The sequence below is a fragment of the Pinus tabuliformis genome, chromosome J, assembly GCF_031772625.1.
Source record: "Pinus tabuliformis cultivar Carrire ecotype Pingquan chromosome J, CPIR1, whole genome shotgun sequence".
Taxonomy (NCBI): Eukaryota; Viridiplantae; Streptophyta; class Pinopsida; order Pinales; family Pinaceae; genus Pinus; species Pinus tabuliformis.
Genome location: NC_142295.1, coordinates 150,993,100 through 151,137,278, shown reverse-complemented (window position 1 = coordinate 151,137,278; position 144,179 = coordinate 150,993,100). Strand labels below are relative to the sequence as shown.

Genomic DNA, 144,179 nt, shown 5'->3' with positions numbered 1-144,179 from the left:
GACATGTGACTGGAATATCTTCTTGGCTGTTGATGCCCATTGCCAAGAATCGATCCATCCAAGATGAATCTCTATTCTTGCAGGGGGTTTGTTTCTGAAGCATATGTTTGAAGAATGATTGGTTTTATGATAGTGCTTACATAGATGAGGATCAAAACAATGATCTTTCATATGGCCAACTCGGTCACAGTGTTGGCATTTCACAATCTGTTGTTGTTGTTGTTGCTATGAAGGAGGGGCAGAATCTAGAACAGCTGAAGGTGAACTGTCATGAAGTAATCTAGCACTCTGAAATTGGATGGGTTTTGAGTAATCTAGAATATGAAAGGACACGTCCTTGTCATATCCAATACTAGTTTTGTGCTTGTTGTGGACCAGCTCTTCCCAAGGTCTGATTATGGGCTTGGGAAGTGCAAACTGAACTTCTGCATTTGCATGTAACCTTGTTGCTTTATTGAGCACTGGATCTAGATCAATTTCAACAATATTGACTTGATGTTTATGGGAGTCTGTTTCATTGTTCTGAACAGAAACAGGTTCAGAATGATGACTCCATTGTTGTAATTCTTCCTATTGTAGTTGAGATTCAAGCTGCAAAAAAGCAATGTTTTCTTGTGCATGTTGTAAAGATGTTTGAATATCTTTGAGAGTGTCTCTGTTGACTTTAATTCTGCTTCCACTAGTAGATAAGATTAGAGTTCTTAATAACTCTAATAGTCCATGAATTTTCTCCATTATTCAAACAATCTAATCAATAAATGACCAAAAATGCACTTGCAGAAACAGTAATGGTTTTAGAAAATTAATTTTCCAACTTTTCAACATGAATTAATTTGCACTGATGTCTGTTCATGTTCTCACTTCACAATGTCTTGCTCCTCAATTTCTACACAACAAGCCCGATATTGCTGCCTTAACGGAATGTCCAACTTGATAGGTTTGCAGCCCACAAGTTCTTCTGATCTAGATGAAGTCTTCAAGGGTCCTTACAAGAGTTGGTGCATGACACATTCACTGTTGAAAACTTCTACCTTCCTTGAGTCAAAAATGCTTTCTTCCTACAAAGATGCATAAGTTTGATTCTCCTTCAAGACTTAGATTCTTTTCCACGGGTCGGTTTACTGTCTCACTATTTTTGGATCGGACTGTATATTTATATACTTAGAATTTACCACCGTATTACTTGCTCGAAGATGATATCGTGAAGGAGGGTGATAGATTAATTGAGAACTCAATCTTGCTCAGAATTTCGGCTATTTTTTTAAGGTGACAGTGGCCACACTTTAGGGCTTCCAATTTATATTTTATGCTTAGAATTTTGAGGGAGATTAACTCCTTTCCATAGTGAAAATGTATTTGTAAAATCTTCAAACTACTTGCTCCTTTCAAGACTGATATAATCATAAATTTGGATTATTGTTGTAGCACATAAATGATCTTTAAATGATGATTTCAGATCTTATATAGAAAACTTGCACTTTCGATCTCTTCTCTAGGTAGCTCAACCTTCATTGGTATAATATCCCTTCTTTGAAAAAATTAATTTCTCATACTAAATTTATGAGTTTGTGCTATGGTTTTAGTGTAGCATTTTGTTGAACAGCTCGACTGTGTACTAATGTAGGTGTTTTCTCATAATTCGAACTTAGAAATACACGCAATAAATGACATGTACCCAGAATGAAGCTACCAAAATTTCAAACTGATATATTTCAAGCACAGAGATTTACAGAGGACTGATATATGTAATTTCTGTCATAGAAAGAGAGAAAATAGGCAACTTCCTCTTAGTATTTACTATGCAAATAGAATGGAGACAATTAGAGTAGAGGAACTCGGGTACAATAGACGATTCGATGTAGTTTTTCTATTCTTGAATACACATATAAGTTCAGAATTTTCTCCTCTCCATACATCACCTCAAAATGTCCCAACAGAAATCAATATAAAGGTACCAGCGGTTGTCATAGACACCATAAGGTGGTCGTATCACCTTCCATCTCACCAATAAAGGCTTGGACTCCACAAAGTTAGCAATATGAGCCTCTCCAAGATGATATACAACCTCATGCAGTGGGGGATAGTGGCAGCGTTTGAATAACAGTTAACTCATTCCACCTTAACTGTGACTTAGCCCAAAAATTATGCAGCTCTCATCTAGCATTAACAGTGAGGGATTTCGACCCTATTTCTCCTTGGAATCATGCCCAACAATTAAAACTTCTTCCTGTATCTACATTCAACCTCCCACAGTCATGAATTTGTCAAGATATGGCCCTCTATAGATTCAGTCATGCAAGCCTCTGCCATTCTAATTCTTTAAAGAGATCTGAACTGGCCCCACCATAAAATATGCAGCTTGCTCAATAATTCGTGGGTCCTATGAAGCTGGAGTATTTACTGATATTAATTTGCCTTGGACTCTTCATTCTCCATGAAGCCTTCAGTTTGTCATAGGAAATAGGAAAATGCAGTATAAGAATATAAAACAATTGATAAGCTTGAATACCTCAATACTTCGCAGAAAATTCGTTCTCCATTGAAGCTCTACGGTGAATGTTTTGCAGACAGTTTTGAGGCACTGTGACTTCAGTATTGTCCGTTGTCTTGTAATTGCAAGTCCAGGTTTTACAAAGGATCAATTCTATAGTCATTTGTTGCTTGAGGCCGAAAGACGAGAATTAAGATCCATTACCAGTTCCATCAGGAGTAGCGTTATACTATCTCTACAAACTGCGTTATACCAGGAGCAGCGTTCATAACTTCACGAGCTTTCAAGCTTCAAAACGGGGTCTCGGCTTCCACATATATTCCAACAACGTACACACCAGACTATTAAAGGCAGAAATCATAGAATGCTCTGTCCATTGCAGGGATTCATGGCAGGAATGGGAGTTACAAATCTGAGCGCAGAAAAGGCTGAGCGTTTTGTATGCAGGTATCGAGCAGCGACAGGAGCAGAGAAGGCAACACTACAAAAACGTTCAAGTCAATGAATACACTGTCAGACCAGTGGAAGCGTCAGCGTCAGAGCTGCCAGGCTTAGCCAGAATGGCACAAAACCGATAAGGAGAAGTGCTCAGATCTACAAAGGCCACAAAACAATGGCTCAAATTTGAGCAGGGCAGGAGAACGCCCGCTCTGATACCATGTCAAACACACACATGGCAGCAACAAGATATTAAAGATAAGCAAGAGAGTACTTCTATTATTAACAAATGATATACATTTACAGTACATTCATTTGACCTTTGGTTTCGTATTCCAAGGTCTCTTGGACTTCCTTAGTCTATTCGACTTTCTCACCAATCCTTAGAAGATTAGATTTTTTTTTTTTTTTTTTTCCGAAGGTGGCAAAACCTATCAAACTCAGGTGTCAAACCAACAGTGAGGACAGCCATCTCTGGCTGCTATCCGCGAATGTCGGTTTGACTCATCACTGTTATCAAGGAAAACCACGCCACCTGTAATAACCCACTGGTGGTCCGTAAGGGAGCAGGCTTTCACTCCTACCAGATGCCTCTGGGTCTTGGGCCGTTAACCTGTTTCCTTACGTCCGAGGAAGACGAGCTCTTAGCCAAGCAGAAGTAGTTTTACGGCATACTCCAGGCCGGTCCTTAGAAGATTAGATGTCCAACAATTTTAAACTTTTTTTAAAAACAGTTATAAATTTATATTTAAATTAAATTGTATTTTTTCATTTAATCATTTTTAAATTAAAATTATTTTTTAATAAATATTTTTATAATTTACAGATTATGATGAGAAGACCATTTATGTTTTTAATAAAAACAAAAAAAATTATGAATAAGAAATTTGATTTTTTAATTCAACAAAGTTATGGGATTATTGGAAACGAGATTAAATAAACAACATTTCGCCAGAGATTTTTTTAATAACAAATACCTACCTCTATATTGTTAAACGAACCACAACGAATCAACGATGACCACAAAATTTTCTGGGCGTATGAGCGCCGTTTATTCCACGCTTTCCTGTGGTCTGTCCAATCCCGCGGACTTCGGCCCCGCGGCCATTTGATTGTGACCATTTTTCGCCTAAAAGTTACGGGGCACTACATGCGGCAAGCATCACATTCCCAGGGTTTTGGCATTTAATGTCATTGATGGAGCCTTCGGTGTGTCTTTCTCCAATGTAGACGAACTAGAGATGCAACAGGAACCGCCATGCACGTGGCCAATTGGCAATAACGTAACAGGCTGTAGCCACGTCATCATACGTGGACCACGCTTAGCCTTTCGAAGTTTCACTTTTATTGTGGGCGGTACAGAGTTGTCAATTTTATACGGCCGAATGGCCCGATAAATGACATACTTTGTCAAACATGGTGCTTTAAAAAAAAGGTTACAGAGTAATTCAATTGTTTTTTAATATTCAATTTAGGTTTATTTTAAACTTCAATTTATGTAATTTGTACTATTTAAATTCTCAGTATTATCCATCAAAAAAATTATTATAAGAAGTTTTATCTCTCTTATTATCTTTATTGAAGTTTTATAATTTTATATTAATTTAATTAAGTTTATATTTGGTTATATTTATTGCCTTTAATGTAATATAAGGAAGATGTGTAATTTTTTTCCATGCTTAATTTTGAGTTGAAATATGTTTTTATTAAAATAAAAATAAATATTTTTGAAATTGAAAAATAATGTTGATTATAATAAAAATAAATAATGAATATATATTTGGTTTAATTATAAATATTATAAAATTAGTCTTACTTTCACTGTGCTTACTAGATTTATTGTTTTTATGCTCACTAAATTCATTGTTGAGCTGAAAGGCGTTCTCTTGCCTAGTATGATAGTAAATATTTTGAAATGAAGTCTCACCGAACCAGAAGTCTTAGGTTAACTTTAAATTAAAATAATAAAAATAAAAATTCTAAGTTAAATTATTATTATTACTTTTATTAATTTGAGGTAAATTTGACTTGGTCAAGTTACTGATGTGTTTTGAGCCAAGTTTATGAGAAACCATGACCCATGGTATTCATATGGAATATAACCTATAGTCTAAATGCACGATCCACCAAGCACCAAGAGGGATCAAATCTCTTTACACTCTAAAAGAGGTTTGCATTTCATCCCTTTGGGTGCTTGGTAGATCCTAATTAAGATGGTGTCACATACCCCGGTAACCTCGCATGTAAAAGTAGGGAGTTAGAATTTTTATACAAATTACCACAAGTAATTAACCAATTCACAGCTCCACAATTCATCATTAACCATTAGAGATAATATTCCTTAGTACATTAAGTAAATTGCCATCAAGACAGCAAGTTGCATAACCTACTGTGGTAGTGTAATGACACAAACTGTCTCATGAATCCTTGCATCCATTTCTTGATATCCTTAGCCTTATTAAATAATCATGTACTAGGACATTATGGTTGTCACATTAAATAAAGAACCATCAACATCAAGGATTCATCATTATCAAACTGACACAAAAGGCAATCACACCATTTGAACACCAATTTACCCTGGAAACCCCGTAGGGTGAAAACCAGCAAACGTTTAATCTTATTATTAAACGGTCGTGAGGGATTTCACCCCTCACTCAATGGCTTATAAGGGATTCCATCCCTTAACCATTGTTATAAAATCATTACAATAAGTTATCATTAAGTTATCACATAACTAGCTACAAGCTAACACAGTTTTTCATGTAAACTTTTATTTACATACCGCCACATACAACATCCCTTGTGGCATGATTGTTCTAGCAAAGTATGATCCTGCTACTCAAACTCATCTGCATGGTCCATTAATCATTTTCCCGCCACAAGGTCAAACATTACTTTCCTTTGGCACCATCCGCCATCGTTTCCTGTCAATGAAGTTGTCAACAAACTTGGCAACAAGATTAGATATCATATTAATCAATCAATAAACAACCTCTAAAAGAGTTCTTTGAACATCTACTCATCTACATGGACCAATAATCATTTTCCTGCCATAATGTTAAACATCACTCCCCCTTTGGCACCAACCGCCATCGTTCCCGCACACGACCCAGCCAGCATCGGCAGAGATGATCGATAATGTGAGCTTGGAAGGCATGCCTTGCGTTTAGTATATCCACTTGTGCAAATCTGAAGGAAGCCAGCCACCATTGAATATGTAAATGACTGCTTCTAGTTGAAACATTGAGCGGATTATGGCCTCTTACGCTGCGAATTCTGACAGCAACACCATTTCTGATTTTTCCATGATGTATGCATTAGGAATACGAAGGCTCGGAGAACAGGGTAGGAATGATTTATTCCTGACCGTATCTTTATTATAAGGTTTAGTGAATGAAACCACGCCTTTGCGCACTATGTTTCCATGTACTTGTAAAAACAAAATAAAGACGTGAACCCTCGTACGCGTTGTAGCTGGAGAAATAAGCATGATTATGAGTTTGTATCCTGCAAATAGAAGCATCTGCTGATCTGCTGGAATATATTGCACGTGCTCCAGCTCTGGTTTTAGATCACGCCACAGTATATTTGGAGTACACCAAGAGCATCAAAGTTTTCTTTAAGAGCAATTTGAACACCAAATGAAAGCATGTCTTTCTTCAAACACAGCACAGGCATTATCAGAGTCGTTTGATTTAACACTGCCTTGTACAGGAATTCCATCAAACACTTTGCATGCAGACCTTTCATCAAACACTTGGAACGCACACTCTGCTGCCATGGTATCGCTGGAGATATTGGCTTCGGAACCAGCCTCACAAGCAGGGCACAGATCCGTCCCATGATTTATTTGAGAGCGAAGCTCTTTAACAACCGCGTAAGACGTTTCCTTGATCGCAACCTCCAGTTTGGGCGTCGATTTCCAAGTCTTTAACCTCCTTAATTCTTCTGCCACATCCTTCATGACCACGTCACCGACCTCAGCATCCAAATTTGATTCCAAACCTATTTGGAAGGCACAGGGGACTCAAGCAGCTCAATTTCAAGATTTCGGAACAACCAGTGCCTTGAGCTGGAATATGGGTTTGAGAAAGCCACTGGGTTAGTCATTGGGTTCGAACTTGGGTTGCTTGAAAACAGCATATGCAGGGATGCTGTGAAAATGGAGAGATTTCGACAATGCGTTCCTTTTTGGCGTCACCCATAGCTGCTGTAAACAGAGCCATGAATCCGAGGATTCGATCCTTCGTCCCTCATCATCCGTGGTGATTACCATAAGAACACACTTATCTTCCGTTGAAAATGAAGGTGTAATTGTTAACCGTCATCATGGCTAGCAATCGTGAGATGAAGAACCTCCAACCATTCGATCTCATCTCGTTTCCAATATCAAGAATCAGTTATTACCGGTATAGAGGACAAATGGGTTCCATGCGCAATTCGCTAAAATATTCCTCTCAATTAGTTTTATCAACAACAAGAATTAGTTTTTTAAACTAATTCGTAATCTTTTAAAAGAATTACTATTTACTCAACTGTGTAGTTTTACACCGAGTTTATTTAGGGATATTACAGATGGATAACATTAAAGAGATATGGTAAAAATATTTAACTCTCATACTCAACTATAAACAAAATATTTCAATATCCAGGTAAAATCACATAATTTCATATCAACTTAAAAAAATTGAAGCTAAAATAAAAATAAGATAAAAAAAAATAACAAAGAAAACAAAAACAACCTTATATTTTCATATTTCACAATAAAACATATATGTGTGTGTGTCAAAAGAGAGGGAATAATTGAAACTAAAGAAATTCAATTGCTTCCTCTTAAAATTAATAAGAAAATGTGTATGGAAATTAAAAAATATCAATAATAAAAATTTAATATGAGTTATAAATAAATATTTCGATTAGGTAATATTGATATGAATTTAAAAAATTATTAATAATAAGAAAAAATGTGAAAAATGTAATCCAATACTTCAATGCATATTTTAAATAAAATATGCCAATGTCAACTATAAAATATTATTTATAGCTAAAATAATTGCGTTGAAAAAATAAATTCTTATGGTTAAAACATTTCAAGTATTCTTATTATTTTTTTATTTTTGATCCTTTTGCCCGGACCAAATATTTTGCATGTTTAAGTTATGTAGTCCACTCAGCCCAAATACCTGAAGGGATTTTTAAGGTGTCTGATTGATTTATGTTTTCAAAAATACAATTTAAACAATGAAAATTACACACGATGTATATAACCATAAACTTATCAAACACTCAAAAAATCAAATCTCTTAAAATACAAAAAAAAATCATTTTAAAAATATTTACAACTAAAAATTTCATTTTCCACTTTTATTATATATATATATATATATATAATGTTAAATCTAATACAACATCTCTTTTACTGTCAGAGTTGTGTAAAGCACCCGGCTATATTCTATTCCCATCAAAATTATTCAAAACCCCCTCCATTAGTGAATATAAATAAAATAAATTCAAATGGAAAACATTATATTCCAATCAAAATTATTCAAAACCCCCTCCATTCGTGAATACAAATAAAATAAATTCAAAAGGTAAACAACTACTTAAAACATTTCTAAAATCACTAAACTTTCATGTTCGGTACCTAAAAGGATTTGCAATTAAGTTAATGGAAAACGATTATTTCTATATTTACAGAAAACTAGTAAAACCATTTCTAAAATCACTAAAACCATTTCTAAAATCACTAAGCTTTCATGTTTGGCACTCGTGCCTAAAATGATTTGTATTAAATTAAAAATATATATATAAATTTTATATAGAAAGGGATAGAATCCGATGCTTAAAATCCTCATAAATAAGGATCCGTGAACAAAGTTTTTATCAAGTACGGGGAATTATCACGTTTCACCAGAGTTTCGGTAATTATTCTTTTATTTCCACCCCATGGAATAACAACTTTCTGATAGATATGATATGTATAATCTTTTATCCCCGGTTGCTGGATTTTTCAATAACTTTCTTCTTTTATTTTAATTTCAGGTATTAGTATATATATGAATAAATTTGACATTATTTGTATCTCATTTATTTTAAACAAAAAAATATTATGTATCTAAAATTTCATTAGTCTAATTAAAATTTTAGTTTAATTATTAATTATTATTATTATAATATGGACCATAAGATTTAATTAGTATAAAAGTGTATAGAATATTTTTAAGAACTAAAAATTATTTTTAAAATATATATATATATATATATTAAATTCATTAATTAAAGAATGTATTATATAAAATAAATTATTGATATTGATAAACCATAGTATTGACCTATGGTATTGCAACAAAATTTATTCACAAATTAATAATCTCATAATAAAATTGGGATGAATCTCTATAACTATGCATTGTGTTTTATATATATATATATATATATTATTTTTATCATTAATAATAATAATAATTTAAAATAAAATTATAATTTAATTAAATTTTATGATTTTTTTTACCATCTAAATATTTTGATGTTTATGAACAATTGATGTCTAATATTTACCAACCATTGAATTTATATAATTGTCTTATTATATATATATATAAAATTATTTTTCCTATTATATAAAATTGATTATATTTAAATTTTATATAAAATTAATAAAATATGATTAACATTGGTATGAGCCTCACAACTCATAACATTAAATAGTTCAGCGACCTGGACATGAAATAAAACAGAACAGTCGGAATTGGAATATTTGCTCAAAGGCAAAGCAAACCAAAACCCAACAAACAAATAAATCCGATGGATTTCCTATTTCAGTAAAGTAAAATGATATACTTGGGATGAAAAAATATCTACTTGCACAAATTAATTTGGAATAAATTACAAAATCAAAAGAAGCAATGAACCCTGTACTTCGAAATGACTGGCTTCCACTGTAACCTTAATAACAAAAAACAAAACTGAGCATTTTAACTCAACAACTATTCGATTTAGTAGAAATATCGGCGATTAACGTTAAGAGATTAAACATAATTGGACGAGGAAATTTTGGTTTTCTTTTTTTTTTTTAACAACAAAGTCTAGCGATATCATTGAACTTTGTACCAATAAATGGTCTTCATCTTTATTGTTGAGTCTCTGTTATTTTTAAATATTTAATCCTATGATTTTAGGTTGAAAATTATAAACACTGCACATTAGAATTTACAGTGGATAAACTTTATAACTTTATGTTTATAAATTCATATATATGAGAAAGATTTGTTTATTGTTGAAAAAAATGCCACATGACATGCTGCTACTATTTTGTACGACAGCAACTCATACTCCGAGATTTCATCTTTTTGAGTACCCAGCGAGTGTGTTAGTTGGAAAAGTTGAATGTATAGATACCAGAAATTAAATAAACAAAACTAGCCCATTCTTTCGTACAATATTTAGTCCACTGCCGAAGAAGTTGATACCAATGCTTATCCAAAGATTAAAAAAAAAACATGGGCAGATACCATATTAATTATCATGTGGATCACATTCTTCCAATGACATAAGCTCCGCTACAGAATTAGTTGTATGCAGGTCATAAGTATGAGCCACAGAACTCATAGCAATGGTCCAATCGCTGCACTTTATATTTATATAACAGTTCAGCGAGCTGGGCATGGAATAAAATAAAGGCAGAAGAGTTAAAATTGGAATATATTCTGTCACCTGACAAGCTGAAGTGGATGATGCTAGAAGGCAAATCATAGCAAAACTCAACAAACAAACAAACAAATAAATCCGATGGATTTCCTATTTCAGAAAACTAAAGGTATGAAAAAATATTTAGCTGAACAAATTTATTTGGATCGGAGTAAATTCAGAATTAAAGGGGCTAACAAATACTATCCTCGCTATTCTTCTAAATGGCTAAAAACAAAATTGTGATTTTGGTTTTCTTCTTTGGTCTTTCTCTCTTTTCTTCACTCTATCCCACTCTTTTTTCTTTCTCTCTCCTCTCTTGATCACCTTCTCTTTCTTTCCTATCGCCTCTTTTCATGTCTCTTTCTCTATCTCTCTTTCTCATCCCCTACTCTCTATATCCATTTACATCTCTCTCTCTCTGTATGAATTTTCTTCCCCATCTCTCCTCCCCTGTTTGCCCCTCACATTACTTCTCTCACTCTCTTTTCTTCCGTCTTCATTTCTCTCCCTCCCTCTCCCTCTCTCTCTCTCCCTCCCTCTCCCTCTCTCTCTCTCCGTTACTCCCTCACTATCTCTATCCCTCTCCCACCAATCACTTTATCACTCTCTTCGCCTATGTTTCTATCTCTCTCTTCCCCACTCTTCCTCACCCCTCTATCTCTATCTCTTTGTCCCTCCCTATCACCTTATATGTCTCTTTGTCTCCTCACTCCTCTCTCTCCCCCTCCCTTCTCTCCCTCTCTTTCTCTTCTCCCTCTCCTTTCTTAGTATTCCTCTCTCTTCGCCCTCGAGTTTCTCTGTTCCTCATTATCTCCTTCTCTCTCACTCTCTCTCACCACCTCTCTCTCTCTTCTTCCCTCTCTGTGTCCACCTCTTTCTTTTTCCACCTTTTGTCCCTCTCTCTCCTCTCTTGATCTCCCTACCATCCTCTCTCTCCTCCCTCTATGTCACCTTCCCTCTCTCTCTTTCTCTCCCCAACTCTCTATCTCTATATTTTCATTTTTATATTTGTCTTGATCTCTCTATCTCCTCTCCTATCCTCTCTCTCCTACTTCTGTGTCTCCTTCTCTCTTTCTCTTTCTCTCCCCCAACTCTCTATCTTTATATTTCCCTTTACATATTTTTCTTTATCACTCTACCTCTAACTCCCTTTATGTCTCTATCTCCCTCCCTCTCTCCCTCATTATCTCTGTCCCTCTCTACCCCATCTTCCTCTCTCTCTCTCTCTATTTGTGTCTCTCTTATTTCCTCCTCCCCCCTCATTTTCCTTTACACCTATTGTCTCCCTCGCTCCCTTTTTCCCCTCCATCTCTATCTCTATCTTCCTATCTCTCTTTATCCCACTCACTCATCCCCCTTCTCACACTCTCTTTTTCCCTGCTATCCTTCTCTCTCTTCTCCCTCCCTCCCCCTTGTCTCCCTAGTTCTCTCTCTCTCTCTCTCTCTCTCTCTCTCTCCACCCTCCAACTCTGTTTATATCTCCCCCATCTCTCCTTCTCTCTCTCCCCCTCCTCTCTCTCTCCCTTTCCACATCTATCTATCTATATCGCGTTAACTCTCTATCATTTCCCCCCTATCTGTATCTATCTCCCTCCTTCTCTATCTCTATCTACCTCTCTCTCTCTCTTTCTCTCTCTCTCTCTCCCCCAACATTCTCTCTTTTCCTCTTCCTCTCTCTCTTTATCTCTCTCTCTCCCTCTCGCTCTATATCTCACTCTTCCTTCCTCTCTCCCCCCTCCACTCTCTATATCCCTCACCCTCTCCTCTCTCACTCTTTATCTCCATCTCTCTCTCTCTCTTCTAACATTTGTTATCACTCTCTTCTTCCACCCTCTCTCTCTCTCTTGTTGAATTTTGTAGTTATGTTCAGTATTCATAATTCATATTTATCCCTCAAAATTATATGAGAAATAATAAACATAAATATGTTTTTTCATGTTGGCTTCAAAGGAGGGAAATTCGAGTTTTTAAAATTAAATTTTGGTTCCAAAATATTAATTCGTCCCTCCTAATGATCAAGTCACCCCGATCCTTTAGTGACACCAATTCGGGCTCCTAAATTGACTATATAAAGTCATATCATCCTCCTCTTACAAAAAACAATTTCTAGATCACTTGTATTCTTTGTTCACATGGTGGAATTCATCTTCGGTAGTAGACCGTATTGGAGAGAAGGTCGAATATTGGTATACCATCTCTAAGGGACGATAAGTTGAGTTTATGGGTAGAAAACTTTTGGCAGACCGAATTTGGGAAAAATGGATATCTAGGCAAAACGAATCCCTAATGGGACTAATCTCTTCTGGGAAAAAATCGAATTTGTGAGACTAAACTTTGTTTGACAAGGGCTCACCTACATTTTTGTATGGTGAGATTGATCATGGTTATGACTAAAAATATTAGATGTATCTCTTGTTGAACTAAATAATTTCCCCCCATGTGGGTTTCCTAAGGTAAAATATTTGTATCTCTTGTTTGGTTGTCTCTTCATGATCTTAATGATGTTTCTATTGTTGATGTCTTATGTGTAATTAATTAATGTTGAATAAGAATATGAAAAATAATTAAATCATTAGAAGTAATTATCAGTTTATAAGAACTATGAAAAATCAACATTGTATTAGGGTTGTGGTAAAAAGAGCAGCCATAAAGAAGTATGTCAAAGAAGGAGTTCAATGAGGCTAAGAACTCTAGTATTAAATTTGTTCTAGAAGAAAGGAGGTTGAAGCCCTAGGTAGAGGCATAAGATCTCATATTAATATGCTATTTAGTCCAAGGTGGTAAGAAACCTCAAAGGATTGAGGGAAGGATGAAATTTACTTTAGAATCCTATGCCCAAATGATGACTGAAATTCTAACCTTAACCCTAGTTGTCAAACAAAATTTTGAGGGATAAGAAATGAAGGGCATTAGCTGAAGGTTAGACCGCCCAAGAAAGCCTTAGGGCTAGTTGTAGAAGGTTGATAGATCTTTGATGAAAAATACAAAGGTTGAAAATATTAGAAGGTTGGTCGAGGCATTAAGGTTTGGCCACCGAGGGTGAGAGGGTTCTTGAGCTAGTAATTTTGTCAAGGAGGGTTGATACAAACTACTACATCTGCAATATAAACTCTGCAATTATCTTTTGTTGTTAATACATAGTTGTATATTTCCTTTGTTGGATAAATTTGTCATTGATGTTAATAAGATGAAATCCTTGGTGTTGATTGCAAACCCTAGGTGTCAAAGAGAAAACCTAGCATCATTGAAGATGACACCCTTGTCTTAAACCTTAGTTGCTTAAGGAATTAAAGTTGGCTAGCAAACTTGCTACTCTTCAAATCTATTAATAACTATCTTGACCTCCAACTCACTTACAAACCTCTTAAACATTTCTGAATCATTAAATATAATATCCCTGCTTCTAATAACTTTATGTTTGACTAGATCCCATAAATGATAACCAAATTCTTCATTCACATATCCCAGAAAAATGCATTTCATAGATTTATCATCTAGCTTAGTTCTATTTTCTTTTGGAATGTGTACAAATGTTTCACATCCAAAGATTTCCAAATGAGAATAATTCAACTTCTTACCAATCCAAACTTCTTTAGGGATTCCACCATCCAAGGTTGTAGTAGGAGATTGATTTATAAGATAGCAAACTCTCCTGATTGCTTCTGCCCAAAAATGCTTCTCGAATCTATAATTTGACAAGATACTTCTCACTTTCTCCATAATGGTGTGCTTCGTCCTTTCTGCAACACCATTATGTTGAGGAGTACAGGAACAATCTTCTCCATGTGATTTATGCCAAACTTGTTACAATATTCCTTGAATTCTTTTGAGAAATATTCTCCACCAGTATCTGTTCTCAAGCACTTGAACAATTTTTTAGTTTCTCTTTCAACAACATGGAATTTATGAAATATTTGAAACACTTCACTTTTACTTTTCATAGGGTAGGCCAAAATCTTCCTGGATGCATCATCTATAAATGTTACAAAATGTGATGCTTCTCCTAATGACTTAATTTTAACAGGCCCAAACATATCTAAGTGTATCAATTCTAAAAAAAAAATATTTTTGACATGACCACCTCTAAAGAATGAAACCCTTCTTTGTCTACCATATATATGCAATTCTCAGAAAGATCAAGATTATAGGATCTGAAACCTGGTTGTAAATTTTTACCAACAAGGATTTTTAGCCCGTCTCACTCATGTGACCCAAGCACTTATGCCACAAATTTGTTGAATTTCATTCTTTTATGACAACAGTAAAATCTAATTTTCCTATCATTGCCTTCAATGTATATAATGTTCATGTCTTGGGTCCTTTGGCCACGAACAATGCTCCTTTGCTAATTTTCCAACCTCCTTGTCCATAGTTTATGTTATATCCTTCATCATATAGTTGTCCCATAGAGATAAAACTCATGCGCATTTATGGTACATTCCTGGCCTATTTCAACAATATATCTTGTCCATCCTTCACCTTGATCTGGATATCTCCCACTCCAACAATACTACAAACATGATTATCCCCCAATTGCACTCTACCAAATCACCAGGATTATATGCAACAAAAATATCTTTGCGTGGGGTTACATGGAGAGATGCCCCATAGCCAAGGATCCTATCAAAGATACTACTAGATGTATATAAACATGCATCCTCTACTAAAACAGTAAATAACACATCACCATCTGTGACTACAACAATAGTCTCACCTTCATTTGTGTTGGATGACTTGTGATTTTCACTGGTTGTTTTCTGATGCTTTTGTCCTTTCTTCCAAACTTGACATTGTTTCTTCATGTGCTCGGGTTTGCCACAATGAAATAATATGAGTTTGTCCCTTATTTATTTTGATCATCTTCTTGATCTTGAACGCCCTTATCAGCCTCAATCAATTCTCCTACCATGATCATCTAAAGCTAGAGCTTCTCCTGCGTGGTATTTCGTAATTGACTTGCATCGCAACTCCTCATTCATTAAATCACTGTTGACATCATCAAACTTCAAGGTTCCTACAAGTGCTGAAGTGTTTATAGCTATAATTAAATTTTCCCAACTGTCTCGCATAGAACACATTAACAAGATAGCTATAATTTCATCATCTAGAATGATTTTAACAGAGGAAAGCTAACTAGCAATAATATTGAATTCATTCAAGTGCTCAACAATTGAAGCACCCTCCTTCATCTTAATATTATAAAGCTTCTTCATCAAGAACACTTTGTTTTATGCCATGTTATTCTTATATAGATCATGGGGCTTCTTCCATAATCCTTCTGATGTCTTTTCTCTAGACACATTGAAATACACATTATTTTCTAGATATTCGCAAATTGTATCAATCACCTTCCTATCTAGCTTATTCCATTATTTATCCATCATCTATGACGGTTTCTTTGCTTTACCCTCAATCGGTAAATACTGATGCTTTAAAATCAGTATATCCTCCATTTGTGAGTTCCGTAGTGAAAAATTAGCCCCGCTCAACTTCTCCATGTCAGTTATTGTTGTTGGCTCCATTCTCAATAAAATTGACACTCCAAAAATAAAACTCCACTTGCAATATAAAGCTTTAATTATTACACCAATTTAAAATCAAAAGCCAAAATTGATCTCGTTTTAAAAGTCCAAACTTATTATTTTTCACAACATATCCACTTAGTTAAAAAACTGATGACTTGCTTTATTTCCTTATTAAACTTCCAAACTTATATGCATACCACATATCGACTTCCATAATAAAACATGTACCACATTTCCACTTCCTTAATAAAATGTTAAAGAACTTATGACAAAACATAAAATGAAAATATGTGTCATCAAGTTCAAATCGAAACCATTGTGCTATCAATTATTTTGCAAGTGCTAGTTTATACTTTTCAAAACTACAATGCTGACTCTTGCAAATGTTGCATAACATATATTAACAACACCTTTTATTTGACCAACATTTCTCCATCATTGTAGGGGAATGCTCTTCCTATTGTCCTCCATATGCTATCGACCATCCAAACATATCACTTCCAATGGAGCGCTTCCAGCTTGCAATGACCCAACTTTTGTTCTCAAGGATATCTATTTGGCAATGGTTCTGAGTAAAATCCAGGTTGATTGTGCTTTGCGTTCTTCTCGAATTTTGTCATTAGATGCTTTGTCAGGCATCCAACACTATTAGAAAATTATCACATACAGTACGATGTGATGGTTACAACACTTCTCAACTTGGCTTTGATAGTAGTTGATAGGTTCATAGTAAAAAAAAATACAGATCAAAACCCTAGACAAGTTACAATAGAGTCGAGCAAATCATAGCAGAACATAAGACATAGATCAACATACACAATGGAGAAGAAATCTTAGATTTTCATTACATTGCAAGCCTTGGCCTCGTTTTCCTGCTCAGGTTGAGGGAAATTGAAATTTTATAGATGAGGAGAGAAGCTCTAGAGTTCTCGAATTCTCTCATGTGAAATACATGACTGCATAGTGAAGTTAGAAGTCAAGGGCGGTGATTTCCATCGGCGGTAACTTTCAGCTAGTTAGTGGAGTAGCTGGAGAGAAGATGACTGACTGCATCAGTGTGGGCTACATTCTTTGGCTTCACATTTAACAGAACAACAACCAATTACACATCCTTGGCCCTTATAATATTCTCTGAATCCTCAATTATTTTGAAATTCCTTTACTTTGAGCAATATTTAAGTATTGAAACTGTCACATACCTATAACAATTTTTTTTCTTAATAGACATTTAATATATTGAAACATTATTAACTTACTCTTTTTACATATCACCATTATCAAATTTACCCATTTAACCTAGCACAAGCGGATTTCATAACATAGATTTCATATTATTAACATCATTGAAAATCTCGTAGCTGGGTACAAAAGTAATAACTGTAAAGTTCCACGGTAATAATAAATGGCTGTCAAATTATGTCAGTCACACTATGTCACTTGTCTGATTTCCTAAGGTGACTCTTATTACATATTTTGTGCTCTAAGCTGAGTTAAGGTCGGCACCCTTGTTGGTACATTTCATTTAATGTTTAACATAATTCTGGGTGGTCGACTGCTTAGGAATGCGAATCCGTCTTTTCTGGAGTCTTCTCTGTGGTTGGCAGTTGGCTTTGTATCGCTTGGGCGATTGTGCTGCATCAACGACTCTCCCTTACCCTTCAGATCGGACAGTGGAGGCGACCTCCCGTGGTTCTAAGCGATAGCTGGATGGGTAGACCGGGTCACTTGTTGCATTTGCTTGCCACTAGCTCAAGCTCTGGTCTTCTATGGAGTCCTTCACCTGGTGAGTAACCTTGTATGCATTTCCTCCCTCCAGTAGTGTGCGTGGTTAGAATGGTAAATTTGTTCTATTCACTCAAGAACATACTCTGTTCTACAACTTCCTGTTATGGCTACTCAGACCATCGTTAGTAGTTTGGAGATGTTTGTTGCCAAACTAGGTAAGAATCTATTGCCTTATCACTTCTACGATGTTATGCGGGTTTTCCTTTCTATTCCAGTATAATTTGAACCCATTCGTTTGTATTGATTGGGTGTTACAGGCTCAAGCGCTGGAGAACCAGGAGGCTCGACTCCTTCTGCTAGATTCTCCAACCCTCAAGTTGTTTTCCACAGGGTATGCAAAAGGATTTTGGCTTGACCAGAATGGGGTTTTGTTTCCCTTTCGGTTGTAATTATTTTTTGGCTTTAGAACAATGTGTTGAAAAATGTGCAACAAGAAATGTTAAATTTAGAATGTGCTAAAAAAGGACTCCTAAAAATAACATGTCTAAAAATAGCAATTTGGCCAGTGAGGTCATTGGCCACCTTGGGTGAGAGGTGAAACTGCTAAAAATAGAAAGTTCTAAAAATAGCATTTCTAGGTCCCTTCCTATTTATAGTAGTCCCTGGTCTATCTATAGGAAGTAAAATCGAATTTGGTCTTAACAGCAATTTAAAATATTAATTAATTAATTCTCCATGAGTTAATTAGTTAAGGAAAAGCAAAATGAAGTCTTTGTGTGAACATGTAGTAGTTTCTCCACTGATTGAGGAATTAAGGATGAGTTATATATTGAGAGGATCAGTTGACTTAGTTTAAACTAGTCAAGTTCAGTTAGATTAATTTAACAGGTTGTTAAATTAATGAGATATAGTTTGTTAATGCTTGCATGCATGTGACAACTATTATTTTAGATAATTGAGGATTCCTGTTGCATGTCAGTTTTGTCAGAGACCCAGTTGAGATCAGATGAGGGACAATGTACTATCAGATGCTTGGAACTTCCCATGGAATATTCCTTGCATGCAGGAGGAACTAGTGTCCTCAAGGATTGCATAGTTGGACCTATGGTTGACATTAGGTATGATCTGGGGCCAATTCACATATGTTTTGTAATTGGACCCCAATCAAAATTGCACAAGGAAATAGGGGATTGGAGGACTTGTGGCCTATATATTGAGGCCTAGGTAGTCTATGATCATACATCATCAGAGTATAGAGAGAGAAGGATAGCCATTGAGCTGATTCTTTTTGTATGTTGTTGAGGATTTCCACTTGATTAATAATACAGTGTTGGGGTTTTATGCTGGTGCTTTCCCCAGTGATATATTCAGTGTTATGTGATTGATTCCTTCTTATCAGTTATATGTGTTCATTCTTGATGTTGCTCATGTTCAATTGAGCTTCCGCTAAGTTTATGGTAGATGTAGATCTAGTATTATGCTTTAGTACATTGCATATATCAGTTGGATCTGCAGGTGAAATTTCTACATGATATCAGTGAACTAGCTGATTTGTAGAGAAAATTCTACATGGTATCGAAGCACAGGTGATCAAGGAAGAACAATATAGAAGAAGGAATTCAAAGTTTATTATTCAGGATATAGATCTTAGTTCTTATCACATCCAGTTCATTGATGGCTTTCTATGGTTTGAGGCTTGAGTATGCCCTTGATGGTAGCTCAAACTATATAGCTTGGAAGGATCGCATGGAGGTAGTATTGGAAGATAATGGCCTTAAGGACTTCATTGATCAAGATGTCCCTAAGCCTACTGATGCTACTCAGGTTGTAGACTGGAAGAAGTGTGTGGCTAGAGCTAGGAGAATTCTCTTGGAGGGAGTTCGAGATCACATTGTTTCGAGTCTCCATGGGAAGGAGACTCCACATGCAATGTGGAAGACATTGAAAGATTTATATCAGAATAGTAGTGATCAGAGGAAGCTGGCACTGAAGGACAAACTTCGAAGGATCAAGTGTGAAAAGGATGAGACAATCTCTATGTATCTGAACAAGCTCACCTCATGCAGGGATGAGCTTGGAAGTGTAGGGATTGTGACCTCAGATGATGATATGGTGAGTCTAGCACTCCTTGGCCTTCCTAAGAGCTGGCATAGCTACTAGGACTCAGTTAATGGAAGGGAGAAACTGCTAGATTGGGAACGACTATGGTCGGATTTGATGCAGGAGGAGATCAGACAAAGCACCAGAGCTAGTTCTTCATCCATGGAGGATGAGGAGAACTATGCCTTAGCGAGTAAGGCGAAGAAGGGGAAGGAGAAGGTTTCTCTTTCCGAATCCAGTTCTTCCAATGGTGGGAAGAAGGTTGACAAATCAAAAGTGTGATGCTTTCATTGTCATGAGGTGGGCCATTATGCTGCAAATTGTCCACGAAGGAAATCCAAGAAGGGATCCGAGGAAGGATCTGAAGGTAAGGCACTTGCATCACAGTTCGATTTGGATTTCACACTCTTCACATGCATGGTTTCATCCATGGTGGAAAGTGGTTGGTTTCTTGACAGTGGAACTTCTTTCCACATGACCGGTGACAAGAGTTTGCTCAGTGCTTTGGAGGAGAGAGATCTCCAGATACTCATAGTGATGGGTAATGATGAGAAGTATAGTGTCTCAGGTGTAGGCATGGTTATTTTTTAGAGGGAGCCTGGAGCTCGCCTTACCTTGACCGATGTCAAGTATCTACCAGGACTGGAAAGAAACCTGGTGTCAATCGTAGTGTTGGAAGACAGAGGCTATGATGTAGTCTTCAGTAAGGGAAAGGTTTTCCTTAGGCACATCATCACTAAACAGGTGAAGCAGATTGGTTCACGGGTCAAGAACCTGTATGCTCTTGAGGTTCAAGATGCATGCAAAGCCTTGAGCAGCAAGGAAATTGATGAAGACTTGGTGGTTGAGAGGGAGGGTATGTTACCTCTCAACATGCAGCGCCAGAAGAAGTCTCAGATAATTGTGGAGGAGCCACGATTGGTGCAGCAACTTCAGGAGGTTGTGGAGCAGCCACAATAGGGGAAGTTGAGAGGAGATTGAGTAAAGACATCTACTCATGCAGAGACCTCCAGTAGGGGGAAACTTCAAGCCAAGTGGGCTGAGGGATCACATTGAGCCATACCTCCAGGTAGGAGGTGGGGCGATATAGAGTGATCGTACCAAGGAGGAGGGGCAGGATCCTTGAGTTACCCAACCTCTTGGATGAGACCTTGCTACGGGAGCCCCGATGTGGAGTAGCAGGAACTGACTGATTGGGTAGAGACGATGCGGATGGAGCGACAAAGAGAGTGACAGTGTAGGGAATCCTAGGATAGTGCATAGCTAGCAAGCTACAACAATGCGAGAGGCACAAGTGTTTTGCACAGTGTTAGGTGGCACAGAGAGATGTGCAATGGTGCAAGATGCATGGAGATGTTGCAGTAGCATAGATGTCAGAGAGGGAGCACTTGTCAGTAGTAGGTAGAGCTTCAGCATCAAAGTATGTTCTAGCCCAATAGAGTGGTCAGTTGGGAGTGTTTTTGTTCCAAGTGTTGTTGGAGCAAGTGGATCGGGTAGATGTGTTGCATGCAGAACATTCCAAAGTTATAGGATCAGGTTTGAGAGGAAGCCTTTCTTGTTGAGAGGGAGTGTTGAAAAATGTGCAACAAGAAATGTTAAATTTAGAATGTGCTAAAAATAGGACTCCTAAAAATAGCAGTTTGGCCAATGAGGTCATTGGCCACCTTGAGTGAGAGGTGAAACTGCTAAAAATATAAAGTTCTAAAAATAGCATTTCTGGGTCCCTTCCTATTTATAGTAGTCCCTGGTCTATCTATAGGAAGTAAAATAGAATTTGGTCTTAACAACAGTTTAAAAAATTAATTAATTTATTCTCCATGAGTTAATTAGTTAAGGAAAAGCAAATTGAAGTCTTTGTGTGAACATGCAATAATTTCTCCACTGATTGAGGAATTAAGGATGAGTTATATATTGAGAGGATCAGTTGACTTAGTTTAAACTAGTCAAGTTCAGTTAGATTAATTTAACAGGTTGTTAAATTAATGAGATATAGTTTGTTAATGCTTGCATGAATGTGACAACTATTATTTTAGATAACTGAGGATTCACTCATGGATAACTGTTGCATGTCAGTTTTGTCAAAGACCTAGTTGAGATCAGATGAGGGACAGTGTACTATTAGATGCTTGGATCTTCCCATGGAATATTCCTTGCATGTAGGAGGAACTAACGTCCTCAAGGATTGCGTAGTTGGACCTATGGTTGACAACAGGTCTGATCTGGGGCTAATTCACATATGTTTTGTAATTGGACCCCAATCAAAATAGCGCAAGGAAATAGGGGATTGAAGGACTTGTGGCCTATATATTGAGGCTGTTATGAAACTAGCTCACAAAAACATAGAAAAGAGAGATCCACGCCTTAGAATTCAGCCTCTTCGAGGGGGCAACCTCTTTTACATTACATAAATGAGCAATTCTTGGATCATTCAAATGACAAAACCTCCTTTCTATATATAGGAGTCTAAGGAGTCACAATATAACCCAGCCAACCTAACAATAATAATATAAAGCCACAAAAATAACAATAGAGGGATTCTATGGGGCACAGTAAAAACAATATGGGGATAATAGGGGCACAACAATATTAATAAGGGATGCAACTACAATAGTAATGGGGTAATTACTAGTACTATAGAGACCCAACATGCCCCTCTCCTTCAAAAAAAGTGTTGTCCTCAACACTTGAGTAGTTCTGGATGCTTCTGTATAAAATTTTCATCCTCCTATGTGGAATCTTCAGTGGATAAGTTCTTCCACTTGATAAGATACTATGAAATTGATCGATTTCGTAGCTGTCGAGTTCTTGTTTCTGTGACTGCTTCCGGTTCCAATATAATTTTTCCTTCCTCGTCAAGTTCTGGAAATATTGTTTGAACTGGGAGCTTGTCGCCTATAACCTTCTTTAAACATGACACATGGAAAATTGGGTGCAATCGAGAAGCTGCAGAAAGCTCCAATTTGTATGCCATAGTACCAATCTTTTGCAACACCTTGTATGGACCATAATACTTTGGTGATAATTTATTATCCTTCTTAGCTTGAGGGACATTTGCTTATATGGTTGTAGCCGTAGGAATACCCAATCACCTACATCAAAACTTCTTTCGCTGCGATGTTGATCTGCCTGTTGTTTCATTCTATTCTGTGCCAACAAGAGGTTATCCTTTAAGAGTTGGAGGACATGTTGTTGATGTTCGATGTGATGTTCCACTGCTTGAACCTTAGAATTTTCTCTTAAATATGATGTGATGGATGGTGGCTGATATCCATAAAGTGCCATAAATGGGGTCATTTTTGTTGCTGTATGGAAGGAAGTGTTATACCACCATTCAGCCAGAGGCAACCATTTGACCCATTGTGTCTGTTTATCAGATACAAAGCAACGAAGATGCCCTTCCAAACATTTGTTTACTATCTCAGTTTTCCCATCAGATTGAGGATGATAAGCTGAGCTATGAGCTAACCGAGTACCAAGACAAGAAAATAATTCTGTCCAAAAATTTCCAGTGAAAATGGGATCTCTGTCACTTACAATAATCTTTGGGTTTCCATGTAGCTTTTGAATTGTTTCCATAAATGCAATAGAAACCGTACTAGCTTTAAATGGATGTGAAAATGCACAAAAGTGTGCATACTTGCTAAGTCTGTCAACTACCACCATGATGACACTCTTTCCCTCAGACTTGGGTAAACCTGTAATAAAATCCATTGAAACCTCCTCCCAACGTTGGCTTGGAATGGATAAAGGTTGTAATAGACCTGGTGTCTTAATTGTTTCAACTTTATTTTGTTGGCAAACCAAACATTCCGCCACAAATTTTTGAATATCTGATTGAAGGCCATCCCAAAAAAATTCCTTCTTAACCCTGTGGTAAGTTTTTAAAAGTCCTGAGTGACCTCCTAAGGGAGAAGTGTGCAATTCCATAAGAATCTTTTGTTTTAGTTGGGAATTCTTACAGAGGTATAAGCGATCTTTGTACCATAAATAATCATTTTGCCAGCTAAATGTATCAGACGTACTGGAATCTTGTTGTAACTTTCGAATAAGTGCCCATGCTTCTTCATCATTCTTTCGTTCCTCCCTTTCTTCGTTTATCCAATCTGGTTGGATAATAAAAATGGTGCACAACAATGCTTCCACATCTTCATCCTTTCTTGAGAGTGCATCTGCCACCACATTTTGCTTCCCTTTTTTGTAGATGATTTCAAAGTCATAACCCAACATCTTTGTGACCCATTTTTGTTGTTCTTCAGAGGATAATCTTTGTTCTAAAAAGTATTTAAGGCTATCATGATCCGTTTTTACCTTGAAGTGTCTTCCCATTAGGTAGGGTCACCATTTCTTAAGTGCATGGAGTATTTCCAACATTTCCTTCTCATAAATAGCTTTGTGTAAAAACTTTCCCTTGATTGGATGACTTTCAAAAGCAATGGGTCTTTCATCTTGCATTAAAACAACACCAATTCCATTTCTTGAAGCATCGCATTCCACAATAAAGGTTTTTGTGAAGTCCGGTGTAGCTAAGACCGGTGCTTGGCACATTGCCTCTTTAAGATGTTCGAAGGCCTTTGTTGCTTCTAGAGTCCATGAAAATGCTTCTTTCTTCAATAATGTTGTTAGAGGTGCTGCTATTCTCCCATAATTCTTAACAAACTTGCAATAATACCCTGTCAACCTGAGAAATCCTCGCAGATGCTTTATGGATGTGGGGATTTTTCATTCCTTAATGGCTTTAATTTTGCTAGGGTCTACCTTAACTCCTTCATGAGATACAATATGACCCAGATATTCCACCTCTTGTACTCCAAAGAAACATTTGGATCTTTTTGCATATAATTGTTTCTCCTCTAATAGTTGTACCACCCTGTCAACATGTTCAACATGATCCTTCCAAGACTTGCTGTAGATTAGTATATCATCAAAAAATACTAACACAAATTTTCTAAGGAATGGTTTGAAAATGGAATTCATCAAACCTTGAAATGTTGAAGGTGCATTGGTAAGGCTAAAAGGCATGACCAAAAATTCATAATGACCCTCATGAGTTCTAAATGTTGTTTTCATAATGTCTTCAGTCTTCATTATGATTTGATGATATCCTGAATGAAGATCCAACTTGGTGAAGTAAATTGATCCATGCAATTCATCCAGTAATTCATCAATGAGGGGAATGGGAAACTTATCTTTAATAGTGAGCTTATTGAGCTCCCTATAATCCGGACACATGCACCATGATCCATCCTTCTTGTGCACTAATATTACTAGAGTAGAGAAAGAACTTTGATTCGGTTGAATTATACCAGCCTCTAGCATTTCTGCAACCATACGTTCAATTTCACTCTTTTGGGCATAGGGATATCTGTACTTCCTGATGTTTGGAGGAACACTTCCTGGAATCAAATGAATAGCATGATCATGATCACGAATAGGTGGGAGACCTTTGGGAGTCTCAAATACCTTGGAATGATTGTCCAAGACTTTTTGGAGATCTGGTGAAATAGATGATTGCAATGTGGAAACATCTAGCGAACATAATTGTGCAATTACACCCCTTTGTTCCTTTTTTAGAAGCTTTGTCATACCATTAGAGCTAATTATCTTTCCTGGTTTCCCTGCAATACCCATTAATTCAACTTCCTTTCCTTCCATGGAAAATTTCATGAAAAGTTCTTGAAAATTGAAACCTATTGTACCCAAGGACTGTAGCCATTGTACTCCTAGTACAACATCAGCACCTCCCATTGGAATAGAAAGCATTGGGCTAGTCAATACATATTCTCCCATCGATAGCTTGATATTATGGCACTTTCCAGAGCAATTTATTGTTCCTCCATTTGCAACCATCACTTGACACTCTGGTGCTAGGTATAAGAAGCAATTCAATTCTTTTGCTACCTTACAATGAATAAAATTGTGGGTACTTCTTGAATCAATCAACACTAGTACCTTTTTCTTCTTGATTTGTCCTTCTATCTTGATGGTTTAAGGAGTGGTAATTCCTGCCAATGCATTACAAGATATGGTCGGATTCATTTCTTCTTTATCTAGGCTTTGTTCCTAGAGTATATCCTCTTCTTTTGACCTTTCTTGCTCCTTTTCTTCTTCCTCTTCACAATCTATGTAGAATAATTTCTTCTCAGCACACTTATGACCTTTAGTGTATTTTTTATCACAACTGTAACAAAGCCCTTTTGCTCTTTTTTCTTCCAATTTTTGTGGTGTCAATCTTATGGGTTATGGAAGACTAGGAGCAGCTACACTTCCATCTTTACAATTGTGAGTGGTATGCTTCCTGGTTGCCATAATTTTGCTTTCCATTTTTCTTGCTAACCTGAATGCCTTCTCTGATGAATCAGGTTCCCAAAGGTGAACATCATGTTGGATATTATCCTTTAAAGTCCCTATGAACACATAAATCCTATGCTCCTCTGGAATATCTTTTACCCTTATGTTCAATTTTTGGAACTCCTCAATGTGCTCCATTATTGAACCCTTTTGTTTGAGACTTATCAACTGGCTAAAAAAGTGTTGCTTTTTGTATCCTCATAATGTGCTATCAATTCTTCCGTAAAAATTGCCCAAGTGATAATTTGTTTACGAGAGCAAAGCCATTGATACCATACAAACTGATTTGATTCCAAATATAAAGTTGCAATACGTACCTTTTGTGTGTTTTGCACATTATTGAGATCGAAAAATTGCTCGATTTGTAATATCCATGTTGAGGGATCCTTGCCATCAAACTTCCTCATATCGATTTTTGGAATATGGTGGGTTTTCGATCCCACATTAGAGTCTAAGAAATCATGATTAACATTTCTTTTGTTCGCATCATGAGTTTCCTTTACTACCTTTTCACCATTGGTAAGTATTTCTTGTAGAAAATTTGTCAAATCTGTCTTCAAATCTGCCATGCCTGTCTTCAAATTTGTATCCAAATCTATCTTCAAGTTGTCCATCTTAGCTTCCATGCCATTCATCTTAGCTTCCACACCATTTATCTTAGCTTCTGTTAGCTTTTGTGACAGTGACATTTTTTGCACTTGTTCTTGTAATTTTGATATATCATGTAGCATTTCTTCCTCTTCTTCATGAGTCATGCTAGAGATTTAGGGTTCCTTACTAGGTTTTTGCATTTTCTTTCCTCGGGGCATCAGTTACCGATAATAATGCTCTACTATTCCCTTTGAATTCCTTCAAAATAAATTTTCAAACCAAGCTTAAGCAAAAATTTAAGAAAATCTACACACCTTTTTTCACTTTGTAGGAGCTCGATATTGCCTTTGATGTATCTCTATACTTTCCAATCATCTAGTTCTGAATTTGTGACCTGCAGTAGCCCTTTATGTCCTCTTTCTAATGCCACAAGTCTGACCCAAATTGGATTCTCCAAGGAAGAGATATGTGAAATCTCCCACAGTGACTTGATTATAGACTAGTTCAGTAGAGCGAACTTGTACGACGTGCCACGAGTCACTGTTTTGACCTTTGGATCTGAAAAATGCATAAAAGAAACTAAATTCTGTCCTCTTTCTATACCTTCTTAGGAAATTTCAATTTGATCCCCAGAGAAAACGTTATGACGATTTTCCCCAGGTCACTTGTTTGGAATGTAATTCAGGAGTCTGCAAAAAGACCAACTTCCTCAGATCATATCTCCGCAAATATAGAACGAAAAGATCTAAAATTCAGACCCGAGGTTCAGTGAAATTTCTTCTCAAATGGTTTTTTCTTGTAACTTCTGAAACGTCACAGAAAAAAGTTATAGCGAAATTTCCACGATGACCTGTTTGGAGCAGCGAAACCCTAGAATCCAAAGCTCTGATACCAAATGTTATGAAACCAGCTCACAAAAAGATAGAAAAGAGAGATCCACGCCTTAGAATTCAGCCTCTTCGAGGGGGAAACCTCTTTTACATTACATAAATGAGCAATTCTTGGATCATTCAAATGACAAAACCTCCTTTCTATATATAGGAGTCTAAGGAGTCATAATATAACCCAGCCGACCTAACAATAATAATATAAAGCCACAAAAATAATAATAGAGGGATTCTATGGGGCACAGTAATAACAATATGGGGATAATAGGGGCACAACAATATTAATAAGGGATGCAAATACAATACTAATGGGGTAATTACTAGTATTATAGGGACCCAACAGAGGCCTAGGTAGTCTATGGATACATCATCAGAGTACAGAGAGAGCAGGATAGCTATTGAGCTGATTCTTTTTGTATGTTGTTGAGGATTTCCACTTGATTGATAATACAGTGTTGGGGTTTTATGCTGGTGCTTTCCCCAGTGATATATTCTGTGTTATGTGATTGATTCCTTCTTATCAGTTATATGTGTTCATGCTTGATGTTGCTCATGTTCAATTAAGCTTCCGCTAAGTTTATGGTAGATGTAGATCTAGTATTATGCTTTATTATATTACATATATCAGTTGGATCTGCAGGTGAAATTTCTACATGATATTAGTATGCTAGCTGATTTGTAGAGAAAATTCTACACACTGTGTATTTATTTAAGTTCTGACCTATGTATATATATAGTTGAAGGGTTTCCTGGCTCGTAAGCCTCTGTTTGGTTATTACTTCTTTATTTGTAAACTTAACTCTTAACATTGTAGAGGTTACCAGTTCTTTGTCTTTTTTGAAACTAAAGGGTATAAGAAACCCTGAAAGAAGCCTTGCGGCATTCGACTGTATTTTTTGGGATTATGACCCGATGATTATGTTATTTCTTTCATATTAATGGTGTTACTGATATCTGTGTTCCATATGGTATTATCTTGACATGAAGGTCGTGGTTTTAAGAGTGGTTGTAGGTTATGAATTTTGGAAATTTCACTGTCTTAGCTTGATGTCGTTTACTGTGTATTCGCATGTCTGTCAATTCTTGTTTTTCCATTTTTTCCTAAGCAGGTATTTCATACAGCTAGGGTTTGAACATCCAAATTCGGTTTTGATTTATATATATGACAGAAGCTCATTCTTAGGTGTCTGGCTGGAGCATTTATCATTTTCTTTTAAATATAATTTCGCCTCTGCTAGCTTCCGGGCTATGAGTTTATTGAAACTTCTCGGCTATTTTTCCCTATCCGGGGATGCTAAGACTACGACTGTTCTATCATTTCATTTGAACTTGTTAATTGTCTGTCTTTTTTTGAGTTTAAAACAAAAGTTCTCGTTTTCATTTCTTTCCTCATACTGAAGCTTCTAGTTTGACTGTTGGAATATAGAATGTTATTGTCTGTCATTTTTATCTTATTTGTTTGATTTAATAGTTCTTTTCCAACTATTGGAATTCTGGATATTATCCATAGAGTTTAATGGAAATTCTCTCAGTTATTCCTTCTTTCCTTTAAGATTTATGCTTAATAGTAGATAATGCTTACCTACCCTAGCTACAGTAATCACACACAGAATACACTAAATCTATAGATAATAACTATCTAAGTCTTTGATTTAAGGTAAACACATTCATCCTATCTTCAGTAATAGAATTTCTATAATAAGGTGTTCAGGGTTTCCATATTTATACTTATCTGGCTAGTTGAACTGAATTAAATCTTTATTCTTGTCTTGCCTCCCAACCATGAGACCCGCGCTGCTGCGCCCTTGGTCCCCCCCGAGCTACCCCTCCCTGGGTTTCTCCTCAAGAACTTTTGTCTTGAACAGTAGTAGTTATCTGGTCTTGACTAGACTTAACTACCTCATCACTGTTTGTCCTTCCAGCACAATTAAAATTTTTCTTTTAAGTATCTCTCAATTCTTTTTCCTCTCAGATCTCAGATGCCCCCATCCTCTTGATCCCTTGGAATAAATCTCTCATAGAAGTAGTTAGGGTTGGGTAACCGCCCAGCCTAACTGTTTTGAGAAATAAAACTATCACCCTTTTGACAATACATTCTCATTCAAGTTTAATCAAATAATTACTGCCATAATTTTGATATTCCATTTTTCATGCAATTAAATCAAAATTACTAATTATATAAACTTAATCAGTATTCAGTTTGTTTAAAAGTGTGGTAAATAAATATTTACATATATGGGGGACATCACAGAAACAAAGTACATGTAACATCTATAATCAATAATTTTTTTTTATTAATCCCTTAGTCTGAATGTATCACTTACCTACTCATCATAATCAAGATCCCACATATGGTCAATCCCATCATAACTAAAGTGTTAATCCCATGGATATGGATTGCACATGGCATGAGTACTTACCAATATGGTTTAAAATCATAACCCCATGTAACAAATATCTAGAACTAACTACACATATGAGGTGCCCTTCCCAACTTGGGTCTAATCCCAAGTGAGCCACGAATGGCCACACATTAAACGAAGAGACAGAGGGTCTTAATGACTAGGTACAACAAGTGGCTCTACGCTGACCGTTGATCTGCAGAGATCGAATGATGCTAGATCGTTAGGGTTTTACCTAACCAACTTACCCCTCTCTGGCTGATACTCTGTCATTCTTTGCCGATTGAGTTTGGTTTCTTGCTCCGCAACAGTTAGCCTCTGCAACAGTTGAGAAGGTTCGAACCCTCACCACATGGTTGCTGACCTGTTCTCATGATGAAGCAGGTAAGGTAGATTTCCTTGCGGTTTAATCTATTCACTGTATTCTTAATGTATACATTACCTTTGAAGGAATGAGGCATGGCAATGACTGTGCACGTTGGTTCGTAGCGTTGGCCTTGGATTTTTTATCCCAAGAGGTTGGGATGTTCGGCTCTCTGAAGGCGGGACAAAAACGCATCGCTAAGGGCCAGGTACTCCCTTCGTAGACTACTGAGAGACTGCTCCCTATGAATATGCTCATGGTGTCGATTAAAGATCTGAGTTGGTTAAATTGGTTTTCACTGTCAGGATGTCAACGAGGTTTCGAGCTTACAACTCATTCGCAGGTATACCTTATCAGTTTTCTCATTTATCTCTCTTTTGTTCAGTTAAGATTTCGGATTTCAATTTTTTAACTCAAAACGTAATGGCTTGGTACAAGTATGTTGCTGCCCTTGTTTTGTTTGTAGGTCAACACTCAAAGGTCAAATCCTCACCCGAATCTTCATCCTATGTATAGGTTGGGTCTCTTCTAGTCATGTTACTACTCCTAAGTTATTCTAAGGTTGAGGATAGAATTCATTCGCCGTGCAAGATTATGGTTATGGTTATGGTTTACTGTTAGGGTTAAGGGTTTTTAGGGTTTACGCCTTATTCATTAATCCACTCTTTAGTAGTCAGTTAAAGCTGTTAATTTGAACATAGAAGTTCTGAAGTACTGTTAATGATGGATGTTTTCAATTGCCCTACACGGTTGAATGTTGGGTTATACTCAGCTTACTTGCTCGCAAACCAATGCAGCATAAATTTTAATACTGTTCATGAAATGTCTTTCGCATTACTTCTATGGTTTTGATTAAGATATACATTTTATTAAAAAAAACAATTGTTCATGAGTTTCCTTTCACATTACTTCTTTGTTTCCGACTAAATATATATTTGATGGAAATCAATTGTTCATGAGTTTTCTTTCGTATTACTTCTCTGTTTCTGATTAAAAGTATGTTTTAAGAAAAATCAAACATCTGAAGCTTGGTATTCATAGTATATAGATTGTAGGGAATATTCTCAGAATTCACTACCTAATAGGAAATATCTTTTGTTTCCAGCATCCTGTAGGAATACAATAAAAGTAGCATGGTTTGCAAAGGCTAACACCTTCTGCCTGATATTGTAATTTTCTGTTATAGGTATGAACATAAAAGGTACTCAGTTATGCTGGTTATAAATCATAGTCTTGGCTTATCTATGCTCATTCTTGGATCAACTTGTTTTAATTTTCTAAATGATTCCTTATTTTTAATAGCCGATGACTATTACTATAATACCGATTCTGAATTTGCACAGAATTCTCTTCTATCCGATTAAGTTATTTGATTGGTTTTTACTAAACAAAGATCTACAACTTCCTGTGATAATTCGTTTATGAATGTATATATGTGTATGCGCAATCATTTATCTTGTTTTTACATTCCTAAATCCGTCATTAATAAATTCAGACCTGCATCAGTTAATAGTTAACAAATTGGGTACTATACTTTCTGTCAAAGAGTTGAACAATTATTAGTGAGAATTTAATAGTTACTTATCTGTTTGGCAGACAATTATTCTTCAACAGATCATTGTTTTACCTATCTGTCTGATAGTCTCTTCCTCCCAACCACAATTCTAGCAATTACGTCCAGACTCTCCCCTGAGCACTATCTGTGTTCCACACTGGATTAACCAGCTACAGTCAGTACCTTGGGCATCAGGGTTTTTGCCCAGCCTCAAGTCTTGTACTTTCTATTGACTGTCTTGTTCTGCAAAATCCCACTGGTTTCCTCCCTCCCAACTCTAGGATTTTTTTCCCTTTCTTCCGTTTTTCAAGTAGAGAGTAACTGTCTTTTCTTGGCAATCGTTTCTTTTAACCATAATTAATAGTTGCTATTTATTAAAACATCATTACCAAAAGTTTTTGATAAACACAACATACATGGAACTCTAGCCTCAGTTAGTTAATATTAAATCATTAATAAGTAAGAAAGTCTAATTTAACATTTAACGAAATTAACTTAGTAACCTTAGTCCTTTTAAGTGACTTGGGGATGTTACATCTCCGACCCCATATGAGGAACACCGTCCCTGGTGTTCTCTTTGTTTTCTGAAAACAAGGCTGGATAAGTCTTCCACATAAACTCCTCCTCTTCCCAAGTGGCCTCATCCAGACCAAAGTGCTTCCATTGCACTTTAACCTGGGTGATGGCTCACTTCTGCAAGTTGGTTTCTCTCTGGTCAAGAATACGAAGAGGTTCTTCCAGGAATTCTCCTTCCGGTTCGACTTGAAACAACAATTTTTTTTTAACTTTCAGTTGTCAAAAGAATAATATATCCAGTCATATAGTTATCTAACTGTTTTACCTGAATATTTTCCCAGTCAATAATGTGTTGAGGATTATACACATATTTTTTTAGTAGGGACACATGAAACACATTGTGAACCCAAATGTGGCTTGGCAGTGCCAGCTTATAAGCCACTGGTCCAACTCGTTCTAAGACTTGGAAGGGTCCACAGTATCAAGGTGCTAGTTTAGCACAACCTCGCCATTGTAAGGAACTTTTCCGGGCTTAACCCTTAGATAAACGTGATCCCCAGGTTGAAATTCCCTAAAAGTTATTTTTTTATCCGCATACCCTTTCTGTCTATCTTGAGCCACCCAAAGATTTTGTCTCACCTTCTTCACGGTTTCCTCCATCTCTGCTAGCATGTCAGGACCCAATGCTAGCTTATTAACTGGGTTATTCCAGTCTATGGGTACCCTGCATTTCCTCCCATATAACACCTCAAAGGGGCTCATACCTAGAGATTCGTGATGCCCATTGTTATAAGCAAATTCTACTAAATGGAGGTAGTCCTCCCACTTGTGAGGTTGTTGCATTACAAACATGTGTAGCATGTCCTCCAATACTTGATTCACCCGTTCAGTCTGCCCATCCGTTTGGGGATGGTACGCAGTACTGAATTGGATCTGGGTACCCAATCCTGAAAAGAGAGTCTTCCAAAATGTGGATGTGAATTTCACATCTCTGTCAGAGATCACCACCTTGGGTATTCCATGTAAACGAAAAATCTCCTTCATAAAAATATCTGCGATTTCCACAGTTTTATACGTTGATTTCACAGGTATGAAATGAGTTGTTTTACTCAATTTATCAACTACCACCATTATAGAGTCATGATGTTTCCTTGTGTGGGGTAACCCAGTGATGAAATCCAGCGATATAGTTTCCCATTTCCATTCAGGAATGGGCAATGGTTGTAACAATCCAGCGGGATGTTGGTGCTCAGCCTTTACTAACTGACACTCCAAGCATTTGGACAAATATTCTGTGACATCCTTCCTCAATCTCGGCCAATAGTACCCTTTTTTGATGGCTGAAATTTTTTTCTGGTAACTCAGGTGGCCAACACACCATTTTCTATGAAACTCGTCCAATATTAGTTGTTTAATCGAGCTTTGGTTAGGAATGTAAATTCTATTTCAAAATGTCAGAAGGTTGTCAGAGTTTATTTCAAACTCTGATTTTTCCTTATTTAGCAAGTTTTCTTTTGCCTGTTGCTAAAGGAAGGTGTATTCCAGATCTCTATTAGCTGCCTCTTTAACAATGTCAGGAATATTTGAATTCACTTGACTCATTTGGACCTCATAGACACAATGTACCTTTCTGCTTAGGGCATCGACAACACGGTTTTCTTTCCCTTTTAAATGTTTCATTTCGAAATCAAATTCACTCAGAAATGCTATCCATCTAGCCTAGCGAGCGTTTAAACTGGGCTGGTTAAAAAAAATTGTAAGGCTGCTATGATCCATTAGCAGCAAAAACTTTTTCCCCAATAGGTAGTGCCACCAGATTTTTAGTGCATGTACCACTGCTGTTAATTCAAGATCATAAGTGGAGTATCATTGTTCGTAATCTTTTAACTTTCGAGACTCATAAGCAATCACCTTTCCTTCTTGAGTTAGTACCCCACCGACACCTTCCTTGCTTGCATCAGTGCAAACCACGAAGGACTTTTCTGGATCTGCTACTTTCAACACTGGTGCAGTAGTGAGTAGATGTTTTAGTCTTTCAAAACTTTGCTGACATTCGGCAGTCCATTGAAAGACGCGTCCCTTTTTTTGTAAAGAGGTCATTGGAAAGGCAATTTTTGAAAATCCCTCAATGAACCTACGGTAGTATCCGGCTAATCCCAAGAATGATCGAATATCAGTGACATTCTTTGGGGTTGTCCATTCCATGATTGTTTTGATCTTTTCCGGGTCTATTGCGATACCATCTTTTGATATAACATGACCCAAGTATTGAATCTGATCTTTAAAGAAGTCACACTTACTGAATTTGGCGTATAATTGATTCTCCCTTAGTGTCTGCAATACTGTTTTTAGATGTTCCTTATGCTCCTCCTGATTTTTAGAGTATATTAAAATATCATCAATGAATATCAATACAAATTTGTCCAGGTATGGCTGGAAAATGCTATGCATTAGGCTCATAAAGGTGGCTGGGGCATTTGTGAGGCCAAACGGCAACACCACAAACTCGTAATGTCCATAACAAGTACAAAAAGTTGTTTTGCAGATGTCTTCTTCCTTTATTCTTATTTGATGGTAGCCAGATCTTAAATCAATTTTCGAGAACACCTTAGCTCCTTGCACTTGATCAAATAGATCGTCTATACGTGGCAAGGGGTACTTATTCTTAATGGTGAGTTTGTTCAATTGTCGATAATCAATGCATAATCATAAGGTTCCATCCTTTTTTCGTACAAATAGGACAGGGGCTCCCCATGGGGACACACTAGGACGAATGTACTTTTTGTCCAAAAGCTCCTATAACTGCATTTTGAGTTCAGTTAACTCAGGTACGCTCATGCGGTACGGGGCTCTAGATATAGGGGCTGCACCTGGAATTAATTCAATTGTGAAATCAATATCACGCTTTGGTGGTAACCCTAGTATAGATTCTGGAAATACATCAATAAATTCTTGAACAATAGGAATGTCTTCCAGGGAGGTCATTTTATGTTTAGTATTTGAAAATCCTACTTGAACAACATATACTTGACAACCCTTTTTAATACATTTTCTTAGCTGACTGGCAGTAATGGGGCGTAACTTGGTATTGATCTTAATTCCTTGGAGCTCCCTTCTTTGGCCTGACTCATCAATGAAACTAACAATTTTCTATTTACAATCTACTAGGGACCAACACCTTTCCAGCCAATCCATTCCAATTAACATGTCATATGAACCCAAAGGAAGTATATTAAGGTCTACGTGAATGGACTGTCCTGAAATAGTTATGGGGCAACATTCTGTTTTCGCGGTTACCCTTCTTTTTGTTCCCGTAGCTAGCTGTACTAACCATGGTTTTGAGAATTTACTGCTCTGTAAATGACATTCATCTACCACTTTAGGACTAACATAGCTTAAGCCGGGGTCAAATAAAACAAAGATGGGTTGCTTAGCAATCGTACCTTCACATTCGATCATAGTGGGCTAGAATTCTGCCTGGTGATCATCCAAAGCAGTGTTAATTCTGGGCATACTTCTTGCCACATCCCCAACTGTGGATGCCTCTTGCATGTTTGATAACTGTTCTGTTCTTGCCTTATGCGGGCAATTCTTGTAGTAATGCGGTTCTTCGCATCCCCAACATTGTAGCGACAGTTTTGTTTGCTGATCATTCACTGATTTAGTAACTCCTTCTAGTTGTTTGTTTTCTGAATAAGTCATCCTTGATTGATTTCTAACTGGAAACCGGTTGAGGGACTTTTGCTGCATGTTTCTACCATTAGCAAATCTGGAGTGTTTATTTGGGGTCAAACTTCTACCTTTTCTGTTTGGACTCCCTTTTGACCCTTCATTCTTTTGTTTCATCTGTTGGTAGCAGATGCGAGCTTTTTGAACAGCGTCATCCATGGTCCTGGGGTAGTCAAATTCTAATTTCTCCTTCATAAAATTGGGTAAACTGCTGATGAAACGCTGAATTTTGGCCTTCTCTTCTTGCATGTAAGGCACATAATGCAACAGGGAAGTGAATCATGTCACGTATTCATCCATGGTCAAGGTGCCCAACCTTAACTCATGAAATTCCTTTGCCTTTTCATCGTAATACCGTTCAGTTAGATATTTATCCTTAAAATGTTTTTGGAACTCTTGCCAGGTGACCTGCTCCTCATTGATTTTCCTTACTGTTTTGATTTCTTCCCACCATAGGGTGGCCTTACCTCTTAGTTGATAAACCGCCAACCGTGCCTTCAGTTTTTCTGTGTACTCATAAATCTGGAAGTATTTTCCCATGTCAATTAACCATGCTTCTGCTGCTTCTACCGTTTCCCCATCAAAGAGTGATGGTTTGATCTTTTTAAACTCACCTTGTAACTCAGTTTTTCTGTCTTTTCGTTTTGTGCTGGTCAGAAACATTGTCGGAGCATCCCTCCTCGTCCTCCCCACGCCTCTCTAACTCAGCGTTCTCTTCACTGTGTTGAACCGTCGGGGTTTTCTCCTGATCCTCCCCACTGGGGTCTAGATGTCATTGATTCTGTCGATTGGACAGACTCCTGAGAATTTTCTCCTGCTCTTCTCGTAGTCTTTCATTATCTATTCTTAAATTTATCATTTCAGCCCCAGTTGTGGCATAGTCTTGAGTAATACTACATTAGCTTGTCGGGACTCCTCGCCCAGTTGTATCCAAATATCAGGATTGACGTTTATATATGTGGTTCCAGGTGGGTCGGTTGGTCCTAGGCTCTCTTTCATCTTCCTTAATTCTCTCTTTATTTATCTTTGTGTTCATACATAGATTTATTAGTGAAAAAAAGGAAAAAAAACAACAATAAACACATTGATTTTCAGTACTCATTTTATTCCCAAAGAGTCTCACTATGTGAACTTGAGCTTTGATACCATTTGTAACATCTATAATCAATATTTTTTTTATTAATCCCTTAGTTCGAATGTATCACTTACCTATTCATCATAATCTGGATCCCACATACGGTCAATCCCATCATAATTAAAGTGCTAATCCCATGGATATAGATTGCACATGGCATGAGTACTTACCACTATGGTTTAAAATGATAACCCCATGTAACAGATATTTGGAACTAATTACACATATGAGGTGCCCTTCCCAACTTGGGTCAAATCCCAAGTGAGCAACGAATGGCCACGCATTAAACGAAGAGACAGAGGGTCTTAATGACCAGGTACACAAGTGGTTCTATGCTGATCGTTGATCTGCAGAGATCGGATGATGCTGGATCACTAGGGTTTTACCAAACCAAATTACCCCTCTCTAGCCGATACTCTGTCATTCTTCACAGGTGGAGTTTGGTTTCTTGCTCCAGAGCAGTTAGCCTCTCAGTAGTCGAGAAGGTTCGAACCCTCGTCACATGGTTGCTAACTTGTTCTCATGATGAAGCAGGTAAGGAGATTTTGTTGTGGTTTAATCTATTCACTATATTCTTAATGTATACATTATCTTTGAAGGAATAAGGCATGCTAATCGCTGTGCAAGTTTGTTCGCAGCGCCGGCCCTGGATTTTGTATCCTGAGAGGTTTGGATGTTCGGCTCTTTGGAGGCGGGACAAAAATGCATATGTAAAGGCCAGGTACTCCCCTCACAGACTAACGAGAGACTTCTCCTTATGAATATGCTCATGGTGTCGATTAAATATTTGATCCGGTTAAACTGGTTTGAATTGTCAAGACGTCAACGAGGTTTCGAGCTTACGACTCATCTGAAGGTATATCTTACCAATTTGCTCATTTATCTCTCTTTTATTCAGTTAAGATTTCAGATTTCAAGTTTTTAACTCAAAACATAATGGCTTGGTACAAGTATGCTGCTGCCCTTGCTTTGTTTGGAGGTCAACACCCGGAGGTCGAATCCTCACCCCAATCTTCATCATATGTACAAGTTGGGTTTCTTCTAGTCATGATACTACTCCTAAGTTATTCTAAGGTTGAGGACGGAATTCATTCGCCATTCAAGATTATGGTTATGGTTTTGGTTTAACGTTAGGGTTAAGGGTTTTTAGGGTTTACGTCTTATTCATTAATCCACTCTTTAGTAGTCGGTTAAAGTTGTTAATTCAAACATAGAAGGCCTGGAGTACTGTTAATGATTTATGTTTTCAATTGCCCTACGTGGTTAAATGTTGGGTTATACTCAGCTTACTTGCTTGCAAACCAATGCAGCATAAATTATGTACTGTTCGTGAAATGTCTTTCACATTACTTCTCTAGTCCTAATTAAGATATACATTTTATAAAAAAAACAACTGTTCATGAGTTTCCTTTCGCATTACTTCTTTGTTTCTGAGTAAATATATATTTTATGGAAATCAACTGTTCATGAGTTTTCTTTCGTATTACTTCTATGTTTTTTATTGATAAGTACCTTTTAAGAAAAATCAAACATCTGAATTGGTATTCATAGTATATACATTGTAGGGAATATTCTCAGAATTCATTGCCTGAAAGGAAATATCTTCTGTTTCCAACATCCTGTAAAATTTCAATTTTGCAAAGGCTAACACATTCTGCCTAACAATGTAATTTTCAGTTATAGGTATGAACATAAAAGGTACTCGGTTATGCTGGTTATAAACCATAGTCTTGGCTTATCTATGCTCATTCTTGGATCAACTTGTTTTAATTTTCTATATGGTTCCTTATTCTTAATAGCTGATAAGTATTTACTATAATACCGATTCTGAATTTGCACAGAATTCTCTTCTATCTGATTAAGTTATTTGATTGGTTTTTACTAAACAAAGATCTACAACTTCATGTGATAATTCGTTTATGAATGTATATATGTGTATGCGCAATCATTTATCTTATTTTTACAATCCTAAATCTATCAATAATAAATTCAGACCTGCATCAGTTAATAGTTAACTAGTTCACTACTATACTTTCTGTCTAGAACATCTGAACTTATCAGAGAGTTGAACAATTACTCATGAGAATTTAATAGTTACTTATCTGTTTGGCGGACAATTATTCTTCAGCAGATCGTTGTTTTACCTATCTGTCTGATAGTCTCTTCCTCCCAACCATGAGTCTCGCAATTTTGTCGTTTTACCTATCTGTATGATAGTCTCTTCCTCCCAACCATGAGTCTGGCAATTACGTCTAGACTCTCCCCCAAGCACTATCTGTGTTCCACACTAGATTAACCAGCTACAGTTAGTACCTTGGGCATCAGGTTTTCTGCCTAGCCTCAAGTCCTATACTTTCTATGGGCATGAGGGTTTTCTCCTAGCCTCAAGTCCTGTACCTTCTATTGACTGTGTTATGCTGCAAAATCCCACTGGTTTCCTCCCTTCCTTTTTCCCTCTTTTCCCTTTTCAGGTAGAGAGTAACTGTCTTTTCTTGACAGCCATTTATTTTAACCACAATTAACAATTTCTATTTATTAAAACATCACTACCAAACATTTTTGGTAAACATAGCATACATGACACTCTAGCCTCAGTCACTTAATATTAAATCATTAACAAGTAAGAAAATCTAATTTAACATTTATCAAAATTAGCTTAGTAATCTTAGTCCTTTTAAGTGACTTGGGATGTTATAGTACATATCCCCATTTTTCCACCACGATTAAAAAAAATAAAACCCTACCCCTACCACCCATTCACTAATTTAATTTTCACAATCTTGTCACTCATATATATATTTATTTATTTTAATATTTTAAATATAATATTATATATATAATATTACAAAATTTTTTCGTAAGTAAAACACTTCACTATCTCAATGAAAAAAATAATGTATTTAAATAATAAAAAATAAAAAATTAATAATAAAATAAATTAATTGAAAAATATTATATCTATGTTTACGAATAAGATGATTAAAATTCTAAAATATAAGATTTATTTATCCATGGAATATTCCTACCACATGGAATAACACTTTTTCTGATATTATAGGTTATATATAACATTTTGACGTAATTTGTGGGATAATTCGTGTGTCTGCGATGTAGATATTGGTACACAGCAATACAAATAAAAAATAAAAATAAATTATATCATTGTTTATTATTTGCTTGTAGAAAGGTAAAATTATATTATTGTTTTTTCCACGAGGAAATCGAGAATTCCATAAAGATATTTGAAAACTCTAGATTAAACAGCCTAAAGGATTGACGACCATCATTGTACCGAGGAGGGTTTCGTTCTTTTATCCTTTATGTACTAAGCATTCTATGCCAATAGCTATCAAATATTGTAAATATTTTTGATACGAATAGAACCTCCGGCGAACCACAAGCATGATCACAAATTTTCCCTGGTCGCTCGAATCCGATGATTGCTTGCCCCGCGGGCGTTTTATTGTGTTGTTCCATGTGATCAACATCAGGTTCCAAGAATTTGGCTTTTAATGTTAAGGATGGAACCTTGCAAGAACACCAGATGCAACAGAGACCACTGCTCACGTGGTAAAATGCCCCGTCGGTACTGTGGCCACCTCATAAGTGAGCCCCGTTTAGGGTTTGGGATTTTCACTGTTTATGTGCGCTGCCATGGTTTATATGGCCCAATGACCTTCTATCGTTATCAGAAATAAATTGCAAAATACACTTCTTAAAAATTGAAAAAGGATTGGACGCAGTATAAGTATTGTTTTTTTTTTTTTTTTTTAATAATCTGGTAATATAATTTTCGATTTGAATGGTTTTTTTAATTATTTTAAAGTGTATTTTAATAATAAGCAGAATTTTTTTGAAAATATTTAGTATTAAGTAATAAAATACTTTGTTGAAAAAATAAAAATATATATTAAAATATCTATTTTATGATTAAAATTATAAAATACAATCATAAAATTAACTAAATTATAATATTATTTTAAATTATTATTTTAATTAATGATAAAATAAATTAATATATAAAATAACATATGTATATATATTTAAAAAACTATAATATTATAAGCCAATAATATAGTTTAATATTTGATTTGTAGATGTTATTAATTTTTTTTAAAATATTATATGAAGATTAAATTCTATCATTATTTAATTTCACAATTAAAAACATTCAAGACTTTAAACATAGAGGAATTGGTATTAAAACCAAGTTACCAAAAAACTGCATTAAACAGAAATAAGTAGTGGATATTGAACGTCTAGATCATAGTTACGAAATTCGTTAAAATGGGGACAGATTTTTTTGGGAATTCGTCAATATTATTCTAATAATCAATATTTCATTGAAATTCGATTTGGTTCCTCTGGTGTTGTCCATCCATTCGGGCACCTTCTCAAAGAAAGATATACTTGTAACGCAAGAATGTTTTCTAAGGAGTCAGCATTGCTCGTTTGGACTTTCAGAGATCGAAACCTTTATCTGTGATTTGGCTCTGTGAACGGATGTTTTTGCTCAGGATTTGTGGTCAGGTCTTAACACTTAAATAATTGTGTGATAAAAACTTAAGAAATGAAATAAAAATAATTCGAAAAATTTACTATTATTTTTATTTTGACAATTTAAAACAAAGTTTAGAATAATGATTTTTTTAAGTTATTTATTAGATAATAATTTTGAACAAATAGATTTGAAACCAAAGAACCAAGTTAGATTTAAGCTTTTGGAGAAAAGAGAAAATGTGGATTTTTTAGGTGAATTGTATATGTAAATTGTTTTATCATCTAGAGCTACTAGAAATTATTCAAATTTAAAATTAACAAGAAAAAATAAAATCATTAAAATAGCTTATTGTTTGAGGGAAAAAATATAAATATCTAAATATTTAAAATATATGATATCAATTCTTTTCCAAATTACAAAATTTTCATTCTAATTTTTATGATATATTATCAAATTCAAATTCTATTTTAAATTCCAATTTAAACTTAATAATTATGATATAGATTAATACTAAAAATAATAAAATAATTTCAACTTAATAATTATGGTATAGATTATACTAAAAATAATAAAAGAAGAAACCTAAGTCAAATACAAACAACTTTTTTTAGCCACAATCATATAAAAATAAGTCATTATTTGTTAAATTGTTTTAGAGTTTTAATACAAATCATCATGTCTCCAATTTCCCTAATTTATTTTATATCACTCACTATTAATAACCATTATTTGCTAAATTAATTTTTATTTTTAATATAAATCATTACGTTTCCATTTTCTCTAATTTATTTCATATAGATGACCGTTTACCTTGAGAAAAATATATTTCATTATTATTAAATATATTAATTAAAATATTTTAAAAAATCCATGCAAATCACCACCTCAGACAAAAACATTGACCTGAAACCTATTATCACATACGTGATTTTTACCCATATTAAAAAAAAAAAAAAGTAAGTTTGGCTTACGTGATTTTACCCATATTTCCTTTTAAAAGTAAAAGAAATTATGTTTTACTAAAGCGAAAAAGTTCAATTTCATTGTTTTTTCACCCATGTTCACTCTATAATGTTAAAGCCAAAAATTTAATTTCATTCATCTTCACTCTATAAGCTTAATAAGATTTAAGCACAATTTTTTTTTATTTTTTATTGATTATTTGTGAATATATATTTTTTTATTTTTTATTTAAAATATATTAAATTGAACATTGTTTATATTATTTTAAAGATAAAATATTTTATTATTAAAAATTTAATTAATATTCTATATACATAACATAAATTCTAATCAAAATCCTAATAACAATGTCTATATTTTAATTTTAATAAGAAATTAATTAAATATTATTTTAGAAATATATTTATAATTTAAAAAAAATAATTTTTTTTACATTTTAATATGAAATTAATTAAATATTATTTTAAAATATATATTTATAATTTAAAAAAATAAAAATTCTTATCAAAAGTAGTAATAGCAACTCAAAGTTGATGTGACTGTAAACCTTGTTGGAAAGATAGAAGTATCAAATACCTCTAATTTATTAAAAGGGATAAATATGATAGTGACAAAAAAAACTTTACTAATATGTTTTTTTAAAGTTATTTAATAATTATTTAAATTTAGTTAAATTATTACAAATAAAAATATAATAATTTTTTAATTTTAATTTTTTAATTAATAAATTTAATTATTATAAATTATATTTGTATTTGTATTTATATGTTGGAAAGATAGAGATATGTTCTTTTTTTTAATTATTCTGGGATATGAGTGCCGTTTATTCCACGCTTTCCCGTGGTCTGTCGAATCCCACGGTCCTCGGCCCCGCGGCCATTTGATTGATTTTCCGCCTAAAAGTTACCGGCCACTACATATGACAAACATCACGTTCCCAGGGTTTTGGCATTTAGTGTCATTGATGTAGCCTTGGGAGTGTATTTCTCCATTGCAGACGAACTAGAGATGCAACAGGAACCGCCATGCACGTGGCCAATTGGCAATAACGTAACAGGCTGTAGCCACGTCGTCATACGTGGACCCTGCTTAGCCTTTTGAAGTTTCACTTTTATTGTGGGCTGTATAGAGTTGTCCAGTTTTTATACGGCAGAATGGCGGTTCACTGTTCGACCCACGAGATAAATGGCAAATACTTTGTCAAACATGGTGCTATAAAAAATAAGTTACAGAGTAATTCAATTGTTTTTTAATAATTAATTCACGCTTATTTTAAACTTCCATTTATGTAATTTGTACTATTTAAATTCAATAATATTATCTATGGAAAAAATTATTATAAATTATTATAAGAAGTTTTTATCTTTTTTTATGTCTTTATTGAAGTTTTATAACTCTATATTAATTTAATTGTGTTTATATTTAGTTATATTTATCATGTAGTGTAATATAAGGAAGATATCTAATTTTTTTCCGTTGAAATATGTCTTTATTAAATTAAAAATAAATATTTTTTAATAATTTAATAAATATTTTTTAAATTAAAAAAAATTGATTATGATAAAAATAAATAATGAATGTATATATTTGGTTTAATTATAAATATTATAGAATTAGTGTATTTTTATAAAAATTTAAGTTAAATTATTATTATTAATTTTATTAATTTAAGGTAAATTTGAATTGGTCAAGTTACTTTGTTTTTTGAGCTCTAAGTTTATGAGAAACTATGACCCATGGTATTCATATGGAATATAGCATATAGTCTAGATGTACGATCCACCAAGTGACAAGAGGGATCAAATCTCCTTACACTCTAAAAGAGGTTTGCATTTCATCCCTTTGGGTGCTTGGTAGATCCAAAATTAAGATAGATAGAATTAAAGAAATATGGTAAAAATATTTAACTCCCATACTAAACTATAAACAAAATATTTCAATATCCGTGTAAAATCACATAATTTCATATCAACTTAAAAAAAATAAAGTTAAAATAAAAAATAAGATAAAAATATAACAAAGAAAACAAAACCAACCTTATATTTTCATATTTCAAAACAATCAATATATATATATATATATATATATATATATATATATATATATATCTATATATATATATATATATATCTATATATATATATATATATATCTATATATATATATATCCAATATGAAAAGAGAAGAAGTAATTGAAACTACAAAAATTCAATTGCTTTCTCTTAAAATTAATAAGAGGAAGATGTGTATGGCAATTGAAAAATATAGATAATAAAAAAAATCAATATAAGCTATAAATAGATATTTAGATCAAGTAATATTGATATTTATTTAAAAATATATTAATAATAAAAATAAAAATGTAAACAATGTATTCCACATAAAATAGTTTAATGCCTATATTAAGTAAAATATTCCAATGTCAACTACTATGCACATTTTATGTATAGCTAAATTTTTTTTAGTGAAGAAATAAATTCTTATGGATAAAACATTTCAAGTATTCTCACTATTTTATATTTTTGACCATTTTTCAAGTACCAAATATTTTGTATGTTTGAGTTATGTAGTCTACTTAGTCCAAGTACCTAAAAAAAATTTGAAGATACGGATTTGATTTATGCTTTCCAAAATGCAATTTAAACAATGAAAAATTACACATGGTGTATATATAACCATGGGCCTATCAAGCACCCAAAAAAATTCTCCCAAAACACAAAAATTTTCATTCTAAAAAAATTACATCTAAAAATTTCATGGATTTGATTTATGCTTTTGAAAACACAATTTAAACAATGAAAAATTACACATGGTGTATATATAACCCTGGGCTTATCAAGCACCCAAAAAATTATCTCCCAAAACACAAAAAATTTCATTCTAAAAAATTACATCTAAAAATTTCCTATCTATCTATCTATCTATCGGCATATCAAACACCCACAAAATTTTTCATTCTAAAAATTTCCTATCTATCTATTAAACACCAAAAAAATTATCTCCCAAAACACAAAATTTTTCATTTAAAAAAATTACAGCTAAAAATTTCTTATACCTATTTATCTATCTATCTATAATGTGAAATTATCTAATGTAACATTCTTTTTACGGTAAGCGTGTTGTAAAGCACCCGGCTATATTCTAATTCAATAAAAACTATTCAAATCCCCCTCCGTTAGCGAATACAAATAAAATAAATTCAAAAGGTAAACAACTAAAAACATTTCTAAAATCACTAAACTTTCATGTTCGGTACGGGTGCCTAAAAAGATTTGCACTGGATAATACCTTAAGGTAATGGAAAACGATTATTTCTATATTTACAGAAAACTAGTAAAACCATTTCTAAAATCACTAAGCTTTCATGTTTCGCACTTGTGCCTAAAATGATTTATATTAAATTAAAAAAAATATTTATTTTATATTTATTGAAAGGGATAGTATCCGATGATTAAAATCCTTATAAATAAGGATCCGTGAACAAAGTTTTTATCAAGTACATGGAATTATCACGTTTCACCAGAGTTCTTAGTAACTTTTATTTTATTTCCACCCCTACATAATAACAACTTTCTGAAATGATATGTCATATATAATCTTTTATGGCCTATTTTTTATAACTTTCTTCTTTCTTTTCTTTTTGGGGTTAATTTCGAATAGTATTTTAGATATAGATAAATTTGTTATTATTTATATTTTGATATAATTTTAAAAAATAATTATGTTTCTAATCTTAAAACTTAATTTGTATAGAATATTTTTAATAGTATATAAGATCTATTTTTGAAGTAGTCATATTTTTTCTTTTTAAATTAAATTTATTAATTAAAAAAATGTCATACTAAATAAATTATGGTTTTTTAAACATGTGATATTGATAAACCATAGTATTGGCCCATGATGATACTCTAACAAAGTCTATTTACATATTAAGAGTCTCATAATAAAATTAGGGTGAATCTACATAGTTATGCATTGTGTTTTTTAAATGTATATATATTTAAGTTATATATTAATTTCTTTTATCATTGATAATAATAATAATTTTAAATAAAATTATAATTTAATTAAATTTTATAATTTTTTTAACATCTTGAGATATTGAAATGTATGATAAAATAAGTATTTTGATGTTTATGACTAATTGATGTCTATCGGTATTTATCCATTCAATTTATATAATTACATTAATAAAATATATTTATTTAAGAAAATAAAAAATAAAATAATTATAATTATATATATATATATATATATATTTTTCTATTATATATAAAATGGATTATATTAAATTTTATATAAAATTAATAAAATATAAATACATTGGTATGAGCCTCACAACTCATAACATTTGTCCAACCGCTGTAATTATATAATAGTTCAGCGAGCCGGACATGAAATAAAACAGAACAGTCGGAATTGGAATATTTTCTCTGACATGACATGCTGAAGCAGATTATGCTCCCAGGCAAAGCAAACCAAAACCCGACAAACAAATAAATCCGTTGGATTTCCAATTTCAGTAAAGTAAAATGATGTGGTTGAGATGAAAAAATATGTACTTTGCTCCAATTGATTTGGAATAAATTCCAAAATCAAAAGAAGCAATGAACCCTGTACTTCGAAATGACTGGTTTCCACTATAACCTTAATAACATAAAACAAAACTTAGCATTTTAACTCAACAAGTATTAGATTTAGAAATATCGGCGATTAACGTTAAGATATTAAGATATTAACAGCGAGTGTGTTAGTTGCAAAAGTTGAATGTATAGTTAACAGAAATTAAATAAAAAAAACTAAGCCCATTCTTTCGTACAATATTCAGTCCGCTGGCAAAGAAGCTGATACCAATGCTTATCCAAAGCTTAAAAAAGGTACCATATTAATTATCACGTGGATCACATTTTTCCAGTGACATAAGCTCCGCTACAGAATTAGTTGTATGCAGGTCATAAGTATGAGCCACGTAACTCATAGCAATCGTCCAATCGCTGCACTTTCTATTTATATAACAGTTCAGCGAGCTGGAGTAGATTAGTTAAAATTGGAATATATTCTGTGCCCTCACAAACTGAAGCAGAAGATGCTTGAAGGCAAAGCATAGCAAAACCCAACAAACAAATAATTCCGATGGATTTCCTATTTCAGAAAACTAAAGGTATATGGTTGGATGAAAAAATTATGTAGCTGACAAATTGGTTTGGATTGGATTAAACTCAAAATTAAAGGGGTAACGAACACTATCCTCACTATTTTTCTAAACGGCCAAAATAGTCTTTCTGTATATTTCTTTCTCTTCCTCTACTTTCTATCTCTCTATATCCATTTACCCCTCTCTCTTTCTATGTCTTTTCTTCCCTATCTCTCCTCCCCTCTTTATCCCTCACACTACTTCTCTCACTCTCTCTTTTCTTCCCTCTCCATCTTTCTTTCTTCCATCATTGCCTCTCCCTCTCCCTTACTCCCTCGCTATCTCTATCCCTCTCTCCCCAATCACTTTATCACTCTCATTGCCTCTTTCTGTATATCTCTCTTCCTCCCTCTCCCTCACCCCTCTAGCTCTATCTCTTTGTACCTCCCTATCATCTTATATGTCTCTTTGTCTCATCACTCCTCTCTCTCTTCCTCCCTCTCCCCCCTTTCTCTCCATCTCTTTCTCTTCTCCTTCCCATTTCTTAGTATTCTTCTCTCTTCGCCCTCGAGTTTCTTTATACCCCATTATCTCCTTCTCTCTCACTCTCTATCACCACCTCTCTCTCTCTTTTCTTCCCTCTTTGTTTCCCCCTCTCTCTTCTTCCACTTTTTCTCCCTCTCTCTCCTCCCTCTATGTCACCTTCCCCCTCTCTCTCTCTCTCCCCAACTCTCTATCTCTATATTTCCATTTATATATTTGTCTCTATCTCTTTGTCTCTTCTCCTATCCTTTCTCTTCTCCTTGTGTGTCTCATTCCCTCTTTCTCTTTCTCTCCCCCAACTCTCTATCTTTGGATTCCCATTTACATATTTGTCTCTATCACTCTATCTCTACTTCCCTCTATGACTCTATCTCCCTCCCTCTGTCCTTCTCTTTCTCTCTCCCTCTCTACCCCATCACCCTCTCTCTCTCTCTTTGTGTCTCTCTTCTTTCTTCCTCCCCCCTCATTTTCCCTTACACCTCTTGTATCCCTCGCTCCCTTCTTCTCTTCTATCTCTATCTCCCTCTCCCTCATCCCCCCTTCTCATGCTTGCTTTCTCTCTTGCTATCCTTCTCTCCCTCTCTCCCTCTCTCTCTATCTATATCCACCCTCCAACTTTGTTTATATCTCCCCGACCTCTCCTCTCTCCCCCCTCTCTCTCTCTCTCTCTCGCTTTTATATATATATATATATATATATATATATATATCACTTTGACTTCCTCTCGCTTCCCCCTATAACTCTATCTCACCACCCTCTCTCTCTCTCTTTCATGTTGAATTTTGTAGCTATGACCGGTCTTCATAATTCATATTTAGCCCTGAAAATTTTATGAGAAATAATAAACATAAATATTTTTTTTCATGTTGGCTTCAAAGGAAGGAAATTTGAGTTTTCAAAATTAAATTTTGGTTCCAAAAGATTAAGTCGTCACTCCTAATGATCAAGTCAACCTCATCCTCTAGTGACATCAATTCGGGCTCCTTAAATGACTATTTAAAGTCATTTCACCCTCCACTTACAAAAAGCAATTCATATCACTTGTATTCGTTGTTCACATGGTGGAATTCATCTTGGGTAGTAGACCATATTGGAGAAAAGGCCTAATGTGGGCATACCATCTCTAAGGGACGACAAGTCAAGTTCATGGGCATAAAAATTTTGGCAAATTGAATTTGGACAAAATTAATATCTAGGAAAAACAAATCCCTTGCACTATAAATGTCTTCTAGGTAGACAAAATTTGTGAGACTAAACTGTGTTTGGCCAGGTTTGACCTAGATTTGTGTAAGGTGAGTTTGATCTTGGTTATGACTAAAAAGATTAGATGTATCTCTTATTGAGCATAATAATTTCTCTTAGGAAAAGGTTGTTGGATTTTTCCCCCATGTGGGTTTTCCCACGATAAAATATTTGTATCTCTCATTTGGTTGTCTCTTCATGGTCCTATTGATGTTTCTATTGTTGATTTCTTCTGTGTAATTGATTAATTATGAATAAGAATATGAAAAAATTAAATCATTAGAAGTAATTATTAGTTTATAAGACCTATGAAAAATCAACATGGTATTAGAGTTGTGGTAAAAAGAGAAGCCATAAAGGAGTATGTCAAAGAAGGAGTTGAATGAGGCTAAGAAATCTTGTATTAAGTTTGTCCTAGAATAAAGGAGGTTGAAGCCCTAGGTAGAGGCATAAGATCTCAGATTAATATTCTATCTAGTCCAAGGTGGTGTTGGTTGTGGATCTTGATTATCTTCTTTATTTAGAGGTATCATCACGTTGGACCCAGTTTCTAATGGGGTGGAAACACTACCTGTTTGATCATCGTCAAATGTAAAAATTACCTTGTAAAATATTGTAATTTCGTAGTCAATATGAGCCGTTCATTAGGCGGATGATCTGACAATAGAATTTATGTTTAATTTAGGGTTTTTGGCCCTATAGGGAAGCCCTCAGTTTATATAAGGGAATTGTTGTTGTTGTGTATAGGTGTATTATTATTCTAAGCGAGAAAGAGAGACGAGATTGTGCGAGGGTGAAGAGAAAATTACAACGGATCTGTTGTAGGTTGCACCACTTCATTTTTCTGGATAATATAAAGGAAGGATTGGTTGTTTCTTCATGGACATAGTCCACATTGGGTGAACCACGTATATCTGTGTCTTTCTTATTTTATTCATTTTTTGTGTTTGTGTTTCTGCAATATTTTATGTGTTCCATTTCTATGTAATATATAATTCATTAATAGGTGGTACAAGAACTTAAAGGATTGAGGGAAGGATGAAATTTACTTTAGAATCCTATGTTGAAATGATGACCGAAATTCTGACCTTAGCCCTAGTTGTCAAATGAAATTTTGAGGGTGGTTGGTAGGGAGGCTCCAAATGAAGCTAAGACAAAAGTTTGGAGGGTGCTTGTAGCTGCTACAACACTTGGCGACACATTGGTAGAACTCCAGCTCTCTGAATGGACCTTGTTCGTGAAAATCAATTCTAACACCTCTGGAGTTATTGTTCATTTCTCTGTTCATATTGGTTTTCATAGTTGCTTTAATGTAAGATGTAGCATTTGCCAAGATCTTGGTCGGTCAACACACATTCCAAGCCAAGCCAACACAATTGTTTCCATTGGAGATGAGGGGTATATTGGTGCACAAGTCATATGATCATTAGAGTTTTATTTTCATCTCTGGTGTTGCTCCACTGCCAGTAGGCCTGGACAATACCTCGGCAGAGTCACGCAGGAACACAAGCATTTCTCTGTTGCCAGCGAGCTTGGTCAGTACCCCGATGGAGTTACTTGCATCACCTCTCTACGCAGGAATACTTTCTCTTATTTCGCCTTATTCATTTTCTTTTTTATTTTCATATTTTCATTTTTTCATAACTGCGCATAGAACTTATTCATTTTAGAGGCGGAAGAGGGATCACAACTTATTGAGATCAGAAGAGGTTGTTCCTTCATAGAAGTAGTTTATATATACCTCGGACGTGCTTGTTAAGGTTTTCTCTCTCACCTTACTCTACTTGATTGAGCTGCCAAGTGTTAATCCAAAAACAACCGACTAGAGTAGGTGACACTAATTAGCGCACAAGCATTGTGTTTTCACCAAAGTTCACTTTGAATAGTACATTTTTTCCATCGACGTATCATGGATTGAAGATAACAAGTTCTTCATACAGAGGTAGGGCGACAGATAACCAAGTATTGATAGTTGTACAAGTCCTCTTGTACTTCACCCAGCTTGTTTCAAGAGTCTCACAAGGTCCATGCGAAATTAACCTAGGAAATAAACAAGAAAATAAACCAAAATAAAAGCAAGAAGCAGAAGCAAATGTGCATGCAAAGTGATTAAGAAAGCAAACAAGCAAGCAAGAAAACACACAAAGAAAGAAGCAAACATGCATGAAAGAAAACAACTCAAAAGAAAACACCATTCCTACTCCTAGGCTAACAGTGCATGGGCCATCTCACATGAAGTGATACTTCCAATGCAGCCACTAGCGCATTGGTCAACCCATGTTGGTGAAGGCATGGTTTGCAAACACCACAGTTGCGCAAACCAACAAGCATGAAAGATATAATGATGAAGAAAGATACACTTTGAGCTTACCCACAGAACAAAGATGAGTGAAAGTGCATGACATGCACTTAGTGGACTTTCCATGGTGTTGTACTACACTGCATGCAGATGTCGAGTGTATGCATTCCCTTGACCATGACATGCAAGCAAACATGAGAAAGGTAGACCACTTACGTTGTGCAAACGTGCTTGCTATGTAAGATTCCTCTAATGCATGAGCGATGGGATCAGGTAGTTTGAGTGGAGGAAGTGAAATCTGAGTGTTAGATTGATCTTCAATGCATACATATGAGTGATGAGGAGCCTTGCATGTTTTATCAAATTCCTGATCAGAAGCGAAACCAACCTTAGGATAGCGAGGGCCTGACATAACAATCAGCTCGGGCTAAAGTGCCTCGATAGTCTGAGCGGTTTCGACTTCATTGACAGATAGATCATTGTAGACCAGTAGCTTAGATGGATTAACAACGAGTGAATCAACATTGTGATTGGATGAAGAAGTAGAGAGATCATGACAACTAAGATAATAAAATTTAGGATGTTTGTTGGCATCCTCATGATTTGATGAATAGTGCAGAGGGGTAGATGAGAAGCAAGGATTTTCACCCTATGTGCTTTCAAAAATGACAGATGATATATTGGACAGATTTTTGGTGGAAGATGTGCCCTCTCCACAATGTAATGACAGATTGACATTCGGCGTGTCCTGTGAATGATCGGAAGTAGAAACATCCAGAAATGAATTTTCACAGGGGAAATCAACAGTGGTAGAATCATAAGGGATGTCATGATAGAGTGGGTGAGGCGCGGATGGAAGGGAGTCATCCTTCACCGCGAGTTCTTCTTTAGATTCCTGCACACACTCATCATGAATGATGGCACAAATTGGTTGCATAACACCAACTCCGTTGACAACTTGATCCTCATTCACAGCAGGTGAGGAGTCCAGAATGGAAGAACACAAGATAGTATAATCGGGAGGATCAACAAAACGAGGGGACGGAGGTTGAGGGAATGAATCCACGTGACAACTAATAGGATTGCAAGCGAAATCTATGGAGATATAAAAAGTAGGTGGGGTAGGAGGATGTGACAGTTCAACAAATGTGTGTGCATGTTCTCCCACATCACTCTGTGGAGGTGGAGCTATTTGATGAGGTGAAGGTGCACAGTCACTTGTGATAGCAACTGTGCCTACTTGTGATTACGCAGATCCATCACCGAAGTTTGTTGAACATGATCCCAATGATTTCAAGAATTATGTATTTTTGGATATGTAAAGAAGATACTCAAATATTCCATCGACAAATTCCCAATCAGTTTCATCTTCGGGAAATCGGTATGCAAGATTACAAAAGTGTGTGTGAAACTATTCAACGGATTCATTGGGTGCTTTTTGTAATTTCAGAATTTTTTTATCGAGTGCTTGAAAGCACGGTCTATCTCTGCGACCAAATGAGCAAGGGAATGAATAGATTTCTTGGGCATCATGGAACACCAGTGCAATGGGTGCCCTCGAAGTGTGTAGACAAACAACCCGTAGGTGATGTATTCTTCAAAGATTCCATGTCATTTGCATAAGCCTACAATGTCGACCACGTGCCTAACCAAGGCTACATAGCCTCCACCATCATATGTTTTATGTGACAATTTATCCGAGAGCTCTTCCGACATTTCAAAGTCATTTTTATAAGATATACACTCTGGAAGAGAAGCTCTACAGTTAGTCATGATAGATATGCGGAGATTCAAAATAGATGTGAGGACTCAACTTGTCATCTAGCCCTCCTAGCACCAAAATGTTGGGTAACAGCCTAATCTAACTATTTTGAAAAATTAAATTCTCACCTTTTTGACAATACGTTTTCATTCAAGTTTAATCAAATAATTACTTCCATAATTCCGATATTCCATTTTTTCACGAAATTAAATCAAAATTACTAATTATATGAACTTAATCAGTATTCAACTTGTTTAATAATGTAGTAAATAAATATTTACATATATGGAGGACATCACTACATATCCCCATTTTATCCACCACAATAAAAAATAATAAAACCCTACACCTACCACCCATTCACTAATTTAATTTTTACAATCTTATCACTCATATATTTATTTATTTTAAATTTTTAAATAATATATATATAATATATATATATATATATATATATATATATATATATGAATAGTTTTCTCCTGATATATTGTAAAACACTTCACTACCTCAATGCAAAAAAATTAATAAAAAAATAATGTAATTAAATAATAATAAAATAAATTAATTCAAAAATATTATATCTATGTTTATCAATTAGATGATTAAAATTCTAAAAGATCAGATTTCTTGATCTATGGAATATTCTTACCACATGGAAAAGGAGTTGTTTTTAGTGTGATTTTTTGGACTTTTTCAGAATCCAGTGTAAAAATTTGAATCGAAATCTTGATTTGTGTTATTTAAACTAGTTTTTTTGACTATATATGGATTCAGCACCCTAGAAAACCTTAGGGCATTTTGATTGCATAGGATTACCCATCAAGCTTGTGGTTTCAATAAATTCCTACCAAATTTTAGAGAAATTTGTTGAGAAAAAACCACCATAAAAATTTCCAAAAAATTACATTAAAAACACTTCCCATAAAAAACACTTTTTGTGATATTATAGTTTATATATAATATTTTGAAGTAATTTGTGAGATTATAGTGATCATAATTGTCATCTGCGATTTAGATATCTGGGTAGACAGCAATACAATAAAAATATTTGTAAATTATCATGGTTTCTTATTTGTTTATAGAAAAGTAAATTATATTATTGTTTTTTCCGCGAGGAAATCGATAATTCCATAAAGATATTTGAAAACTCTAGATTAAACAGCCTAAAGGATTGACGACCATCATTGTACCGAGGGTTTCGTTCTTTTATCCCTTACGTAGTAAGCATTTTATGTCAATCGCTACCAAATACCAGTGATTAATGATATGATGAGAGTTTTGTCAATATTTTTGATAAGAAAATGCACCGATAGAACCTCTAGCGAACCACAACCATGACCACAAATTTCCACTGGTCGGTCGAATCCCATGGTGACTGGTCCCGCGGCCGTTTTATTGTGTTGATCCCCGTGAAAGTTTTGTTCCATGTCATCAACCTCACGTTCCAAGGATTTGGCTTTTAATGTTAAGGATGGAACCTTGCAAGTGTTTTTGTCCATAAGAACACCAGATGCGACAGAGACCACTGCTCACGTGGTAAAATGCCCCGTCAGTACTGTGGCCACGTCATAAGTGAGCCCTGTTTAGGGTTTGGGATTTTCACTGTTTATTTGAGTTGCCATTGTTTATATGGCCCAATCACCTTCTATTGTTACAAGAGAAATTGCAAAATACACTTCTTAAAAATTGAAAAGGATTGCACGCGGTATTAGTATTGATTTTTTCTTTTCATAATTTGGTAATATAATTTTGGATGTGAATGGTGTATATATATATATATATATATATTTCATAATTTGGTAATATAATTTTGGATGTGAATGGTAATTCTATGATTTAAAATAAATATATATATATATATATATATATATAAATAATTTAAAAAAAAATAAAATTAATTAACTATTTTATATTTCTTAATTATAAATATTAATTAATTTTTTAATAATAAAATATTTTATATTTAAAATAATTTAAATAATATTCAATTTAATATATTTTAAATAAAAAACACTAAAAAATATATTCACAAAGAATCTCTGAGAAGAAATCACTGTTCTTTGTGAATCTTATTAACATTATAGAGTAAAGATGACTGGAAATACAATGAAATTCACCCTTTGGCTTTAGTAAAACATAATTTTTCCCTTTTTTTTTTTAAGGGAACGTCGCTAAAATCATTTAATTATTTATGTGATAATAGGTTTTAGGTCAATATTTTTATTTCAAAATAAAAATATATGAGTAATGGTAGTTGAGGTGGTGACTTGCATAATATATTTTTAATATATATATGTGTATGTGTGGGGGGAGACGGTAAGTAATATAAAATAAATTAGGGAAAATAGAGATATAATGATTTGTATTAAAACTTCAAAATAATTTAACAAATAATGATTTCATTTTTTATATAATTGTTACTAAAATTAAAAGGTAGATTGTATTTGATTTATTTTTCTTTTTTATTATTTTTAGTATTAATAGCTACTGTGCTCAAATTCTAATTCCTATTAGATAAGATACAATAAAAATTATATATTTTGGAAAAAATTTGATAGTATATATCTTAAATACTTGGATATCTATATTTTTTTCCACAAACAATGAGGTATTTTGATGATTTTCTTTCTATTTAATTTTAAATTTGAATAGTTTATAATAATTCTAAATAATATAACAATTTATAATACAATTCACCAAAAAAAAGTCCACATTTTATCTTCCCTCCAGAAGTTTAAATCTTTGGTTTCAAAACTTATTTGTCCAAAATTCTTATCTAATAGATAAATACAAAAATCACTATTCTAAACTTATTTATTTAGAAATTGTCAAAATAAAAACAATAGTGAATGTTTCCAATTTTCCAATTATTTCTATTTCATTTATTTAGTTTTTAACACATAGTTACCTAAATAATGAAGTCATCACATTCTATGACTATCGATCCTAACCAAAGCCAAAGCACACATAAAAAGCACACATAAAGGTTTCATCTCTGACCAAAAATTCCAAACATCCACTTTTACATTACAAGTATTTCTTTCTTTGAGAAGGTGCCAAAATAGACAACACTATGGGTGAACCAAATGGAATTTCAACAATTCATTCATTATTGGAACAATATTGAGGAATTTCCAAATATTTTGCTCCAATTTTGGTGAATTTGGTAAGAATGATCTATACTGTCAATATCTGTCATGTGCTTAATGCATTTTATTTTTTGGTGACTTGATTTTAATACCAATTTCTCTATATTTAAAATTGTAAGTATCTTTACTTGTGAAATTAGATAATGATAAAATTTAATCTTCACATTATATTCTAAAATATTCTTAATAGTATGAACAAATCAAATATTAAACCATATTATTAGCCAATAATATTATGGTTTTTAAATGTATATATATTATTTTATATGTTACTTTTTTATATTGAATAAAAATAATAATCTAAAATAATATTATAATTTAATTAATTTTTATAATTTTAACAGTCTAAAGTAGGTAATAAAATAATTTTTTTAATACTTGATACTATATATTTTCAAAAAAAGTAAATCCATTTATATATTATAAATAACTTTGAAATAATAAAATTATTATTCACATCCAAAATTATATTATACCATTATCAAAAAAACAAATATACAGCGTCCAATCCTTTTTCAATTTTTAAGTAGTGTATTTCGCAATTTATCTTTTGCAACGATAGAAGGTCATTGGACCATATAAACCATGGCAGCGCACATAAACAGTGAAAATCACAAACCCTAAACGGGGCTCCGTTATGACGTTGCCACAGTACTGACCTTATAGCTATTTTACCACGTAAGCAGTCGTTTGATCGGTTGCATCTGGTGTTCTTACGTGGGAGAAAAAGACTTGCAAGGTTCCATCCTTCGCATCAAAAGCCAACCTTGGAATGGAACAAAACTTTAGTGGGGATTAACACAATAAAACGGCCGCGGGGCCGGCAATCATGGGATTTGACCGACCAAGGGAACGCGGGGCCGGCAACAATGGGATTGGACTGACCAAGGGAAATTTGTGGTCATGCTTGTGGTTGGCTAGAGGCTGTATTGGTACATTTTCTTATCAAAAATATTTACAAAACTCTCATCATATCATTAATCACTGGTATTTGAATGCTTAGTACGTAAAGGATAAAAGAACGAAACCCTCAATACACTGATGGTCGTCAATCCTTTAGGTTATTTAATCTAGAGTTTTGAAATATCTTTATGGAATTATAGATTTCCTCATGAAAAACAATCGCTTAGTCTAAGGAAAGTTACGGAAATTCTGGTCATATTTAGAAAAAATCCAACTAGGATTTTTCTAAATCCATGTTATAGTTGTTAAACTTCAAAATTTTAGGTATCTTAGACGTTTTTGATGGTGCTGAATCCATTTCCACCATCAAAAACATGATTCAAACACTGCCTCTACCAGATTTTTTGATTTTTTTTTGCTCGGATTCCAGCTACTTTTGACCGTCTGAGCAATTCCTTCACCTGGTTTGATGACTCCAAAAACAATAAAATAAAATTTTAGTCGTCTACAAACAAATAATAAACAATGATATAATTTACAAAAAAAATTTATTGTATTGCTGTGTCCGAGATATCTAAATCACAGAGGAAAATTATGATAATCATCTAATTCGTTTCTTTATATAAGCATGGATATAATATTTCTTAATTAATTAATTTTGCTTAATAACTTTTTATTTATCATTATTTAATTATATTATTTTTTAATTATTTTGTTTTATAATATATTATCATATATATATATATATATGACAAAAATGTAAAAATTAAATTAGCGTATAAAAAAGACAAGAACGTAAAAATTAAATTAGTGTATAGTGGTAAGTGTAGGGGTTGTAGAGTTTGGATCACCTGATTAACTATCTATGTTTTGTTTCAATGTTTAAATAATGTTCTAAGTAAAGGAATTGCAAAATAATTGACGATTCACAGAATATTATAAGGGTTAAGGATATGTAATTGGTTGTTGCTATGTTAAATGTGAAGCCGAAGAATGTAGCTGACATTGATGCAGTTAATTATCTTCTCTCCAACAACTCCACTGCCTAGCTGAAAGTTAGCACCGATGCCAACCACCGCCTTTGACTTTTAACTTCATTGTGCAGTCATGTATTTCACATCAGAGAACTATACCTCGGATGCCAACCACAGCCCTTGATTTCTAACTTCATTGTGTAGCCATGTGTTTCACACAAGAGAATTAGATAACTCTAAAACTTATCTCTTCATTTATAAATTTGCAATTTGCCTCACCCTAAGAAAGTAAGTAAGGCCAAGGCACGCTGTGTAGTCAAGTATTTCACACAAGAGAATTAGATAACTCTAAAACTTATCCCTTCATTTATAAATTTGCAATTTGCCTCCTCACTCTAAGAAAGTAAGTAAGGTCAAGGCACGCATTGTAATGAAAATTTGTGATTTCTTCTCCATTGTGTATATTGATCTCTATTTTATGTTCTGCTATAATTTTCTCGACAGTGCTGTAACTTGTCTATGGTTTTGATCAACTCTTTTTTTTGTTTTTGCTCTCTAACCCTATCAACTAGTATCAGAGCCAAGTTGAAAAGTGTCATAACCATCGTGTCTTGCTGTCTCTGACGGTTTGCTAATAGTGTTGGATGCCTGACAAAGTATCTAATGGCAGAAGTCGAAAAGAACGCAAAGCACAATCAACCTGGATTTTGCTCAGAACCGCTGCCGGATAAATATCCTTGAGAACAAAAGTTGGGTCGTTGCAAGCTGGAAGCGCTCCATTAGAAGTGAGATGTTTGGATGGTCGATAGCGTATGGAGGAAAGCAGGAAGAGCGTTCCCTGCAAGGCTGGTAAAATAAAAAGTGTTGTTAATATATGCTCTGCAAGATTCACAGGAGTCAGCGTTGTAGTTTTGACAAGTATAAACTACAACTTGCAAAATAATTGATAGCACAGTGGTTTCGATTTGAACTTGATAACAAATTTTCGTTTTATGTTTTTTCATAAGCTCTTTAACTTTTTACTAAGGAAGTGGAAACGTGTTACATGTTTTATTATGGAAGTTGAGATGTGGTATGTATATAAGTTTGGAATTTTAATAAGGAAATAGAGTAAGTCATCAATTTTTTAACCAAGTGGATATGTTGTGAAAAACAATAAGTTTGGACTTTTAAAACTAGATCATTTTTGGCTTTTCATTTTAAATTGGTGTAATAATTAAAGCTTTATATTGCAAATGGAGTTTTGTTTTTTGGAGCATCAATTTTATTGAGAATGGAGTCAACAACAATATCTGACATGGAGAAGTTGAGTGGGGCTAATTTTTCCCTATAAAAATTATAGATGGAAGATATACTGATTTTAAAGGATCAATATTTCCCAATTGAGGGTAAAGCAAAGAAACCGTCATAGATGACGGATGAAGAATGAAATAAGATAGACAGGAAGGTGATTGCTACAATTTGCGAATATCTAGAAAATAATGTGTATTTCAATGTGTATGGAGAAAAGACAACAGATTGATTATGGAAGAAGCTCCATGATCTATATGATAAGAACATGGCATCAAACAAAGTGTTCTTGATGAAGAAGCTTTATAATATCCAGATGAAGGAGGGTGCTTCAATTGATGAGCATTTGAATGGATTCAATATTATTACTGGTCAACTTAACTCTGTTAAAATCATTCTAGATGATGAAATTAGAGTTATCTTGTTAATGTGTTCTTTGCCAAATAGTTGGGAAAATTTAATTGTACCTATGAGCAATCGTAGGAACCTTGAAGTTTGATGATGTCAGTAGCAGTTTAGTAAATGAGTTGTTGCGATGCAAGTCAATTGGATGATACCATGGAGGAGAAGCTCTAGCTTTAGCTAATCGTGGTAGGAGAATTGATTGAGGCTGTCAAGGGCGTTCAAGATCAAGAGGCTGATCAAAATCAAGGAGGGACAAACTCATATTCTTTCATTGTGGAAAACCCAAGCACATGAAGAAAGAATGTGGAGTCTGGAATAAAGGACAAAAGGATTAGAAACTGGCTAGTACAAATCACAAGTCATCCAGCACAAATGAAGGTGAGACTATTGTTGTAGTCATAAATGGTGATGTGTTATTTACTGTTTCAGTAGAGGATGCATGTTTATATACATCTAGCAGTAGCTTTGATTGGATCCTTGACTTTGGGGCATCTCTCCACATAATCCCATGCAAAAATAGTTTTGTTGCATATAATCCCGGTGATTATGGTAGAGTGCATTTGGGGATAATCATTTTTGCAATATTGTTGGAGTGGGAGATATCTAGATCAAGATGAAGGATAGACAAGATATACTATTGAAACAAGTTAGCATGTACCAGAAATGCACATGAGTTTTATCTCTATGGGACGATTAGATGATGAAGGAAACTACACAAACTTTGGAAAAGGAGGCTATAAAATTAACAAAGGAGCATTGGTCGTGGCCAAAGGACCCAAGAAATAAACATTATATACATTGAAGGCAATGATAGGAAAATAATATTTGACTGTTGTCATAAAAGAATGAAATTTAATAGATCCATGGCATAAGTGCCTGGGTCACATGAGTGAGAAGGGCATAAAAATCCTTGTTGGTAAAAATTTACTACCAGGTTTGAAATCCTATAATCTTGATCACTGTGACCATTGTATATATATGGTAGACAAAGAAGGGTTTCATTCCTTAGAGGTGGCCATGATAGAAAGAAAAAGTTGTTAGAATTGATACACTTAGATATGTTTGGTCCTGTTAATATTAAGTCATTAGGAGGAGCATCATATTTTGTAACATTTATAGATGATGCATCCAGGGAGGTTTGGGCCTACCCTATGAAAATTGAAAGTGAAGTGTTATAAATATTTAAAAATTTCCATGTCGTTGTTCAAAGAGAAACTAACAAATTAAGTGCTTGAGAACAAACAATGGTGGAGAATATTGCTCAAAATCATTCAAGGAATACTGTAATAAGTTTGGCATAAAGCATGAGAAGACTATTCTTGGTACTCCTCAACATAATGGTGTTGCAGAAAGGATGAACCACACAATTATGGAGAAAGTGAGGATTATGTTGTCAAATTCTAGATTGGAGAAACATTTTTGGGCAGAAGCAATCAAGAGAGTTTTCTATCTTATAAATCTATCTCCTACTACAACCTTGGATGGTGCAATCCCTAAAGAAGTTTGAATTGGTAAGAAGTTGAATTACTCGGATTTGAAAATATTTGGATGTGAAGCATTTGTACACATTCCAAAAGAAAATAGAACAAAGCTAGATGATAAATCTATGAAATGCACTTTTATGGGATATGAGGGTGAAGAATTTGGTTATCATTTATGGGATCTAGTCAAACATAAAGTAATTAGAAGTAGGGATATTATATTTAACGAGTAAGAAATGTTTAAGAGGTCTGTAGGTGAGTTGGTGGTCAAGAAAGTTATTGACAGGTTTGAAGGGTATCATGAAAACACCCACCAATGCAAGAAAGTGGACAGTAAATTCAAGAGCAAGAAGGACAACAAGTGGAAAATGATGAATACTAAGAAGAAGGAATCTTTCAAGAACCTCTACAGAAGATTCAACCTGATAACTCACCACCACAGTTGGTTCATAGATAATAAAGGCATAATAAACCTTCACAAAGGTATCCTCCTTCAAACTATATCCTATTAACTAATGAAGGTGAGCCTAATTGTTTTCAAGAGGCTTGTAAAGTTGAACATAATAAAGAATGGAAGAAAGAAATGGAGGAAGAAATGAACTCTTTGCTGGAAAATAAAAATTGGGAATTGGTAAATCTCTTAAGAGGTAGAATGGCTCTACAAAACAAATTGGTATACAAGATTAAGCATGAAGATGATGAGAATAAGGGGAGGTATAAAGCAAGGATGGTGATGAAAGGATTTCTCCAAAAGAAGGTATTGACTTCACTGAGAGTTTCTCACCTGTTGTCAATATGTCATCCATTGGAGTCATTCTTGGTCTTGTTGCTACTTTAGAATTAGACTGCTCTCCTTCACGGTGAATTAGAGGAAGAAATTTATATGGAGCAACCAAAAGGCTTCATAGAAAAAGGAAAAGAAGACCTAGCTTGTAGGTTGAAGAAGAGCCTTTATGGGTTGAAACATGCACCTCGATAATGGTATAAAAAATTTGATTCATTCATGTTGGAACATGCTTTTCACAAGTTGGAAGCTGACCATTGTGTCTATATCAAGAGGTATGATAAAGGAAAATATATAATATTACTGTTATATATGGATGGCATGTTGATTGTTGGGCATGATGAGAATATGATCAATAGGTTGAAGAAATATTTGGGTAGAAAATTTGCAATGAAGGATTTGGGTCCAACACAATAGATATTGGGCATGAGGATAATGCGTGACAGGAAAAATATATCAAGAAGGTGCTTAATAGGTTTAATATGAAGGATTCCAAGCCAGTTGGTACAACCCTTGCAGCCCACTTTAAGATAAGTATTGAGTTATGTTATAATGATGACAATGAGAAGGAAGAAATGATTAATATTACTTATGCTTCAACAATTGGAAACTTGGTGTATGCCATGGTATGTACATGACCAAACATTGCATATTCAATGGGAGTAGTGACCAAGTTTCGTGAAAATCTAGGCAAACAACATTACCAAGCAATAAAATGGATTTTGAGTTATCTCAAGGGTACTAGTAATTACTGTTTATCTTTTGGTCATAATAAGACTATGCTTGAAGTATTTACAGATGCAAACGTGGTTGGATATATGGACACCATAATGTCCACTACAAATTATTTGTATACATTTTCAAGTGAAACAACATCTTGGGTGTCAAGGCTACAAAGAATAATAGCTCTCTCTACAACACAAGCAGAGTACATAGCTTCAATAGAAGCTTGTAAATAAATGTTGTGGATGCAACTATTCCTAGGAGAGATAGGAATAGAGTAGTACAAGTATGTAATATATTGTGATAGTCAAAGTGCCATTCACTTGGGGAAAAAGCCAACACTTCACTCAAAAACCAAGCACACTGACTTAAGTCACTGATCCAGGTGGATCTTTAGAAAGTACTAGTGGCATGGTAAAAGGCTGAAAACTCAAAGTGGAAGAATTTGGATAAACTTAGCATCGGATCAAGGTGCTCATCATCCTAATTCCAACGGTGCAAACGACATTCAAATCCAAGTTCATATGCAGAAGTTAGAGAAAGTCAAAGATCAAGTTTGACTTGTCCAGGTGACATGAGGATATGACATGGAAAAAGTCTCAGCGAATGGGGAAATGCCAAGTGGTTGGCTGCCATTGGTCCCACATATTGCATATTAGAGCAAGACGAAGAAGTAGCTTAAGTAGAATCGTCCTTGACAGGATCCCTGTTGTGATTGCGATATTGCAGGTCGGAGCAGGAACAAGTATTCAAGAATCGTCCCCTGACGAAGCCTGATTACGATGCGATAAAATCGCCATTGTAGATCGTAGCGGGAGCATGGAGTATCACCCTGGCTGCCACTGATTTCTATTTGTGATGGGGGACTTTCGGACCCAATATTTTTGTACACTGTATTTTATAACTTTGGCGGGTTTGCTGCTATTGCAGTGTGTGGAATTTGATATCCACCAAGAGAAATTCCGATTTCGATTTGTGATGGGGATTGCTAGATGTGATATTGTTCTATGTTGTGTTTTATAATCCCTGCGGGTCCACAATTATCATAGAACACATGTTCGGGTCTGTATGTCGATGGCCTTGCCAATTGCAATTTGTAATGGGCCTCCAGATGCAATATTTTATAAACTGCATTTAATTATCTCGACGGGTCCACGATCATCAAAGAACATGGGTCTGTCTATTGATTGTGATTTGTGATGGGGTTTTCGAACCCGATAAAATATGTATTATGATTAATAAAGTTGTCGGGTCACTGGTTATCGCAGGGCACTTAATGTTGGTCTGTCCTCCAATTGGGAACATCGATGCGACAAACACCGATAGCAATGATTGTCGGTTTCAATGCACAATTAAGGGAGTTTTGCCATATTTGAAAGGCTTGTTTCCATGTCTTATTCAGGGTCGAGAATATCTATTGAAAAAACGTCCGCCTGCTAAACTTCAACGTTTGTTTGGAATTGCTCGAGGTTTGAGGGATTTTCTACCATGCTTATTTAAAGGATCCTTTTGTGTGAGAGGATGTCGGGGAGGACTAACAGTATAGTTCAGAAGCATCGCATGCATCAAACCCTGACCTTGTAGTAGGTTGGGACCTCACCTTGAGTAGCAGGGTAGTTCCAAGAAGTTGCAAAAGGCCCGATTATCCAAATTGGGTGTTTGGATAGGCATTTTTACACGATTTTTCGCCCGAATTTTAGTGTTACTGTCTATTTTTGAAGATAGGATCTCCATTCTTTGTCCATATTCCAACTTGGAGGTACAAGGATTGTAAAGAGTGTTGCTTGTACTTTTATCTCTTTTTATTCCACTTAATGAATGAAGGCCTCCCCACTATTGAACAGGGCCTAGAGACGTAGTCCAAATTGGATGAAATCTGTAATCAAATCATTGTGTCATGGTTTCATGTTCTTCTGGTTATTTCTACATTGTTTATGTGCTTTTAAGTTCCATGGTTAATTAGATTTGTTATACATAATTATGATGCATATGTAAGTGAAAGATATTGGATCAAGTTTTGTATCGAAGCAGGTCTTTGTTGATGCAAATTGCATGAGTATATGCTAACCCAGAACAAGATGCGAAAAGGAGATGGAACACTTAAGTCCTTTGATCCTGAAGTAGGATGTGCACAACGAATAAGAAACATCACCAATGAAGAATCTCATTGGGAAGAGGAAGAAAATTTCCGTAAGGTATTCTATAATATGGTAGAGAAAGTGGACAAGTTGTTTCAGAGTATGAGAAGGTAGTTGGGCACTAGAAGGAAGGTGTCAATGATAATAGATCAAAAAATCATGAAGGCTGTGGACAAGAGCCTCCTCCCTCTCCTTCTTCAAGTGATAGTTCTCATCACTCTCATGGATATTTCAAACATACATCTAAGAAACTGTTCTTCAAGATAGATGTAAAGTTTGACCTACCCATGTACTATGGAGAGTGTAAGGCAGAAAAACATAAAAATTGGGCAAGACAGATAGAGGTTTACTACTGCATCTAGAAAATCAAAGAAGATGAGGTGAAATTCCAGTTAGCATCTCTACAGCTAAGCGACACCCCTCTCGTTTGGTGGGAGAGAAAGTCGCAGAAGGGTAGTAGAAAGTTAGGTGACCTTCTGTCCTCTTGGTCTGGTTTTATTTTTGCATTGAAAGACCAATTTCACCCTTTGGGTTATAAACAAAAGGCACTTATGGAATGGAAATATCTAAGGTAAGGTAAAGGCAAAAATGTGCATGACTTCATTTAAGAATTTCAGAAACAAGCATTGAATCTGGGCATCTCATTAGATTCACTCGAGACTGTAACTAAGTATGTAGGTGTGCTACATAGTTACATAAGAAACTCACTGTTACTGTTCGAGCCTACTACAATTGATGTGTCCAACATAAAGGCTATTCATATTGAAAGACGAGGCAAGAATGAAAGAAATGATCAAGCCAAGAAAACACTATTCAAACCTCAGCATGGAAAATTCCAGAAGAAAGGAAAGGGGAAGGATAAGAAGACTGTTGTGTCTAAGAAAAGGGACAAGGCAACATCATCTTGCATTCATTGCAAGAAATATGGTCATGACGAGGACCACTGTTGGAAGTTGCATTCAGAGTTGAGATTAAAGAGATTCAACAGAAAGGGGAAGCAAAAGACAATGGCAACAACACATGACCTTGGATCAGATTCAAATGATGAGAATTGATCACAACTGTTGGAGAAAGGTACTCTTTCTGTTAATGATAGTTCTAATTCGATTGCAAGTGATAGTTCTTTGAATGAGCCCGTAAGTCATGAATGAAAGAGAATTGAATTATTCCACGTTAGGGTTATCATAAAACACACAAAGGTGGAAACTCTATTCGATTCAGGTTCCCAAGCAAACTTAATCTTAGAGTCCTTAGTTAAAAAGTTAGACCTCAAAACTAAGCCTCATCTCAGTCCATACCTGCTTTGTTGGGTAAGCAATAAAGCCAAACTATAGGTAACCAAGTAGTGTAGGGACAAATTTGTTATTGCTTCCAAATTAGTTGATGAGGTAGAGTTAGATGTTGTGCCTTCGGACATCTATGGAATCATCTTGGGAAGCCCATATCTATATGACAGAAAGACATTTTTCTTTCAGTAGGAGAAAAAATACCACCTCACAAAGGATGGTGTAGAATATATATTCAGAGCTCATCATACAAAAGTTAATGCTAGCCTTGTAAGCGTAGGACATATTAAATGACTGGTTAATTCTAGCAGAGGGTGCATGCTCATGATAGTGAGAGCGAAAGAGGCCGAGATGGCTGACGCTTTCAAAGGTTGGAATCCTGATCATAAGAAAGAATTGTTTGAAATTATTTTTGATTATGATGGATTGTTTCAAGAACCAAGAGGATTTCCCCCAAAATGGGAAATCCAACATGAGATCCATTTGCAACAAGATGCACCTTTACCAAATATTGTCATGTACAATATGGCTTCTATCGAGATGGAGGAGATCAAGAAACAGGTGTAGGAATCGTTAAATCAAGGGGCCATGAGACTAAGTTCTTCTCCGTGTGACTCATCGATCATTTTGGTTCCAAAGAAAGACAACACATGGAGAATTTCCATAGACTACAGGGCGCTTTACAAAATGGGATTTGTGAAGTGGATATCACCAGGCTAGAATCGCAAAGCAAGACATTTGGAAGACTACATTCAAAACCAAACAAGGGCTGTTCGAATGGATGGTGTTGCCATTCAGGCTGTGCAATGCTCCAACCACATTTATGAGGGTCATGAATGATCTGTTTAGGCCTTTTCTTGATAATTTTGTGCTTGTATATCTGGATGATATTCTTGTTTATAGTAGGACATGGGATGAACATGTATGTCATGTGAAGAAAGTGCTTGATGTTCTGAAACAGAAAAATTGTATGTAAAACTATCAAAGTGCAAGTTTGGGAAGACCTCTCTGGTTTATTTAGGCCACATAGTCGGTAATGGGAAATTGAGGATAGATCCCTCTAAAGTAGATGTGATTATGAAATGGCCTGAGCCCACAAATGTTACAGAGGTCCAAAGTTTTTTGGGCATGCTATAGTATTAGAGAAGGTTCATTATGAAATTCTCCTTTATTGCTTCCCCCTTACACGCATTGACCAATGTGAAGCGAACCTTTTAGTGGGGAGGAAAGCAATATAAATACTTTGCATATGCTGAAAGAGAAGATCAACACAACACCAGTGATAGCCTTACCAAACCTTCAACAACCTTTTGAGATTGAAACAGATGTCAATGGATATGCCATGGGCAATGTGTTGATGCAGTAGAGAAAGCCTGTATGTTACCGTTCAGATACCTTCTCCCAGGTTGTTGTGATTTATCCCATGTACGACAGGGAGTTATATGCCTTGGTTAAGAGTGTAAAGAAGTGGAAACAAAATCTAATTGACAAGGAGACCATCATCCATACAGATCATCAGCCATTGCAGTACCTTCAGTCACAGACCAATCTTCAGCAAGCCTATCATTTCATATGGATGGGATTCCTCCAAAAATTTCATCTGGTAATAAAATACAAGAAGGGCACCAGCAAAAAAATAGCAGATATGCTTTCTCACCCCCCTATTTCTGCATTTTTAGTTTTGAAAAATGTTTCTTTATCATTAGCAATTTATGTTGAACAATATGCCAATGATGATGATTTTAAGACATATATGCAAAAATGACTCGTGGATTGCAGGTGGACAATTATCTTTTTGAGAAAAAGCTATTGTACCACACTGGCAAACTGTGGGTACCCATTGATGAGAGGGTTCATATAACCTGAGAGGCTCATACCTCTTCGGTGTCTTGTCATTTTGGATTTGAAAAAACTTTATGCCATTTACAGAGCTTTTGTTTTTGGCCTCATATGAAAAACATGGCGACTCACTTTGTAAAGGGTTGTGTGTTGTGTTTTGTTTCAAAGCCCTCTAATAGAAAACTTGGGCTCTACACACCACTCCCTATTTTGAGTCGACCATTGGAAAGTGTGTCCATGGACTTTGTAGGTGGTTTGCCTATGTCTAGGAAAGGTCACGACTATTTGTATGTCATCATGAATCGTTTTATTAAATGTGTATTTTAATGCCTTGTGAAAAGCAAGTCACTGATGCGCAGACTACTTAGATTTTCTTTCAACATGTTGGGGTCCATTTTGGGTTGCCCAAATCTATTGTGTCAGATTGAGACTCTCACTTTCTTGGGGAGTTTTGGACTAGCTTATGGAGAATTATGGACATTAAGCTGAAAAGAAGTACGACATTTCATCCACAAATCGATCGGAAGAAATAGGTCGCCAACCACACGATGATACAATTGTTACAAGGATATTATGGAAAACATCACAAGTTGTGGGATGAAAAACTTCCTTATGTGCAACATGCATGTAATCGAGCAACACATTCATCTACACAGAGCTCACTGTTTGAGACATTTTTTGGATATCCACCAAGGGATCCCTTAGACATGGTATTTGGGAAATACGAGTATGGAAATGGATGAGATGATAGGGACAAAGCACAAAATTTTATTCAATGGATACAGGTGATTCATTAGGAAGTATATGAGTAGCTGGAGAAAATGCAGGCTCGGTATCAAGCTCGACATGATAAGCATCGAGTTGACCATCAGTTTCAAGTTGGGGACAAGGTGTGGCTCCATATCAGCAAGGATAGAATGAAGGGAGAAGGGAAGAAATTGAGACATATTTGATATGGTCCCTTCACCATATTGGAAAATATTGGAGACAATGCTTTCCATCTTCACTTGCCTGCTTATATGCAAACCAGAGTATCTAGATATTCCTGAAGATATCATTCTCGATAGGAAAACTAGAACTTCACGACGGGGAGATATGGAGTACATTAGTGTTGGCTTCAAAGGAATGCATCTGAGTAAATCTTGATGGATGGAGAAAGAGAAAGTGAGGGATAAATTTCCTCACTTTCGAATTGAGTGAAAAGGCTTTCGGCGGTCCAAAAGCTCTTAGTGGAAAGGATTGATCAAGGTGGATCTTTAGAAAGTACCAATGGCATGGTAAAAGACTCAAAACTAAAAGTGGAATAATTGGATGAAATTAGCATCAGATCGAAGTGCTCGTCATCCTGATTCTAATAGTCTAAACGACACTAAAATCCAAGTTCATATGCCGAAGTTAGAGCAAGTCAAAGATCAAGTTTGACTTGTCCAAGTGGCAAGAGGAGATGATATGGCAAAAGTCTTAGCAAATGGGGAAACGCCAAGTGGAAAGTTGTCATTGGTCTCACATAGCACATATCGAAGCAAGAGGAAGAAGAGGCTTAACGAGAATTGGCCCCGACAGGATCCTGACTATGATTGCAATATCACATATCGCATGTCGGAGGAGCAATGATTATTCAAGAATCGTCCCCCAGCGAAGCCCGATTGCGATGCAATAAAATCGCCATCACAAATCACTGCAGGGAAATGGAGTGTCACCCCAACTTCCGCCAATTGCTATTTATGATGCGGGACATTCGGACTCGATATTTTTGCACACTATATTTTATAGCTCTGATGGATCCACTGCTATCGCAGTGTATGGACTTTGATATCCACCAAGGGAAGTGTTGATTTCAATATGCAATGAGGAATACTGGATGGGATATTGTTCTATGTTGTGTTTTGTAATCCCGATGGGTTCACAATTATCGCAAAACGCCTGTTTGGGTCTATATGCCAATGGTTTCGCCGATTGCGAGTTGTTATGGGGCTCCAGATGCGATATATTATAAGCTGCATTTAATTATCCTGAGGGGTCGTGATGATCATAGAACATGGGTCTGTTTGCGGATTTCGATTTGCAATGGGGTTTTCAGACCCGATACAACATGCACTATGATTAATAAAGCCATTGAGTCTGTGGTTATTACAAGGCGCTTGATGTTGGTCTGTCCGCTGATTGGGAACAATGATGAGACAAACATCGATAGCAAAGACCGTTGGTTTCAATGTGCAGTTAAGGGAGTTTCACCATATTTGAAAGGGTTGTTGCCATGTCTTATTCAGGGCCGAGAATCTCTATTGGAAAAATGCCCACCTACTAAAATTCAATGTTTGTTTGGAACTGCCTGGGGTTTGAGGGATTTGTCACCATGCTTATTTAAAGGAACCTTTTGTGTCAGAGGAAGGCAGGAAGGACTAGCGATATAGTTATAAAGAATTGCATGTAGTAGACCCTCACCTAATAGCATGCCAGGACATTACCTTGAGTAGCAGGGCAGTTCCGAGAAGTTGCAGAAGGCCCGATTATCCAAATTGGGTGTTTGGATAGGCATTTTTGCACGATTTTTCACCAAGATTTCAGTGGTACTATCTGTTTCTAAAGCTGGGATTTCCATTCTTCGTCCATATTTTAGCTTGGAGGTATAAGGATTGTAAAGAATGTTGCTTGTTGTTTTATCTCTTCTTATGCCACTTAATGAATGAAAGCCTCCCCACTATTGAACAGGGCCCAAAGACGTAGTCCAATTTGGATGAAATCCATAATCAAATCATTGTGTCATGGTTTCATGTTCTTCTGGTTATTTCTACATTGTTTATGTGCTTTTAAGTTCCATGGTTAATTAGCTCTGTTATATGTAATTCTGATGCATATGTAAGTAAAAGATCTTGGATCAGGTACCATTGGATCTGGCATGTGTTGGAGGAAGGAGAATTATCGTTGGAAAAAATCCATACATATAGGAACCCTGCTGATATGCTCACTAAAATTCTACCAAGAAATAAACATGAGTTATGTAGAGGCATGGTAGGACTTGGTGTGACTTGATCCAGGACTCTTCATTTGTCCTCAAGTGGTAAAATGTTAAATGTGAAGCCAAAGAATGTAGACGATGTTGACGCAATCAACTCTCTTCTCTCAACCTACTCCACCTCCTAGCTGAAAGTTACCATCGGTGCCAACAACCGCCCTTAACTTCTAACTTCACTGTGTGTCATGTATTTCACATGAGAGAATTAAATAATTCTAGAGCTTCTCTCCTTATCTATAAATTTGTAATTTTCCTCAGCCTAAGTAAGCAAGCAAGGCCAAGGCCTACAATGTAATGAAAATATGTGATTTATTCTCATTGTGTATGTTTCTCTCTGTCTATATTGTCTACCTTGTGTTGTCTCTCAATTTTAATTAGTATGTAGGCTAATTTGTCTCTGATTTGTATTATCTGCACATCATGTTCTATTCAGAATTCACAGTTTGGTGACTAAATTTTAGTCAATTTCCTTGTTTCATAATCTCAGAAGATTTAATAAAGAGGATGATAGCTTGGAAAACCAAGCATGAAAAATAGGGGTGGAGTTTCTATGTTTGGACCCACCTGAACATTAAATCTCTCCCATGAAAAATCCCATGGCAAGTAAAACTCAGATCACAAAACAAGGCAAGAGTCAGGATTGATATTGTTACTTGGCAAGTGCATGTATTTCATTTTTTTTTTCTTCGGCCCATTTTGGAAATATTTTGCAGATATATATATATATATATAATTTTGGTGTTGGCTAAAATAAAGACTTACGTTATCTAGTTTCAATATTCATGAATAATCTTACAACTCCCATCATTCATCCTCAACATAGTCTCTTTGTAATCTTTGCGCTCTCTTTATGAATGAAAATATATTTCTTCGATTAAGAAAAAAATAATGTAGCCCATGGGAGGCAAATTGATCTATGATCACCTTAGTCCCGAATGCTCTGAGTTCAAGCCTCTGTGGGTCAACCTACAAAAAAGAAAATTAATGTAAATTTATGAAATATAGAGAAATTATTTCTTAATATATATTCTTTTAACTATTCACGATATGAAAATTAATACGTAACATTAAATTTAAATATAAGATTACACCCTGAAAATAATTAAATAATATGTGACATTTTTCTAATAGCGATATGTTTTGACAAAGTATTCTACCATTACTCTTGCGGGTCGATTGGACTAGAATCCATGGTCCAATTTAGATTCCCTTTTACTAGTGAGATAATTTTTTTGACATTTTGTATCTTTATCCTAATCATCAAGAAAGGTTATGATTGAATTTTTTCCCTTTGATAGTGATGACTTGATAACAAGTTAACCCTTCACCAATAAAGTTTTGATTAAAATATTTTCCTTCAATAATATACTAATGTTCAAAATTTTCACATATTTATGATAAGAAAAAAAAAAAATGACCATAACACACAAATGACTTATTGAATCTAAATCTTATTATTCCTTTATAATTCATAATGATAACATATTTTCTATTTTTGGTCAACATAATGAAATGACTCTTTTTTTGTCATTTTTTTCCCAAAACTGATAGAGATTTTTAAGAATCATGAGTTTAAGTTATTTAACGTGAAAATTTAAAGTTCCTTAAATTTTTTTTCGAATGCTAAATCCATTAATGCATTCAAAAGTACATTTTAAACCATAAAGAATCACAATCTTGCTTAAAATAATATTGTCAAATTCAAATAAAAAAATAATATTATCTATTAACTAAACTAAATCTAAATTATATCAATAATCCTAATGTGGTTCACCATTTAGTGTAGAAAGAAACATATAAAAAGGAAAAATCCATTAGTATTAATAATTCTTCTTCCTCTGTAGTTTTGAAGCTAGCTCCTTGGTGGGATGATCACACAGTGAGGATATTCAATGTAGTCTTACCATGGACTTTCTAACCCTTTCTTTCTCTATGCTCTTCCCCTCATGGAAAATATTTCCTTGAGAGGAATTTTTGGCTTCTCTTTTGGGAGTTTGCAGAGTTAAATTCTCAATATTTTTTTTACTCACTTAGATTCTTAGGACTTGTCCCATGAAATGTGATATCGATTATCAATTTATTAAGATAAGTTCCCATTGATATCTTTATTAGATAATTCCTTGTCTTTTAATTACATGCATTCAAGCTTTGACCTGAGTGTCACATTTTAAAATATTTCCTTAAGTAATAATAATGAGGTATGATGAAGATGTGATCTGTCTATCTCTACAGATTGGTTGAGGCTAGACTTGGAGATTTTTTATTCATCTATCTCTACGTGTCGGCAATTCATTTGTTCCATTACATTAACATCTATTTGTCATTTTTTGTTGCTAATATTGTAAAATTATATTATAGCTTGTGTTTTGCATATAACACTAAAATGTATAATATGTTGGATGGCTCGTGTATGCTAGATTCTTATTGTTCTATTCCAATCTATGACCAATGCATATAAATGAGTCAATCAAAATAAAAGGACAATGGGCCACTAGATTCTTAGTGTTCTATTCCAATCTATGACCAATGCATATAAATGAGTCAATCAAAATAAAATGAAAATGGGCTAGTCTAAATTTATATGTAACGATTCAAATACACAACATGGTGATTTGATCTACTAACCTGTGAATCTATAGTGTGTTGAGCCTCATAAATGGGTAATTATATGGGCTCATTTTACCTCCTTACCTAGTCAAATCAGCCATTCTATTAGCTTAATGTATGATTTTCTGACTATATTTATGCTTATAGGGTGAGTTGAGTTAGTTATTATGCCATGTGGTTTAACATGTATTTAATGCAAATTATTGATGGATATTGAGGTCAAATTCAAGGATCTAGTGGCCAAACTGCAACAATAACTCGAAGTAGATAGAGGAGAGGACTTATAAGAGGGAATACCCCTCATTTATTTCTTCTCACTTCAAATTCCCCTCCATTCAGCTTGGAGTACAAGCAGGCGAATCATGCACTAGAAGGCAGCCGAGAAAGTGGAAGATAATTGATAGTTATCTCGAGTTCTGGGAGACAAGCCTCCCTGATTTTGAGGAAGATGTTGGTAGCTTCGGATGTATAAGTAGAGAGGCCTAGGTCCTCACTAGGGTCAACTTTTTGGTTGGGAAAACTCTGCTCAAATTTCGAGCTTACTATTGTATGACGGTTTTATGTAATCCTGCTATCTTTTGATAATGAAGATGGAATCCTTTTTGGGCACTGAGTTACCTCACAGGGCTGAAGCTCTTGGGTTAGGGCCCAATCCAAGCAGCTAAGCTTCTCTTTACTTGTATTTTTATGGTTTATTTTAGTTTGTAGATTAGTTTGTTGTTGGATGTATTTCTCTTATGGTTAAGAATAGGTTGCTTTTGATGATTTAGTAGCTTGCTTTCATTTTTGCTTTCTGTAGCAGGTTAAGTAGTGACCAAAGAAGATTCAAGAGGCTAGAAATAGTGACTTGGCCTCTCTTCTTCCCTCTTGGACCATGATTTGAGGCAAAGACTCTCTTGTTGCCCCAAAAACACAGATTTTCCTCATTCCTAGGACTTCTAGAGTAGTTTGCAGCTCTTTAGTAGATTGATAGTATTTTTTCTCTTTTCTTTAGATCTCCTTTACCATGTTCACTTCCTAATTTTCAATACTCCTTTTGCATGCTTTTCTTTCTTACAGGATTTCCCAACATTTCCTTCTATACATCATAGTTTAGGTCATTTTTATGCAAAACTCTGTTTTCCCTAGAATGCACTTACTTCACTGGATTGCTTGGTTTTCTTGGTTGACTATCAGTTTCTATGAAGCATATCTCTTCTAGCAATGGGCCAGTTTACCATCAACCACACCCTCATTTTGATCCATGCCCTATAGGTCTCCCCAACCTCACCTCAATTCTGCCCTAGTTTCCTTTACTTTCCATAGAACTTCTTCCTCTCTCCTTGAGCAAACCCAATCATCTTTTTCTCTCTTAGTGATTCATGGTAGAACTTAAGTGCCCTAACACCTCATTCCAACCTTCATCCACCTTTTTCACCCACTCTCAGACCCTCAAAACAGTGAAAATTGCTCTCGGCCTCCTCCTGTAGTTTTTCTTGTAGGCTTTCTTTTGAAGGCTGAGTGTGGTAAAAGCCTCTAGAAGGTCACCTAGGACCTCCTAGTACCCGTATGCACCATCCTATATCCTCTAAAGATCCAAAACCTCCCTCTAACGCTGCTTATTCGCTGCCACACTCATACATAATAAATTAGATGCATGTTAAATTCACATAAAAACACATAAAAATCCAAAAACAAGTTTTTTGCTTATTTGCTTCCATAAATAACATGGTTAGATGTTGTTTACTTCCTTAAGTAGGTAATGGCATTTCTTTCATGGTTTTTATAGTGTTTTTGGCAAAAGTAGAATTAGCTTGTTAACTAGGGTTTACTAGGTTTGCTTTACATTCCCATCTTTCTCTTTTTTGCAATTAGAATAACTTCTATAGAGTAATCTTTCTTTCCTTTCATTACACATAGAGTTTCTTATGAAATCTATAAAAGTTGGCTTGAGATCCTAGTGATCTTGCACCGCTGACCCAGTGACAACCTGCAGTGAGAATTAATACTTGTGCATATAGCACCGATGCTTCCAAGTTTGTTACGAACTACCGGGTTGATAAAAGTAAAGTTGGTAGCCCAGGAGTTGCAGCATTCTTGTTGCAATACTGGCGCTCACCACATTTTGGCACCATTGGCAGGGACACTTTAGAGTATTCTGTTATTACTGCTTTCTTCTATTTCCTATTGCAACATTCTACTAATAGTTTATTTCAGCAAAAGTAGACTAGTCATTTCTTTCTTTCAGTTTTGCATTTCCTTGATTTCCTTTTCAATTCTACAAATTTCCATTTCAGCAAGTTCATTTCAGCTAGTTGCAATTTGTTTTGTTCAATCACAATTTCAGTTTCTCCAGGTACCTTCATTGTGGGAAAAAGAAACAAAAACCAACCAAAAATATTTCCTTTCATGCCTCGTAGGAGTAGAGATAACTCAAGAATTTTTTTTCCCAACACCCCCACTGCTTCACATAGCCAAATTTCTCTCTTCTTCAGTGGCTGCGATCAAGAAGAACCATGAGGTGAATAGCCGGACATATTTGAAGAACCTATAGGAGAAGAAGAAGAAGAAACCATTCCTCTGGAGCCAATGGCTAAACACAGAGATGCTAGGGGGAATGGGGAGAGAATAGAGGGTACCTTCCCCATTCGGGAGACCAATGGGGACACCAAAATGAAGAATATAAGTCCTTCAGCCATACCTCACTTCCATGGTCTAACTATAGAAGATCCTGACACCTTCCTGTTTGAGTTTGTTGTCATCTGTCGAACTTATGACTATGCAGAAGACGAGCAAATGTTGAAATTGTTCCCTTCTACTGTCAAGAATGCAACATTGCACTGGTTCATGGGATTAACTGGCAATAGCATCACAACTTGGGCTCAGATGCAGCAGGCCTTTAACAACAAGTATCGAGACTATTGTAGGTCAAAAGATACTAAAGAAGAAATCTTCCGAATGACCATAGGAAGTGATGAGTCCTTGGAAGACTATCAAGAGAGGTTCCAACTCAATTACAAAAGGGCCCGGTGTACACTTGACCCTGAGTCTCTGAAGTTGGTCCTGCTTGAGGGAATTCGAGAAGACCTTTTGGACACCGTCCATCTGCTGGCCGGGGGAGGCATCTACCAACTATCCTATGAGGACATAAAAACTATTTTTAGAAACCATTTTAGAGCAGCCAGAAAGAAAGGTAGGGGGAGTCAACCCATAGCCAGTACCTCTTCTTCCAATTCATCCATTAAGGGTGAAATTGGAAACATGCTGGAAGACTTCAAGAGTGAGATGCTGCAGACTCTTGCCATGCAAATGGATACCTTACATATCAAGAGAAAACAAGAGGAAGCAGAGAGGGCTTTGGCCATTTTTTTTCCTAGATGCACTAGGAGGCATCCTAGGAATGAATGCCCATTGAACTCTATAGAGGTTTGTTTAGTCTATGAAGAAGATCATCCTACAGATAAGTGCCCTTCCTTGCCCAGACTTAAAGCTGTATACCAAGGGTTCGAAGTAGTCACTGAATAGATATATTACATAAACCAAAGGAGGCCCCATGGACCTAGACCATATCGGCAGGGGATGCAAGGGACATCTCAGGCATACTACAACCCCAACCAAGTCACCTCCATACCTTCTTGGGCCCCCCATGCTCATCCTTCCTAGTCCACACCTCCTCCTTGCTCCTTCACATCTCAATATCATGCCCAACTAGCCACCCATTCATTTCAATTCTATTCTCAGCCACAACCTCAATGGAATGCATCTCATCAGGGGTGGAGGCCCCAATACAACTCTCTTCCCACTCTTCTGCCTCCACCACCTGCGCAACCACAACCGTTACCTTCTGCGCCACCAAGGCAACCCTAAATGCCTACCCAGCCAAATCTGAACCCAAACAATAGACAGGCTCAACAAGTGTATAATGGGGAACCATCATGCCCAACTTATGCTGTGGAGATTCAAGAAATTAACCTGCGATCCAGGAAAGTTCTTCGAGGTAGCTAGCCTCCACCCATGGAGGTAGAGGAAGATAAAAAGGAAAGAGAACCTAAAGAAAATCCACCCTTTCCTGAAGACTATCCATGACAATCCAGCCTATCCCAGAAGAGACTGAACTCTTGGGAGAATTAAAACATTTATGTGTGAAGATACCACTTCTCGAAGCCATAAAAGATATGCTTATCTACAATAGGTTGATCAAAGAGAAGTGCTTTAGGCATCCTGGAAGGCGCAAGAGATATGCCCCAACCATCAATATCATAGGACAACTGTCTGACCTGATGTTGGGGCAGATAATCTATCCAAAATATTTGGACCCTGGAAGCCTAGTAGTTGATGTCCACATCAATGGCACAATGGTGCCACATACCTTGATTAATCTGGGAGCTTCCATTAATGTGATGAAAAAGGACACAATTCTCAAACTTAACCTCCAAGGCTCCTTAAGGAAGACCACAACAGTGCTGCAGCTAGCAGACTGCTCCACAGTGGCCGCTGAGGGGATTGTGGAAGATGTAATGGGCTCCATTGATTCTTGGGAGTACCTTGCTGATTTCTTAGTTCACCAGCCAAAAGCAAAGCTCACTGGGTATCCTCTCATTTTGGGAAGACCTTGGTTGGCTACAGCCGATGCTTACATCAGCTGCTGAGCTGGGAATATGACCATAAAGAATGGGCACATGTCATGGGAACATGATCTACCTCTCTGGTTGGAGGATGAGGATGAGGATGAAGTTTATTCTCCACCACTTTGTGCATTAGAAATCTCCATGGGGGGAACTGCAAAATGAGGGTGATATGATTGAAAATTTGATTCAGAATCCACCTCCCAGTGTATCACCATTAGAAGACATAGTAAGAAAAACTCAAAAAAACCCCTCAACTAATCTCTGTGTGGCTGACTCCACTTCTCTCCAGGTTAAAAATATAGAGTTTGGTACAGAAAGAACATTGAAAATCAATCCATCCCTATCTACTTCCCAGGAGAAGGAGCTATGCAACATACTGAGGAAACATCTAGATGCCTTCGCCTAGAGTTATAAGGAGATGAAGGGAGTGCATCCTTCAGTATGTACTCATCATATATACATCAAGGAAGATTGCAAGCCAGTCAGGCAGCCTCAAAGGAGGATGAACCCAACACTTAAAGATATTGTTAAGGAAGAACTTCAAAAACTGCTTGATGCAGGATTCATCTATCCCATCTCTGACAGTGAATGGGTCTCTCCTTTGGTGCTAGTGCCAAAGAAAAATAGTAAGTGGAGAATCTATGTCGACTATTGGAAATTGAACAAAGCCACTAAAAAGAACCATTTTCCTTTACCTTTCATAGATCAAGTGTTAGACGGTCTGGCAATGAAAAAGTTTTTCTCCTTCCTATATGGGTTTAGTGGGTACAATCAGATTCAAATCAGCTCAGAAGACCAAGATAAGACCACTTTTACTTGTCCTTGGAGTACCTTTTCATACCGGGTCCTTCCTTTTGGTTTGTGCAACGCTTGAGCCACTTTCCAAAGAGCAGTATTGAGTATATTTTCTAAACTGGTTCATGATGTAGTAGAAATATGCATGGATGCTTTTACTCCTTACGGCTCTGACTTTCAGGAAGCTTTATCTAACCTAGGAAAAGTTCTAGATAAGTGTATTGAGATGAACCTGTCCCTCAGTCTGGAAAAATGTGAATTTTTGATGACTGAAGGGACTGTGCTAGGTCATGCAATATCTCAACAAGGACTACAGGTAGACCCCAACAAAATTGCCATCATCCAAAGGGTCCCACCTCCTCAAAAGGTGAGAGATGTCAGCAGCTTCCTAGGCTTAGCTGGATATTATAGGAGATTCATTAAAGATTTCAGCCAGTTAGCCTCTCCTTTGTTTGGCCCCCTAGGCAAAGATGTTGAGTTCGTATGGTTGGAAAACTGTCATGAAGACCTAGATACCTTGAAGAGCAAGTTAGTGAATGCCCCAATTCTCAGAGGTCCAAATTGGGCCCTACCCTTTCACATTCACACAGATGCATCGAACAAAGAAATATGAGTAGCATTAGGAAAAATTGATGGAAAGTTACCTTATGCCATATACTTTATAAGAAAAATCTTGTCAAAGGCAGAGTAATACTATACAGTGACCAAGAAGGGATTCCTAATTGTCGTGCATTCCTTAAACAAATTTAGACATTATATCACAGGCTATCAAACCTTTGTGCACACTGATTATGCTGCAATTATATATTTAATGAACAAACCAAATGTGAATGCTCACATTATTAGATGGTTACTTTTACTACAACAGTTTGATTTGACCATTATTGATAAGCCTAGTAAAGAGAATGTGTTTGCTGGCTTTTGTCTAGAGTAAATTTTCCTATAGGTGAAGAATGAATGGTGGATGACCAAATGCCATATGAACACCTATTTGGTATAACAGTACTCTCTCCATGGTTTGTTGATACAGAAAACTACTTGTTTTCAACACAGTTCCCACCACACCTATCCTCAAAAGAGAAGAGGAAGATAGTAAGGAAAACCGCCCCTTTCACCTGGATTGGAGGCAATCTCTTCAAACTTGGCCTAGATTAGATCTTGAGAAGATGTGTCAGGGAGGAGGAAGTCTTTGACATCCTCCTGACCTGTCATGATAGGTCTTGTGGAGATCATTTTGTAGCAAAAAGAACCGCCTTCAAGATATTGCAAGCAGGCTACCACTGGCCCACTCTCCATCAGTATGTGAGGAGATACACAAGCCAATGTGATCAGTGTCAGAGTATGGGGAAACCCACTCCAAAGGATGAAATTCCCATGCAACCTCAAGTGACCTTTGAGCCATTTGAGAAGTAGGGCATGGATTTTGTTGGGCCTATAAACCATCCTTCAAAGCAAAAGCATTACATCATTATGTGCACAGACTACCTGACAAAGTGGGCGGAGACAAAAGCAATCAAAGCAACAATAGAGGAAAAAGTAGCTGAATTTTTGAGGGAAAACATATTCTACAAGTTTGGGTATCCGAGAGAGTTGGTCACATACCAAGGCAGTCAGTTCACTTCCAACCTAATTGAAGACCCGCTCACACATCATAATATCAAGCATAGGACTTCCACCCCTTACCATCCACAAGCCAATGGGAAAGTGGAGGTCACTAACAGAGCATTGGAAGGGATCCTAACCAAGGTAGTGACGAGCAACAGAAAAGACTGGGCAGACAGATTAGTTGAGGCCACTTAGGCCAGTAACACAACATGGAAGACCACCACCAACTTCACACCCTATGAACTGGTCTATGGGAAGAAGGCTTTGTTGTTAATAGAGTTTGAATTCAATACCATAAGGATGGCAGCTCAGCTGGACCTAGACCTCAGCCATGCATAGAATGAGAGATTACCTCAGCTCAATGGATTGGATGAATACAAATTGCAAGCCCTTCTCCATACAGAGGTAGTTCAGCTTTAGAGAAAGATATGGCATGATAGAAATATCAGGGAGAAGTAATTCCAAGAGGGAGATTGGGCACTACTCTATAATTCAAGATATAAGGATTTCAAAGGCAAGCTGAGGACAAGATGGCTAGGACCCTACACTGTGGAGAAATGCAATGACAATGGTTCAGTTCTGATCAGAACCATTGATGATGAAGCCATCCCCATACTTGTCAATGGACATCGGTTGAAAGTCTATAAGAAACCCATCTCTAAGTGAGAGTTTATTGAAGATTTGAATAAAATAGTGATGGTAGTGGAGCATGTCTTAGCTTCCATGAGGCACTTGAGTCCCATCATTGGGTTGAAAACCTCTTTTGAGGCGGCCTAGTGATGTAAAAAATAAATAAAAAAGGAGAATTATAAGATCCCTGGGTGAAAACCTCCCTTGGAGGTGCCCAAGGTAGGAAATTAAGGTGAAATCCTCTCTGAGGTGCCTTAGTTGTTTTCAAAAAAAAAAAAAAAAGAGAAAGGAAAAATGAATTTTTATTGCATTGCAGGTTTGCAGGAGGACTATAGGGAGCAAAAGAAGGTGCCAAGGGGACCTTGACAGTCATACCAAAATCTATCTCATCTTCTCCACACCTTCCTCCATCATTTATGCCATTTCTTTAACCCCACTGTACCTCTACTTCCAAAACTGTGTTTTCTACAGGAGGCTCTATGTTTTCTATAGGAGGTTTCTATAGGAATTACAGAGAGCCAAAAATGTCTACAGAAGGCAGTTTGAGGGACAAGAAAAGCTTCATGAGGAACCTATAATCCCTCTTACCATCTCCAAACCTCCTTGCCATCATTTCCAAGCCTAGATCACACTCCAAGCATCATTATTATTTTTTTCCCTTCCTAAGAAAAACACAGAAAAACAAATTTTCAGTTTAAAAAAATAAAAATAAAATAAAATAAATAAATAAAATATAAAGAGAAGGCACCAGTAACTTTACCTGAAACTTACCTACTACTCCTCCATCAGTCATCTCCACCTCTGGCATCATTCTCAAGCTCCAAACATAGGGAAATAGCTGAAGTTTCAAGGGGAGAAGCAGCTACAGGAGCTCCTGTAGGAATTCATGTAGCAGCTGATCCCATATAAGTCCAGCACCAGCAGCGAGGGACAACACATTTGAAGGTTGAAAAGGCACCTGCAACTCACCTCCAACAGAATAAGAACTTGCAAAACTACACAACACCACATCAGCAAGTAGAGACAACATGCATGAAGGAAAACGAAGGCATGCAGTAGAGAAAGCCACAACACCTCACAGTCGATGGTAGCAAATACACTTTGATCACAGGTAAGTAGCTAAGTCACTCCTCTATCTGCATTTGTGTAATTAGAAATCATATGAAGGCAACAAGATGGTTGAAATTGAAAGAGGGAAAGGTGGCCAGTTAACTTGGCCACCTTCATTGAGTTGACTCCACTTAACCGAGATATCACCCACACGTGCACATAGTCAACTCAAGCAAAAGATGTGAAGGACAGGTAGTGGGAGGAAGAGTTAACTCTGATGCCATAACGTGGACATGATTACGAGGGAGGGTCATGATAACCACGCAGGTGGGGACCAACGGTCCTAATCTGGGCAATGTACACCCTGCCAACTCACCACTCATAACCAAAAACAACCATAAAAGGTAACGAGCACTCCTCCCCATGCATTCTCACCACCTTTTCTTTAGTTTCTCCTCGTAACTCAGCCACACTGCAGTCTTCTTATGCTCCTATAGCCTCGTATCCACCATCCTCCATTGATTTTCTCCATATTTTTGCTCTCATCATCTTCTACAGGATCCCTACAGGTTTTCTACAGGAGCACCTACAGGAAATCTACAGGAGGGACACTGGGCTTCTACGGGAGGGGCAGTGAGTCATTTTCAAGGAAAGAAATGAGATTTTTGGCACAAATTTTAGTCTTGAGAGATAGGGTTCATGAATTCACTCTGTTGAATATCAAAATGTGAAAGAGTGGATCTCAAATTGAAGATAAATTAGTCTTTAAGAGGGTACAAATACATAAAAAAATTCTCTATTTAAAAAAAAAAAACACAGTCCCCTCTGTTTTTCTATTTTCACTCAAATTCTTTCTCTCCACCTCCATATCTTGTTTTTCAAAAGAAGTATAGGCAGTATGACAGGGGGGTTTATGAGAAAAGAGCCCACTAACTCCACTAGACTCCATGCACATCCTCAAGTGGTGGAAATTTTTACAAGGGAAAACTGGATGAACTTCTTTGAGAAGTTTAGAGGGTTTGATGAAGAAATTGCCCAGGAATTTTCTGTCTCTCTTGTCCCTCACACAAGAACTCATGCTATTATAACCATTAGGAGCCTTTCCATTGAAATAACCATTGAATTCATTAGTAGGGTCACTACCCTTCCTCTTGGGCTGCCTTGGAGTAAAGATGAGAAACCGATTGGCTAGGCTGCCAAGAGGAAATTTTTCCAAGATAATGAAACCCCTGTTGAAGACAAAAATGGAATTAGGAGGGCTAGTGTACCATATCCCTGGGATGAAGTTAGCTACCAATTGATCAAATACATTTCTTGTGAGGGGAGGCACAACATTGTTTATGAATATCATTTCAGAATCCTCCAAGAATTGAGATATGGCATGGATACCCCATCACATCAAAAGCTCAATATCCCTTACTTTCTCCTTCAATCCATCATTGACTCCAGCACCAAGGTACAAGAAGCAAATTCTAGCAGCTAGCTCACCATGGCCTAATCATGATCCTAGTAGAAGAATCCCTCCATACCCTTACAATCCCTATGGCATGGGAAGTTTTAAGGAACATGACAACTGAGGATGACATCAAGGCATTAACCTATGATGTTAGTCCTGCTGTCAGTGAGGAGGGAGAACATCAAGGAGGAGAAGATGAAGCTAGTGGTGACATAGTAGAGTAAAAGAGGAAGGAGGAAAGAAAATAAATAGAGGAGGGGAGAGTTAAAGAGATAGAGCAGGAGGAGGAAAAAGAGACAGAAGAGGGAGAAAAGGAGGCAGAGAGGGCAGAGAAAAGAGAAGAGTCCCTTTAAAATTTTGAAAGAGAAGCAACAGCCACCCTCACTACACTCGGTACCCTAGTCAAATAGAAGCAGAAGGGGAAAAGAAAAACCTCCATGTATTTCAGGGAAAGGAAGAGTACCAGAATTAAACAGGTAAACCTTAGCCCTCATCAAAGACTCCCATTAACATCGAAGATTCACCATCTACCCAGGTGAAAGAATCTCCTTTCAAGACACCCATAACCTATGAAAGGAGGACTACAAGATCTTCTACATGGAAGGGAAAGGAAATCCTACAAGACCCCAAATCAGACCTGTAGGAGGCTAAAACAATCCTACAAGAGACATTGTCCAAACTACAGGAGACAGAAAAACTTGAAGAAAAGATAGGAGGACAACTAGAGGTGGAAGAGGAAGCACAAGAGCTACAAGAACTTGACCCCTAGCATAATCTTGACTCCTATTACAGGCTACTTGAGGGAGGCAAGATAATCCCATAGAAATTTGCAATTCCATTGTTTTTTGAATTGGAAAAAGAGAGAGTGAGAATGCATAGGTGGATGCAGATAGCCAAGTCCAAAGGAGTTGAGGATATTGGCCACATGGAAGACAAACTTAGGGAAATGGGCAGGGAATTGAGTGCTCTCAGAGATAGAGAAACCATTACAAGAAGCCACCTTGAGAGAGAAAATGAATTATTAAGGAGGAAGTTGTAGGAGAAAGAGACTCATTTGGCATACATGGCCAGCTTATCCATGGAAGCATTACAATGTAGACTACCAGCCAAATCTTATGGCTTCTACCTGAAGGATCAATGGCTTCAATTCGAAATAAAAACTTTGGCACAAAGAGGCATAATGCCTTTCCAAGACTACAGGCAGTCCATGGATTTGTGTGACCAAAGCACCTTTGAGGACAAAGAAAAGATGGCAGAGTTCTATCTACACAACATGGAACTCATAGACCTGAATGTGTGGGATTCCAATGCTAAGCTAGGGGATCTACAATTAATGGCCATGGAATCATGGATGAACCATGAAGAATTGAGGGCAGAAGAAATGAAAAGATTATTAATAAAAGGGTAGAATGAACCATTGATGATAAGAGTTGAGCCATCAGATCCTATGGCACTCATCAGCACACGAAACCTGGTTGCCAATGACCCTCAGATTGCACCTAATATCTAGCCAATTAGGAACAAGCCATTGCACACTTTGAAGATATGCTTAGGCTAATTGGGGATGATTGTGTGCATGCATGTATGAGAATATGGAACACCATACCCCACAGTTTGCAGATCAGAGAATACCATTCCCCCATGAGGTTAAAGGAGGAATTGAAAAGAGTGCCAATGTACAAGCACTCCATGAAAAGGAAAAAGGTCAATTGGATTGGCCTCAAAATGAGTCCTCCAGTCATATTAGGCATGCTCGAAGGTAGGAAAGAAGAAGAAGAGAAGGAGAAATGGAAGGACATAGATACAAAGGAAAATTTTTACAGAGAACATGAGTAGACCACATCTGAAGTGTGGAATGCTAGGGAGGCCACTAGGGCCATGAAAGATGAAGAGCTTGACTAGGTTGCTCAGAGGATGAGCAACACCTTCAGTAGGGGGTTGATGATGAGCCTCATAAATGGGTAATTATATGGGCTCATTTTACCTCATAAACTAGTCAAATCAACCATTCTCTTAGCTTATTTTATTATTTTCTGATTATATTTATGCTTATAGGGTGAGTTGAGTTAGTTATTATGCCATGTGGTTTAACATGTATTTAATGAAGATTATTGATGGATTTCGAGGTCAAATTCAAGGATATAGTGGCCAAACTGCAACAATAACTCAAATTAGACAGAGGAGAGGACTTATAGGAGGAAATCCCTCTCATTTATTTCTCCTCACATCGGATTCCCCTCCATTCAACTTAGAGTATAAGCAGCTGAATCATGCACTAGAACGTAGCTGAGCAAGTGGAAGATAATTGATAGTTATCTCGAGGTTTGGAAGCCAAGCCTCCCTAACTTTAAGGAAGTTGTTGGTAATTTCAGATGTATAAGTAGAGAGGCCTAGGGCCTCACTAAGGTTGACTTTTTGCTTGGGAAAACTCTGCTCAAATTTCGAGCTGACTATAGTATGACAGTTTTATGTAATCTTGCTATTTTTGATAATGAGGATGGAATCCTCTCTTAGCTAGCACTAAGTTACCTTAGAGGGCTGAAGCTCTTGGGTTAGGGCCCAATCGAATCATCCAAGCTTCTCTTTACTTGTATTTGCATGGTTTATTTCAGTTTGTAGATTAGTCTGTTGTTGGATGTATTTCTCTTATGGTTAAGAATAGGTTTCTTTTGATGATTTAGTAGCTTGCTTTCATGTGTTCTTTCTATACTAGGTTAAGAAGTGATCAGAAAAGATTCAAAAGGCTAGCAACAGTGCCTTGGCATCTCTTCCTCCCTCTGGGACCATGATTTGAGACAAAGACTCTCTTGCTTCCCTAAAAACATAGATTTTCCTCATTCCTAGGACTTCTAGTGTTTGCAGCTCTTTAGTAGATTGATAGTCTTATTTTTCTTTGCTTTAGATATCCTTTATCATGCTCAATTCTTGATTTGCAATATTCCTTTTGCATGCTCTCCTTTCTTACAACATTTCCCAACATTTCCTTCTATACGTCATAGTTTAGGTCATTTTAATGCAAAACTCTGTTTTCCCTAGAAAGCACTCACTTCATTGGATTGTTTGATTTTCTCGGTTGATTATCAGTTTCTATGTAGTAGATCTCTTCCAGCAGTGGGCCAGCATACTAGAAACCACACCCTCATTCTGATCCATGCCCTATAGTTCTCCCAAACCTCACCTCAATTCTGCCCTAGTTTCCTTCACTTTCCATAGAACTTCTTCCTCTCTCCTTGAGCAAACCCAATCATATTTCTCTCTCCTGGTGATTCATGGTAGACCTTAGGCACCCTAACACCTCATTCCAACCTTCATACACCTTTTTCACCCACTCTCACACCCTCAAAACAAAACAAATTGCTCTCGGCCTCCTCTTGTAGGCCACCTGTAGTTTCCTTATTTTCCTCCTGTAGGCTTTCTTTTGAAGGTCGAGTGTGGGAAAAGCCTCCAGAAGGCTACCTATGACCTCCTAGGACCCATCCACATCATATTGCATCCTCTCAAGCTCAGAAACTGCCCTCTAACACTGCCTATTCCTTGCCACACTCACACACAATAAATTAGATGCATGTTAAATTCACCTAAAAACACATAAAAATCCAAAAACATGTTTTCTGCTTATTTGCTTCCAGAAATAGCATGGTTAGATGTTGTTTAATTCCTTGAGTAGGTAATGGCATTTCTTTCATGGTTTTCATAGTGTTTTTGGCAAATGTAGAATTAGCTTGTTAACCAGGGTTTACTAGGTTTGCATTACATTCCCGTGTTTCTCTTTTATGCAGTTAGAATAGCATCTGTAGAGTAATCTTTCTTTCCTTTCATCACACATAGAGCTTCTTCTGAAATCTATAGAAGTTGGCTTGAGCTCCTAGTGATCTTGTGCCAGCTGACCCAGTGATAACCTACAGTGAGAACTAGTACTTGTGCATATAGCACCGACGCTTCCAAGTTTGTTACGAACTATTGGGTTGAAATTTAACATGGAAAATCATCCTCTTAATTTACCACAAAATATTTTTTTAAAACCAACAAAAAAACATTCTAATGCAACTTGCTCAAATGGATTCTATGTAACTTGAGAAAAACATACCTCAGTAATGAGGATTGCTTGTAAAGATAAGCAAACATGCAGGAGTGGTTTCATATAAAGAGAAGCAAACATGGTCTGAGTCACCAGACTCAACTACAGTGGTGAACACCATTTTGTCTTTCGAATGTTAGATATCACAAGTGAGTTGTTTAGTTTTTGTTAGTAACAATAGGCAGAATGATGAACGTAGTTACTGATAAAATGAGAAAATTACCTATTACTTGTTTTTTTGAGGTAGAAAAAAAATCACTTGATTTTGAAAAGTAGTTATTCAGAATAATTTTTTTTTAGGAGCATATTTTTGGAACTTTAAATTTTCTTATGTATGTGATATCCCCAAATTATGTAAATATTTTAATTACTGCAAACCAAAGAATTTGATGTTATTTTAATTATGGAATTATTTTTTAAACTCTTATTCATAAGTGAATTGCAGTTACTTGTAAATATTGTTTTACTTGCTAAGTGGTTAGGAAAACAGTTATTGGCCCTAACTAATTTCTTGAGTATTTACTCAAAGAAGGATCAAGAGGATAGGGGTATTTGAGATCAGGGAGAAAAGAAGGAAGGAAGTCTGTGCTGAGACATCAGGCATAGTTCTGATGCTACGTTTGGTTTGGACCAGATAGCCATCAGAGATATTAAAGATCTCGACCAAGAGATAGTAAGAAGAGTTCCTGGGTACAGGAACAACTCAGGGGGAGACTACCACGAGAGTAGTCTCAAGGTTGGGAGGCATATTGTTGAGAAGCAAGTCTGAGCTGCAGGATAAATCTGGAAGAGCTTTGTGAACCAGATAAGTAAAATTATCCTATAGATAAATCTAGAAGATTCTGTTATGTATTTTCTGAAAGTATTTACCTATATTATATATGTTTAGGGCTATTAGTATGAAGAAAGCATAAATAGATACGTAGGAGTTATATCTATAGGAAACCTATAATAGACTGTAGAACATGTCAAAATAGCCTGAGAACTAGTAGGCTAGCATGCAAAACATGTATCAAAAGATAGACAAATAGAATGATAAATTACAATTCTGGAATAGGTATAGATTAAAAGGAAGAACTTCATAAAAGAATATTAAAAATTAGATAACAGAGTTGTATACTAGCGTTAAGTGAAGGAAGAACAACCGTTAACAATTTTAGATATTATGCTAGCATTAACGATAATTTTCCATAATAAAAACATGCTAGAATCAAGAACAAGACTTATAATATCAAGATTATATTGTTTTCCAGAATCATTCTGCCTATGATTAATAACATAAAACCTTTAGGATAAAATGGGGCAAAAACCCTGACAGTAAGAGAAACTTTATGCATTAGCTGCATTGTATCAGTAATGTACACAAACCACATGTAAAAAACTATAACACTTTTAGATAGTAGCAGAACCCTGGTGTCAAGGAGGAAGCATTAAACAATGAATCACATAAATTGCAAAAACCCCTACTTACTTCAATATGAGAAATACAAGAGGACTAGAGAGATACTATTCAAACCCTTTAAATATTAGAGCATTCCCAGTTTGGACAAATATCAAACTTAGAAGGCACGATAGCCATTTGTCTCAAATAAAAAACATCACATATTATATTTAAGCCACAATAGGGAAACAAACCAAATAATATACTATAGCTAGAGTAAACAGAGAGTTCAAATGTGACTTAAAACACTGTATAATCTCGTAAAATACCCCGAAGGGTTTGAGCCACAAATTTCCACAACTAAAACCTTGAATATGTTAAAAGTCCAGTATCAATCTATATTCTCTCTATAGAGCTTGACGACAAGGACAAGGCCAATTTCGAATAGAAACCAGCAAGCCTCGCCCTTGCCTCATATGCCCAAAACTAAATACATACACCGTCTCGGGTTAGTTAACCCTCCATGCAACTAAAAAAGATAGAACCACAAGTATATGACATATATGCTCAAAACTGTTACAAGTCTTTAAAAGATGAAATTCATCCGAAATAAAACTATGAACTAGATCAAATACCTGGTAAAGGGAGTGGGCTTCTAGCTTGAAACTCGATGAGATGGACAAGGGTTTCCATCCACGCTTCACCTGGGAGTCCGCTCCACCTGTAAACCACCACCTCTCAACTAGGAGAAAACAAGTTAAATTCATTCTATATGAAACCCATAAGTATACAAATAATTGTTTTTGCATCTAACAAAGGAAGCATGCAACTTGATACATATACATTTGAGAGGCTCGTAGCATTGTTGTATCACTGAACCAGAAGACACTAGATAACTAATAGGGCAATAGTAAGGACCACCATAGTAGGAAAGGAGAGCCTCGACATCCAACGGATCCAACACTTGGCTAAGGAACAACATCAACGTTACACAAAAACCCTCTTGCATAGTGGGTAAAAGACGTCCATCAGAGGGGAGAAACAATGAGCTAAGACTACCAAGCCATCAGAGGAAAAAGGACTTGAGAATGTTACCAACCATTGGATCAATGCCAACTTCTGATGATCGTAGATAGGGTTCAGAGTCCAAGGATTACAGAGGCACCACACGACATTGAAGAATTTAGCAGGACAAACGTTTTCCTTAGGCTGCACAACAACCAGAGTAACTTCAGCATTAATGGAGATGAGACGTGGATGAGTGCAGTATTAAAGATCTAAATAAAACTTAATAAATTAACAAGTAAATCATCAACCTTAGTCGATAGGACAGGTTGATGCAAGGTGTCTTTAATGCAATTGTAAATCCGTAATACTGACAAATCCTGAGAATATTTGAGGACCGTCAAAACGATCTCAGAAACCTTTGATAATAGGGAATGATATTAAAGCAAGGTTAGGACCATGATGTAAACATTAATGTAACAACGGATTCTAAAAGTTAATGTTATAACAAATGACATAAAAAAATAATGATAAATGAATGTTTATTATTCGAACTCAGTAGATAGTTGAGTATTTACATTAGAGTAATAGTTGGTAAAAAATATTATATATATATATATATCTATATATATATATATATATATATATATATATATATATATATATATATATATATATATATATATATGGTTGTTTTCATATATGGATTCATGACATGTGGTATCAGAGCACTTAGGTTGCCAAGCTGAGACCTTTGGAATAAACAAATAACAAATTTGGTGATATGCACGTAGGAAACAGGAAGTAGTTAGTATGAGAAGAACTGGGAATTTACCACCCAGATCCGTAATGGGGACGGGGCCCACGTCATTTCAGGAAGGAAATCCTGAGGTTTGGGTACAGCTGGGCGATGAGCCATGGAATACCAACCCAAATATTATGGTGAGAGTACAAGAATTAAAGGATGAAATGGCCTGGTTATGGGCAGACAATGAAAGACTAATGAAGGAACAAGAAAAAATTAAGAAGAGTCTATCCAATAGATAGAATAATTGGCCACTAGTACCTAGCCCTGAACACAAAAATATGACAGAAGAACAAGAGTTTTAGACAGAGGATTTGGAAACTGAGGGTGGTGAGGAAAATTGTGAAGAAGAATCAGATAATGTGTCCAATCATAGGACACAGAAAAGGCAGAAAGTGGAACTTCAAGGGGGATTTCAAAAGATAAAGCCTCCTCTTTTTGATGGAAACCAGGAAGAAGTGGCAGAAATATGGCTCACAAATATGAATAAATATTTCTAGCTGTACAAATATGACCATAATCTGAAGGCTCATCTAGATATTTTTCAGCTACAAGGAAAGGCCACGCTATGGTGGGAGGAGGTAACAACAGTTCGAGGAGTAAATGGACAAAGTATAACTTGGGAAAAATTCCAGATATATTTTAAAGAAAATTATCTAACAAAGAGATTTTATGATGAAAAATAAAAACAATTTCATGATCTCCGGCTAGGCCAAATCTCTATGGACGAGTTCATAACAAAGTTCACATCGTTACTTTGATATGTACCTTACATATGCCAAGAAAAAGAAAAGGTGCAATGGTTCATCAACAGTCTACCCCTATTCATGAAAGAACGATTGGAATTTGACAATCCAAAAAGAATGGACAAAGTTATTCGTAAGGCACAGATCTGCTATTAGCAAAACAAGCCAAAGGGAGACATGAGTAAGAGATGGACTAATAAAAAAGGAAGTAAATTTGTTCCCAACCACAAAAGGAATAAGGGCCCAAGAAACAAGGGATGGTACAAGGGTCAAACCAACCAGAATTTTAATAAAAATCAGCCCATATTTAAAGTACCAGGTGAAGGTAGAACTAATGAGCAAACTGGCAGAACTGAAGCCAAGTTAACTACTAGGCCTCTTGTACAGTGTTGGGGATGCAGAGGCCCACATTATGTCAAAAAATTCCCACATTGCAAAGGAGTTGACCATATTTCACAAATACAAGAAGCTTCCATGGTAGGAGAAACAACAAGGATCCTCCCTAAAATTAATGTCGCTCTGGAAGATCATCAGGCAGAATTCAGCCAACAATGATCAAATTTGAAGGTAAAATTTTTGACCGAACTGTATCTATTTTGATTGATCCCAGGGCTACTTTGAGTTATGTTAGCCCAAAGATTGTGGAACAATGTAAATTACTAGTAGAGTTTAAAAATCTAGGGCCAGTACAACTACCCACAAGAGCCAAAAGGACAGTTTTAGCCAAAGTCAATAACTGTCCTCTAGAATTAGCTAACCAATCCATCATGGAAGATTTGGAAGTGGTACCCTTAGGGTCATATGACATCCTCATAGGCATGGATTGGCTAGAAAAACATTTGTCCCTTATTAAATGCAAGACCAAAACCATTAATTTGCGAAATGAGCAGGGGGAAGACAAGAAATGCAAGGTATTCAGAAACCTTTGCAAATAAGACCTGTAACAGCTTCCCAATTGGAAAAATGCATTAGAAAGGGTTGCCAAATTTATGCCATACAAGTAGGTTATGTTGAATCTAAAGAGAAATCTGTTGCTTTAGAAAATATACTAGTGATACAAAGTTTTCCGGATGTTTTCCCTGAAGAAATCTGGGTCTACCCCCAAATGAAACATAGATTTTACCATTGAGTTAATTCTGGGGGCTGCCCCAGTTTCCCAAGCCCCTTATTGTATGACTATACTAGAGCTAACAAAGTTAAAAATGCAACTACATGAGCTACTAGATAAAAATTATATACGGCCTAGTGTATCCCCTTGGGGAGCTCCAATACTTTTCGTTAAGAAAAAAGATGGAACATTACGAATGTGCATGGATTACCGTCAGTTAAACAAACTGAATATCAAGAATAAATACCCCTACCTCGTATAGATGAGTTATTTGATCAGGTCAAGGGTACAACCGTATTCTCTAAAATTGACCTTTGATCAGGCTATCATCAGATCCAGGTAGAGGAGGAAGATATAGCGAAAACAACATTCAGAACTTGATATAGACATTATGATTTCGTGGTGCTGCGTTTTGGGATGAGTAATGCCCGTGAAACTTTCATGTGTCTCATGAATAGCATATTTCATCAATACTTAGACAAATTTGTGCTAATCTTCATTGATGGCATACTGATCTACTCCAGAAGCATGGAAGAACATAAGGAGCATCTCCGAATTGTTCTTCAAATCCTAAGAGAACACCAATTGTATGCCAAATATGTTGGAAATAATACTGAGAGGGGGGGGGGGTGAATTAGTATTATCAAACCACTAACTTTTTCATTTCCATACTTAGATTCATATACGCTGCTTGAGTTAACGGAACCTGCGTGTACACGCATTTGTGTTTAATGAAACTTGCGTATATCCAGTAAACTTATGATTCAGTTAGTTGATCTTTAATGAGTGCATCAGAATGTTATTGACCATATGAATAGTAAACATATGCAGTAAAACAGAACAAATCATCACACATAAGAAGCACACATGAACACCATGATGTAAGGTGGAAACCCAATGTGGGTGAAAACCACCTGCTGCAATTCGTCTCTATCTTCTCTAATAAGAAACTTCTTTTTACAATATTTCTGTACTAGTGCAGTATTATACCAGTACGCAGGCTTCTACTTACAAAAGGCTACAACCTTCTCTCATTCTCCAGTTTCTCTTGGAAGGGAGCTACAACCCCCTTAGCTGTTATACTAGCTGATGTACTAGTACGTAGGTGTCGACCTACAGAAGGCTACAACCTTCTCTCATTCTCCCGCTTCTCCTAGAAGGGAGCTACAACCCACTTAGCTCTTGTACTAGCTAATGTACTAGTACATAGGTGCTGACCTACAAAAGGCTACAACCTTCTCTTTCTTCCTCCAGGTACCACATTTCATAAATTTTCAGACTCGATACTCAAGGAACACAACATCATAATCTAAAGGCCACGTTTCATCCAATTTTCATACTAGACCCATCAATATCATTGAAGCACAAAATCAATCACGACTTGCATCATCAATCTCTGAATCACCCAATACTGAATCACGGAAACCCTGTCAACAAAATGCAGTCACCAGAACACAGAGCAGAACACAGAACTCTGCAACAATATTCAGAGCCAACTGTATCATCATAAATCATGCATCAAAGTGCATACGCTACTTGGAAGTGTTGAATGAGTGTGTATACATGACTTCACCAAAGCGAACCAGCGTATATGTCATTAAATACTTACTTATAACTTTGTTGCACATCCTGACTTTAGACATACCTAGATCATTACATATACAAGGATAATATGTGTGTTAGCAACAAGATCTAGTCCATCAGATCACATAAAGATAAGTCATTATGATCCTAATCCATTATTAGATCTCATCCATCAACACTGAAGCTAAAAACAACCAACCAATCTGAATATGCAGAATACTGACACTAGTAAACAATCACCAGAACTTAGATCTTTGCATCAACAACCAGAGCCACCTGTAACTTCAAACATCATAGTTTATATGGTATACGCTATCTAGATGTATCTAACTTGTGTATGTATGTGCTTTTATCATAGTCAACCAGCGTATACATCTGTAAATATTCATTCATGATTTGTAGCTATTCCAAACTTGAGTTATACCCAGATCATAATATTTACAGAAAATTACATGTGTCAGTATACAAATCTAGAATAAGCATGATGAAACCATATAGATATGATTCATTCCAAGCCATTAGATCTTGATCTATCCTTAGATCTTGTCCTCCATCAACTGTTGAGATTCCTCCTTGGCTCAGATCAAGCAAAGCATCATGAACCCATAACCTGCATACTGGATCTCATACTTCATCAAATATTCAAGACTTTCTGAATGCATTTGCCTAATGATCTTCTCGTCCTTTTATAGTCTTAGACCTTACTCAATACCATGGTCCAAAACCACTTAGAAACAATACCTTGGACCACATACCTGGGGTCAATACGTCGGACAAGATACCTTCGACCAATACCATGGTCCAAATACCACAGACCAAAACCAAACGTACACGCCTTTCCTTACATGAAAATGCGTGTATACGCATACGTGCCTTTTGGTCGTCAAACCCTCGTTTATACGTGGCTTCGTCAAGGGGAACCTCCGTATATCTCTTTTTCTTCATTCTGTGAGATTGAATTGTGACCTCTCATCTTAGTAAGTTGCCATCAAGGACAACACCTGTATCATAATGCCAACAATCTCTCCCTTTGGACTTGATGGCAATGTTAACTTGCTATACTGTGAACTGTAATCTTAACGAGTTGTCATTGTACATTAGATCTGAACTAATTCCTTTGAACTGCCTTGCATCCCATGTATTCTGTCACATATAATATCTCTTCTATAGATTCATCTAGTTATATATAAGTGAGTTGTTCCGCTACAAGTGGGTTGCCATCAAGTACAACACATGCATCATAATGCCAACAATCCCCCTTTGGACTTGATGGCAACAACACCAACACCAAATCACTCTCCCCCTTTGACATCAAGGGAAAAGGGTCATGCTCCCCCTAAGTGCATGCTGAAATCTCTGATTGAGCTCCCCCTTTGTTCATGCTGAGATGTACTGTATCATCCATACTCCCCTTGAGAACATGTAGAGTGTGCAAACATTTTCAAGAAAATAACATGACTTTATAACTCAACTATGTGAGTTTGACCTTCCTATCACCAATGACTCATACATACATTCATTCTCCCAACCAAGTGGGGATAAACTTGACTCATCCACTGTTAAGTTATGGTATGTTCTATGCTTATAACAGTTTACTTCTTTTTCTTCACATGTACATAAAGTAAAGTGCAGATAGAACATTAAATGATCGACAGAAAACAAGCCAAGACAAGAGACACAAGATGTGGCGGCTAGCCAGGGACAAACCCCACAATGTGTGGGGAAACCCTTTGATCAAATCTTCTTTTATCTTCAATAATTCAGTAGAGAGAAATAGTACAATAAATCTGATTCATACCAGCAGTAGCAAACCCTAGATCAGCAGCATCAACATTAGCGGCTTCATTATCAAACTAGGGCAGACGATATCTCACAAACTGATCGTCGGATTGACTTCATTCCACCACCAAAAGTTTCAGCTTCCTTAGGAGGTTCAGATGAACCTACAGTGCAGTTCAGATGAGGAGATATTCTAGGCCACGCAAGTCAATCTTTACTTCTGCAGTTGCAGCTTCAGTTTCAGCAGTTTCCGGCTTCAAACTAGGGCAGTCGATATCTTGCAAACCGTTCGTCGGATTGACTTCATTCCACCACCAAAATTTGTGGCTTTCAAAGGAGGTTCAGATGAACCTATAGTGCAGTTCCAAAGAGGAGATATTCTAGGCCACGCAAGTCAATCTTTACTTCTGCAGTTGCAGCTTCAATTTCAGCAGTTTCTGGCTTCAAACTAGGGCAGTCGATATCTTGCAAACTGTTCGTTGGATTGACTTCATTCCACCACCAAAAGTTGCGGCTTTCAAAGGAGGTTCAGATGAACCTATAGCACAGTTCCAAAGAGGAGATCTTCTAGGCCACGCAAGTCAATCTTTAATTCTGCAGTTGCAGCTTCAAATTCAACAGCTTCCGGCTTCACATGTGTGAGAGAGAGAGACCCATTTCAGTGCAGTAGAGAAGAGACTCATATCTGCGTAGTAGAGAGAGAGAGATGTGATGAGATGAGTGAGTCTAAATGAGGAAAATTCCTCTTATATTTATACACAATGTTGGTGGGTGAATAGATGCGACTGTTGGGCTTCTGAGCCTACATGAGTTGTAGGTCGGCTTGATAATAATTCCATAATCAAAATAAATTCATATCTCCATGAATACTTATCGGAATTGGATGATCTTTATATCAATACTACACCTCTCGATGAGAGGAATCTAATAAAAATATTATCAGCCATGAATAAGATGACCCATATGAAGTTTTGCCCTGGTTGCCAATTTTAACACTCCCTCTCAACCATGGAGAACTTCATCTGCAATCTGTCTATCGGTCGTTACTATTCATCCATCAAATGCACTGCCCTGTACAGCCTGACCCTTGCCCTGCTCTACTCTATTCTGCCTGTTCTGCTTTGTCTTGTTCTACCTGCACTGATTTGTACTGTTTTTCTCTGTTCTGCTCTGCTCTTGCATTGTTCTGTTCTGCTCTGCTTTTGTCCGAGTTATGAAGAAGAAGAAATGATCGAGGATGTATCATACTGACTCAAAGTCAGTCTCAAAGTATGTACCACTGGTCCCAGACCAGTCTCAACCAACCTAAAGTCAGCGTCATAGTGAGTACAACTCCAATGGTCCCAGACCAATATCATCCTCCACTGACTCAAAGTCAATCTCAGAGTATGTACCACTGATCCCAGACTAGTCTCAACCTACCCGAAGTCAGCGTCATAGTATGGTACAACTCCTACCACTGGTCCCAGACCAGTATCATTGATCCCAGATCAATGGAGGTCATCCTAGGGTAGGGAGTACGATAGTTACAACGATGCATCCATCGGTACTACTATGGTCCCTAACTTCATTTCCCTACTCATTGATCAGATGAGAGGTACTTCCCATGAGTCCCAGACTGCATGGGTAGGATGCCTCGACAGGAGAACTAATCAATCCTGTCCTCACAGGAGAACACATCAATCCTGCTACAATTGCCATGGAGAACACATCAATCCAGGCCTCACAGGAGAACACATCAATCCTGCTACAATTTCCATGGAGAACACATCAAACCAGGCCTCACAGGAGAACACATCAATCCTGTTACAATCACCGTGGAGAACACATCAATCCAGGCTGCCATGGAGAACACATCAATCCAGGCCTCACAGGAGAACTAATCATCCTGCTACACAGGAAAGCGAATCATCCTGTTCCACAAGAGAGCGAATCATCTTGTCCCACAAGAGAGCGAATCATCTTGTTCCATTGTGCACCACCAGGGGAGGGTGAGTCACCCTGTGGTCGTATGTTGCTCCAGTAATAACCGCAAGCTCTCAAAGCTCCCAGAGCTCAATGTATGCAACATGTAGGACCCTTGTACAAGGGTTTCTTGCCGACTCCAAGTTGTTTGGGAAAATCACAGATTAGATCTTTCCTCGGGGCTTTGACAAGGTGTATCAACTTGTACATCATCTTAATGTGATGGAGCTTCCTTGCTCATCGACTTACCATATCCCAGATGATGTCTATCTGCTGGAGCAATTGACGAATACGGGATTCCTCAATAATTGAATCCCACCCCTGGTTGTTACAGAGAATCACAGTGGTATCCAATGTAAATCCAAATAGCTCACTAAAGAGCTTTCACAACCAGACTGCCTCACATGAGGTTATGCTAGCAACAATATATCCTGCTTCGGTGGTGCTCAAAGCCACCGACTTCTGCTTCCTGCTCATCCAGGATATCGAAGCAGATCCCAAGGTGAAACAGCACCGGAAGTGCTCTTACGGTCCACCACACTGCCTGCCCAATCAACATCAGTATATCCAAGTAGTCTCACATCTCCGGCAGTGTATCTTAATCCATGAGAGATTGTGTCCTGAAGACATCTCAGAAGATTCCTGGCATCAATCCAGTGAGGCTCAACCAAATATGAGCTCACAATGCTAACTGCAAAACATATGTTCGGATGGAGGTTCACCAAGAACATCAATGCGAAAGAGTTTTTGAAACTCAGAGGCATTTCCCAAGTCTGGTCCGACATCACTACCATATAACTTCTAAAAGTTAAGATCCTCGAGGTAGTCACAGGCTTGCAGTCCATCATACCAAATCTTTCCAATATCTTTACCACATATTTTCCTTGAGATAGGAAAATTTCCCTTGGCTTCTGCCATACTTCAAGTCCTTGGTCCTTCATTTCAAATTCAGAAGCCATATCCATCTTACATTTGTGAATGAGAGGGTTTGCATCTGTTAGAAAGAGGTCATCCATGTACAACACCGATATGAGAGGCTTGTCATCTTCAACCTTAAAGTAAAGGTTAGGATCAACTTCACTCCTAGTGAATCCCAGCTTCATCAAGTAGCTATCGATCCTCTCATACCATGCTCGGGGTGCTTGCTTCAACCCATAGAGAGCTTTCTTCAACCTGCATACATGAGATTTTCGATCATAAATCTCAAATCCTTCGGGTTGCTCCACGTAGACCTCTTCTTTGATCGAGCCATGCAAGAACACAGTCTTGACATCCATCTGATGTAGGTTCCATCCTTGTGAAGCGGCAAGGGCTATGATCGAGCGGATGGTCGTATATCTGGCAACAGGTGCAAATATCTCATCATAGTCTATACCTTCCTTTTGGGAGAAACCTCGAGCAACAAAACGAGCCTTATACTTTTCCATGCTTCCATCTGCTGCATGCTTTATCTTGTAAAGCCATTTGGAAGTAACAACAGTCTTGTCCTGGGGTCTGGGAACTACTTCCCAAACATCATTCTTTATGATAGACTCATATTCTTCAGTCATAGCATCCTTCCATACTTGATGCTTGACGGCATCTGAGAATGACGAAGGTTCATTTTGTATGATTGTGCTCATGATGGTCAGGTATCCTTGATACCTATTAAGTTTCTTACTTTGATGGAAGGTTCCTCAGGGTGCAGCATGTCCTTCAGCATCATCAAGTATCCCCCTAAGCCATGAAGGCCTCTTCCTAGAAGAGGAAGGCTCATGTGGATGAGGATCAATCGGATCCATGGGTTCTTCTACATCAGGCATTGATTCATCATCCTTTTCTTTCAGTTCCCTGGTGTCGGCTTCTTGAGAGCTACTCAAAGTCAGCAGATTGTCCACCTTGCTGAGGGCCATATCTTTGTCAAAGGTGACATCATGACTAATCACGACTTCCCTTTGATCGATGGTGAACATTTCTTCAGGAGTTTAGGAACCCAATGCTTGATGAGGGCATCAATTTTGTACATATACAACGGTGATTGTAGTTTCAGCCCATAGAAACTTCGGAAGTCTTTGATCATGTAGCATGGCTCGGACAGCTTCCATCATCGTCCGGTTCTTCCTTCTCACCACACCATTCTACTTAGGAGTATGTGGTGTAGTAGTCTCCCTCTTAATGCCAACCTCAGGTATGCTCGAGTGAACCAATTGTAATATATCGCAGGTCTTGCTTTGGCTTGAGGGGAATGGTCCCCTTTTGAGCTTTCCTTCGGCACATCCTGGACATACACCTTCTTTCTCTACTCAGAATTTGGGCATCCCTGTCACCATCTGTCTTACATCGGGTAGAGCTTTGTAATGAATGTGGGCAAACCTCCGATGCCAAAGTTCGGACTAAATAGTTGTGTCAGAAGACATGACACCTAGCGGACTTCCATCGACCTGATATAATGAATCAACACTAAACCCAAGAGTAAAGGCATCTTTAACATTATTTTTCCATATACATACCTTTCCATCGTTGAAGGTTACCTTGTAGCCTTTGTCTTCCAATGCCGAGATGGACACTAGGTTCTTTTTGAGGTCAGGTGCATTTAATACATCTGGAATTTCTAGCCTTCTTGAATGCTTGTCCTCTTCCTTAATTCCCAACTCTCCTCTTACCATTGCTGTTGAATTTGTCATTCCTTTGATTGCCATCAGAGGGATTTCGAGTTGCACCACTACATACTGTACCATGCTTCTCTAATCATGATTATCATCATGCTGCCCATGTCCATGATTTTATCCATCATAATGCTGCTCAAACTAGTGTGCATCATCATCATGCTATCCTATATGTCCATGATCTCATGTTGCCCTTTATGTCCATGATCTCATTCATCATGATGTTCATGATCTCATACATAGTGACTTGCTTTATCGCAAATGTAACATCGTCATTTTCTTCTAGCCTTAGGTCCAGCCTTTCCTTTTGATTTAGTCCCAGAACTATTTCTTTTCTTTGCATGAGAAGAAAAAGGTAGCAGGAGGACCTTTAGGCATGGGAATTTCTTGCACTTCTTCCCTTGTTTCTTCTTGAATGCATCTAGCCATTAATTCCTCGAAACCAGGAATTACATTATAGTTCAAAAGAGTAGTCCTGAACACATACCATTCAAATGGCAATCCTCCAAGAGTTGTGAGTGCCATTTCTCTGTTAGTAATAGTTTACCCAATAGATAGGAGATCGTTCTTGATCTCGGTGATTCTTAAGAAGTATGCTTGCATACTTTCATCTTTACCCTTCTTGATTTCCCTCAGCTTATTTCTAAGAAACAAAACTTGATTTGCATCATTAACTTTAAATAAACGCACCAGTCTATCGTAGATTTCCTTGGAGGTGTCCAGTTCAGCGATGTAGGCCACCAAGTGCTTGTCGATAGAGTCCCGTATGATCTTCTATTGTTTTGACTTCTCCATTTTTTCATTTGTTCCAGGAAGCAGCGGATGCATTTGATGGAGGCTCAACAATATTGCCTCTTACATGGTCCAACACTCCTTGATCTTCAAGGGTTAGATCGATAGACATCTTCCATCCGTGATAGTCAGCTTTCTCACGGAGCTTGTCTTCGGCAGGAAAGAGTGTTGAGGACCCCATAGTTATTTTAGGATAGCCTTGCCAATCTTCTCTTCAATGATTGCTCTTGCTCTTGCTCGGGATTTGTCTTCAACTCAGCTCTGATACCATGTTAAGTTATGGTATGTTCTATGCTTATAACAATTTACTTCTTTTTCTTCACATGTACATAAAGTAAAGTGCAGATAGAACATTAAACGATCGGCAGAAAACAAGCCAAGACAAGAGACACAAGATGTGGCGGCTAGCCAAGGACAAACCCCACAATGTGTGGGGAAACCCTTTGATCAAATCTTCTTTTATCTTCAATAATTCAGCAGAGAGAAATGGTACAATAAATCTGATTCATATCAGCAGTAGCAAACCCTAGATCAGTAGCATCAGCATTAGCGGCTTCATTATCAAACTAGGGAAGACGATATCTCACAAACCAACCGTCAGATTGACTTCATTCCACCACCAAAAGTTTCGGCTTCTAGAGGAGGTTCAGATGAACCTACAACACAATTCAGATGAGGAGATCTTCTAGGCCACGCAAGTCAATCTTTACTTCTGCAGTTGCAGCTTCAGTTTCAGCAGTTTCCGGCTTCAAACTAGGGCAGTCGATATCTTACAAACCGTTTGTCGGATTGACTTCATTCCACCACCAAAAGTTGTGGCTTTCAAAGGAGGTTCAGATGAACCTATAGCACAGTTCCAAAGAGGAGATATTCTAGGCCACGCAAGTCAATCTTTACTTCTGCAGTTGCAGCTTCAGTTTCAGCAGTTTCTGGCTTCAAACTAGGGCAGTCGATATCTTGCAAACCGTTCGTCGGATTGACTTCATTCCACCAGCAAAAGTTGCAGCTTTCAAAGGAGGTTCAGATGAACCTACAACGCAGTTCCAAAGAGGAGATCTTCTAGCCCACACAAGTCAATCTTTACTTCTGCAGTTGTAGCTTCAAATTCAACAGCTTCCGGCTTCACATGTGTGAGAGAGAGAGACCCATTTCAGCGCAGTAGAGAAGAGACTCATATCTGCGCAATAGAGAGAGAGAGAGATGTGATGAGATGAGTGAGTCTAAATGAGGGAAAGTCCTCTTATATTTATACACAACGTTGGTGGGTGAATAGATGCGACTGTTGGGCTTCTGAGCCTACATGAGTTGTAGGTCGGCTTGATAATAATTCCATAATCAAAATAAATTCATATCTCCATGAATACTTATCGGAATTGGATGATCTTTATATCAATCCTACACCTCTCGACGAGAGGAATCTAATAAAAATATTATCAGCCATGAATAAGATGATCCATATGAAGTTTTTCCCTGGTTGCCAATTTTAACATCCACCAAACCAAGTGGGGATATACTAGATACCAATTGTTTATACATGACTGAAGTATTACATCATCCTTTCCATGCATAGTGGGGGTACAAATTACATCATATGACCAAAAGGGATTCATCGAATGACTATAATAGATAGAGACAAACTATTACATCATGGGTCTTGATATGACCTTAACATTGAATGATATACATGACATTTATAACATAGACCAAATATCTAAACAAGACCATGATAGTCATCAACAACTATCATACACAATGTATGATCTACTCCATAAGTATCTGTCAACACCATCCAAACCAGCAACCTATATATGTCCATTAGTGTAGATATAATCAATCTGTGAGAAGGCATGTCTGCATATAGATATCAACTCATCCTCCTCATTACATCAATATCAACTTGCTTCGTTTCCTTAACAGAAAGAGACTTATCATAACCTCAGCATATGTGATATCTCCAATCACTCACATCATATCATTTGTATGTGAAAAACACCATGGTCATCATCTATGATCATAACATTGTCATAAATAACAGTATGATCTTTTTACAAGAGCCTTCAATATATCAACCATGTATTGTCACTAGGGAAAATCCAACATCTGATAAGCATCAACCATGATAATCAACATATGTGAGTATCAACCTATCATCATAAGGTAAGAACTCAAAGTGATTAAGTAAGCCATGTCTTCGAATAGCTATGTCTCCATGCAACCTCCAATAACACCATTCTCTTCGCCAACCAACAATATGCAACTTAAATAATCATCCATGTATCCATCATACTGTATATAGCACTATGTATCTAGCAACAATCCTCAATCATGTGAGAGCCAAGAACTATAGGAATCCTACATCATAACTATATTATATGACAACAACAACATATGATTGAATTATCATCAAGTAATGAAGATGTGTATTCAACCTTTGTACTTCTCCTTATCCTTATGAAGATCACCATGTAAGCAACATATATGCATCATCAGAGAGTCATCCACAAATCTGATCTAAACACCAACTATGTAACCCCAAGAGTCATATGAGATTTTGTCATGGGCAACTCATAACCATATCATAGCAAGATGTATCATTTAGCCATATAAGCATCATCATCAAGGACTTATAACCATAATGCCAACAATGCATTATTCAAAGCATATGCTCCCCATAAACTTGTGCTATTTGTTCATTGTCAGATCTGATCATGCATATATCATCAAGAAGTATCAAGGAATCATCATCATCAAGTTAGTATCAAAAACATCTTATGAGTACCAAGAAATTTCCACACAACATCAGTAGATTGTAGCCATTATCAAATAGAGCAGATAATGGACTGAATCATATCAGACCCTTTTTCCTCAGTCTATCCTATTGCTTTTCCTCAAACTAACATATATGTGACTGTGTAGTGTCTAACTCGCGTATATGCATGACTTCTCTTCATGAAAATTGTGTATGAGATTTAGAACAGTGAAGTTTTACACTTTCAGCTCCCTTTGATTCTGTTATGTCTGTACATTGTGTTGTGCCACATCTTTTTGGCTGTACTTACTTCTTCCATATCTTCAAGTGTGATGATGTTCTCTCCTTTTGGTATGGTGCCCGTACTTTGTTCCTGCATTCCTTTGCTATATGTCCAAGCTTGTTACATGCATAACATCTCATATGTTTCATATTCCTTCTATAGAAGTCAATGGCTTTGTGACCAAACATATTGCAAGCAAAACAATATCCCTTAAAGTACCTGGAATGTGATGATCTTTTTGTGTGATGGTCTAGAACCATTCTTCTTCTGCATCTGGCTGCAACATGTCCAAAATTATGACATACATAACATTCAACATTATTCATTTGAGGAGTTGACCAACTATCACTTACATAGTTAGGAGTAAAATATTTTCTTTGAAGAATTTCTTTCCTTGGTTGTTGATGGGATTGACTTCTCATCTCCTTGTTAAGAATTTCAGATTTTGCATTAGAGTCCCTTGTCTTACTTTGTGAACTAGTTTCACCTTCAATGGATTCATGAAAACCAAGACCAGTTTTGATAGCAAGAGACCTTTTACTACTAAGAATATCATCCAAGATCTTAGTACTATCTTGAAATCGTAAGAGCTTATCCTTTTCTTCTAATTTATCTTTTAGAATATTTACCTCAACTTGATGTCGCTCTTCCTTTTCAAGATACTGTTTCTTCATGATTCCTTCAGATTTTCTTCCTTCTTCCAACTGATGACTTATTTCAATAACTTTGTTTTCTTGTTTTTCAAGAGCTTGGAGTAGTTATTTATTTTTCTTATTTGATTCTTCAAGATCTTCACTTATTGAGAGGATCTTAGCTTCAAGACTTTCATAGCACTGGATCTTTCTCTGAGTTTCTTGATTGTTGTGCTCCTTTCATTTACTTCATTTCTTAATGATGTCACTTCATCTTGTAGCTTTTGACATTGATCTTCCTTTTCCTTGAATAGCTTCCTTACCCTGTTTCCTTCCTCCAGTTGAGCTTTTAGTTTGGTAGCTTCTTCTTTGGAGGCACATTCCCTTTTGTCCAATAGATCTTGTTGATCTTTAATTTTGTCCGTAAGCCTTTTAAATTCTATCTCTATTTGGTATCTTTCATCCTCACCCATGAGAGCAAGTTTAGTTGTTTCGCTATCACTTTCATCATCTTCAAATGGATGGAGAAATGTATCACTAAAGGATAACAAACTCATACCTGATAGTTCTTTTGCTTGTTCATCTTCATTCTGAGGTGATTCTAAATCTGAAGTGTTTCTTCCACATATTCCCCAATCGATTCTCCCATTGTCATAGTTCCTTTGAGATGTCTTCTTCTTCTGAGGCGCTTTCTTCTTTAGCTTCCTTCCCATTGTTCTACGGATCTCCTTCAAGCGATCAAGCTTCTAGCAATGGACCTGCTCTGATACCAATTGTCGGAAATAATACTGAGAGGGGAGGGGGGGGTGAATCAGTATTATCAAACCACTAACTTTTTCATTTCCATACTTAGATTCATATACTCTACTTCAGTTAAGGGAACCCACGTGTACACGCAACTGTGTTTAATGAAACTACTTTATATCCTGTAAACTTATGATTCAGTTAGTTGATCTTTAATGAGTGCATCAGAACATTATTGACCATATGAACAATAAACAGATCCAGTAAAACAGAATAGATCATCACACATAAGAAGCACACATGAACACCATGATGTAAGGTGGAAACCCAATGTGGGTGAAAACCACCTGCTGCAATTTGTCTCTATCTTATTTAATAAGAAACTTCTTTTTACAATATTTCTGTACTAGTGCAGTCTTATACCACTATGTAGGCTTCTACTTACAGAAGGCTACAACCTTCTCTCATTCTCCAGCTTCTCCTGGAAGGGAGCTATAACCCCCTTAGCTCTTGTACTAGCTGATATACTAGTACATAGGTGCTGACCTATAGAAGGCTACAACCTTCTCTCGTTCTCCAACTTCTCCTGGAAGGGAGCTACAACCCCCTTAGCTCTTGTACTAGCTGATGTACTAGTATGTAGGTGCTGACCTACAGAACGCTACAACATTCTCTTTCTTCCTCCAAGTACCACGTTTTATAAATTTTCAGACTGGATACTCATGGAACACAACATCATAATCTAAAGGCCATGTTTCATCCAATTTTCATACTAGACCCATCAATATCATTGAAGCACAAAATCAGTCACCACTTGCATCATCAATCTCTGAATCACCCAATACTGAATCACGGAAACCCTGTCAACAAAATGCAGTCACCAGAACATAGAACTCTGCAACAATATTCAGAGCCAACTGTATCATCAGAAATCATGCATCAGAGTGCATACGCTACTTGGAAGTGTTGAGCCAATGTGTATACGTAACTTCACCACAGCGAACCAGCGTATATGTCATTAAATACTTACTTATAACTTTGCTGCACTTCCTGACTTCAGACATACCCATATAATTACATATACAAGGATAATATGCGTGTCAACAACCAGATCTAGTCCATCAGATCACATAAAGATAAGTCATTATGATCCTGATCCATTATTAGATCTCATCCATCAACATTGAAGCTAAACACAACCAAACAATTTGAATATGCAGAATAATGACACTAGTAAACAAACACCATAATCAGAACTTTGCATCAACAACCAGAGCCACCTGCAACTTCAAACATCATAGTTTATATGGTATATGCTATTTAGATGTATCTAACCTACGTATGTATGAACTTTTATCATAGTCAACCAGCGTATACATCTGTAAATATTCATTCATGATTTGTAGCTATTCCAAACTTGAGTTATACCCAGATCATAATATTTACAGAACATTACATGCGTTAGTATACAGATCTAGAATAAGCATGATCAAACCATATAGAGATGATTCATTCCAAGCCATTAGATCCCGATCTATCCTTAGATCTTGTCCTCCATCAACCGTTGAGATTCTTCCTTGGCTCAGATCAAGCAAAGCGTCATGAACCCATAACCTGCATACTGGATCTCATACTTCATTAGATATTCAAGACTTTCTGAATGCATTTGCTTAATGATCTTCTCCTCCTTTTATTGTCTTAGACCTTACTCAATACCATGGTCCAAAACCACTTAGAACCAATACCATGGACCACAAGCCTGGGGTCAATACGTCGGACAAGATACCTTCGACCAATACCATGGATTACAATACCATGGTCCAAATACCACGGACCAAAACCAAATGTATGCACCTTTCCTTGCATCAAAGTGCGTGTATATGCATACACACCTTTTGGTTGTCAAACCCGTGTGTATACGTGGCTTCGTCAAGGGGAACCTGCGTATATCTCTTTTTCTTCATTCTGTGAGAATGAACTGTGATCTGTCATCTTAGTAAGTTTCCATCAAGGACAACCCCTGTATCATAATGCCAACAATCTCCCCCTTTGGACTTGATGGAAATGTTAACTTGCTATATTGTGAACTGTCATCTTAATGAGTTGTCATTGTACATTACATCTGAGCTGATTCCATTGAACTGCCTTGCATCCCATGTATTCTGTCACATCTAATATCTCTTCTGTAGATTCATCTAGTTATATATAAGTGAGTTGTTCTACTACAAGTGGGTTGCCGTCAAGTACAACACATGCATCACAATGCCAACAAAATACAACAATTGTGACTTCTTTAAGGAACAAATCCAGTACTTGGGGCATAATATCACCAAGATGGGATCGCAGTAGATCCCGAGAAAATAAGAACTATCATGGAGTGGTTGGTACCAAAAGATGTGGCAGACATAAGATCATTCATGGGCCTAACTGGATATTGTAGGCAATTTTTGGAAGGTTTTCTAGGGTGGCATACCCTATTACCTCTCTACAAAAGAAAGGAAAGGCGTTTAGATGGACCCCTGACTATCAAAGAAGATTTGATCAGCTTAAACATCTACTCACCACCACCCCTATTTTGAGTATTGCTGATCCTAACAAAGAATACGTAGTTTGTACGGATGCTAGCAAAGAAGGTGTAGGTGGCGTATTAATGAAAGAAGGTAGGGTTGTAGCGTATGAGTCAAGAAAGGTTACAAAATACGAACATAAATATTCTGCATATGACTTGGAACTAAGAGCAGTAATTCACACCTTGAAGATGTGGTGACACTACTTATTGGGCAAGAAATTTATGTTATTAATAGATCATCATAGTTTGACAAGCTACTTCAAATAGGCCACTCTAAATTCTAGGCAAGCCCGTTGGGGTGACTTCCTAAGTGAATTTGATTTTGAGATCATACATTTGAAGGGAAAAGAAAACAAGGTTGTAGATGCTTTAAGTCGAAAGGTGAATTGCTTATATGAAATTTCTTTTAGTGAATCTCGAACTACCTTCTATGAGCAGATTCATGAAACAACCATGGAAGATTTAGTTTATAAAAATTTATGGCAGAAAGAAAAAATTGTAAACAGTCATGGATAGTAATTGGGATATGAGGTTGATCCAAATGAATTATTGATCTATAGGAAGAGGTTATATGTACCTAACCAAAAACTGCTTAAAAATTCAATCTTAGACGAGTATCATAAAAGTCCTTATGCAGGGCACCCAGGATACCAGAAAATGATTTCTGCCCTTAGAAAAGAATTTTTCTGGCCTAGTATGAAGAAAGAAGTAGCTGAGTATTTAGGGCGTTGTCTAGAATGCCAGTAGGTAAAGGAAAAACACCGGCACCCAACAGGGTTTCTCCACCCACTACCGATCCCTGAATGGACGTGGGAAACCATATAAATTGATTTCATCACCAGACTGCCTAAATAAAAAAGGCTAAATGACTCTATCATGGTGGTGGTAGATAAATTGAGCAAATATTCTCATTTCATACCAGTTCAATCAACTTACAAAGCAGTGCAAATTGAAAACATTTTTATGCATAATATTTTTAAGTTACATGGTATACCCAAAATGATCATCTCTGGCTGGGATGTGAAATTTACATCAACCTTTTGGAAGGCCCCTTTTGAGGGATTGGGCACACAACTACACTTCAGTATCGCATACCATCCTCAAACGGATGGACAATCGGAAAGAGTAAATCAAGTAGTTGAAGACATGTTGTGAACTTACGTAATGCAACAACCTTCTAAGTGGAAGGATTACCTGCACTTAGTATAATTTTCCTACAACAATGGGTACCATACATATTTATAGATGAGTCCCTTTGAAGTGTTATACGGGCGTAAGTGTAGGACACCTTTGAGTTGGAGTGGCCCAGAAGACAAACTAATTCTAGGACCAGATATGCTGGAGGAGATGGAAAAGATGGTAAAAAGAGTACAAAGATATTTAAAAGCTGATGAGGACCGACAAAAGAATTTTTCCGATTGGAAGAGGAGATTCCGAGAACTTCAAGTAGGATAACATGTTTACATTTGGGTATGACCTAAGAAAAGCACCTTGCACTAGACCAAATGTGCTAAACTAGCACCTCGATTTTGTGGGCCTTTCCAGATTCTAGCTCGAATTGGGCCAATGGCTTATCAACTTGCTTTACCTAGCGATATCTGTGTACACAATGTCTTTCACATTTCTTTACTTAAGAAATACATTTATGATGCTAATCACATAATCAATTGGCAGAACATACAGGTAAAGTCACTAGTAGAAAATGAGTAATTAGTGACTATGTGACTGAAATAGTTAGTCACCACATCTTTTCCAAGTGAAATACTACCAAAAATGAGAAAACTTAAATGACCGAACTAGAAACAACTACCATAAACAACTAATTTAGTTGCGGGTTAAAATACGTGACTAGCTAATAAGTAATACAACTAAAAATGACTAACATGAATGAATAATTTAGTCCAAGAACAAAAATACAACTACCTAACAAGTACTACAATAATATGAATCAATTTGTTATGTTAGTCATCTTAATTGTGTCAAACAATATAAACTTACAAGTGACAGGGGATTGAAAGGTTGTTAAAGATTGGTTGAAAGGTTATCCTTTCTTAAACACTTCTTCATCCTCACATGGTGTACACGTGAGCCAACCTTTCATTATTTATCTCTAATAATTTGTAATTTTAAAAATAAAATTTTTAATAAAATTTTTTTAATGTATTTTTTAAAAATCTATTCACTGAATCTAATTGGATCCAATTCCAATTTGAAATTAATTTGAAGAGAATTTTTATTTTTTAAGAATACAATATCAAATAAAAACTACTTTAATTTCATTTTAACTGACCTAGATCCATCTTAACCCCGGATCTATCAAGCACCAAGAGGGATCCAATCTCTCGAGGTGAGAACATATTTTTCTAATGCAAACCTTGAGGAAATGTTTGCACCTCGAGAGATTGGATCCCTCTTGGAACTTGATAGCTATAGGGTTAATACGGATCTAGGTTGGTTATATAATACTATATAATATCTATATTTGCATTTGTGTCTCTTTGTTATTCCCTCTCTCTATCTCACCCCCCAAACATACACATACTCTCTCTCCCTCTCTTCCCTTTCTTTGTCTATCTCTCTATTCCCCTTCTCTACCTCTTTATATATATCCATCTCTCTATTCCATCCCACTCTCCTCTCTCCCTCACTCTCTTTCCATGACTCCCTTGTCACCCCCCACTCTCTCCACCTTTCTCCCTCTATGTTTTTCTTTTTTCCTCCCTCTCCTGCCTCCTCCAATTCCATCTCTCTCTCCTCATCTCTATCTTCCTTCCTCTCTATCCCTTATATCCAACCTCCATCTATATCTTCTCCCCCAAATCATTCTCCCTCTCTCTCTCTCTCTCTCTATCTCTCTCTCTCTCTCTTCCATTCAACTCTATCACTATCTCTCGCCCTCCCTGCCCTTCCCCATCTCTATGTCTCCATATCTGTCCCTTCCCCTTCTCTTCGTATCTCTATCCTCTCCTCTTCTCTCTCTTCCCTCCTCTCCTCTCTCCCTCACTCTCTCTCCATATATCCCTTATCACTCCTCTCTCTCTCCACCTCTATCTCTCTATGTCTTTGTTATTTCCTCCCTCTCTCTCCCACTCCAACTGCATCTCTCTCTCTCTCTCTCTCTCTCTCTCTCTCTCTCTCTCTTCCTTCCTCTTTCCCCCTCTCCCTTCCCCTTCTCTCCCTATCTCTATCCTCTCTCCTTCTTTCTCTTCCCTCCTCTCCTCTCTCCCTCACTCTCTCTCCATATCTCCCTTCTCACTCCTCTCTCTCTCCACCTTTATCTCTCTATGTCTTTGTTATTTCCTCCCTCTCTCTCCCACTCCAACTACATCTCTCTCTCTCTCTCTTTCTTCCTCTCACTCCCTCTCTCCCACCTTAGTCTCTCTCCCCCCATCACTCTCTCTCTCTCTCTCTCTCTCTCTCCACCATCCAACATTTGCACTATCTCCCTCCCTCTCTCCACCCCCTCCCCAACTCTCTCTTAAATTTGATCACAATGTATTATGTTTAAGAAATCATCTAAAGTAAAAAATACTTAATTCGTTGTAAAATATTAAAATAATATTTTGGATCAATCATGTAAAAGAAAATAAAATAATGAAAACCTTTAAAAAATCATGGAGTGTATTTAATCTATTATAATGAGTCTATTTTCTTGCTCTCATCCCTTGGATCCTTAGCTAAGACGGATGCATGTCGGTTCTTTATATATATATATATATATATATATATATATATATATATATATATATATATATATATATATATATATATATATATATATATATATAACCAACATAGATCCATATTAGCTTATTAGTAGTCGTGAGGATAAAGGGTTTAATATCAAATTGTAACATTTTCCCTTTTAGATTCAATTAAAAAATTGTTGTAAAATTAAATTAAAATTAAATATTTTTACTATGAAATAAGTTATGGTTTTTGGGCATGTGGTATTGATAAGCCATGGTATTTGGCCCATGGTATTGTATTTCCTTTTAGATTCAATTAAAAAAATGTTGTAAAATTGAATTAAAATAAAATATTTTTACTATGCAATAAGTTATGGTTCTTGGGCATATGGTATTCATAAGCCATGGTATTGTAACAAAGCCGATTTACAAGTTAATATCCATGGTAAAGTGAGGGTGAATATCCATGGTTAACAATCTTGTCATATTGTTATAAAATATTTTGATTGTGAAATAATTTATGTTTTTTGGGCATGTGGTATTGATAATCCATGGTATTGACCCATGGTATTGTAACAAAGGCTATTTTTTACAAGTTAATAATATCTACTGTAATGTGGGGGTGAATATCCACGGTTAAGAATCTTGTCATATTGTTATAAAATATTTTGGTCATGAAATATGTTATGGTTTTTAGACTTGTAGTATTGATAAGCCATGGTATTGGACCATGGTATTGTAACAAAGTTGTTGAAGATAATGGAGAATATCCTAGAATAGGTTGAGTTGGTTCACGTAACCTCAAGATAGGAAGTAGTTTCTATTTCTTAGGATGTTGTTCTAACTTCCCTAAAACCATGTTTTCTATTTAATGTGTAATGTGCATGAACACAGTAGAGCATTCTGCAGAGCCAGACTGTATTTCGTAGCCACACTGTATTTTGTAGAGCTGACCAATTGGTTTTATTTCTTTTAATACAAACATTGCCATTTTTATCATGGTATCAGAGCGTCAAGGATAAGGAACTTGTACGCTAGCTAGTGGGTGTCACTAAACAGGAATCATCATAGTTTTGAGGAGTATAACTGTGACGAAGCCAAAATTGTCGCAGGCTAAGAGGAGTATCACTGTGACGAGTGCACTATAGCTCCTACATGCATTTTTTGTTTTGGACATTGCAGGTATTCCATGTACAGCTGCGACTACATCACAGATAAGTCATGTACATCTACAACGATTGTGTAAATCATAGAAGTTGCGTGGGAAGCCATGAACAAGGCTGTAGCTGACAACAGAAGGTTGTCAAGAGGCTGTGAAGGAAGCCACGGTGATCAGCAGGTGTGCTGCGAGAGAAAACAACATTGAAGATCAGTGATCTGTCTTTGTCACAGATCTAGGGTAAATCTAACATCTTCTTTTACATGTCGATTTTTTTTCTTTCTAAATCGCCAAGATGAATAAAAATATGTTTGAATCATGCTTGAATGAGCATAACAAGCTCGATGGTTCCAATTATGCAAATTGGAAATTCAAGATGCAGACTCTGCTAGATGTGGAGAGTGCTTGGACGATTGCAAATGGAGATGAGCCAAAGCCTACGACTGGATTAGCATCAATCCCAGATTGGGAGAAGCAAGAAGGTAAAATTAGGATGCTATTGAAAATGTCAGTGAAACACTGCATCATACCACACATTATAGATTGTAAACAAGCTAACGACATCAGGGGAATTCTAAAGGATTTGTATGAGATCAGGAATTCAAATTGTCTTCTATTCCTCAAGAGTAAGATCCTATCCTTGAAGATGGAGGAGAATGAAACAATTGTGTTATTCATAGCAAGGATCAAGGATCTGAAGAACAAATTTGTAGACATTGGTCATATAGTTGATGATACAGATCTTGTAACCATTACAATGAATGGTGTTACTGATGATTACCAAATGTTCATCACTAGGATAAATGCCAGAGAGAAGATCTCGATACTTAAAGAGCTGACACGAATACTGATGTAGGAAGAAGATTGTCTCTATAGGTCTTGGTATTAAAAGATTAATTCATTTTTTCTGCAAGCTGGCTATAATAGAAGTAAAAATGACCCTAATCTTTACACCATGAAAGATGAACAAGGGTGCGTAGTGTTGATTTCGTTGTATGTAGATGATTTGATCATTACAGGTGATGCTACATATCTAATCGATGAAATCAAGCAACAGATGTCACAGGTGTTTGAAATGAAACACCTCGGTGAACTCAGATATTGTTTAGGTCTTGAGATCTGGAGAGATTTAGGTCAAACATTTTCGTCCCAGGAAAATTATGTCAAAGGCCTATTAGAAAAGTTTAGGATGGATCAGCATAAGCTTGTAGCGGTACCAGTGCAGCAGAACATCAAATTACAGTGTGAGGATGGCTCAAAAGTGGCAGATGCAACACTTTATAGATAACTGGTTGGGAGTCTAATATACCTAACCACTATCATACTTGATTTGGCTTATGCAGTCAGTGTGCTAAGTAAATTTATATCTTTGCCACATGAAAGCCATTGGAATGCAGCGAAAAGTGTTTTGAGGTATCTACAAAGTACTATAGATTACAGTGTTATTTACACTGACTCCTCTGATGTTAGATTGCCAGGATTTGCAGATTTAGATTGGGCTAGAAATGTAGATGATCGCATATCTATAATAGGTTATGCATTCAACATTGGATCTGGGGTGATCATATGGAGTAGCAAGAAGTAAAACACAGTCTCTTTATCCTCAGCGGAAGCAGAGTATTAAGCCATGTGTGTAGCAATGTGTGAAGCAGTTTGGTTGCGGAAACTTCTCCAAGATGTTGGGGAAGAACATATAGACACAACAACAATCAGATGCGACAATCATAGTTCAATCAAACTTGCCAATAATCTGGTGTTTCAAAAAAACACTAAACGTATTGATACACAATTCCACTTTGTCAGGGAGAAAGTGAAATCCAAAGAAATCCATTTGGAATATTGTAATACATGTGATAATGTTACAGACATTTTCACTAAGCCTCTTGGAAAGTTTAAGTTTCAAATGTTTAGGGAGATGTTAGGCAAATTTGTGAACCCATTCTCCATTAAGGGGGAGTGTTGAAGATAATGGAGAATATCCTAGAATAGGTTGAGGTGGTTCACGTAACCTCAGGATAGGAATTAGTTTCTCTTTCTTAGGATGCTTTTCTAACTTCCTTAAAACCATATTTTCTATTTAATGTGTAATGTGCATGAACAATGTAGAGCGTTCTACAGAGCCAGACTCTCCTGGTTCATACTGTCTTTCATAGAGCTGACAAGTGGGTTTTATTTCTTTTAATACAAACATTGCCATTTTTATCAAAAGTCTATTCACAAGTTAATAAAAAAATCAAAATATAACAAATTGAATTTTATTATTTTGATTAATTTAACTTTTTATTATTAATTGAGGCCATATTTAAACGTTTACACACATCCCAATATCATTTTAAACTTCTTCTTCTTCTTTTTAATTTATCGTTTTACGCAAAAGTAACAAATTCTTATTAAAAATAAATCATTGAACCCAATTGCAATTTATATATTTTATTTATTCACAGATTACACCATCACATTGTAGCACTGCATTTTTCTCTCCCTTGTTGCTATCTGGCTGGAAATGCCAGAAGGAGGAATACCATCAATGTGATCTATGGATTTGTTGGGATATATGGATTTCTTGGGATTTGAACCCTAGATGAAGTTTTCATGGGAAGCACCTTAGGAGAGCATCAACGATTAGATGGAAGATGCGCAATGTCATTGGGCATGGAGATTTTGGCCATTTGTACATGGCTTTGAATTTGGAATCTGGAGAGTTCTTCCTTTTTAGTATAGATGATTTTTGTTCTTATGGATAAGCAGGGTTTATATGATCAAAGCATAAATTTCATCTACAGTTGAGGGTTTAATGATTATGATAATGCAGATCTTGATTGCGGCCAATAATTCAATAAAAGACAATGCACAAGTAAGCATTTTGCATGTCCTTATTGTACAAAAGATTTAATGATTATGATAATGCAGATGTTGATTGCGGCCAACAATTCATCAAAAGACAATCGAAAAGTAACCATTTTGCATGTCCTTATTGTACAAATTAGTTCGCTCCTCTCTAACATTTCTAGGGTCAGAATGCATGAAATTTTGTTTTTCTTTTTAGTGGTTGATTGCTTTTGTAATGAACTCTACCATGCCCAAATTGAAAGGGCTCGAGTGATGCAAGAGAATTTTCTAGTAGGATGCAAATGCTAGACCTTCCTCAAACTTTGTTACATGAAAGTTATTTTTTTTCTAATCATGCAAATAAAATCTTTTATGTTTCATCCTTAGATTTTGATCTCAATGCCTACGATTTTAAACCATGTTACTATATCTTAAGTAGAATATACTGAGATCCTTTAAACCTTGCAACTCTCCAAATCTTAGGTTCATTTCAGCTAAAAAGGAAGGAACCTGAATGGTTTTTGTAATTTAGACTCAATGCTTACAGATAATGATTAGAAATGGAAGAACCCAAATGGTCTGATAAATTTTACCCACCCATAAATTTCCAAGACCTTTTCTATTATTATAAACCTAAAAAGAGAGAGTAGAATAATAAGAGGAGCCTCGATGAGGTGGACTCGACTTGCTTGATACGTTGCAAAAGTTGGGCATGCCCTTGAATAGAAGAAGAGTTTGACCAATGTTGTTGTAGATGTTGTTTTTGGTAGTGTTTTCATTGCTAACATGCATAGGTAGACTCTATAGGCAGTTGACATTATCTTTTGTTTGTTATAAGAGGCATTTCAGGAGTATCTTGATCTAGTTAGGAAGTAGCTTGGCAGGGTTGTTCCTCCTACTGATAACTATTATGTTGCATTGTATTTTTTTTAGTGATAGCTCCTTGTATTAAATTCCCAAGGAGACTTTGTCACCCATGGAAATATCCACTTATTTTAGGATGAATGAGATGGAGACTAAGTAGTTTGAGAGGACTCTTGTTGTTGTAGATGAGAGGAGTTTTATGAGGTGAGAGGATTTCTTTGACATATATTGAAGGATGCACTGCACCATTTTATGACACTAATCGTCTTGTTAATTTTAGCCAACAATGGTATGTTCTATGCTTTAGAGAAATTTTACTTCAATTTCTTTATTAGCCTGGTACCAATCCTCACATTAGCAATCACACCAACATCATAGTAAAATGAAGATAGAACATAAACATAAAAAGTAGAAGACAAGCCAGGACAAGAGGACACAAGATGTGGCACCAACCAAGGACAAACCCCAATGTGGAGAAACCCTTGATCAAATCTTCTTTTAGTCTTCAATAGTTCAATAGAGAGAGATAATGCAATTTACAAATCTGATAATTTATAACAACAAACAACGATCCATAACCAGAAAAGTCAACGCTTGTCAAGAGGGAAGATTTGACCCTTAGAAAATTGGTCAACTTCATTCAACTTCGACCTCCAAACAATAAGATAAAACTACCCTCAAAATAGTCAAATTTAGCCCAGCCAAAGTCTCGTCAAACAACCCACTTGCGGTCAGCCGTAGCTATAGCCAATGTTGGTTAATAATCAATGTTTAGCCTCGATTTCTGTGCCTAGAAATGCAACCTACCCAAGTAGAGATAGCCCTCACAAAAATGCATTCAAAGGAGGTCAACGCATGTTAGTTAATACTCAGTCAAATTGTCTAGAAACTTAGTCTCCTAAAATTTTAGTCTCCTAAAATTTCGGTCTCTTGATATTTTGGCCTCTCGAATTTTCGCTCTCTTGAAATTTCAGACATGTGGAGAGAGAGAGAGGCCTATAAATCCATACCTAATCTATAAGGAGAGAGTGTTAGGATATTCCGACACATAGGAAATAGTTAAGTACAACTTGGTCTAGTATAGAGTTAGGTAAAGTGTGTTTCTTTACTATGTACATTTTGTAACTTACAATCCGACGGTCACGATATGTAGTGATCCGACGGTTCATTCTCTCCTCGGTATTACCGACACTTGATCCATGGCTTAACACCCGATTGGTCCATGATCTTTATTTAAAGAGCATGGAGAGCCATTTGTAGGGTAATCTGTCTATGAGAGAAGCATATATAAATTTTCATTCTTTTATTAATAAATTTCCTGAAGTGGCCACGTTGGCTCAGGCCATGGACTGTTTCCCTCTTTGAGGGTTTTAACCACGTCAAAATACTAGTGTATTGATCTGTGATCTATTTGTGAGCGGTGTCCTTTGGTGTTCTGTCTGAGGAACTTACCCTGTAAATTCCTACATGGTATCAAAGCTATTTGAGGGCCGCGTCCGTTGGTGATCCAAATCTGAAGCCGGTAGAACTGCATCCGACTACCGTTTCCTAGATCTACTGTTTTTGACTGCTTTCAGGCCGAGAGGATTGCTCTGTTGTGTTGGGAGCATCTGTTCCAGTGAGGAACCCCTTTCGTTTCAAGCGAAAATGTTTCCGATAGCCCTAGCTGCGTCATTTTTAAGTCTGGAGGTATACAGTGTTTATTTGCAGTTTTTTTTGTATGTCCATATTGGGTTTTGTGTTTTTTGTTTTGTAGGTAAAAAGAGCTTTCTCAAAGAAAGCACGCAACCCAAAGCATAAACCCCCCCCTCTCTCTCTCTCTCTCTATCTCTCTCTCTAACTTTTTGTATAGCTCACTTGGTACAAAGCTAATTTATGAGAGTAGAGGTCTTGGGTTCAAGCCATAACTTCTTCATCCGAAAACCATTTTCAGAACCGTTTTTTTTGAAACAGCCTAATTTTTCGAGATCTTTCCATTGCAACACTTAGTTTCAGCATATATAGCTTCAGTTTTTTTTTAAAATGGAAAGTCCACGCCAAGTTATTCTTGACAGCACCAACTACTTCCAATGGTGGTCCTACATTGTGGATTTACTTAGAAGTAAAGGTCTTTACAGAATAGCCACAGGCCAAGAGACCAAACCAAAAGATGAAGACAAGGCAGCTAAATGGGAAAATAGACAATACCAAGCACGTGGGTTGATAGGGATGTCTATTTCTCCAGATCTTAGATTCCATATTGCAAAACTTGATACTCCTGATGAAGCAATGAAACAGATTACTAAAGTCTTTGGAATTAAAAATGAACTTAAAGCCCATCAACTTGAAAATGAATTGCTTACATTGGACCCCAATAATTTTTCTTGCATTGAATATTTTTTGTCCAAGTTCAAGACCCTTAGACTTCTCTTGGAAGCTGTTAAGGTTAAGAAAGAAGATAGTAGCCTTATCTACTCCATTCTTACTAAGTTGCGACCAGCCTATTCTGTGTTTGTTTCCACCTTCCATTCTACAAGAGAAGCCTTCATTTCTCAAGGACAAACCTACAAGTCCCCTTCCTTTGATTCCTTTTGTGATTCTTTAATAAGAGAACAAGAAAAACTCTTACACCTTGGTCTTCCTCATCTTGGAAACTCTTCTAAGAAAGCGTTAGCCGCCCAACAACAACCAAATCCAAAGAATCCTAAGAAGTTGTATCCTAGAAAGAACAGTCCTAAACCAAACAAGGGTCCTAAGCAATTTCCGCCTCAAAATGAAAAATCATTTCAACAAAATGATAAGACAAATAAAAACAAAGGGAAGAAGACTGATAGACATTGCAACCTTTGTAATTGAGATGGCCACTTAGAATCCAAATGCTTTAAGAAGATGGAAGCCTTGGAAGCAGCAATGAAGAAGCATAACATCCATTTAGAGCACTCTTCAACTTCAACTTCATCTTCAGGAATGGCACTTTCTGCATGTGGTTGTCAAGCATCTCGGTCTGGCTATGCACTAAATGTATCTTCTTCTTCTCATTCTCATGAGTGGCTCATTGATTCTGGAGCTTCTTATCACATGGCCAAAAACAAAGCCATGTTTTCTTCTTTAAATGATTGTAACACCAAAAATATATATGTTGATGATGATAGATCTCTTAGTGTTGTAGGGACTGGAACTGTTCATCTAGACAATGGTTAGTTTAATGATTTATTATGTGTTCCAACCTTATCTTGCAACCTTCTATCTGTATATCAGATAACCCATTCAGGTGAAGGTAAAATCATTGAATTTTCACCTCATGATGTTGTAATTAAGGACCTAAGAGATCCTAGACAAATTTTAGCTACTGGCATTGCTGATGATTCTACAAGGTTGTATAAGTTTCACAACTTTGGGTCATCAAATCTTCCCTCAGTATTTGTTGCTCATAATGATGAAGTGAGCAAACTTTGGCATGAGCGATTTGGTCACTTAAACTATCGCTCTCTTCAGAATCTATGTAAAGAAAATATGGTGACAGGTCTTCCAATGGTATCTTGCAGAGATGGTGTTTGTTCCCGATGTGTACTCATAAAACATGATCGGGACAGTTTTGAAAAACGTGCCTCTTGGCACGCCTCGGCCCCTTTACAGCTCGTGCATAGTGATTTATGTGATCCACTTCCAGTTGCTTCATTCTCTGGTTACAAGTATTTCTTAACTTTCATTGATGATTTCTCCAGACGCACTTGGGTATACTTCTTAAAACTCAAGAGTGAATTATTTAACATGTTCTTGGCCTTTGTTGAAAAACAATATGGACATCAAATTCTTAAACTAAGATCTGATAATGGCAGAGAATATGTTAAAAACACATTCATCAACTTTTGCACTGAGAATGGAATTCAAATGCAACATACTGTTCCATATACTCCACAACAAAATGGTGTAGTAGAAAGGAAGAATCGCATCTTAAAGGAAATGGCTAATTGTATGCTTCAATCTAAAGGACTTAGTCTTAATTATTGGGCAGAGGCAATTAACTGTGCAAATTACATAATAAATCGCACTCCTACTAAGGTTTTAAAGAATATCACTCCAGAAGAGGCATGGAGCTCAATTAAACCAGATGTTAGTCACTTTCGTGTTTTTGGAAGTGAAGCATGGGCCCATATTCCAGATGAGAAACATAAAGCTTTAGAACCTAAGAGTGAAAAATGTATTTTTGTTGGATATTCTGAAGATGTCAAAGGATATAGACTTATTCCACTTAAGTCCAAAAATGTTATCATTAGAAGAGATGTAAAGTTTGATGAAAATATATCGGCCTGCGAGCCTAGTTCGGCGGATGTGCCACCTCTCCCTATCTCTTCTACTTTTGAAAATATTTCTTCTTCAGATGATGAAAGTGAGGATGAAACTCCTCCCCCACCTTCTCAGGATCCTCCTTCAGCTCCTCAGCTTCCAAAATGGGTCCGTGCTACTCAGGATGCAGTAGGTGATCTTGCCGGTGATCCTACAGATCAGCAACGCACACGTTCTCAGTTCAATAGAGCCTCTTCTTTACTGACTCAAGCTTCAGTGAATTATGATCCTGACACCTTTGCAGAAGCTTCAGGCCATCGAGATTGGGAAGCAGCTATGAATGAAGAATATCATTCATTATTGGCAAATGATACATGGGATCTTGTTCCTCTACCAAAGGGACGAAAACTTGTTAGATGCAAATGGGTTTACAGAACCAAGTATGGACCAGATGGGAAGGTTGATAAACATAAAGCTCGTCCTGTTGCTAAGGGTTTTTCACAAGTTCAAGGCATTGACTACACTGAAACCTTCTCCCCTGTTGCCAAAATGAACTCTATCCGCCTTGTTCTTTCCCTTGCTCCTTCTTTCAAATGGGAAGTCCATCAGATGGATGTTAAATTTGCCTTCTTGCATGGGGACTTGCATGAAGAAATCTATATGGAACAACCTATTGGCTTTATACAAACAGACTCCAGCCTTGTATGTCGGCTTAAGAAATCCCTTTATGGTCTCAAGCAAGCTCCTCGAGCTTGGTATGCCAAAATGGATAACTTTCTTTTAGAATCTGGCTTCTCTAGGTGTCATTCTGACAATACTATCTACACCAAGAAAGTGGGCAAGTCTCTTATCATTCTTGTTCTTTATGTCGATGATCTTATCCTGACTGGTAGTCATCCCAACCTTATAAACCATGTGAAGTCTAGCCTTAAAAGGAAGTTTGAAATGACAGACTTAGGACGCTTACATTATTTTCTCGGTCTTCAAGTCTTGCAATCCAAGGAAGGTATTTCCCTTTCTTAGTCCAAGTATGCCTGTGATATTCTACGCCACTTTCACATGGAAGACTGTAAGCCAGCCCCTTCTCCCTTTCAGTCTGGAGTCAAACTTTCAGTCACTTGTACTTCTCCTGAAGTTGATGCTACCTTATACCGTCAACTTGTAGGAAAACTTTTGTATCTAACCCATACTCGTCCTGACCTTTCCTTTGCTGTTGGCCTTGTTGCTCGGTTTATGCAAAACCCACGTGAAATTCATTGGAAAGCAGCTAAAAGAATACTTCATTATGTTTGAGGTACAGTTCAGTTTGGGATTCATTACAGTGCTGAAGCATCTCCTCTATTGGTTGGTTTCACTGATTCCGATTGGGCTGGTGACCCTGATGATCGGAAGTCTACTGCAGGTTATGTGTTCACTCTTGGTTCAGGACCTATTACATGGGCTTGCAAGAAACAAGGTGCCATTTCTCTTTCTTCAGCAGAAGCAGAATATTGTGGTGCCATAGAAGCTAGTAAGGAAGCCTTGTGGCTTCGTCAGATCCTGTCAGAGTTTGGCTTTCAGCAGTAGCATCCGACTACACTTTGGTGTGATAATCAAAGTGTCATTCAGCTATGCAAAGATCTAGTCCAACGTCAGCGCAGCAAACACATTGAACTACACATGCACTTCATCAGAAAGCTCATTCACGACCATGTTCTTGAAGTGCAATATTGTTCAACAGATGATCAAGTTGCAGACATCTTTACAAAGGCTCTCACAGAGGCGAAGTTCACTAGACTTCGATTTATGGTTGGAGTTCAGGAAGTTGTCACTAAGGGGGATAGGCTCTAGTGCCTCCTTCCTTCTCCTATTGTGTCATATTTGTAAATCCTTCAATCCTATCCCAAGTTGTTCTTAAGGGGGGATGTTAGGATATTCCGACACATAGGAAATAGTTAAGTACAACTTGGTCTAGTATAGAGTTAGGTAAAGTGTGTTTCTTTACTATGTACATTTTGTAACTTACAATCCAACGGTCACGATATGTAGTGATCTGACGGTTCACATCTCCTCAGTATTACCGACACTTGATCCGTGGCTTAACACCCGATTGGTCCATGATCTCTATTTAAAGAGCATGGAGGGTCATTTGTAGGGTAATATGTCTATGAGAGAAGCATATGTAAATTTTCATTCTTTTATTAATAAATTGCCTGAAGTGGCCGCGTTGGCTCAGGCCGTGGACTGTTTCCCTCTTTGAGGGTTTTAACCACGTCAAAATACTGGTGTATTGATCTGTGATCTATTTGTGAGCAGTGTCCTTTGGTGTTCTGTCTGAGGAACTTACCCTGTAAATTCCTACAGAGAGAGAGAAGTTTGAATATGAGTGTGTCCAAATGAGCCTAAGTCACCTTCTATTTATATGCAACATTGAGCATGAATAGACATGACTGTTGGGCTTTTGAGCCTACATAAGTTCGCTAGTCGACCTTTAAAATTTGACCATAATCAAAATAAATTCATAACATCATTTATGCATGTCAGAATCGGATTATCTCTAGATCAATCCTACACCTATCGGAGAGACGAATCCAAGGAAAATATTAGTTGTCATAAACAAGATGAACCATGTGGTGTTTGTCCCTGGTTTCCAATTTTAACACTCCCTCTCAACTAGGGAGAAATCCATCTACTAATCCATCTTCCAATTTGTAATATCCTTTCCATTAATGCACTACTCTGCACTGCTCTACTCTGCTGAAATATGAAGAAAAAGAAGTGAACAAGAATGTATCATAGCATTCTCTACTGACCCGAAGTCAGTCCCAATCAAAGGAGAGTGTGTCATACCACTCTTACTGGCCGAAGTTAGTTCCAATCAAAAGAAAGTGTCTCGTACCACTCTTACTAACCTAAAGTTAGTTCCAATTGATCCTAGATCAATATCAATCATCCTATCATAGGGAGCATGGTAGTACATGATGCATCGATAAGTAGTACTATGGTACTTATCCTCATTTCCATACTCATTGGACAGATGAGAGGTACTTCCCATGAGACCCAGACTACATGGGTAGGATGTCTCAGTAGGAGAATGATGAATCACTCATCCTGCCTACATATCGCCAAGGGGAATCACAGGGAATGGTTGAACCACTCACCCTATACATTCAAACCACTAGGGGAAGGCTCAACCACTCACCCTTTGGTTGGTCATCGCTCCAAGAAGTACCCCAAGGCGCCTGGAGCTCCTAGAGCTCAATGTCCATCTCATACAGGACCCTCATAAGAGGGTCTCTCCAAGACTCCAAGTAATTCTTGAAAATTGACCTTCCCATGGGGATTTGTCAGAATATCAGTGACCTCCTCACTAACCCTAATGTGATGGAGCCTTATTGCTCCTCGTTGTACCATATCTAGGATAAAGTGTTACCTAATATTTATATTCTTGGAGTGATAATGAAACACAAGATTCTATGATAATCAGATCCCAATATGGTTATCGTAGACGATCACGGTGGTATCCAACACATGTCCAAATAGCTCACTGAAGAGCTTCCTCAACCAGACAACTTCCTCAATTGATTTCTGCTTCCTTCTCATCCAAGATAATGAAGAAAAACCCAAAGAAAAACAACATCCATAAGTTCTCTTGCGATCCAACACACTGTTAGCCCAATCAGCATTTGAATAACCATGCAGCCTCACATCTCCAGAAGTGTATCTCATTCCATGAGTGATTTTGCCCCAAAGATATCTCAGAATATCCTTGGCACTAATCCAATTGTATATGATGAGGCTCAACCATATATTGGCTCAATGTGTTAACTCCAAGACGTATGTCCCAACGAGAGTTCTCCAAGAACATCAGTGCTCCTATGAGTTGGCGATACTCGAAGGCATTTCCCAATTTAGGTCCAGCGGCACTACCACATAACTTATTAAAGTTAAGTTCCATTAGAGTAGTCACAGGCTTGCAGTCCATAATACCAAATCTTTCTAATATCTTCACAACATATTTTCCTTGAGAGAGTAAAATTTCACCTGGCTTTTACGAGAGCTCCAAACCTACAAATAGTGCGTTGGTCCAAGGTACTTCATCTCAAATTCAAAACTCATCTTCCTCTTACATTTGTGAACGAGAGGGTTTGCACCTGTCAGAAAGAGGTTGTCCACATAAAGTACCAGAATGAATCATTTTTAACTTTAAAGTAAAGGTTCGGATTGACATCACTTCTAGTGAATCCAAGCTTCATCAAATATCTATTGATCCTCTCATACCAAGTCTGATGTGCTTGCTTCAATCAATAGAGATATTTCTTCAACTTGCATACATGAGATTCTCGATCATGAACCTCAAACCCCTCAGGTTGTTCCACATAGACTTCCTCTTTGATTGAACTATGCAAGAAAGCGGTCTTGACATCCATCTAATGTAGGTTCCATCCTTGCGAGGCAACAAGGTCTATGATCGACCGGATGGTGGTGTGTCAGGAAATGGGTGAAATCATATCATCGTAATCTACACCTTCCTTTTGAGAGAAACCTCAAGCAACAAAGTGAGCCTTGAAATTTTCTACACTTCCATCAACTCTATGCTTGATTTTATAGAGCCACTTAGAGGTGACAACCAATTTGTCCTGGGGTCTAGGGGTCACATCCCAAACATCATTCTTCATAATTGACTCGTATTCTTCATTGATAGCATCCTTCCATACTTTATTCTTCACGGTTTATTCGAAAGATGAAGGCTTATTTCGAATGATAGTGCTCATGGTGGTCAAATATCCTTGATACTTGTTTGGATTCTTGCTTTCACCGAAATTCCCCCTTGGTGAAATGTGTCTCTAGGCATCTTCAACAGTCTCTCTAAGCCATGAGGGTCTCCTTTTGTAGGAGGAGGGCTCATGAGGAGGAGGATCAATAAGATCCATAGGTTTATCAACATTAAGCATCATTTTGTATTGATCTTGCTGAGGGCCATATCGTTGTCAATGGTGACATCATGAATTATCTCAACTTCCTTTTGACCAGCCACATAAAATTATATATCCCTTAGAATTTTCACTATAGGCCACAAAGATTCCTTTCTCCCTAGATGTACCCAATTTGCTTATTTTCTCTTTCGAAACATGAAAATATATGGGACTTCCAAAATTTCTAAAATGTGAGACATCAGGTTTCTTATGACTGACCATTTCTTCGGGAGTCTTGGAGTCCAATGCTTGATGAGGGCATTGGTTTTGAACATACAAAACGGTATTTGCAGCTTCAACCCATAGGAAATTTAGAAGGCCTTGACCATGAAGCATGGTATGAACTGCTTCTACAATAGAGTGATTCTTCCTTTCAGCCAAAACATTTTGCTCAGGACTGTTTTACATTATAGTCTACCTCTTAATGCCACCTTCTCTACAATAATCTTGGAATCCACTAGATTCATACTCGGCCCTATTATCAGTCCTCAATATCTTGATTTTCTTCTTAGATTGGTTTTTGATCAAAGGCTTTGAAGTGTCAAAACCAGGTGAAAAATTCATCCTTCTTCTTCAATAGGTAGATCCAGGTCTTCTAAGAATAATCATCCACAAAGGTGAGAAAATATAAGTATCCTCCCAAAGAGTTACAGGCATCATACCAGATATGTCGGAGTTGAGAAATCCTAATATATATGTCGTCTTTCTATTACTTGAGGGGAATGGTACCCTTGTAAGTTTTCTTTCATCACATCCCGGATATACACCTTCATGCTCTACTTTAAACTCGGGCATACCTATTACCATCTGTCTCACATCATGTACGTCCTTATAATTAAGATGGGAAAACCTCCGGTGCCATAGTTTAGATTGCAGAGATGTGTCGCAAGACATGGCTCCCAATGGACTTCCTCCAACTTGATACAAAGTGTCAACCTTGAACCCAACAATAAAATAAACTTTAAATTTTATTTTCCAAAAACGTACCTTTCCATCGATGAATGCCAACTTGAATCCTTTGTCCTCCATTGCTAAAATGGAAACCAAGTTCTTCTAAAGGTCATGTACATATAATACTTCTTGCAAATGAATAGTGTTAACTTGATTCAATTAAAGGGTAGCATTCCCTAACCCCTTGACAGGATAGGTGGCATCGTCTCCAAGGATGATCTTCAACTTTGTCTCATTTTCTATCAGATTAGAGAGGGTTGCCTTGTATCTGGTGAAGTGCCTTGAGGCACCACTATCAATCAACCAATTTCCCAAAGTGTCTAGAGGAGAGGCAGTGGAGAGGTACAATATAAGATAGTACTCGTTTTTCTTATTTTTAATAACATTTGATTCTTCATACCTGGAGTTCCTTGATTTCTTGAAGGGTTGACCATTTCCCTGATGTCTCGCATTCCTTTTTCCTTTTCCATTGGACCTGCCATTCCTATGATCGTGGATGTTGAAGTTTCCCCTGGAATGATTGTGATCATCATCAAGTAATGTGTCCCTTCTATTTGGACACTCCCTTACATAGTGACCAAACTTATTGAAAACAAAGCACCTACCCTTCCTTCCACCCTTAGATCCAGGCTTTCCATGGAAATGACCTTTAGACCTTGCATTATTTCTCCTTTTGGCATGAAGAAGAATGTAGTGGGTTTGCTTCTATTAGAAGGAATTTATTTCTCCACCATTCTTGTTTCCTATTGAATGCATCTCAATATCAATTCTTCAAACCCTAGAATTCGATCATTGTTGAGGATGTGTTGTGGTCACCAACAACCCCCCTCTTCGTTTGATATTAGTAATAACATCAAGCAAAGGGGGACCCTTAGCCAAAAATCCAAAAAATATTTTTTGTTTAAAAAATTCTTTTGTATCAGCTCCCTAAAAGCTATATCGCGTCGCAACGGAAAAAGGAGCGCTTGCCCAAAGTGCATAAATACACTAAAAAGGAGCGACGCGAGAACCCATCGCATCACGCGCATTGAGAGCGTTTGAAAAAGGAGAACCTAAAGAAACGCCGACGGCCAATATGCGACGTTGCACGTCGCAATGCCACACGAGCAGCACAAAATGACAAAGTGAAAACCTTGCGATGTTGCGATCTGCGATCTGCGACCATGCAAAGCTGCGATCTGCGATATTAGCGATCTGCGATATTAGCGATCTGCGACCATGCAAATCTGCGATCTGCGATATTAGCGATCTGCGATAACACTTAATAACGTCGCAGCCATCGATACTGTGATACCAATCGCAGAAAAAAATCATCGCAAGAATTCTCCGACATGCACGGTAGATCCAAATTTGAAAGCGCGCCTTAAGGGAAATTAATGACCGCATGCTCGAATATCCAGAAATGATTGCATCACATTTATCGAAGAGTCAAGTTGTGATGAATGTCATTAATTTCGCATTCATTAGAATTTAATGCTTTCATGTCAATCTTTTCGTCATTTCCCTTCTTCTTTGCATAAACTGCAAGAGATGCAACTGATATAAATCTATATGCAGGAAACATCTAAGGAGAAGGGAAGAGCGCCAATAAGATAACAGAGAGAAGATGCCTCCGCAATTGGATGCCGCATGCAGCAGAACCGCGGATTCCAGAGTATCGCCCAACAGGCACTGATGAAAATAGACTGTCCAAGACTTAGAGTCAAAGGCGCACAAAAGCAGCGTGTTTACAAAAGATCCTGAAGCTCAGACATGGTAAAGCAGAGAAAGAAGCGCAAGAGAAGAAAGACGATCCAGAAAAGCCTGGAACAAAGAACGGAAACAGTTCTCGAAACAGGGGATTGTCCATACAGCGCGACTTCTAACTCATTGAGTCATTCGCACGACCGGAAACCGAAATAGCAACAGCAAAACCAGTTCGAAAAGAAACTGGGTTGTACTAAGTGTGCGCACAGCGAATACACCCAGCTAGAGAGAGGTTTTCGAAAATATCTTCTAATCTAACAGAAAGAGGTGCCAGCGCTTGTTGTTTCTAATTTTCAAGCTCGAACAAAAGGAAAGGACAACCAGCCGACTCTTTCAGGGTGAACAGCGCATTGCTTATAGCACTAAGGAACAGATACAGAAACGGTTAGAAATTAGATTCAGTTTTTAGAAATAAATTTGTTTTTAGTAAAAGGGCGGTCATTTGAAGCCGTTCCCTGAATTTGTGAAAAGTAAAATTAGTCGGTTACTAGTATTTAACCCTTCTCATTGCATTGGAGAAGGGTCCGAAATTTTGTCAAAAAATTTGTCCTCAGAACATGCACTTTTGCACCCTCGGAGGGGGTTTTTGATGAATGGACGGATCAAGATTTATTTATGTTTGCATTTTAATACCTGCTACTGATGTTGCACTTCTGTACTCTTAGTAGGCATTAGAAGCAAGTACAAATAGATCATTATTGCTTAAGGTCTGTAAGTTTAAAATCAGTCATAAATGGTACTTTTATCTCTTGACTAGTTTCTACTTGCATTCTTAGAGTAATATACAGCTGATGTTATTTATATGTTAGCATATGAATGAGTGGACTACCATTTGGCACTTTTGTACGGTGGAGTCATTGATTTGTGCTTAATACATGAATAGCTGATTATGCAATACGCTGTTCACAACCGTTTTGCTTAACTTCTTACGCAAGATGGTTCATCTTAGTTGATTTATATTCTCATGATAGCTGAATAATCTTCATTACCAGTTATTCTGTGAAATCTTTCTAGATTGCATAATGGAAAAATTCTGTCCCGAGTTAGTGTAGATTAGATGTATTGTTTTTGTTAGATTAAAGTAGTATAAAGTCATTTCAGAATTTAGAATTAGATTAGTTCAGGAATAATTACAGATTTTCTACTATCATTTTCTACACACACACACACCTCTTAGAACGGGAAGCTGGTCCCGTCATCCCCAGTCGGACCCGCTACACCAAACGGGCACGGAGTCGCCAACCAGGTTCCCGACCGGGTGGGTATCCCCCTTGTTGTTGACCCGATTTCGGGGCCCTCAACAGGATGGTGGTCTTAAATACATACCACTCAGGTGGGAGTCCTCCAAGGGTGGTGAGAGTAAGCTCTCTCTAAGGAATGACTTCACCAATTGAGGGTAGATCATTCTCAATGTCAGTAATCCTTGAGAAATAGGATTGAATATCCTCGTCCTTTCCCTTCTTAATATCGTTCAACTTATTCTTGAGAAATAGAATTTGATTAGAATTACTAACCTTGAGCATGCCGACCAACCTGTCATAGATATCCTTGTAGATCTTCAATTCGGAGATGTAGGCCACCATATGCTTGTCAATGGAATCCCTGATAATATTCTTTGATTTGAATTCAACCCTATTTTACTTGGTCTTTGCAACAACCGGTGCATTTGAAGGAGGTTCAGGGATTTTACCTTGCACATAGTCCATCACTTCTTTTTCTTCCAAGGTCAAATCAAGAGACATCTTCCATCCAAAATAGTCATATTTATCATGGAACTTGTCTTCAGCCATGAAGTAGGATGAGGAACCCATTGAACCTTTTGTCCTTGTCCAATTGTCTTCAGTGATTTCTCTTTAACTCTTGCTTGGGCTTTCTCTTCACCTCATCTCAGATACCATGTTAATTTTAGGCAACAATGGTATGTTCTATGATTTAGAGCAATTTTATTTCAATATCTTTATTAGCCCAGTATCAATATTCAGATTAGCAATGACATCAACATGATAGTAAAATGCAGATAGAACATAAACATTAACAGTAGAAGACAAGCCAAGACAAGAGGATACAAGATGTGGCACCAAGAAGGGAAAATACCAATGTGGGGAAACCCTTGATCAAATATTTTTTTTTGTCTTCAATAGTTTAGCAGAGATAGATAGCACAATTTACAAATCTGATAATTTATAACAACACAAAAAGAGCCCTAAAAAGAAAAGTCAACTCTGGTCAACATGACAAATTTGACCCTCAGTAAATTGGTCAACTTCAGTCAACCTCGGCCTCCAAACAACAAGATAAGACAACCCTCAAAATAGTTAAATTTAATCCAGTCAAATTCTGGTCAAAAAACCCACTTGCGGTCAGCCCTTGCTACAATCAACACTGGTCAAAAGTCATGTCTAGCCTTGATTTCTGTTCCCAGAAATGTGGCATGCTCAAATAGAGATAGCCCTCACAAAAACACAGTCAAATGAGGTCAACTCATGTTGGTCAATGCTTGGTAAAACTATCAAGAAATTCGGTCTCTTGAAATTTCAGTCTCGTAAAATTTTGGCCTCCTGAAATTTTGCTCTCCTAAATTTCGGACATGTGGAGAGAGAGAGAGAGGCGTAGAAATCCGTACCCAATCAATGAGGGGAGAGAGAGAGAAGTGTGACAATGAGTGTGTACAAATGAGCCTAAGTCACCTTCTATTTATATGCAACGTTGAGGATGAATATATCTAATTGTTGTGCTTCTGGGCCTACATATGTTTGTTGGCCGACCTTGGCAATTTGACCATAATTAAAATAAATTCATAACATCATTTTTACATGTTAGAATCAGATGATATTTAGATTAATCCTACACCTCTCAGAGAGAGTAATCCAATAAAAATATTAGTTGTCATAAATATGATGACCCATGTGGAGTTTGGCCATAGTTACCAATTTTAACATTCCCTCTCAACTAGGGAGAACTCCATCTGCTAATCCATCTCCTAATCTATATTATCTTAGCCATCAATGCAATACTTTTCTCTGTTGAACTATGAAGAAGAATAAGTGATTGAGAATGTATCATAACATTCTCTACTGACCCGAGGTCAGTCCCAATCGAAGAAGAGTGTGTCATACAACTCTTACTGACCTGAAGTCAGTTCTAATCGAAATAGAGTGTCACATACCACTCTTACTGACCCGAAGTCAGTTTCAATTGATCCCATATCAATATCAGTCATCCTAACATAGGGAGTAAGGTAGTACATGATGCATCCATCGGTAGTACTATGGTCCTTATCCTCATTTCTGACTCATTGGATAGATGAGAGGTACATTCCTTGAGTCCCAGATTCCATGGGTAGGATGTCTCAATAGGAGAAGGATGAACCACTCATCCTGCCTACATGTTGCTAAGGGGTATTGCATGGGAAGGATGAACCACTCACCCTATACATAGCAAACCACTGGGGGAAGGTTGAACCACTAACCCTATGGTTTCTTATCACTCCAAGGAGTACCCCAGGCCCCCTGGAGCTCCTAGAGATCAATTTCCATCTCATAGAGGACCCTCATAAGAGGGTCTCTCCACAACTCCAAGTTGTTCTCTGAAGGCTAAGAACTTCACCTTCCCTAGCGGATTTGTTAGAATGACGATGACCTGCTCATCAGTCCCAATGTGCTGGAGGCTTATTGCTCCTCCTTGTACCATATCCTAGATAAAGCGGTACGTGATATCGATATGCTTGGAGCGATCATGACACACAAGATTCTCTGGTAATCAAATCCCACTCTAGTTGTCGTAGAGGATCATGGTGGTATCTAACACATGTCCAAACAACTCATTGAAGAGCTTCCTCAACTAAACATCAGGAGGCCATATTATAAATTATGTATTCGGCCTCGACCGTGCTCAAAGAAATTGATTTCTTCTTCCTTCTCATCCAGGATATTGAAGCATAACCCAAATAAAAGCAACATCTAGAAGTGCTCTTTCGATTAACCACACTGCCAGCCCAATCAACATGAGAATAATGATGAAGCCTCACATTTCCAAAAGTGTATCCCAGTCCATGAGTGATTATGCCTCGAAAATATCTCAGAAGATTCTTGGCACCAATCCAATGTATATGATGAGGCTCAACCATATATTGTCTCAATGTGTTAACTGCAAAACATATGTCTAGATGGGAGTTCCCCAAGAACATCATTGCTCCTATGAATTGACGATACTCAAAAGAATTTCCTAATTTAGGTCCAACAACACTACCACATAACTTCTTAAACTTAATTTCCATCAGATTAGTCACAGGCTTGTAGTCCACCATCCCAAATCTTTCCAATATCTTCAAAACATATTTTCCTTGAGAGAGGAAAATTTCACCTGGCTTTTGCTAGACCTCCAATCCTAGGAAATAGTGCATCGGTCCCAGGTCCTTCATCCCAAATTTAGAAGCCAACTCCCTCTTACATTTGTGAATGAGAGGGTTTTCACCTATCAGAAATAGTTTATCCACTTAAAGTACCAGAATGAGAGGGTTTGCACCTGTCAAAAAGACGTCATCCACATAAAGTACCAGAATGAGAGGCTTATCATTTTCAAGCTTAAAGTAAAGGTTCGAGTCAACTTCACTTCTAGTGAATCCCAGCTTCATCAGATAGCTATCGATCCTCTCATACCAAGCCTAAGGTGCTTGCTTCAATCCATAGAGAGCTCTATTCAACTTGTATACATGATACTCCCAATCATGAAACTCAAACCCCTTACGTTGTTATAGATAGACTTCCTCTTTGATTGATCCATGCAGGAAAGTGGTCTTCACATCCATCTGATGTAGGTTACATCCTTGTGAGGTAACAAGGTCTATGATCGAGAAGATGGTGGTGTATTGGGAAATAGGTGCAAATATCTCATCATAATCTACACCTTCCTTTTGAGAGAAGCATCGAGAAACAAATTGAGCCTTGAACTTTTTTGCACTTCCATCAACTCCATGCTTAATTTTGTAGAAACACTTGGAGGTGACAACTAGTTTGTCTTGGGGTCTAGCGGTCACATCCATTCTTCATAATTGACTCATATTCTTCATTCATAACATCCTTCCATAGTTGATGCTTCGTGTCTTCTTTGAATGATGAACACTCATTTTGAATGATAGTGCTCATGGTGGTCCAATATCCTTGATACCTATTTGGCTTCTTGGTTCCACGGAAAGTCCCCCTTGGTGCAATGTGTCTCTTGACATATTCGAGAGTCTCCCTAAGACATGAGGGTCTCCTTTTGGCGGAGGAGGGCTCATGAGGAGGATGAATATGATCCATAGGTTTATCAACATCAGGCATTGTTTTGTCTTCCTCTGCACCCTGATTTCCAGTGTTAGCTTCTTTTTCCTTCCTTAGGATAGGAGGGTTATTGATCTTCCTGAGGGCCATATATTCGTCGAAGGTGGCATCATGACTTATCTCAACTTCCTTTTGACTAGGCACATAAATTCTATATCCCTTAGAATTTTCACTATAGCCCATAGAGATTCCTTTCTTCCCAAATGCACCCAATTTGCTTCTTTTCTCTTTTGGCACATGAAAATATACGGGATTTCCAAAAATTCTAAAATGAGAGACATTAGGATTCTTACTAGTGAACATTTCTTCAAGAGTCTTGGAGTCCAATTCATGATGGGGGCATCAATTTTGAACATATGTGACAATATTTGCAGCTTCATCCCATAGGAACTTCGAAAGGCCTTAATCATTTTCCTCCTAGTTAATTCTATTTCTACCATCCCAATGCTTCTAGAAGTCCTTCTCAAAAGTGATCTCTTAACTATCTTGGAGGGAAATTGATTACTTGATTGGAACCCATGGATTACAATTTTTTAGGAGCAAGGGATGAGAAAGCTTCATATTCTTCAATATATTCCACAAGTTAAAAGCATATCAAACGATTTCTTTTTTGTTTAATTGATACGAAAATCACTTGAGCATTTGTTAGGATTTTGAGACCTTTTTCAATGATTTTTTGTTTTTGAAAGTTATGTTCTCAATTAAAGAAATTAAAGAAAAGGTGAAACTTATGCAATGGAAGGATTTTCTATTTTAGTGCCTAAGATTGCCTTGCTAATGTGAAGGGCTTGGTATTTTATTGACTCAATATTAGTCACATTTGACTTCCTAGCATTTCTTTTAATTTCATTTTTGTTGTGTTTATACTGCTATCCTTGAAGTTGTTCATCTATTGTGTGTCTAATAGGAAGTATTAACTACTAAGAACTCTCAAAGGTGATATTGATGGATGACTAACTTTAAATGTCCCTACTTCACGCTTTAGTATTACGTGATCATGTAAAGAAATTATTAATCAATATTAAAGGGAAGATGATTAACGTGCAGTGTTTCTTGTGTTATGATATCATTACTGCATTCTGGCCCCCAATAATATATTTGAAGCTAATTTTTGGTTGTTACTAGTGGAGCTTCCCTTTGGCTCAACAAAACATCGAGGATAAATGTCCATTGCATAGGCATTGGAAATCATCAAAGAGGAATTCACCAAAAGTAGTAGAGGACATGGGAGAAATTGGTACAATGAGCAGATAACTGGTAGAGAAACATTGAGGTGCCATAATTTATTGTATATTTAGATTCACTCAAAATTAACTAGTCACAAAAAGTAATTTTTTTTTTCGAATATTTTCATGTATACAAAAATACTAAAAATGTAATTTCAGACTAATTATTCAAACTATTAATTATCTAATAGTCATAATTTGTTATTAAATATTATAATATGATTAATATTATATGACACAACTATAGGGTCTAGCTGTGAGGGGCATTGTGACAATATGTGCACACTTCTCATCGTATTGAACAATCATCTATTAGAGTGTGATATCCATCCAACGAAATGTACTCCCAGAAGCCATTATGGGATTGAAATTTTTTCTTTCAGTGGAAAAGTGGTGACATATTTTAGTAGGCCTTAATGTTTCATTCCCTAAGGTTTTGACACTACTCATAGCTAGCACCTTCATTAAACCAAGTGAGGTAATTATTTTGGAAAGTTGAATCATTTTGTCTCCACAATCCAATATGATGTTGGATCAATGTCATGATCCTTAAAACATATCTCATAATAGCGACGAACTTTTACTGTGGGCAGAAGAATATCCAAATTTAAGGAACATGACTCTTTTAGAACAAGCAATAAGGATATTTTGTACACTCATCTTTTTTTTCCATTTGTTTTCACAAGTTATCTATTTGAATTCAAGCTTCTGTGATCCATATTCTGAATATTAGAAACCTTTTCGGAAGAAATCACATTGGAAGACTATTTCCTGATATTTTTAACATGTAACTTAGTTGGTATGATTGTGCCTAAGGTTTTGTTGAAGGTTGAATACTAAGTTCCTAAGGTGTTATTTCCTATGGTGATGTTTTATTTGCTTTGTTTATATAGGTCATTTAACTGCATAATGGCCACTATCGAATGTTGAGGTATATGCAGTATAAATCTCTTATAGTCTACTTTTTTTTATATTCAAGTATTCATCATCCTTGATGTCTTATACTCTACATTGTATCTTCCTTCATTTTTAGGAGAGGAACTCAATATTGATGGTAACAAGAAGTAATTGAAGCAAGAAGATAGAAATAACACTAGAGCGACAGATCCAAAATGAGAGAGAGAAGAGAATCTGTCTAGTGATACCCTTAGAGCTAATATCTTGCATAAGGCACACTCTTAGAGAATGATGGTAAAATATTTAGTGAATTCACTTGCAATGCTTTGGAAACACAGTGATAATGTTTTGAAATGATGAAACAATATTTCATGTGTAAATTGTAGTCCAACCGATATTAATTTGGAAACTCATATTGTAATATTTGATATTTTATATAATAAAATTTATATGGTTGAAATTATTTTTATTTGCACTTTATATGATTTAGTCTTGTAATTAACATATGTAACTTTGTGTTATCATATTAGATAAACATGCACATTGTATGACATTGTTTTAGAATTTAGTCGCAACAACATACTAATTAATTTAAGTTGATTAATAACGAGCACATAAAATCAATTTAAAACTACTAAATTAGTAGTTTATATTAATTAATGATGAACACGAACAAAAAGAATATATGACTAAATTAGTCATTTATAATGATTATGAGTGAAATTAAATGAAATGAATAGAAACTACTAAATAAGTCATTTATGTAATGAATATGAAAATACCAAAAAAGATAAATGACTACTGCAAACAATAATTTTTTTGATTAAAATGATGAATACAATTTGCATTTATACGACTATTAGTAGCTAATTTACAGTATCTTATAACACGACTAAAATTTGCATATATATGACTATTAGTAGCTAATTTATAGTATCTTATAACATGACCAACTTTTTGGTCATATTTCTTTGGTAATTCATTGGTTTTCTCAAGGATTCATGTAGTAATATATTTGGTCATTAATTGCGATAATTAATGACTAAACCAATGAAAACTTAATGACCAAATTTATGACTAAATATACTAGTATATGGTATAATTGAGGAAACCAATTAATGACTAAGCTAAAAATGGCTAAAAGTTGTTCACGTTATAAGATACTGTAAATTGGCTACTATTGGTCACTGATTGAAAAATGGTCATTTATATGCAAATTTTAGTTGTTTTTTTAGTAACTAATTAGTCATTTTGTACTAGTGAGTATAATATATTCATTTTACTTATATTTAGATGTCTTTTTTTTTTAAAGGGGCTGATTGACAGACTAAAGTGTTTTATTTATTTGTATAGGTCGAAATGGAAGGCAAATTTCTTGTCGAGCCTCTGTATATACTCGATCGGAGAGAAGTAACATTGTGGAAATGAGTTATCACCCAGGTTAAGGTGCATTGGCAGCACTATGGGTTGGAGTAGGCCACCTGGGAAGACGAGCAGGTTATGAAGGAAAGCATTCCAGAATTATTCTAAGGAGGAAAACATTGGGAAGATGTTACATATTGGGGGGGAGATGTGATATCCCCAAATTATGTAAATAAGTTAATTACTGCAAACCAAACAATTTGATGTTATTTTAATTATGGAATTATTTTTGAAACTCTTATGCATAATTGAATTGCAGTTACTTGTAAATATTGTTTTACTTGCTAAGTTGTTAGGAGAACATGTTAGGAGAACAGTTATTGGCCCTAAGTAATTTCTTGAGTATTTACTCAAAGAAGGTTCAAGAGGATAGGGGTATAAGATATTAGGGAGAAAATAAAGAAGGAAGTCTGTGTTGAGACGTCAGGCAAAGTTTTGATGCTACGTCTAGTTTGGGCGAGATATCTGTCAGAGATATTAAAGATCTTGACCAAGAGATAGTAAAAACAGTTCCTAGGTACATGAACAGCTTAGGGGGAGACTACCGCGAGAGTAGTCTCAAGGTTAGGAGGCATATTGCTGAGCAACAAGCTTGAGCTGCAAGATAAATCTGGAAGAGCATTGTGAACCAGATAAGAAAAATTATCCTACAGATAAATCTAGAATATTCTGTTATGTATTTTCTGAAAGTATTTACCTATAGTATATATGTTTAAGGCTATTAGTATGAAGAAAACATAAATAGCTACAAAGGAGTTATATCTATAGGAAAATTGTAATAGACTGTAGAACATGTCCAAATAGCATGAGAACTAGTAGGCTAGCATGCAAAAGAGTGTATCAAAAGATAGACAAATAGAATGATAAATTACAATTCCGGAATATGTACGAATTAAAAGGAAGAACTTTCTAAAATAATATTAAAAATCAGATAACAGAGCTGTATACTAGCGTTAAGCGAAGGAAGAACAAGCATTAACAATTTTAGATATTATGCCAGCATTAACGATAATTTTCTTATAATAAAAACTTGCTAGAAACAATAACAAGACTTATAATATCAAGATTATATTGTTTTCCAAAATCATGCTGCCTATGTTTAATAACATAAAAACTTTAGGATAAAATGGGGGAAAAACCCTCACAGTAAGAGAAAATTTATGTATTAGCTGCACTGTATCAGTAATGTACACAAACTGCATGTAAAACTCTAGAACAATTTTAGATAGGAGCGGAACCCTAGTGTCAAGGAGGAAGCATTAAACAACGAATCACATAAATTGCAAAAACTCCTACTTAGTTCAATCTGAGTAATACAAGAGGACCATAGAAATACTGTTCAACCCCTATAAATATCAAAGAATTCCTAGTTCAGATAAATATCAAACTTAGAAGCCATGATAACCATTTGTCTCAAATAAAAAACATCACATATTATATTTAAGCCACAATAGGCAAACAGAGGAAACAATATACTGTAGCCAGAGTAAATAGATAGTTCAAAGGTGACTTAAAACACTGTATAATCTCGTAAAATACACCAAAGGGTTTGAACCACAAATTTCCACAACTAAAACCTTGAATATGTTAAAAGTACAGTATCAATTTATAGCCTGTCTATAGAGCTTGACTGCAAGGACCAGGCCAGTTTTGAATAGAAACCAGCAAGCCTTAGCCTCACCTCATACGCCCAACACCAAATACATACACCATCTCGGGTTGGTTAACCCTCCATGCACTGAAGAAAGACAGAACTGCAAGTATATGACATGTGTGCTCAAATCTGTTACAAGTCTTTAAAAGATGAAATTCATCCATAGTAAAACTATGAACTAGACCAAATACCCAGTAAAGGGACTAGGCTTTTAGCTTGAAGCTCGACGAGATGGATAAAGGGTTCCATCCACACTTCACCTGGGAGTCCGCTCAACCTGCAAATCACCACCTCCTGACTAAGAGGAGAACAAAAGTTAAATTCCGTCTATGTGAAACCCATAAGTACATAAATAACTATAGTTTTGATCCAATGAAGGAAGAATGTAGCTTAATACATGTACATTTGAAAGGCTCGCAACATTGTTGTATCACTGAACTAGAAGACACCAAGTAGTCGACAAGGCAATAGCAAGGACCACCATATCAAGAAAGGAGAGCCTCAACATCCAATGGCTCTAACACCAGGCTAAGGAACAACATCAACATTACAAAGAAACGCTCTTGTGGAGCGGGTCGAAGATTTCCATAACAGGGGAGAAACAATGAGCCAAGACTGCCAATCCATCAGAGGCAAAAGGACCCGAGAATGTTACTAACCGTCGGATCGATGCCAACGTTTGATGATTGTAGATAGGGTCCAGAGTCCAAGGATAGCAAAGGCGTCACATGACATTCAAGAATCCGACAGGCCAGACCTTTTCCATAGGCTGCCACAATGGCCAGAGTAACTTTAGCATTAACGGAGACTAGACAATAGACGAGTGCAGTATTAAAGAGTTAAATAAAACTTAAGAAATTAACAAGTAAATCCTCAACCTTAGTTGATAGGATAGGTTGATCCAAGGTGTCTTTAATGCAACTGTAAATCCGCAGTACTGGCAAATCCTGAGAATATTCATGGACCATCAAAACAATCTCAGAAACCTTTGATAAAAGGGAACGATATTAAAGCAAGGTTACGACCACGATGTAAACATTAATGTAACAACGGATTGTAAACGTTAATGTTATAACAGATGACATAAAAATATAATGATAAATGAATGTTTATTATTTGAACTAAGAATATAGTTGAGTATTTACATTACAGTAATAGTTGGTAAAAGTTTGTTTGTTTGTCTGTTATATATATATATATGGTTGTTTTCATAGATGGATTCATGACAATGTAACATTTTTTTTAAATGTTACTAATTTTCATGCTGATTTTGAAAAGTGTTGATGTGCATCAACCCATTTTTTAGAGGGCTTATCTTTTACACTGTAATTTTATTTATTTATCAAGTATAAACATTTGTTTTAAAATATTAGTGATTTGCATGGCAATTTTGAAAAATGTTATGGTAATTTTGAAAAATGTTGATGCAAGATCAACCTTTTTTTGTTTAAAGCGTTTATGTTTTACAATTTAAAATTTTCTAATGTATTAAATGTGGATAATTTTTTTGTGTGAGTAAAAAAAAAAAACAAAAAACAAAAAAAACAAAAACACGACAAAAAAATCAAATATATAAAAAAGAAACAGCCATAAAAATGTAAAAAAAAAAAAAAAACAAAATTAACTTATAAAAATAAAAAAATTTAAAATTAAAAAGCAAAAATAAAAAATTTAAAAAAATAAAAGAAGAAAAAATCTTTAAAAAAATAATTTAAAGGAAAAAATAAAAAAAATATTAAAAAAAAGGGTAATTAAAAACACAATTATTAAAAAAAAAATTAAAAAAATAAATCAAAATCAAAATAATTAAAATACAAAATTTTAGATTAAAAAATTAAAAGGAAAATTAAAATAATTAAAATAAAATATTTAGAAGGTTAAAAAACTAAAATTAAAATTTTAAATAATTAAAATAAATTAAAAATTAAATATAAAATGTCCACATGGGGTAGCTCAAGCGGCAGTGGCTGTGAAAATGAAGTCTCACCGAACCGGAAGTCTTGGGTTCAAATCTTGGGCTACCCTTCCCCCGTAGTGGGGTATGTAATGGACATGAAAATAGGAGAGTCCTACCAAAGCTTACAAAAAAAATTAAATATAAAATAATTAAAAATAAAAAAAATGAAATTAAAATTAAAAAAAAATAAAAAAACAAATAAATAAATAAAACTTTAAATTATGCCTCGCACCAGAGCCACCTTGGTGGGAAGTCGATTTCGGGCAGCTCCCCACCCGCCTAGGGGCTAGGCCCCACGACCCTTTGGGTCGGGAGGTCTATTTCGGGAATCGACCCCACTGACTAGATAGTCATGGGGCCTGGCCCCTGGGCAGGTAGGAAGTTGGCACAACTCCTTGCCCGCCCAGGGGTTGTGTCCCACGACCACTTGAGGGGGGGGGCACGATTCACAGAATTGACCTCCTCCCCTGGGCGACGATTCCCAGAATTGACCTCCCTGCCCGGGTGGCCACGGGGTGGGCCCAATTTCATTCCTTTTTAAATTTATTTATTTATTTATTTATTTTAATAATTATGAATATTTATTTATTTTTTAATTGTTGTTTTTATTATTTTTATTGTTTTTTTAATTATTATTTTTAATAGAATTTATTCTTTTAATATGTTTTTAATTATTTTGTTTTTTTTTTAATGTTTTTATTGTTGTGTGGTTATGTCTTCCGGATCCATTGCATTTTGTTGTTTTATGTATCGACGTTTCAAACCATCCTCTGTGGTTCATCATCAAAAATTTAGATGTGTGAAGAAGCCAGATAAAGATGAGTGATAAATAAAGGTTATGGTAGGTAGTGTAAAGAGCCGACAGGTTTTGATGAAGGTGAGGTTTTTAATTAATTTATAGCTAATTTAATTTAGTTTAACTTTAAATTTAAATTTAATTATGATTTTTGTTTTAATTTAATATATTTTCATTTAATTTAATTTTGATTTAATATAATTTAATAATTTAATTTAATTCAATTCATTTTAATTTTAATTTGATTTAAATAAATTTAATTATAAACTAATTCAGTTTAGTTTTATTTTGTTTTGTTTTAATTTAATGTAATTTTAATATAATATAATATAATATAATTTAATTAATTTTAGTTTGATTTAATTTCAATTTCAATTTTTAATTTAATTTAATTTAATTTTAATTTTAATTTAATCTAATTTGTTATAATTTAATTAAAATTAAAATTAAAATAAATTAAAATTAAAATTAAAATAAATTAAAATTAAAAATTCATATTAATTAAAATAAAAATAAATTAGATTAAATTAAAATTAAAATTAAAATTAAAATAAATTAAATCATCTAATCCATTAAGTTAACACTTAACCTAACTAGAGTATTAAAAATAAAAATAAAAATGAAAATAAAATAAAAATAAAAATTAAATTAAATTAATTAAAATAAAATTAAATTAAAAATAGAAATTAAATTTAAATCAAACTAAAATTAATTAAATTACATTACATTATATTACAATTACATTAAATTAAAACAAAATAAAATAAAATTGAATTGAGTTATAATTAAATTTTATTTAAATCAAATTAAATTGAATTAAATTAAATTATATTAAATCAAAATTATATTAAATGAAATATATTAAATTAAAACAAAAATCATAATTAAATTTAAATTTA

The 144,179-nt window shown here is 36.3% G+C and overlaps 1 protein-coding gene across 1 annotated transcript; it reads left to right on the top strand.

Annotated features, from left to right (window-relative positions):
* The first annotated feature begins 37,913 nt into the window (after window positions 1-37,913).
* On the top strand, window positions 37,914-38,848 carry LOC149226078 (uncharacterized). Its single transcript, XM_089375210.1, has 4 exons — window positions 37,914-38,032; window positions 38,137-38,219; window positions 38,318-38,354; window positions 38,450-38,848. Exons 1-4 carry the CDS (start codon window positions 38,021-38,023, stop codon window positions 38,624-38,626), a joined length of 309 nt encoding a protein of 102 aa, XP_089231336.1. The 5' UTR covers window positions 37,914-38,020; the 3' UTR covers window positions 38,627-38,848.
* The last annotated feature ends 105,331 nt before the right edge of the window (window positions 38,849-144,179 follow it).

Coding starts and splice junctions, on each gene's coding strand:
- LOC149226078 (XM_089375210.1), top strand. Junction 38,220..38,317: donor AATGCATATGTAAAGGCCAG/GTACTCCCCTCA, acceptor TGAATTGTCAAG/ACGTCAACGAGGTTTCGAGC. Junction 38,355..38,449: donor AGCTTACGACTCATCTGAAG/GTATATCTTACC, acceptor GCTTGGTACAAG/TATGCTGCTGCCCTTGCTTT.